At 32.8% G+C, this 144,179-nt stretch overlaps 9 protein-coding genes, 1 long non-coding RNA gene and 1 pseudogene across 13 annotated transcripts in view; 4 read left to right on the top strand and 7 right to left on the bottom strand.

Annotated features, from left to right (window-relative positions):
* LOC128163145 (uncharacterized) overlaps positions 1–9,075 on the bottom strand; it is a 9,802-nt gene extending 727 nt beyond the window's left edge. The window contains exons 1-6 of one of the 2 annotated variants that reach the window (XM_052826662.1): positions 8,647–9,071; positions 7,506–7,679; positions 4,268–4,402; positions 1,270–1,349; positions 577–667; positions 16–231 (exon numbers count right to left, since the gene is read on the bottom strand). In XM_052826662.1, the coding sequence (XP_052682622.1) occupies positions 16–231; positions 577–667; positions 1,270–1,349; positions 4,268–4,402; positions 7,506–7,679; positions 8,647–8,755 (805 nt within the window). In that variant the 5' untranslated portion in view covers positions 8,756–9,071. Of the gene's footprint in view, positions 1–15; positions 232–576; positions 668–1,269; positions 1,350–3,277; positions 4,155–4,267; positions 4,403–7,505; positions 7,680–8,646 lie in introns of those variants that run through there. The other variant, XM_052826661.1, reaches the window with a different exon arrangement.
* An 18,288-nt stretch (positions 9,076–27,363) lies between these two features.
* On the top strand, positions 27,364–30,403 carry LOC128163171 (uncharacterized). Its single transcript, XR_008240770.1, has 2 exons — positions 27,364–28,306; positions 28,436–30,403. It is a non-coding gene; the product is annotated as an uncharacterized LOC128163171 (long non-coding RNA).
* A 6,532-nt stretch (positions 30,404–36,935) lies between these two features.
* Positions 36,936–45,951, bottom strand: LOC128164310 (E3 ubiquitin-protein ligase TRIM71-like). The gene is made up of 2 exons (XM_052828102.1): positions 45,159–45,951; positions 36,936–38,710 (listed from the first exon to the last, which is right to left on the bottom strand). Exons 1-2 carry the CDS (start codon positions 45,642–45,644, stop codon positions 36,998–37,000), a joined length of 2,199 nt encoding a protein of 732 aa, XP_052684062.1. The 5' UTR covers positions 45,645–45,951; the 3' UTR covers positions 36,936–36,997.
* A 5,078-nt stretch (positions 45,952–51,029) lies between these two features.
* LOC128162410 (uncharacterized) lies at positions 51,030–56,256 on the bottom strand. Its single transcript, XM_052825597.1, has one exon. It carries the CDS (start codon positions 53,694–53,696, stop codon positions 51,759–51,761), a length of 1,938 nt encoding a protein of 645 aa, XP_052681557.1. The 5' UTR covers positions 53,697–56,256; the 3' UTR covers positions 51,030–51,758.
* Positions 56,257–57,650: 1,394 nt separating this feature from the next.
* LOC128163581 (tripartite motif-containing protein 45-like) lies at positions 57,651–59,820 on the bottom strand. Its single transcript, XM_052827207.1, has one exon. The coding sequence runs from the start codon at positions 59,736–59,738 to the stop codon at positions 57,822–57,824; it is 1,917 nt and encodes a 638-aa protein (XP_052683167.1). The 5' UTR covers positions 59,739–59,820; the 3' UTR covers positions 57,651–57,821.
* Positions 59,821–61,911: 2,091 nt separating this feature from the next.
* On the bottom strand, positions 61,912–87,947 carry LOC128162837 (coiled-coil domain-containing protein 93-like). Of its 2 annotated transcripts, XM_052826239.1 has the most exons (22): positions 87,792–87,947; positions 85,653–85,766; positions 84,992–85,086; positions 84,481–84,592; positions 83,842–83,940; positions 83,435–83,491; positions 82,494–82,591; positions 79,106–79,142; positions 77,210–77,302; positions 76,810–76,854; positions 73,283–73,297; positions 72,091–72,177; positions 71,011–71,127; positions 69,923–69,985; positions 69,365–69,438; positions 67,941–68,097; positions 64,789–64,860; positions 64,331–64,439; positions 63,838–63,958; positions 62,669–62,753; positions 62,277–62,390; positions 61,912–62,153 (listed from the first exon to the last, which is right to left on the bottom strand). In XM_052826239.1, exons 1-22 carry the CDS (start codon positions 87,882–87,884, stop codon positions 62,109–62,111), a joined length of 1,902 nt encoding a protein of 633 aa, XP_052682199.1. In that variant the 5' UTR covers positions 87,885–87,947; the 3' UTR covers positions 61,912–62,108. The 2 variants fall into 2 exon arrangements, with proteins under 2 accessions (XP_052682199.1, XP_052682200.1); XM_052826240.1 differs by lacking the exon at positions 73,283–73,297.
* A 98-nt stretch (positions 87,948–88,045) lies between these two features.
* On the top strand, positions 88,046–95,678 carry LOC128162838 (insulin-induced gene 2 protein-like). 2 transcript variants are annotated; one of them, XM_052826241.1, is made up of 6 exons: positions 88,046–88,182; positions 88,596–88,791; positions 90,608–90,738; positions 91,114–91,280; positions 91,691–91,790; positions 93,653–95,678. In XM_052826241.1, exons 2-6 carry the CDS (start codon positions 88,614–88,616, stop codon positions 93,695–93,697), a joined length of 621 nt encoding a protein of 206 aa, XP_052682201.1. In that variant the 5' UTR covers positions 88,046–88,182; positions 88,596–88,613; the 3' UTR covers positions 93,698–95,678. The 2 variants fall into 2 exon arrangements, with proteins under 2 accessions (XP_052682201.1, XP_052682202.1); XM_052826242.1 differs by having other exon boundaries at positions 88,071–88,182; positions 88,599–88,791.
* An 898-nt stretch (positions 95,679–96,576) lies between these two features.
* LOC128164059 (uncharacterized) lies at positions 96,577–98,962 on the top strand. The gene is made up of 2 exons (XM_052827775.1): positions 96,577–96,995; positions 97,871–98,962. The coding sequence occupies exons 1-2, from the start codon at positions 96,666–96,668 to the stop codon at positions 98,636–98,638; spliced, it is 1,098 nt and encodes a 365-aa protein (XP_052683735.1). The 5' UTR covers positions 96,577–96,665; the 3' UTR covers positions 98,639–98,962.
* Positions 98,963–106,161: 7,199 nt separating this feature from the next.
* LOC128164271 (mucin-5AC-like) lies at positions 106,162–111,901 on the top strand. The gene is made up of 5 exons (XM_052828044.1): positions 106,162–107,440; positions 107,592–107,680; positions 108,885–108,981; positions 109,372–109,539; positions 111,609–111,901. The coding sequence occupies exons 1-5, from the start codon at positions 106,219–106,221 to the stop codon at positions 111,863–111,865; spliced, it is 1,833 nt and encodes a 610-aa protein (XP_052684004.1). The 5' UTR covers positions 106,162–106,218; the 3' UTR covers positions 111,866–111,901.
* Positions 111,902–117,969: 6,068 nt separating this feature from the next.
* LOC128162275 (fibrinogen-like protein 1) lies at positions 117,970–122,453 on the bottom strand (annotated as a pseudogene).
* Positions 122,454–130,913: 8,460 nt separating this feature from the next.
* Positions 130,914–140,915, bottom strand: LOC128162274 (angiopoietin-related protein 7-like). The gene is made up of 4 exons (XM_052825437.1): positions 140,745–140,915; positions 135,520–135,616; positions 135,169–135,333; positions 130,914–131,170 (listed from the first exon to the last, which is right to left on the bottom strand). The coding sequence occupies exons 1-4, from the start codon at positions 140,913–140,915 to the stop codon at positions 130,914–130,916; spliced, it is 690 nt and encodes a 229-aa protein (XP_052681397.1).
* Positions 140,916–144,179: the final 3,264 nt, after the last annotated feature.

The raw sequence follows: 144,179 nt of genomic DNA, 5'->3' as shown, positions 1-144,179 counted from the left end.
TAACTAAACACTCACACGTGTCGATCTTCTCACAGACAAACCCAGCCTCTGTCGAGCATAAGACGTCGTCCCAATAACCCATGAAGGTGTCCCTCATGACCACGCAGTTTTCTAAAGGTTTCCCCGAAGGTTCTGTGGAGTGCCAGTAGGAGGAATTGACGTAGCTTGAGTCAGAGGCAAATATCCAGTCACCTTCAACGGCGATATCTGTGACCCCGATCCAATATATGCCTTATGAGAAGTTTTAAAATGTTGAAAATTTATAAATTGATAAATTTTGCGAAAACTTAATCATTGTACTAATGAGGAATTTACTGCAATAGAACGTTTTTGAAAATTGAGTGATTGTATGTGTGCATGCAAATAAAAACATCTATATATGAAGGTTAATCGAATGTTGGGAATAGAATATGGCGTTGCTTGCATCGGAACCAAGCTTTTAGATTTTTCCGAAGATGGGGATAGTTCTGTTTCTGTTTTTGTGTTTGTTTAGTTTCAAAAGGGGGTCTTTTTATGAATGGCAAGACTTCATAGTACGTCAGAAAATAACCACTATAGTTTTAATTGCATGTTTACCTCCCACGGGATACGTCATTACGGACAGGAAGTGAGCCTCTTGGACTGTCCTTGGTTCCGCCAACTTGGCTCGGAAGGCTTGACAGTAACTCTGAAATAGTCAATATGAGCAAAGCTTTCTCCAGTGAGCCTAATGTACCTATTTGTTTGCAATAAGGACGGCTACAAGCTTATTGTTCCCCAAAACAGTAACTACATTTGTAGCTAGCACTAGTTGCTTTCGAGCAGGACTTGATATAAACTTGATTTTGTCAGTAAATAGGTTTTTCATAACATCAAGGAAATCTTTTTTTTTTTTGTGCAGGTGATACTGAGTTTGTTGCTAGTTAACAAGTTAGAGTTGTGATTAATCTAGAGGAGTCCTGAGACCTTGTGCGAAAGGAATTGAAAGGTTGTTGGTTAATTTTTCTCGGAAAACGTTATCTAGATGGACTAGCAAGTTTATTCGTAGAAAAAAATACAATTTAAATACATACAAAAATATACAAAAATGAATTCCTTAGCGATATTTGCAACTTGCAAACTGATAAAGTTCGTTTAAAATTTATTGATAAATAATCACATGTAATCAATTACTGCAAAAGAGGAGTATCGCATTTACAGTGAAGGGTATTATAGAAAACAGTTGTTTCTTTTTATAGAACGAATAAACAACGAAAAATAACAATAATTTTAGATAAAGTGAATTCTCACCGAAGCGGCCCCCCATGTCGCCTGTATCGTCAACACCAAGTAGCAGTTCTGGTTATATGTAATCCAGCCATTTGGGCAAGCTGTGTGTACAAGTAATAGATAAATATATCAGAGAAAAAATATCAATGTTCAGGATGCTGAATGGTTAATAAATTATCCATTGATACCCTGTAAGCATTAAAAATCATTCGTGATAATTCTGGTCCTAATTCATTCATTGTTATAGAACATATCTACATACTGTATACTGGGTTATTTTCGCCCTATGTTATTTTCACTCTTCTACACTTGTACAAAGTTGCCCCGTTTTGAATGACACAGTTGTGTTTACAGAGAGATGATTTGAGACATTGGAATTCGCCCAGTCTTAAATTTGCCCGCTGGCGAGGGCGAAAATGGCGAATATAAAACGGGGGCGAATATTTCCCTGTATACAGTATATTAGGGATAAAATTAGAATATTTTTTATAACCGTTATTCTGAGCTTTTCGCTTATTATGGCCACCACTACTCAGCTCTCTAAATATAAAGTGTATGTATTAAGTTTTAATATCACAGAGGAAAGTCGCATGTTCATGTAAATATTGATGTCAGAGAAAAAAACACATCATGTAAATATGTGTGCACATGTGAGAAAAAGAATAGACATATATCAATAAGAATTACAATTTGTATGATTATTTAATTTGTTTTATTAAATGTTTTGATTTGCCCCCCCCCTCCCCTTTTAAATAAAATTAATGTAAAATTAATTATTATATTGTTCCGTTGTGCGTGTTTTAAGAAAATTTCGATTCTTCCTTCGATTTCTTTTATCTGCAAAACCTGTGAAGCAATAGTTTGTGTTTAATTATTTTGTTTTATAAGGTGTTCATTAAGTCATTTGGTATTTGTCTAGTTACAACATGTTTACATGCCTTCTTGTTTTTGGGGATTTTTTAAAGAATAAGACACGTTTCCATAATGCATGTACATCTAGTTTCGATGCACTGTGCGTGTATTTTGACGTTTCACATCTTTTAAAGAGATTAGAGGTATCACTTTATAAAATGCATAGTGTTAAAAAGAAAGTTTATGGATTTCATTTTAAAATACAAATTAAATAAAATCATATTTCACAGGACATTCCCGTGCCAAATACTAACTGAAAGGTCTGGAATGGTGACTTAGTCTTGTGATTTTCTCAAAACTTATATCAGGCTATACGTGATTGTGTCATAAGATCGTAGATAAAAACAGATAAAAATATGAATTTTAGTTTAATTTTTTACCAACGGAGTAACAATTTGTTTTATCTAGTATCTTTATTTATTTTTTTCTTTCTAATTTTCTGCTACCAAATGAAAAAAAGCAAGAACCTACCATAGCATGACGCTGTCATAAAAAGTATGAAAAGACACTGTTGTTTTTTCATCTTTGTCTCTGTGACCCTACACGACTTGTTGGGATTGATAAGGTTTGACTGACTTTACCATAGTTCACAAAGGCCACGTTACATAAACAACACAGATTTCTACATGTAGTTCCATTAGATAGACATTACAAATTCCACTTTGTGACATTTTATCTATCATCTGATCTGTTTTACTGAACAGGAATAGTCGTAATTATTGTGATCAATTCTCTCTCTCTCCCTCTCTCTCTCTCTCCCTCTCTCATTCTCTCTCTCTATTTCTCTCTCTCCTCTCTCTCTCCATATCTCTCTTTCTCTCTCTCTCTCCATATCTCTCTTTCTCTCTCTCTCTCTCTCTCTCCATCTCTCTCTTCATCTCTCTATCCTCTTTCCATCTCTCTCCATCTCTCTCCATCTCTCTCTCTCTCTCTCTCTCTCTCTCTCTCTCTCTCTCTCTCTCTCTCTCTCTCTCTCTCTCTCTCTCTCTCTCTCTCTCTCTCTCTCTCTCTCTCTCTCTCTCAAACAATTAACGAATCATGTTCATAATGCTTAAATGGGTGTGTGGATAGGATACATTCTTTTCGTTCAAAAGAAGCCGGTACCGAGTAACTCATGTCATAAAGAATAATTGGTATTCGAAATTGTTAACTGTTCATAAAGTATGCAATCTATGTTATGTATCAATAACCTACTGTATGACACAGTCTTAAAAATAATATAAAATCATTGTTTCAATTTTTTTTATCACAATATTTATTTTGATTGCAAATAATGATTAATGATAAATAAACGGAAGTTGTAACAATTATCGTTTTTGTTGAGCTTTCTCTTCCAGCTTCCATCTACACAATGCATAAATGTACATTTTTATAAGTTATGGATACTTGAAAATTCATGGATATTTGTCATATCTCCAAGTATAGCGTCGATGAACATATAAAAATGTTTACTCGCAACGATACACACATAAACATCTTCTACTTTTAGTTAGCAGAATGTATCAGTCGTTCCTTTCTTTGACTGTGTTGAAAATCTCGATCCTCAGAGCGCTGTAGATCACATAACAGTGTATCACTTGTGCATGTACATGTATCGACCTACATGTACTACGTGTATCAACTAAAAAAGTATGAGTTATCATACTTTCCCCCGACACTTTGAACGGCAGTATGCATGCATGTACCTTATTGGCCGCTTGGGAAAAGAAAATCTGTGACACTTTCCATATAAGGCCAGCTAAGCTACACTTGTTTGTCAAATTCTCGTATAAATCGGGTTCGGTAGACTAGTTTTAAGATCACATCGGGTTCGATGTTTTAAAATTCGTGCTATGCTTTCATCCTTTCTATATGTCTTCTGAAGCTGATCATGTTGTCGAGGGCTTTTTCGATTCCCTCTCCCGTCAGAGCACTGGTTCTTTGGACAGTACAAAGTCTATTCGAGATCTCGTCCAAGCAGAAATACTCTATCACGTCCTTTTCAGTTAGTGCACCTATAGTAAAATAAATGTGTATTATGATATTTGATTAAGCATAATTGCACTGAAAACGACTGGAAATTGCTTTTTCAAGCCAGAATTATATCAAGAAAAAAAATGCACTGTACCTTCTATATCTTTTTTGTTTGCAAGAAAAACCATTGGAATGCCGTGTAACTCTTTTTCCATTAGCAATGATGTCAGCAGGTCGTCTGCATCTTGAAGTCGGTCACGTGCGGATCCATCAATTACAAAGATCATACCTATTAACAAAATCAAAATAAATCAGAATAAATGTATGAAAGCAGGCTATTATGCATCTCTCGAAGTCCAGGGTTTCTGATCCGATCCGCCCTACATTGTGAGAATTATAGCGGAAAAAAATAGTTGACTTGAGAAGATGACTATTGTCATAGTAGCAGCTCATGTAATAAACGTTTGTATTGTATCTTTATAAGAGTATCAGTAATATAAAAAAATCTGCATGCGGGACCTGCGATACTATCACTGTATAATTTCTGACTAAAACTTATGTGGACTATAGTTCGGGAAATATGGCCAAATAGCATTTCTTTCATCCTATGATTCATAGTCATTGCTGAGTAAAACATCGCAGTTTGATTAATCTGTAAATAAACAAACTAAATGAACCAATTTAAAAGGTACTTCAATTGATTTTGAACTCAATCTTAATTACCGATGACATAAATAAATACACTACATTGTAAATAAATAAATCAAGAAATAAATAAATAAAAAAAAGAAATTATTAAATAAATCATCATTTTAAATGTTGTACTGTTGCCTCACTTTTTACATGTAACTGTCATTTTGTCTTTGACTTGATTATTTAAGCGAACTCTGGAAAACTGGAGCGTGATAAGGCACAATTGTCTAAAGTAGTCGAAAGATAACACGCCCATTTAGAACTATAATGATAATAATAAATCCTAATGATACGTGTGATATAATAGACATATCCATAGAGGAGCATTTTACTACTTATAGTCATTTCATACATATCTTTTACAACGTAATGCTATGCTATGGTATGCAATGGACTATGTGCGGTATGGTCAAATATCTGCCGCCGATTTCAACCAATTTTTAAATAGTATCGTATGAAAATGAAATCTTCACAAATCATTGTAAAGAGGATGCCTATAACTTTAATCTTGATTTTAGTCATCATTGCTCACTCGCTGTTTATCTATGACGTCACTTTAATGACCTAATTCCCGCACATTTGCAAACAAATGAAGATATTCTCATTTTTGCTCTATATTTTGCATTCGGAAATATAGAGCGCAGGTCTGCTCAAGTGCGATTTTTTAACATATGTTTTTCTTCAGATAGTTATACATATCATACTAAAAATGGTACTTGAGCAAGCCTGCGCTTGATGTTTCCCAGTCGAAAAACCATCGGAAAACACCCATATTTTGCTACAAAACATCAATTTATCAAAATAATGCAATATTCATTACGTCATTTCTACATTATGACGTCACTGTGGTGATAACCTTTCACACCTTTATTTCCAATATGATTTTAACTATCTTTCATCTTATTTTAAAGCTCTCTCTGAAACTTTGATTTTGGGGGGCAAAAATTGCATAAAACCGCACTTAGTCCTTTAATGATAATTATGAGATTTCAACGGAATGCTATGAGATTCGTACGTATGCTTTGTAATGAGGAATTGAAATAAAAGGCTAAAGGATATGGTATGATACATGTATGCTATGATGGTATGGTATGCTATGAAATTTGAAAAAAAACGCCTCCATAGTTCTAAACATATCGAAGTAAAATGATAAGAAATCAAAATTTACAAAACATCCGCAATGTGAACATTTATTCTTTGAAATATTAAAAGCATTTACACCCAAGTTAAAATCATGTTGTATGAAATGCAATGGTATGATATGACAAATGACAATCTATGAGATTTTATGCTGTGGTATGAGATCCTAATGCTATATTATGATATTTCAATTTCAATGTTGAAAAAGATATGATTGAACTGACTGTAAAATCTCTGTATTGAATTCATACCTTCAAAGAAATGTTTCAGAAATTATATTACTGTTTTAGAAACGTTCAATCTTTGATCAATTGAAGGAAGGTCATAAAAGTAGCGAGCTAAAAAAGTGAATATTTACATGCATTTTACGACCGATTGTAGTTTATCGAATCATTAGTATTATTTACATCATATTTGCATGTTATATCAATCCTCATAATGTGTTTGTATAGGCTTGTCTAATTCAATATTAATCGTATTCTTTACTTGTTGACACAAATAACATAAATGGCTGCGGTTTATAGGAAGTAAAAACTCTCCCCCCAACTCAGTTTATATCCATATTAAGAATTGTATGTATTTATCAAGTTTATCAACGGTAAAGGTTTTACGATCGATAACTCGATAAATTATCAAACTCTATATCAAAACACGTTATATTTTGGTTTTTTTAAAATGTCCAAATACTAGACAGACATTTAATACAATCGCTTTTAATGCAAGTGTGAACTGACCCAATGTCAAAAGTTTGAATGCGGATTAAAAGTTAAAGCCTCTGTTATATCGGATTAAGATAATACCCGGTAATCAATGTAATTAATGACAACATTTCTTGGTCTGTATGTACAAGCTTAAAACTGCGAAAAATTTGTTTTCCGTCGACCTCACGTTTCAAAAAGTTATTAAATTGTAAATTGTCGGAGACAGTCGTGTAATAGTAGATGAGAACATACTGAGACTGTCCATAACAAATGAGATAGTAAAAACGACTGTCCGTAACAGTTTAGATGGTAGGTCTAGTGGTTTTTACTGTGACAGTTGAGATAGTATAAGGATTTGCTGTCAGAGTAGTTTATATCATGCATAGACTGACCGTGACAATTTATTTAAATTAAGATAGTAAAAAGAATGACCATGAAAGTTGAGATAATACAGAGATTTACCGAAATATCTGAGAAAGAATTGAGACTGACCGTGACAGTTGAGATAGTTGTAAGATTTACTGTTACAGCTAAGATTGTACTGAGACTGAACGGGACATTTTAGATAGTATTGAGGCTGATCGTTACAGTTGAGACAGAAGTTTAGATAAAGCTTGGCGTAAAATCTGAGATAGTAGTGAGACTGACCGTGACAGTTTAGGTAGTAGTGAGATTGACCGTGAGAGTTGAGATAGTTTTGAGATTTACCGTGACAGTTGAGGTACTAGGGAGATTTGCCGTGACCGTTGAGATAGTAGTGACACTGATCGTGACACTTGAGATAGTAGTGAGTCTCACCGTGACAGTTAAGATAGTAGTGATCCAGACTATGACAGTTGAGATAGAATTGATACTGACCGTGACAGTTGAGGTAGTAGTGTTTCCACAGCCTCCTGATGCTGGGTGTTCCTCCCATGTCCCACAGGGTGATGGTGTTATTGTTGTAGCTTATAGTCTCCACGTTAAATCCCAGAGTCGGCTTTGTGGTCACAAAATCACCCAGGGATAGTTTATACAGAAGCGAAGTTTTACCTAAATAACGAAATACATTTTTTTTTACAACATGAAGAAAGTTGTCTAATGTTAGCATAAAACACTAAGTCTTAATATAAGAGATATTATTTTTTAATGACATTCATGAAGATAAATACAAAATGTGTTTTTGTTCTTATTTGTTCAAGGTGGTAGGGGTTCAACGCAAAAGCATAGAAATATTACCCAATTAACCCTGTAGATTTGTCAGCTGTAATTTGTATATTTTACTGTTAATGTTCTGCGTTGCCTTTGCTAACAAAATACATGTCAATCATAGCTTTATTTTGGTTAATTTCACTCTAAAAACAGAAAAGCATTGCTTTGTCACCTTCCTGACATTTAGGTGCAAAAACAAATCCGTAATCAAAAGTTGATAATATTAAGTATCACTCAAATAGTGAAAACCATATATTGATTCCTTTGATCATTGAATACTTGAAAACTTAATATCTTTTTTTCAACTGACATTAACAGATAATAAAATTTTGTTCATTTATTCACAAAATTACAGCAAAACGTTTACGTACATGTACTGTTTATGTACTATTAATAATAGTAAAGCAGTAAGTTACTTTGCAACGAGTTTCTGGCCAATTATCAATAAAATTTCTCAATAACATGTCAGCGTATAAAGGTGGAACTCGCTTTGTACTGAACTGTGTATCTGATATACTGAAATGATTTCATTAGCTACTGATAAGCTTTCTGATGCTTCATACTGTTAAGGAGGCGGGGAGGGTGTGTCAACGAATTAGCAATTAGATCTTCTTCAAATTAGTAGACAATTTATTTGAAGCAATAAACTATTTATTGAGTAAAGAGACATTTCATAGATTTGATTTTGTTCCAAACATTTAGCCTGTACAGAGCTTTCGTCTATAACAGATCAGTATAGTCTATAAATAGCCATGACAATCCAGCTATCTTTAAAAGAAATAAATTTATGGATAACTCTAATAGATACCTGCCCCATCCAGACCGACTAGAATCAACCGGAAGGAAGTGGCCTCAGAGTTCCTTCTGGACATGCTCGAAGTACATCCCATGATGTCAGTTTCATGTCTGAAACGCATGCGCACTGAGAAGCATCTTTTCAAGTTTCAGTCAGAATTGTCTGTTCAAGCATCCCAGCCAATCGGACACATTTCTTTAATCTCCGTTAAAGGGAGATAAATCCGGCAACAAAGTAACTATGGTAGATGCCTAATGCAACTAGCGAGTAATACTTAAATAATTTACAACACACCCGCTGCACGCGATATGAATACACCGTTGCACTAGGTTGTCAGTATCAACAAACAGTCATTCAATGACAAGACTTTGAATCATTAACTTTCCTTGTGTCAGAGCCGCCTGATAACTTGGTCTATACTGGAACATTTAAATCGACAACGCGTCAAATGAATTCAACTAATATTGAGTCATGTAAGGAGTTTTTTGGGTTCGGTATTTAAATCGAGTATTAAACTCAACGCATACTAAGTCCGGGTATGTATATAAAAGATGAAAGAGGATTACAGCACGGTTTATCGAACATATTAGAGTTCCCCCTGAATAAAACGCTAGCCAATTTGATCTAGAAGCCAGACAAAATGTGTTAGAAAGTAGTAATTTGTTTTTACGTGTTTGACTGCTAAGGGCATGCATGTGTAATGCAATAGTGACTTTAAAATGCAATCATTGAAAATAGCCACTCAAATACCCGATTCTCTTTGAAAATACTTTATGCAGTGTGAATTTAATTTGTTCCTTTGAAGCAAGCATGCAACCTGAACACCGAATAATGTATATTTGAAAGGTGGCGCAAAAGTGCGACGAATCCCTTTTGGGAAATTCCTCTGTCTGGTGACGTCTGAAGAATATCCCAAATCACGTGAAATTTCATCACAAATTTCATTTAGGGCGAGAAAGTCGAATAATAAAATGTGGGAAAAAGTAAATTTGCGAAACTAATGGTCATGAATTTCTGAAAATCTAAATTTTGCTGATCCAGAGGTTGTTCAAATTAACTTGACATGTGTTTGCTTCATTAACGTCGAAGTCCTTGGGAAGTTGGTTCTCCTACACAAAGCTATCTCTTCTGTCTGGTGACGTCAGCAGAATATCCCAAATCACGTGTAATATGTCTTACATCATCTAGTGACGTGCAATATTGTGTGTGTATATATATATATATATATATATATATATATATATATATATATATATATATATATATATATATATATATATATATATCTTTTTTAAAATTCTTTTATTGTGCTGCTATTTTTTTCTGACGTAATAGAGTAGTGTACCTGAATATCACTAATTTAATGTAGTAAAAATGTTACATTTATGCGACCCCATTTATGTCCTTAATAATTTGTGGGATGCACAGCAAAATATTTTGTTTTGCCTCCGACTAGAATGTCTCGATGTTATTGGATGAATCGCGTCACGTGATTGTCTTATAAATTTCTTTACACGGGGAGCGTCAAAATGTATACGGCAACATGGCAGAGGTAACGTTATTTGAGCTGAATTTTGAACACAAACGTTTAGCCATACCTTTAATTGTTATGCCCCAGAATATTTAGAGTGATCCCTCTTTCCCCGTGACGTAATTCTACAATGGCATCCAGGTTTGCACAGACGACTGCCGTAGACTAAGAATTAACCTGTGAATTTTAACTGTTATATATTCTCTTTTGTTTGTTTACATATCCAACTTTAGGTCCTCGACAAAACAAAGCACCTCGCCTTCTATGGACCTAACCGACCCCACACATTTCTGTAAACAGTCAGTAACAAACCTAATAAGTAATACTGCACTGTGAAGAAGTCAGATTCCTAAATTCAGCAGACAAAAATAGGGACGAGTGGATAAAAAGTAATTGCAATATGAATAAATCTGAATCTCCTTCGTTCTTCGTACTCAGCAAACAATCTTTTTTTCATATGCAAAACACACGGCACTCAGAGTTATCGCTCATTCCCTTCCAAATGGACAATGTAGATATTCAAAGTATCGTGTATTGTTTACACTGAGGGAAATAATTACAGGGGATTCCAAACACATAGGCAGATATTCAAATAATGTTGAATTCGAACGTTATATATTGTGGAATTTTCTTTTTCAGATAAACGTAGAGGCTTTAAAAATTCTAGCTGCGACGTATGGTTGCTGATTTACCGACCACACAGCCTCCTTAATATGAATCAGAATCATACCACGAGAAAACAGTTAAACGCACTGTCTATATTTACGAGTGCTTATGGGTAAAATCAATCTAATATTTGAAATTTAAGTTGCAATTTCAAAAACGAAGAAGAGCCGTTGACGTTATGTTTGTCGTTCGACTCTATGATTAGTTTTGCTCGAGACATATATTGTGACACAAAGGTAATGTAAGTTGGTGTTATTTATTTATATTGAACAGTGATCGTCCAAGTTTGATTTATGTGTATTTTCTAGACACAATAACAATTCCGTTTTTCAAAATGCATTAACGTCTTTTATCTTTAATGTTGTAAATATAAAATTTATCACATGGTAGTAAATACAAAATCTACAAATTTCAAATCGCAGAATGGGCTAAAAATGCTTAAGAGCGAAAGTTTTTATTAGTAAATGGAGTATTATGTATTGTGTTACCGGTCTTTTTATCTATTAATTATTATTTTTTTAAATTTGGCAGTAAACTTTGATTCGGATTATTGTCATTTTCAATCGAACAAATTGCGTTTATCGAGTAATTAAAACGGTCTAACCACCCCCCCCCCTTCCCAATTCTTTGGTGACGTGTCATTTTGTAAATCTTGAACCTACCGTGTGGTAGTAAATGCAAAATCTTTCTGTAAAGTTGTAGGAAGGTTTTATATCGACTGCCACCTGAACAAATTCAAAAGTTACATTTAAGACCGTTTTGTGACCCGAAAATTGGGAAGCGTTGTGGAAGGGTGGGGGTGGGGGGGGGGGGTGTAGGTTAGGCCGTTTTGAAACTCGGTAAAAGCAATTTCTTTGTTCAACTTAATGTGGTAATAAGCCGAATCAAAGTACGTATATTGGTGAAAAAAGGCTCAGAAACTCTATACATATATTCCATTTACTAATAAACACTTTCGCTCAGAAGCATTTAACAGCCCATTCTGCAATTTGAGTACATTAACGAGAAATTTCTATGTTAAACCAATCTCTTGGGAACGCCAATCATAAGAGCTCCAAATGAGTCCCGGCTCATTCCGAATGAATATGGCTAATGCACGGGCTCCCGGGACCACATTTTGTTAATTGGCTTATGCATGGGAAAAATACATGTATTTGCCAGGATCGATAAATTATATAATGCAATACACTAGAGGGTGCATATGGTAGACATGTTTACAAAGAGGGCTTGATGGCCGTTGCCATAATAAGACTATTGTAATCTCCTCAAGACGAAAAGCTCTCATACTGTATAAAGATAAGTACACATAGAAATGTCCAAAACATTCAATGTTTCAAGCCGAGAATATTTGATATTTTTTTTATTTTTTTATTAATGATACAAAAAAATTATTAAAGGCTGAAAATGGTATTTTTAATGTAAATGTAGAACTGCTGGGTAAATAAATTTGTTCAGTATCAGGCCACCTTAAATATCTACTAAGTACATGTAGTTTTCCTGTCCTCTCAAAGTATCAAGTTGTGTTCACACTGCTTTTGATAAAAACAGATCAGTTTAGATAAAAGTACATAGATTCAAATGAACATAACGCTATTCCTCAATGAACTACAGTACAACGATGATACATGCATGTGTGCATAGAGAAGGATCAATTTATACTCTCTCTCTCTCTCTCTCTCTCTCTCTCTCTCTCTCTCTCTCTCTCTCTCTCTCTCTCTCTCTCTCTCTACTATTCAGTCCTAAAATAAGATAAGGTACGGAAAATAGGAATTTGATGTCAAATTGTCAAATTGGCATTTGAACCATAATGGAATGAGTAATTTTTCAGATCAACAGCTCCATTTCTGTGTTAGTTTTTTTAATACAATGCTGACTCATCATCAGCGCTTTATTGATACGCCATCTTATGCTATGCTAAAATATTCCTACCAATTTGAAAATAATTATTCATTTTTTATATTTTACGAATAATTGTTACGTTCAACTTGTCTAAGATTAAGTGTTATATAAGGCAAATTCAAAGAAATGGAACTGCTGGTGTATACTTTATACTGTACATAGGGAACGGCAGATAGAAATTAATTGTGCCTAGCACACCAAGGTAATTTGAGATCTATTTTAAGGTTAGATGATATTGTAATTTTTTAGACCGTATTGATTTCCTTTAGAAGAAATTTAAAGTTCTTTATAAAGGTACAGGAAACTACTCAAATTTAAAACCTGACATTTGTGAAATTTTACTTAACTACATAATAGTTTATAGCTTAACAAATCATCTAACTTCTTAAGATAAATACGATAGTAAAATTGTTGACCCATTTTGATGTACATAATTGATATCAAGATCACCCCCTCCCCCTCAAATAAGAGAAGAAAAAAAAATAAAATATAATTGGAACTGCAAAAGAGGGAAAAGAAGCTACATGTTTACTTATGAGTGACATTTATTGTTCTCCTGGGTACAACTCATTTGAACGTAAACGTGGTAGCAATCGACCCGATGCAGATGGTATGGTGCTGTGCACTCGCATATGATGAGATTTTTATCAGATTATATGACCTTTTTTTGGGGAGAAGAGTTAAGTATAATTTAACAATGTTTAGTCATTGAGGCCCTTTGTTTCAGTTAATAATGTATTGTTGTATAGCCCTTCCCTCGCCGTTTCTTATTGTTAATATACAGATGTGGTTTGTTTGAATAAACGTGGGTTACATTTCGAGAGGCGGGGGGGGGGGGGGTGGCATTGGTAAACGTACTCATATAAAAACACATCTAGGAACATTCATGCTATGTTCATTTTTATTACTTCCTTGACTCAAGCCTCTTTACGATTATAGAATCCAGAAAATCTTCTTATTAAAAACCCCGATCTTCCCCTTCCTAAAAGGAGCAACGATTTATGAAAAGTAAGAATGGCTTACTATTTTCTCACCTTCGTTTTTTTTTCACACAAAAAATTGTTGAAGAGCAGATCAGTCTATATTGTAGTCGTAAAATCTTTTTTTCTCCCCTTGTAAAATCCCTTTTCCACTGTAAATTAATCTAAAACTTTACCCGAAACAGATATAATGAGAGAGAAGTTCGGACCCCCCCCCCCCCCCCCCCCAAAAAAAAAAAAAAAAACCAACAGACACACCGCCACCACAACCACCATAATGCCTGCACATTTAAGGCATGTATTAAAGTAGTACTACCTAAAAAGCAGTCAATTAGCAGCAATGAGCAGCGAAGAAAAATCCAAGATCCACGCCTTGAGATGTTTAAGAAAAGATTTTCGTATACTCGTATACTCTTACTTATGCGCCCCTTTCGAGTAAGAGAATTATAATCTACTTGATTATTCAAGTAAAATCAGCTCAATCTGTGAGTGGATGGCGTGAAAAAAAGAAACACGGAACTGATACGACATTAGAGCACAAAAAGCACATCATGAAAATATCGTAAAATTAATCATTCTGAGTGTATTTATACTTGTATTTTCCCCCATATAGACGTTATATACGTAAAACAAAGTGCTTGTGAACGCCTCTATATAAATCCGACTAGCATCTGTCTGATTCAATGCGAAGTGGTTCGACTTACGCAGATATAATAATTTTGCACTCATCATTTCCGTCAGTTTCCAGCGAGATAATCTCTCCCCAAACTGAGTGGTCTTCCCTCAAAAGACCGGGGTTCTATTTATACTAACACAATGATGTGCCCTCCCAAAGCCACAAAAGCTGTCAGCCATCCCCGACTCGCCGATCGATATAAATTTGATTAGCAGCCTCGTTTTTATCGAAGGCTTTATCACTTTCTGTATCCCCATGGTATAAGCTTTTATAAAAGTGAAGAAAGGAGTTTGAGAAAATGCTGACGATGTGCCATTTATAATAAGTTTGATACCTGTCGAATTAAATCTTTCGGAACTGATGGCGATTTCTACGGTGTTTATGCGCACATATATATGATATCAATTCGCTAAATTGTTGCGTGTTCTAGAATACTCATAAACTTTTGAACAAATGCATTTCAAGTCATACGGATTCATCTCGCTCATTAACTGTATGGCAAATTACAAGAGAGGTAGGTAATGGCCACATCGCTCACCTGAGTAACTTTGGCCAATCTCATCAGATAGCTGCAGCCTTTGGAATTAAGGTCATGCTATTCAGTTTATTGTTAAATGTTAAATATCAAAGTGCAAGTAAGCAAAGCCAAAGATCCCGAACAGTGTCAATCGATTTATTTTAGCTGATTACAAGCCATCAACAACTTCTTACTAAAGGTATGCCAGCTTATTCCCCATTCAAATTGCTAAAATACAACTTACAATTCCAGTAAAAGATAGGTTCCATATCATACAATTATAATGACTTTATACAGACAACTTTCTGAATAAGAATTGATTTTTATAAAGATATTACATATGCCATCAGATGTTATTTAGGCGTGTTACAAAATTTTAGTTCATTTTGAAAATTTAAAACTTTACACGTATGTGTATTTCTACCTAAACATAGGTAAACATAGTGATATGCATACTCTAGGTGTGACAATTCATGACTCTTCATGTGAATCTATGTGAATTATTGATAGAACTTTCAATCAGTTTTGACACATTTTTATTGCACGATAATCTTTCTTCAATCTATCTCGCCTGCCAGAGGGCTCATTAGATTTATTTTATGGTTTGCCAACTGCTGTAGTTTTGTTCGCTCATGTGCCATTCTTGAATGTAGATTTTTTTGTCAAATATGATAATAAACAGCGTACTCTAACTTAATAACCAACCATAAATTTACGATGTAGACCACAAAGGGAGAGAAGAATTGGAAAACAGACTAATTTGGTGTTCCTACTGGGGAAAAATAATTATTCTCAGGGCTTGTTTCTTGTCGTTTTATTGTAATGATTGAGTTTTATTATGAAAGTCGTTTACTTCAATATGAAAACGTCAACGAAGTTTTTTATGATTTTTTTTTTATGATTTCACTAATTTTTTTTTTTTTTTTTGTTTTTTTGTTTTTCTGAAAGGTATCTCTTCATATTGATACATGGTCAACTGAATATGAAATCACGCAGTTGACTTCTCAATAGGTTATATTGGCAAACATTGCAGTAAGACAAAAGAATAGTAAGAGTTTTATTTTTTATATAGCTTCTCTGTTTTGAAGAAAGAAAATATCGATTGATACCAAGAGGCTAAAATAGAGCTATACTTGTGTATATCTGAAGAAAAATGACAACCTTATCAATAATATCAATAACGTCATAAAAATAATGTTTTCTTCGAACGCATAAACGATAGAAATAATCATACCAAGTATTAACGGGTGCGGTCATGCGTCGTAATTAAGAAAAAACTGCAAAGCAAAGTCTTTGAAGGGATCGAGCAGTTACATATATCAAAGAGAACAAAGGCTCAATTCTCACTTCAATATATGTTGATTTGTAGGACTGCAGTTATAAGAAAATCGACCAAATGCCGTTGTCGACACTCTTTTCTGCAGTTGAACTATTGTCAAGGTTTACATTTTTAGAATTGATACGAATGCTGCTTCGATAGAGTAGGTCGATATCCATATAAGCATGTCATACTTAATCAGAGATTCGTTTGACATTCTATGCTTTGCTTTTCTGAAAAGCCACAATTTTGTTTCGACCCTCTGCTGATTTTGTTTAATACTGTTATCTTGGAGATTGCACTTTTTCACCGTGGCATCTCAACGAAAACAGGAATCAGAAAGCAATAAATCGGAAAGTACAAACTTATAATATCAGCAGTAAAAAAAATGTCTATAAAATGAAGTTGACCTCTTTATTTAAGAATAATAGTCAAAGGAGGTTACCTTACGATAAATAGCATAAATGATATATGAATATAAATCGGTTTTTTTTAAACCCTGAATTGATACAACCCATGTCAGCAGTAAATATATATGATTGAATCAATTCAAATGCAATCGTTAGTTCAGACTAAGAAGAGGAATATTACGTACTTGTATTTAAACGACCATAGCTGTGCCGTACTTTTGTTTCATGGACCATTTAAATCATCAATTTTATAGTAAGTTTCTCTTTTTAAAGCATGTCTCTATTCTACGCACAAATGACTTTTGAATGAAGGATTGCATTGACCTTGAACACAAATTAAAGTTAAAGATCTTTTAAAACGACTTAGACATTTGTTATTTGCTCTTATATATTTTCAATCAAATTCGCCCTGTCTATCTTATACAAATTAACATAGTGTGCGTTGATTTTGAGCAAAATTTTGTTGAAAAACTAGTACTGAAGACATCTGCAAATCTTTGTAAAAGATTTTCCCTCTCTGATTGGCTTTATTAAGCCATAATCGTTTCAAATCAATGCCTGTAGGTAAGGGATATACAGTGCCATTACATCAATTTCTTTGTGAGATGCCAAAGACATAACAGACCTTTGTGTACAAAGCTTAGCTATAGGTTCGTCTATCATTTCCTATATTCACAGAGTGCTACATAAATAACATGTGCAATGATTTTGACTTAAACTCTAGGCCAGAAGCTAGCAAAAAAAAAGATAGTGCATTGTCATCTAAACTGCTATTCATCCTAATTTCTTTTAAAATTTAGTAAACTTTGCAATCAATTTTGTCACACGGCTTACATTAAAATATCTGTCTAGCTAAATATATTTAAACAGAATTATAGACATACTTCAGCTGTGGAAGTAGTTTTAACTATTCGTTTTCAGTTAAGAAATGGGAATTGTTTTCCTATCCAGAAAAACATTGCGATCAATTTTGACACGTCTTTATTGCACGATTGTCCTTTGTCAATATCTCTCGCTTGCCAGGAGGTTCATTAGATTTACTGTATGGTCTGTTCATTATTGTAATTTTGCTTCCAATTTCTTCTGTTCTTGGATATTGTTTTTCCAATTATGACGAAAACTATATTCTTTTAACTTAATAATCATCAATTGTTGACCATGCAGAACACTAAAAAGAAGAATATAAACTGGGAAACAAACTAACTGATTATTCTCACCATTGGAAGTATTCATTTCCATCGCTTGTTTCGTGGAGAAAATGTTTTTGTTTAAAAATGATTTTTTTATTTTATCAAATGCGTTTACTTCAACATGAACATACTGGCAAAACACTGTGAAGGGGTGATGATTTTTACAGAAATTTCAACCCTTATTTAGAAGACGTTCAGTCTAAGTGGTTTGTGATCATATACTATCAAGCCGCCTACTTTGAATTCTTTACTTATATCCCTTAACAATTGCTGTACATTTGAGACAACGGTATCGTTCGAATTTCTAATTTCAAGATAACTTCTCTCCTTCAAAGAAAAAATACATCGATTGACACCAACAAGCTAAAAAGAGCTATGATTGTATATTTCAAGAAAAATGACAACCTTATCAATAATATCAATAACTTCATAAAAATAATGTTTTCTTCGAACGTATACAAGATAAAAATAATCATACCAATTATTAACTTGGGCGGTTATTGGTTATAATCATGGGAAAATGCATAGGGGTGCCTTTGAAGGAAAGAACAAGTTACTCAATATATCAAAGAAAACATAATTATCGCTCTCACATGTATCGATTTTGAATTGTACCAGGATGCAATTATAAAAAACCGTGTTTTATATGCTCTTTTTGCGGTTGATCTATTGTCAAGATTTACTAAATTAGAAATGATATATTGCTGAATGAAAAAAAGATATAGGTCGATATCTATATAAGCATGTCATTCTATATCGAAGATTAATTTGGCATGCACTCCATCACTTTTCGAAAAACACCGGATTAACTTCCTTCATGCAGCTGACGATTGTTTTTAAGATTGTTATCTTGAATATTGGTCTTTTTGGTCATGGCATCAACGATACAGAAATCACAAGATGAAGGCTGGAAGTACAAACTAATAATCATATCAGCAAGATACAGTATAGAATCTCCTGACCTGTAGATAAGAGAAAAAAGCCATGACTTTATATATTAGTTATAATTTGCTAGCCTACTCTTAAAAAACCTTACACTTTGGTTTTGACACGTTTTTATTCCATGATAATCTTTTGTCAGTTATGGGGCTCAAATGATTTCTTATATGGTCTGTCCATTATTGTAATGTTGTTTCAATGTGATTAAAAAAAAAGATTCTTAACTTAGTAATCAGCCATTGTTGAAAAAGAAACCTATAAAAAGGAAGAATGTTTTTAGTATAACCTTTGGTGCAAAGTAATATTTGGTTATGAAACTCGTTTACATTGTCTTGAAAACGTCGACGCCATTGGAAAGGTTCCATGTTTTATTTTTAATGATTGCAGTTTATATCGTTTTTCTGGAAATATATCCTTCATATTGATATATAATCAATAATTACGCAATATTACGACCGACCTCTTGCATAATGTTGGCCAAATAATGCTGTATAAATAATGTGAGATAAAATGGTTGGACGAATTTTAATTTCAAGATACCTTTGTTCATCTGTAAAACTGAAACCTATCGGTTGAGCCCGACGGGCTAAAACTTTATCGATAATATCAATAACTTCATGAAAAATAATATTTTCTTCAAACGCATGTTAGACAAAAATTATCATGCCAATTATTACATATGGTGGTCAAGTTTCAATTCATAATGATGAGATAATGCATAGGGGTCACCCGGGTGTCTAGAAAGGCATTCACCATTTACTTACAATGTATATCAAAATAACGAAGACTCCCGTACTGTTGTTATCAAAACTAACTTCATGCTGTTGTCGATACTCTTTTATGCGTTAGCACAAATCTCAGAATTTACAATGTCAGACTTGATATGAATTGTGCAATGATGAAAAATGACCTATATCTATTTATTAAGCATGTCATATTTGATCAAATATTCATTTTTCGGTGCATCTCCTCTCTAAAAAGCCATATTTTTCTCTGACCTTCGATTGATTTTTTGAACTACTGTTATCCTGAAAATTGCACTCTTTGGCCATGACATCAACGAAAAAAGGAACCAAAAAGCAATGATTCTAGAAGTACAAATAATAAATACATCAGAGAGATACCGTCTAGAATTAGTTGACCTGTATATAAGAGAGGTTATATCATTATTGACTAAATGAGGTTACCATGGTATATGTAATGGAATCTTTTTATCTCTTATATAAGATATAATGTGAAAGATCGCAATTGCTTTTATCCTTTACGCTTGAATTTATCATTTAATCGTCACATCACTAAACTGATTCTAGCCACAATTTAACACATTCCAGAGTTTGTATCAATTTTTAAACAGCAGAAATACTATAAATTTTAATTTTAATACATTTTACAACATTTTAAACAAAAGATTGATGAAGATAGGCAGTCAATAAAAGAATATTCTCTGTAAAGGCCCATACTTATTCTGTATGAGAAGTTTCCTTACTTTGATGAAATATGTATGAACTTTCGATTCAGATATTTATTAATAAGAACTGTTTATACTGAGAGAGAGAGAGAGAGAGAGAGAGAGAGAGAGAGAGAGAGAGAGAGAGAGAGAGAGAGAGAGAGTTAAAAAAAACATTTTTGTAAAATGGTCACCACCACATCGCCGCATAATAGCCATTCTTTCTTTTGAAATCAGAACAAATTACGGTATCAATTAGTTTTTGTTCTTTGTTATATTAATTAGAGTCTCTCAACATTTAATTGCTGTCTGGTTTAGCAAAAAATGAAAGTATATCTCATTATACACATAGCTTCCGATCTTTCTGAATTACAACAGTTTTTATGACTGAAAACCTGAGAAACCCAGATTTGTGATCAGTATGATTTGTTTTATTTAGTTATTTATTCTTGACTATATTTTGAATGTGAAGTTCATGCATATTTCATCAAAGTAGGGAATAAGGATCGTTTTAAGGTTGGGCCTTTACAGAGAATGAAGTTGCTTTTAAATCAGGTATTTTCTTAAAGATATCGTAATAATCAATTTCAAGACTTCTAATCAATGACATTTTTGAAAGATGCTACAAATTACAAATAACCTCAACTTCTAACTCTGAAAAATCTATGAAATGGATGGTTATTGCTATTTTTAGGTTATATTTATTTCGTTAAGATGAAGAGCTCTTAAACAAATATAGGAAAATGCTCACATTTTGAAGTAAAAATGTTTTGATTTTTCCTTAACTAAATATCATTTGGTGACAAAAATATCATCTGTCAAAATTAACCTAGATCAAATGGTTAATGGTTGATTTGTTGATCAGTCAGCCTCTTTAAAGAGGCATGATCACGATTTTGGTCAAAACTTATTTTCCGATTTAATGTTTACAATCATTTAGAAAAGCATTTTAAATAGTCAACCAATATTTTAGTGGCATTCGTTGAGATATAAGCGAGTTACAGAGCTCACAATTCTTTGCTATTTAAACAAAGCTCTTTTTACATTTTGAATGTTGAAGTAAAAAGGCCTGTCTTAGAGTTTTTCACATAAGGAACTGTTAATTTAGCCTAAAAGGAATGAAAAGATAGACAAATTAGCGTAAACAGAATTTTACAGTAATGAATATTGAACCTACACTGTATGCAAAGTGCACGAACCTTTTCCATATGACAAAGAACTGTGAACCCTATATATTGCTTTTTACTCTACGACTGACTCTCAAATTTTTGTTGATCATTAAAAATGCATTCCTAGAGCATTGCAAATAATAAAACAGAAAAAAAAATAATTTTACCTATATCGTGACCATGTCCCTTTAATACAAATACAAATATACAAATATTTTATTGGCACAAACACAATTACAACAAGCATTCTGAGAATATTGCATAAGCAATACACGTCCCCTACCGGTTTGTGGAAATTTTGAAAACAATGCACTGTTTTGCAGAATATCGAACCCAAACATTAAAGAATTGGAATATAAAAAATTAATTTTATCGAAAATATGTCAACCAGACGCTACAGAAGTGTAAACTTGATCTGTAGTTTGACATTTTGAAGCTGTTTAGCAAAGTTCATATTATTCCTCAAACGCATAAAGAAAATAAGTGTGGAAAACTGAAGTGGGACAGCAAACGGACGGACGGACAGACAGACGGACTGACGGACGCAGAGGAAAGCTATAGTCCCCTCCGGTGAAAACTGGTAGGGGACTAATAATTAGCAAAAGCCCATTGGATATACAACATTGTATGTTTACAATAACTGCATGAACAGTAAATATATTTTTACTGATCTATATAGATCAGTTTAATATTTCCTTAGACTAAATAACATCTGTGTTCAAATCAGTCATTAATGAATTTAACAGTAATTTTTAAAATAGTTTGTATTTCACTATTTAGACCTAAATGTAAAATGTATTTTTCTTTGTCCAAGTTGTTGGCAATTTTATTTTAAATATATTATAAAAATTACTAAAAAGCTGTTCCGTAGTTCCGTAGATAAGAATAGGCTTTACATTCAAAGAGAAAATGAGTTTCATTTTCATTCATTTGCACCAGTATTATAAGGATTACAATATCTTTCATTCCTAAATGTGGCATTATATCTACCACTTTCTATTGCACCTTAATGTGCACTTAATCTTATTCTACTAATAGAGGATCTCTCAGATCTTTTTCTGAGTATATCAACATAAGGACTTCTTTTTCTCATAAAAATATTTGAAAAAATAAAAGTTTTTCTGAACCAAACATTTTTAATGATTGCTCTTGGATACAATTGGTCAACGATTCTTTGCTTTATGTTTGGTAAAAAGTGTTGAATCGTGTTTTTATAATTACTAATGTTTGAGACTACGCAATTATCCAGCACGCCATAAGTTTTCTTAGCCAGGAAATGGAATTGATTGTTCCCTGATATAATTTAAATGCCAAATAATTAGAAGTTATCAAGCGATTCCAATATTTAATGCTTGAGAATGAGAGTTTAGACCAAAGTGGTAACGTGTTTAATTCTGCCAGACAACCAACATTAGATGCTTTGCAATATAATCCAAGTATTTCTTTAAAAAATTTTACATGAAATTTTTCGATAACTGAAATACCTTTCAATGAGAGATCCACTCCCCATATTTCACAACAATAAAAAAGTACAGGAAGTACAATAAAATCAAAAAGTTTTTCTAAGAGCTTACATGGATTTTCAATACAAATTTTTTTTGTTCATTTTAAAATATGATTTTCTGGCTTTCTCAACAAGCACAGATGCTACATGAACTTACTAAGTTAATACATGTACTTACTATAAAACACCACATGGTATAATAAAGGATGTAACAACGACAGACTTTGATATTCTGTATACGAATTTGAAGACTTTACCTAAACAGCTGAATTGAAGTTCCTTCGAACAACTAAAAATATCGCCCTTGTACAGTTACTCCTGCATTTTGTTAATTTGTTAAGGCTTTGTTTTGCGATTGGTCCATCCGTCTGTCCGTCTGTCCGTCCGTCTGTCCGCCTTTTATCTCCTCGTCATGACAAACATACGCGTGAAATCTCAGTCAGAACAGTATATTAATTTTATTGGCAAATTTACTTCACATAAAAAGTTCTTTGGGGTTTAAAGTGTGCAATAAATTTAGTTTCTATGCTAAAGTGAAGGCCATAGGAAATCTTTGTAAAAAGCCTTTTCTGGACAGTAGTTTCTCTATCCTTGGCCCAGTATACCACAGTCTTTATAAACAGGCTGCCTGTTTGTAATGGGCGTTCAGGGACCTTCTTTCAAGTCTATATGAAATGACGTCATAGCAGACCACAGTGTAACGTCATACCTTTGATCTTATTTTTCTAAAGTTGTGCATTTATCTACTACTAAATGTTTATCCTAAGACTAACCTAAAGGAGAAAATGTTATTCATCTTAGTAATTGTTAAAATTTTTCAAAAAAAAAGCAGTTGATTTATAACTATCTTCCCACGAGTATTTTGTTGTGTTCAAAATCAATAATAATCTTTTGGAACATTTAAGATTATTCTTTAAATAAATGAATCTATAGAATTAATGACATAAAACAAACGAGAAAATCAATTACTCTTTGGATAATGCCGCTTTCATTTTTCCCGGAAAAGAATGGTTTTGGTGCGCAGTGGGTGTCATGCATTCAATTATAATGCTTTCAATTTTTGGAATTAATTGTATCTCCAAATAGAAATTGGACTCTCTCCGTTAAACGAATCTTTTGTTTGTATTCTCTCCATGTGATGGTTTTTTTTCTCTCTTTCAAAACCGAAGACGAAGGAATACAGCAGTGATTGTGCAATTATGAAGCAGTTTATCTAATGTACATCCGTGGAATTATGCATCTTTATTTTAAGTCCTTCACAAAAAGATAATTAGCTAAAAAATTCTAGTCCTGACGCACTAATTTATCGTTTTTTTTTACATTCCATCAATAACATGTTGCAATATGTTAGCACTTAAACATTGTTTATAATATTTTTTTAAATTAAAACACATGCTTTTAAACACAATGCACCAATATTCTATCATACTACGGATGTATCGGATATTTTACATAATTTACACCAAGTCTAGTGTAAGTATGTAATCTGGCAAATTTTCTCAAAAGCCAAAGGTTGTGCGTCAAGTTCAGTTTAAAGGAACTGAACATTGGCGTTTGTCAATAATATCACTTTCAATACATTTAATCTCTTTTTCTCAAATGAATTGAAGTGCAAACGAACTAGTACAAAGGGGCTTACGTAAATATTAGTGGTATATATTGTTTTGTAAGTCTTAAAGGGGCATGGTCACTATTTTAGTCAAATTCTATTTTATGTTTTTATTATTAATTACAGTCCCTTCGAAATGAATTTCTAATCATCAAATAAAATTTGAGAGTCATTCGTAGAGTTATAAGCACGACACAGGACTCACAACTCTTTGTCATGTAAACAAGGTTCGTCCCCTGCTTTGTTTTACATAGGTTCGATATATCAGTAAAATGAATTACCAGCTTGTTTGTCTATCGTTTTTTTTTTAATTTTAAACATAGACAAACAGTTCCTAACGTTTAACACATTCGTTTTAGGTTTAAAACTGAAATGTATACTTCAACATTCAAAATGTATGCAAACGCTTTGTTTCCATAGCAAAGAAGTTCAGGATCTTAACTCAGCAAATGACACTCTAATTTTGGGTGCCTATTAAAAATGCCTTTCTGAAGCATTGTAAATATCAAACTCGGAAAAATAATGTTTGACCAAAATCGTGACCATACCCCTGTAATGTATCAGGAAGATTCATATAAATTGTATCCATTTATTGTTTACAAAGCTATTTCGGAGTTTATTAGTTGTGTAAATTTGATATAAAGCATAGATATCTAATTGTTAAAAGCATTCTGGTGAATTATTATGCTTTTTGGATTTTTTTTTTATATTTTCGTGCAATGGTTTCCTTTTTCAGAATCAAAATTGTTACATTTGATATAATTGTTTTTGGACCAAGTAACATTTCCCACTAACCGCCAAATAATATTTGTCTAATACATCAATAGGAAAGTGCAATTATTTCTGATTGAGATTGATTTTTCTTGAAAACAAAAGCATGTTGCTCTTATGTGTTCGTTGTACTTGAAAATTTTTATTAGATGATAAACTCCATTTTGTCAAGATAGAAGTATACATTGACTTTTATTTTCGTTTTATGTTTTTGACAACGAAAGATAAAGAACTTCAAAAAGTTTGCATCACTTCATTAATGGCATGATCATGTATGGTGCCCCGTAACACTCTAGACAAAGTATTAAATTTGTCTTTAAGATGTTTTGTTGACTTATGGAATTAAATAAAGTTTTTTGGTTATTTTATTTTTGCTGGTTGATTCGTTGAAGGTGTTGCTGTTGTTGGGTTTTTTTCGGGGGGGGGGGGGGGGGAGGGGGGGGGGTTCTGGGGCGTGTTTTTTTGTTAGTGATATAATTTGTTTTGTCAGTTGAAATGTGGGAGGGGTCGTTTTTGTTTTTGATTCAAAAATAAAAAAAGAACTGTGACGCGTTTGATAAGTTCAACGGTGTCTCAGTACAAATTAGTAATTTCCAATTTCTAAAAGATAAACAATAGATGGAAAAATGGGATATCTTGTTGTTAAGTTTAGTCAGTTCCGTAAAACAGTTACGGTTTGTTAGGTTGCGGGGGGGGGGGGGGTACTTCATGTATCATTATATCTAAAAATGTCCATTCTTAAGTTGAAAATAAAATAAGTCACATGAGGAGGCAAAAAAGGTGTTATTACTGTTAAATCAGTATTGACTTTTATTTTCGTTTTATGTTTTATTTTATTTTTATTTTTATAACGCTGAAATGTAGCTAGATCACACAGTTGCCTTTTTCTCAAGAGTTAATCAATGCATACAGCTATCATTGTTGCTGTTCAACGTGAATTTTCTGAGTGTGAAGAATCTATAATTCCATAGAATTCGCTTCAAATCCCCAACCACTTAACACAACAAATGTCATCCTCTTATTTTTCCGGAAACCTCTGAATCTCAAATGACTGTTGTTATAGCCAAAATAAATATGACATTTTCTCTGCGAGGGAGGCTTAAAGCGGACTGACTCTTTTCGCACAACGCGCTTTTGCAAAGTATCAAGTAATTTTAAGTTTTGAGGAAAGACTTTTTTTGAAAGACATTTCTTTTTCCCCTGGGTGTAATTTGACAAATTACCGGATGAAATCTTCACGCTCAAAGAGTTCCGCGTAGGATATATTGTTTTCTCTTTCTCTGTGCACAAGATAGATGTAGCAAAAATAAAACAGCGTGTTTGTTGTATACCGTAATTTATATACATTTTTTCAAAGTGCGTTGTCACAATGCATATGTGTCACTTGTTGTATAAAACGCCTTATTTAACATCGGTACTAGTGTGAAACCGCAAAACATCGGGATAAACTATCTTATCTGAATTAAATCTGATCATCATTTGGTGGGATGAAAAAAACCCTGTGTGAAATTCTAAATCCATATTCGGGCTTTTAAACTGGCTAATTGCTATTTGTTTGCGACAAGATTTAGAAAATTGATATAAGCCGGGTGATTTGCATCTTCATCAATTTTCAATTAAGGCACACCATTATAAGTTTTATTTGGGTTCCAAAGCCCAAAAGAGAAAATAAAAAAAATATTCTTGAATTATTCATTGTGATATTAAAATTCAAGAAGTTTTCTTTGTTAAAATTTTCAAAGAGTTCCAAAAAAAATGCTTCAAAGAGAATTGTATATATGTATTTTACATTTGCCCGTACTAAAAATAGCAGTGGATGCACTCTTGATTGGATTCTGTATGTATATAGAGATTCTATATATAAGTAATCAGTTACTCAGAATAGAGCACAGAGATATCGAGTTTTTTAACATTTTGTTAAGAAATGAACATCTCTGGACGCATTAAAATAGCATCTCAACAAAAAGCGGTCAACAAATGAACTATCAAATTTAACTTAAGATTTTTATATGTTTGGCTAAAAACTGTAACTAAGGTTAGAAAAAATCTAAATACTTTAGATTTAAAATTTGAAGATATTTCAATATCTTTATACAGAGCTCTTCATTTAAAGGAGGTAAATATGGCCTAAAAATGGCGACGATCATCCAACCTACTTAAACGTTTCCCCTTAATGGTATCAAGCGAGAACCAGAAATCGCTTGTGCTTGTGATCAACGACTGAGTTCCGAAGGACAACTAAATACATTGTCGAAAAGGCATGAACTATGAAACCGGTATTGATTTGCATTACGGAAACGGAAGAATTGGCCCACGATAACGTTTTAATAAATACATAGCCATTCATTATTCAGTGAAAATGACGGGAGAACTATGACTCTGAATTACCATGTTTGTGCGCTCTCTCTTCTCCTCTCTCTCTGTGATCACTCAAATCAGCTCAGCATTAGTTAGTACACGATAGCAAGGCTTTGTTCGCGCAGGAAAACAATAGTATTGAACGACTCGATCGTTGAAAACCAGTAATACGGTGAATGACAACACCGAGCGATATACGACTTGGATGGGATTTTTTTTTAGAGGTAATAATTATCAAGCAATTACCTCCCGCTGCCTGAAGAAAAAAACACAACAGAGATCAGATGTAAAGTTTTTGCATTCCTTGATTGTTGTGAGTATCATTGAAGGTATATCCATTGCCCTGCAACTATAATACAGAAGATCCCCTGTGTTGAAAAAAAAAATAAAGGAAAAAATATTGGATGTAGTCAAGCTTAGTGGAAAAATACGTATCGCAAACAAACGAGTTCGTTTGCTCGGGGAATAATAATTTGAGGCAGTATATGGATTGATTTATTGAAGGAAAAATATTCTCTCCCTCTCTCCCTCTGATACCAAAGCCAGAGAAATTATGGAAGCAAACAGAGCATAGATTGTGAACTGAGAGTAAACCAATACCGCATCAAGAAAGCCAGAAAGAAGGAAAAGAAGGGTGTCAGCTGTCTGTCGTGATGCGACGAGCTAAGGATTGCTGTTGGAATAAAAGGTAATTGACTTACATTTTATTTTTAGTTAATTGCCCAGAACGGTTAATATTTCCATGTTGATTAAAGGGTATTTATTTTTTATCTTTGACTATGTTTTTTTCCATCTTTTATCATGTTATTTTTTTCAGTGCCTGAAAAGTTTTCGTCATGGATTATGAAAACGAGTCCCCGCCGGAAGTGTATCATCATTTGCTGTTACATAATCGACACATTGTGTACGAGATCAAACTGTCCCTGATTTTGATTCTAGGAACTGTAATTATCTTAATTTGTGTCATGTACATCGTATCTCAGTGCAAACGCAGGAGGGCGGTCGCGGGTATCAAAAGTACCAAAAACCGTTGTAACGATTGTGACCGGAAAGCCTTATTACGACATTCATCGGAAGTGTCGCAAATGTTGACTGACAACGAAATCATTGGCAAAACTAAAATCGGCAAAGAATTTTTCGTGTGAAACGATTGTTCTGCCAAACAACAATCCAGCTACTCAACGCAATATCCATTCTATCACTGCCAGAATTATGTATTCATATTTGCATTGTGTGTTTACTCTAAGTGAGGAATAGAGTATTCCCTTTGGAGATTTCCGTAGTGTGTGGTTGTCATTATTTACCAATCGTAGGATTTATCGACTAACATATAAACCCTATGAAAAAGTATTACATTTTACAAGTTGTTGGTGAATATGCTTCATAGGTGCAATTAATGGGTTTTTTTCTTATGAATTGAATAAGATTTGGTGCGGATGTGACTGAAATGGTGTGATCTGATCAATTTTTCATTTAAGATTATTAATTTTTTTGTTTTTTTTTTTCATTTTTTGTATGAAACTTTTAACCTTGTATATAACATTTTCAAAGTTTTAAACTTAATGAAGTTTGAAAATGAAGTTTGTTTTTAATCACGATAATGTATATATTCCTTTACTTTTAAAAGCGGCCACTCAAATACCGTTTGTAAATATGTCAACTTTACTTTCATCTGTAATTGTATAAAAACCTTCTTTTTATACACCTATATAAACATATACACAAACAGAAAGTATCGTGTTTTCCTTAACGTTCTGCAATCTTTCTTAACCACACACACTAATAGCAGTGAAAGGATTCATTTTTATTTCAATTACACTGGTAATTAGTTTGCATAATTAGTTTCCTTGCGTTTAATGAGAAATCGGTAAAAACAACAGATAAACACGGTTTTAAATGTGACATCTGAAATAAGTCTTAAAACTGTGTAATTCGACTCTCGAAGATACGCTTATCAAAATGTTTTTGATGAATAATTAATTTCAACCAGAAGTTTTTTTTTTCTATTTTGAGCTCACCTGGGCTAAAGGGGTCGTAGAAAGGCCACTTGCGATGCTGTTTTAGTGTTCATCAAAGAAAATATATAATTGTGAGTTCTAATTGGGTTATTTTCGAATTTTAGCCCTTTGAAGCTTTTCAAATTAAAAAAAAATAATGGTAATTATAACTACACTCATCTGTTAACAACAGCATTTTGAGGAAAAGCGGTTTTTTTAAATTATTATTTCTGTCGAAAAAAAATGAGTGTAACACTTTTCTCCTTAACGCAATGCTCACTATTGCTTTTGTGATGTAGAAAGATAGACTGTCCATTAATTATTATCGCCATTCCAAAAAAATAAACAATATTAAGATACACAGTTAGTCTGTCAGTCACTTCATCAATCAAAGTATACAAAAAAAAATGCATTCTTGAATTATGAAATATGTTTGAATGTTACGTTTACATGTCTTAAAATTTCATTTTTTTATATCCTTCATAAGAATACATCGAATAACAAGGAATATACGTTCACACACGTTTGTAGGACCAGTACTATTCATTGACAATTCTTTGGTAGTTCGTAAAAAATCAACCAATATTACTAACTTGTACTTTACTTTATTCAATTAATTAACAATGTGTGTTAATGCCTGCCCCGCGGGTCCCCCCTATGTAAGCCATGTGCCAAAGATCAAGCCCCGCTTGCACGCAATGTGGTCCCTGGGTGAGTCGCTAGGGGGCAGGCATTTATTATATTACTGGCAGAAATGTCAATAAATAAAGCGCCTAATGATCTCTCATCATGAAGGCTTTGTGTTATGGCATAATTATGGTATCTCTAAGGACTCTTTTATAAATTTACAAAGTAGAAAATAAAGAGAGAAGACCATGGAGGAACAAATGAAGAAAAAAACATTTGTTTTATATCCTGGAAAATTAATGCGCAATTAGTCAATATAAAAGCTGCTTTTGTTTATACGCATAAACATTTGGAGTTTGCGTAAAAACAGAACGGTAAAGAAAAAAACCTTACAATGTACTGTATACATTGTATTTGTGATATTTTAAACACAAGGTTACAAGAAATTGAATTTATTTTTTTTTTTTGAAGAAATTTGAATTTTTTTCTTAATGTCAAATTTACTTTTGTTTAGGTAAAATGAATAATTAATGTCTAAAAATGTCCACGTAGCGAATCTCTAAAATTGTTGCAATAGTTTGCATCCAATATATAAATACGTAGACGAACTCACGTTTGATAAAGTCTCATATTTTATGAAATGTTCAATTATATACCCATTTTATAGACACATATTTAAAAGTGAAAAAGTCTAAGTTGTCTGGGCCGCAATCTCAGACTCAATTGGCAAAATTGGCATATATGGCTCCGAGCATTTTATTCTCTGCAAGACAATCATAAGAGGCGTATATTTTAATTTATTTTTTTTATAATTTTGATCCAATTCAATGGAGTTTGTCATGAGAAGAGTCGATACGGATGGGACTGGAAGAAGGATGAGTTCCTCTAAAGAAACGGGGAGCACGTACTGACGATTTCTGATATTTAAGATTGTGTGATACGATGTATATAACAAAGCTGTCGGACAATCTATGGCTTTTCTTCATAGCTTTGGAAGGTTTTGGTTTGGTTTACAAATTCTCAATTAGAGCAACCTACAACTTTCAGATATGATTTTTTTTTAACAATAACTTCAATTCAGTAAAGAACATTTTCTCTGAGTTTAGCTTTCATATCTGAATATTTCCCAATGTCTTTATGCAAATCCCTCTCTGTAAAGGAGATTGAAATGTTAATGCTCCAAAAATTACCATGATCATCTTGCCCGTTTTAGGTTACTGTTTACAAGGGAATATTCGCCTCGTTTTATTTTCGCCCTTTTTTCCCTCATTGTCAATGGGCAAAATTGAGACTGACCGATTACTCATGTCTCAAATTATCTCTCTTTAAACACAGCTGTGTCTGGGCGATTTCAAGACGGGGAGAAATTGTTTGCAAAATGAATAAGGGCGAAAATTACACGGGCGAAAAAAAAACCTATACACATTAGTTGTTGTTTGATTTTATCGCACCTAATATCAATTACAACTGCCGTCGCTTCCATTTAGTTTTGTCAATGTCAGTAATACCAAAACTATATACAAGCGCAACCTCTTTATTTCGAATGTATCATTTTTATAACTATATAGGAAATATTGCAAAAGTTTTGACTGCGCTATGTACATGTGCGCGGTTGCGACTTACTTTGAAATGCCGAAATTATTAAGTTAGTCTATCAGTTTGTTGTTTGTTTTTTAATAGTTATTGATGACACATTGAATCAATAGATACATGTAATACTGACATAAACACGCCTGAATTAATGATTTGATTGATTTCCGTCTTGGACTTTTAGATTTACCAATAGCACGTATAGGAAAAAGCTAATGGGCATCATCAGAACAAAGTAAAATATTATACTAGAAATTTAGAAGGTTCAATTAAGAGTGCTGGTGAGTTGTGACCATTATGTTGGCTATATTAACCTCCTTGTGACGAAAAGCTCTGTTTTTAGGAATATCTGTATAGAAATAAGCTTAAAAAGCTGAAATATTTGGACTATTTCTTTGTTAGTTTATTGCCAAAATTACCATAATGACAAAGTTTGAGGCAGACCTAATGGAAAATTTGTTTACCACCCAGTCTCCTTAATAAGCTCAGTATTGAAAAGTGTACACGTAGGCACAATGTAATGGTAGGGAACTATATTAAGTGGCTCTGATAGGTGGCGCCAAACCGAAATGGGGTAATTTTGGACAAAACAACTACTTGCTCGACAATGTTTTCTGGGACAATAATGAAACACAGTCGTCACGGGAAATTACATAGTAGTAATTTTTAAAAATCGATCATTATATATTGCTTATGATTTTTAGAAATGTTCTCATCTTTGCTGCGGCCCTATGCTCCCAATGGAGCGAACAGGAATAAGTCAAGTAAGTCAAATCAAGTAACCCTTCAATATGGTTTAGCAATTTTATACAATACAATATGAATGATATGGGAATAAATCTTAATGTTTGCGTTAAAATCAATATAAATTAATGTCAGAAAGAAGTACATTTTGCATATAATTAATAGTAATATATATACTGAGTATTTGATCGGAAAATATTAATCATAAAATTTATCTACAACAATTACACAGCCAGGAAGAGGTTATATTTTGCTTAACGACTGACCTAAACAAAGAACCCTATTTGTGACCAAAACAGGGAACTAAGTTCATAAATTCTGATGGGTATACTGTGACCATTAATTTCAGACTTACCTTCAGCTTTATATATCTCTGTAGAGTAACAATTAGCTGGATTTATGATGCATGAAGGGAAACATAATACATTAAGACGTTTTCTGTGAAACGGATTTTAGAATAAGATGAAAATAATTCATCTAATTTTTTATATACAAAAATATACCAATTGAATATTCGAATAGGGTCTGTGACAACAAAACATCTTATAATTAACACCCGCTTTGTTTATCCGCACAATATGGTTTGAAATGACATTTTTAAATGGGGGATTAGTTTTATGATAACTTCTAAATGTTTACATATTGAATTTTGTTCCCTTTTCCTTAACTTTCATAGTGATATAATTATCTAATTTAAAAGATGATCGAATATGATTTAATTGATATATATGGATTTTGATGGAAATAACCTTTCGCTGTGTTGTACGCAGAGGGCAATTTGAATCAAAATCAAAGTAATAAAACAAATCTCATTTTCAGTCAATAATGTCTAAGATTTCCTTTGTACAATGTATGATCTATGGTTCCTGTATCTTTATGCAAATTTGAAGCTTCTTGCTCTGCAAGTAAATAATCAAGACAAATATTTGTGTTGAACGAATAAGACCTTTATTTATAGTTGCAAATCTAAATTATTTTTATGTCTATATTTTTATGCATCTAATATTAAAGACTAGCTGTATCTGTATGGAAAGTTCCTCGTCTATATGAGTTAAATACAGCCTAAAATTGGCCATGACCTCCCAACCCTCTTAAACACACATTAAAATACATGTATTTTGTACATTTCGTACATTTTATGTACATGTTCGCTGGTGGATCAAGACCAGATAAGTCAAAGAGAGACAACTATATCATTTTAAGCATCACTAAATAAAAAAAAAAAGAATGGCGTTTAGAGGGTTTGATGAACATGGCTATTTTAGACTTTCTTGATCTCTTTTAAATGAATAGCTCTATATAAAAATATTGAAAAACACCCAAAATTAAAAGGTACAATATGTAGAATTTTTCATTAATAAATAATAGTTAATAAGCTAAACAAATCATATCTTAACAATTTAGGTAGATATGATGGTGAATCGTTATCATTCTAGCCTCCTTAGATTTCAATTTCGCATTTGTGTAACGTTTTGCTATTAGACCGCCTAGTTTGGTAAAGAAAGCCATAATTTGTCTTTCAGTAGTGTTGTTCTACTTTGCCAATGAATATAGTTTAAAATACGTGTGTATGTAAGTGTGACAAGTAGAAGATTTTCTTCGAGTATATGTGCACGCTAATACTTATTAATATAGTCGTATGTATTACTTAAATTATTTTGTGTTAAATATATCAAGGGGTGTAATCTTATTCTCTTTTCTTAAAAAGGAATAATGAACACTGTGCAGAATAACTATTACGGTGTCAAGGTGACATTTTCCACCCGCTTAATTTGAGCTTTCATGGCCTGAAAGTTTTGAGAAGAAGATTTTTAAAGATTTTCTCAATATATTTCTATGTAAAACTTGATCCCCCATTGTGGCCCCACCCTTAAATTGTCTTTATTATCAAGAATTTTAAAATGTTTTCAAGATTTTTAGCATCTTTCGAAAAAAAATCACCTTATTCTTATTTAAGGAGGTTGGATTGTCAATAAAATACCATCAGAACTACTGAAAATTTTAAGATATGCTTAGTTTAGTTAAAATCGGTTATCAAGTTAAGAAAAAATCCATAAATTTTAACTTCTAAATTTGTGTTATTTCCTAACTCTTTATATAGAGCTCTTCTTCGAAAGGAAATGGAAACGGTCTAAAAATGGCCATTATCATCCAGCCCTTTCAATAATTATTATTTTGATATATAAAAAGTGTGCTTAATTCCGATAGAATATTAAAACCTTCAATTAGTTGCGCTATGCTAGAACGATAAGGATGGATACAAAATTGGTTTAAGAGGACTGGGTGGTCATGACCATTTAAGCTATACTTAGAACCTCAGTATGATGATATTGGAAAATTTTAGAATTGGAAACCTAACATTATTCCTTTACTTAATAAAAGTTAATTGTCAAAATAACATATCTAAAAGTTTAAGGTAGATCTGCTGGTTTATCAATTGACCATCCCGTCTCCATGAATAATCTTTCTTTGACCTAGCCGTACATTCATATGCTCGCCATTCTGTACTGATCTACTACGCCTTAGCTCATATCTACTTGCAGCAAATGTTTCTCCTCAATTTAGTAATTAAAAACGGACATATGCGCAAGACTAAGTTGATGAAAATTTACAGAATAATATCTTTACTTTTAGACTGGCAAAAGTTGATCTTTGTCTGCAGGTCATGAATGATCACATGGGTGTCGTTATAGAAACATCTTTAAAAATATGGGTTTTTTTTAAATCAGATTGGAACAAATTATATATTTATAAAATAAATGAAACTGAAAACGAGGAATTCTGATTAAATTATATTCAAGCTACAATTAGGATTTTTTTTCATGATTTCGAGAATTCATCCCTTTTTTAAATTGCTTGTCAAGATGTTTTGATGAAACTGCCCCAACACACCTTTAAATACAATGCTACTTGCTTGAATATCCTTTCCTATTACCTATGGTAGGAAATAGGAAAAATGCCTTGAAGTTGATTTGCATCTTAATACAGTATAACAAATACAATTTTAAAATTTGACTGTTTTGTTTTGCTTTCAAGGTAACATGCAATTATTTGATATATGTACATTCTTAAAATAAACTAATTTAAGTTTACGTGAAGAATTTATGATCAGCAGCGAAAATTAAAATTCATTTCTAATAAGATAGCCTATTGATACATGCTTGCTTCCAATGACTAATTTTGTTTAGTCAGGCAAGCTTTTTTTTTAAAGCAATTACTTGTACTTGCAACGTGTATTTTATCCTCGAATATCCTCGATTATTTCGTCCTTCAATGTTTAAGTTAGTTCAACTCTATGATATTCATAATCGCAAACAATTGTGCCATCTCGCAATGTATCTGTGTGAAGCAGGCAACAATAGGAATGTCAGACTACTAGTACATCCAATTAATATCTTATCACTATTTTTATTTACATTACTATTTGCTTACTATTTGATTCATTGATTTATAGGGTTGCTCCTCCTATGAATGTACATGTACAAATAATATTTTTTTTTTAGAATATTGTATTACGTTAATAGTAACATGTGTGCTTCTACTCAGATAAGGTGTAGCGTAATATCTTTATAAATTTGTACATGTTACAACTGCTAATAATTCAAATGAATTTTAGCAAATAAACAATACAATACTTAAAAGAATATTTATCTTTTTCTGAATGATTTCGCTGATTACGCTCTTGATTTTCTTTATAAAGAAATCTTTTTGTTTTTTGGTTTTGTTTTTTTTTTATAAAAACTGAATTATTGCTCTATTTCGTTTAAATCAATTTTATTTTTATTATTCTTATTGCATAATATTATAAATGGATAAAATATGTCAAGAAAAATTTTAAATAAAAAAAATCATTTCCAATAAACAATAAAAAATACATCCATTCTGAAGGCCTTAATACCACATTGCTTTCAAACCACTCAGACACATTTAAAAAAGGAATAAGGAATCATTCTTTGAGTATTATGAGATGATAATTTCGGTGGGGGCGTGATCAAATCCAATAAAGCCCGAAGGGCTTTATGATAGATTTGATCACACCCCGACCAAAATTATCATCTCATAATATTCAAAGAATGATTCCTTATTACTTATATTTATATAATATAAAGCCATCGTACCATTATATATTTAAATGATAGATAAGCAAACCCCGCTGGCCCCTCGATTTGGCGTCATTTGTATTATGGGTTATATAGTACAAAATCGATACGTAGTGGTATCACAGGCGAAGACACTGGAAAATGTAAATATATGACAATAAGGTTGCAAATGTTTTTTTTTTAAAAAAAACAACAACCAGTTCTGATGCGCATACATATAAGAGCACAGTTTCTGGCTACAGCATGCAATTTATAAACAAGTTCAGTTAATGTCTTATAAAATCACTATTTTCTTTGTGGCATAAACTGTACACAATTCGTTTACATATATCCGATTTTCTTGACCTTACCCGTGTCACTCTCGGAAACAAAGAGGTTGTTTCTGGTGTCCACACATAAACCGTATGGACCGTCCAAACCACCGTCGTCAATGTAGCGGAGGAACTGTCCGTCCTGATTCAGGATGTGGATACGGTTGTTTTCACGGTCTGCAATCAAAATTTGACCATGACTGTCTGTTGTGATACCAACAGGTCTGAATGATTCCTTGGTAGCAGAGGGATGACCATTGTAGGTAAACCGGAGGTTCCCAGCCTGATTGACAACCACTACTGCGCGTGCGTCACGGTCGGACACACATATATCTAGGTTCCTGTTCTCGCTGATGTGCTTATAGTAACGATTACTAGTAGAAAAAAGAGGTTGTCCTTTGTCATTGAATTGGATTGTCTGTTTTTCTGTGAAGTCAGTGTAGCGCACAACTTTTGTTTCTGTATCATCAACACTGTCCATGGCAACCATGAGGTCACCAGAGGAGGTAGAGCAAATACCGTGAGGTTTCCACCCCTGTAGTTGTATAGCAGTCTGTGTCTGAGCATTCTTCACAATGTTCACAGTGTTGTCCCAGTAAGCAGTGTAAGCCAGATCCCCTTCTCCTGTCACTGCTATGTCCTGTGGTCGGTTACCTGGTTTGGTTTTGATGGACTTGAATAATGTTCCGTACATGCTATAGAGTCTCAGTATTTTGTCATGTCCATGCGTCCATATTTCTTTGTTATTTAGACAGGACACACTGTATAATTTGTTTTTGGCTCCGTAGTCGGTTTTTATTACTGTGATGATCCGTGGCTCATCATTGATCGGTTTGTGTATAGGAGAGGACTCAGCACTTGGAAGTTCCAGTGTGTAGCCATGTTCCTCTATTCCGATAGAGAAAGCTGAAAGGGAACCAAACTGTTTATGAAGCTGTTCTGGTTGTATAACCTGAGGTGAAAATTCTGCCAAAGAAACTGTGAGTTTAGGTGGAAGTCTTTTGAATTCAGCATTTCTGGATTTGTAAGCAAATACACGGGTAGAATCGGTATAACTGCATTTGAGTAATTTCTTCAGATCAGCAATGCTCTTTGTGATTTCAGAAATAGTGCTTGTAAGGTTGTTCTTGTGTTTTTTTAGGACTTCAATATTTTGGGACATTTTGTCGAGATCAGATTTCATCTGCTTGATAATGTTGTCAATTTCTCTGTGCAATTCATCCCCATGCTTATCGATAGCCGCTGTCGATTTCCGGATGTTTTCTTTTATATCTTTTTCAACTGGGAAATTATTTACAATTTTTGCAATTTCGTGATATTTTGGAAGAACAAATTTCTCCAGTTCCTGTAAATCTCTATTTAAAACCGCTTTTTGGCTATCTAATGCTTTTACCATGCCTACATACCCATGGCCGCTGTGCTCTTTGGAAGAAGCACACTTCACACAAATGGGTTTCTCGCATTGTTCACAAAAAAGTTCACATTCTTTTGAGGAATGAATTCGACATAAATTAGGAAATAAATGATTTTGAAACGGTATGACGCTATGTTCGTTGGGTCGATCTGAGAGGTGTTCATCCACACATGCTTTACATAGATATATGTTACAAATGTCACAATACATATGAGGACTCGGGGTCTCACAGAGACGACATCGTAACACATCCTGGGCCCAAGTCCTAGGGTCCATGGTCAGACACCTTGACAGGTATTTAAGTTTGTTCTGATAAAAGAACAATCAATGAATTTCCTTTTCAATCAAGTATTAATGAGGATTCATATGATTGGCAGTGGTTTAACCTGCGTTTAACTCTCACATATACACGTACACATAAACCAGTTAGCATGCTTTATATTTCGCTCTTTTAAGACTTATTTGCCATTTACTTATCAAATAATCGATTCCTGTGATAGAATGTGCACATGTCATTATCTTCCAATTTCGTAGAGAATAAATAAAAATTAGAAACAGACTACAAACCTCAAGATTCCAACATGGCGATTAAACTGGTGTTATTTCTTCCGGGTCTAGTGTTGCTATCACGTGGTTGCTTTAGATTAAGAAGTGGTGGATTTAAAGGCCCTACGAATCATTTTTGCAATGTACAGTCAAATAGATTCAGTTGACGTATTTTTGTTGTCTAAGTTGGGCGTAGATAATTAAAAAAAATTAAAAATCGCTTTGATATGTCAATGCTGTAATATTTAATCGTACCATTGTAGTAAATTATATAAATATAAGTAATAAAGAATCATTCTTTGAATATTATGAGGTGATAATTTCAGTCGGAACGTGGTCAAACCTGTCATAAAGCTCGCTGGGCTTTATTAGATTTGACTACGGAAAGCTGTGCAATTTGTCTCAGTCTCTTTTTAATTTTTAGACAATTTGTTGTCGTTTTTTTTTTTAATATTTTTAAGATTTTCCTAAATGTACATTTTTGGGGTGTGTGACCCATTCTCTCTCCTTTTTCGCACACGTTTTAGTGTTTCTCTTTACTATAATAGATGTTTGTCATTAACGAAGCCGCAGAGAGAAAACCGTATGAAAAGGCCAGTATTTACCGCCATTCATAATTGTAAACGATGATAAACAGGTACAGCAGGTCTTTTTATTTTCGGAAACGGGCAGGGGAATATATGACACATACGTCACGGCGCGTGCAAGTTTGGTCCAGGCGGTATCCGGGCGATTCGTGTCCGTCAAAGGATCACCACAATGTATACCTGTACTAGTTTGAATTCGTTAGGGTCACATCTTGATTAATTTTCTTTTATCGAAATCGGAGGCATGCACAATGTTTTTGTATCAAGTGTCTTTTACTCCATATGCACTACGACACGAGAGAAAAAAAAAGATTTGTAATCCAAACCGCTTTGAACAATTACAATGTGCATTTGATTAAAACATAAGATATCTCTTATAAATGCATACTATAGTGTAATTAAAGACCCCGATTAAATCTTCCGTCTTCACAGGATTACATGATATACACACTTCTACTCATTGTTAGGGTCTCTGGTATTATTAAATTGAACGATTAGCTAACAGATTGGCTACACCAACACAGTATGCATTGCATTAACCATGCTCCACTAATTCAAAGGATGACCCTACCTTTAGGAGGATTTTTTTTCAGTTACCTTTAAGTTGACTTAATGACAGACGTGTACCCTGTAAGTCTGATAATAACCACTGTTTATATATATATATATATATATATATATATATATATATATATATATATATATATATATATATATATATATATATATATATATATATATATATAAAATATATATATATATATATATATATATATATATATATATATATATATATATATATATATATATATATATATATATATATATATCGATTATCAAAATAAGCGAATGTTGTAATGAAATTCAGAATTGTTAAAGAGTCATGTTTAATATATTCTGTATTCGTAATAGACTTGGTCACGGGGAACTGGAATCTTACTGACTCCATCAGTGGTATGCTTTAATTGTATAACAATGTATTAGAAGTGTTGCATAAACGCTACATGTAACTTTTTTTATGTGGTGCGCTTCTGAGAATCTTAAAATTGTCCTGATGCGAGTAATAAGCATAATAGAAATTGTTATGTAGACGGTGGAACCGCGTCGATCCGGGCTGTTTATGCCTACTTGGAAATTTCCGGATAAATGATGCATCCAGATCCTAAATAGCAAATCCCAAGTGTGTCGATATTTTAGACCATTTTTAGACCTCATTATGTTACACCAAGTATTCAGGCCGCCAAAACTTAAATCTACGTTTAACGTCACTTTCAAAATACAAAAAACCTACAAGGCAGGACGATAAAATTAAAACAAACAACATTTTCAAACAAATAATTTGTATCCATTATAAATACATTAATACATGTACAGTGAGTATTAAACCCACAAGTAGGTTACCTCTTTCATAATGATCTTTTCTGATAATCCCATTGAGTATCTAATCTATATAGTCTTAAATATGTTATATACATTTCGAGTTTCTACACCTTCGCTGGCCAAGGGTTTTCGGTCCACTCTGCTCCGCATAAACTTTATGTAGAGCAGAGTTGACCGAAAATCCTTGGCTAGCGAAGGTGAGTTTCTACAGATTACAGTATTTTAGTAAAATTAATGGTAAAGATTGAATTACTACAGGAGTTTTTTTTTTCTAAACATAATTTCTCTTAAACCAATTCAACATGCGTGGGTTACGTTTAACATGAATTAACTTTGGACGGCCTTTACGTAGCGGAGTTGATGATAATACACCTCAGTCTAAATTTGAAGGATACAACAGTACTGCAGCAGTCTAATTTTAAGAGGGGCTGGATATATATGTAGCTGTGGCCATTTTTAGGACTTTGTTTTATGTTTCTAAAACACAATTTATCCTAAACCTACGCTCGTGGATTACGTTAAACATAGAATTAACTTTCGACAGCCTATATCTAACTGTGCAAATAGAAGCTTGTTCTTTTAATAGGTTTCAAGTTGGCTTGTGCAGCATTTAGGCTAAAAAAACATTTTCTCAAATTTAAAGTCAGATTTAAGTAATCAACAGACATAGACGAAAGAAATGACATCCTATTATTCCTATACGTCTAGAGTTTTCACAACTTACATTTGTTTAATTATTTCGCTTTTAACCAGAGAAAATAAGGCAGCATAAAATAATAAATTACCCACGAAATCAGACTGACGACATCTTGGTAAAATTGAGAGTGGTGATAATGACTTGTAAAACTTTAATTAGTAATCAGACGTTATGATTATAATTATCAGGTGCAGTGTAAAGCAAAAACCTTGTTTACGGCACTTTTTTGTTTTTTTAATTTTAAAATAAATTAAAATAAACACTCCTTGATACGTATATGGTGAGGAAGAAATCGCAAAACACCTAACAATTTGATAAGTTTTTAATTTTATTTCAATAATACTTCATCAATATACAAATAAATAATGGCAGTCCGGACATCGTGGGTCTACCGCCGGCAGGAAGGGGCGTGTCTGGTGTCCTTATACATACAGCTGTCTCCACGAATCTGAAAAAAGGAGTGAGGGAGTGAGTGAGTGAAAGAGTGAGTGAAAGAGAGCCAGCGAGAGGTACATGTGTCTTAAGTTTGCGCTTTGATAGATACATGTACTAAGTTACATTTACATGTCTTTTACAAATCTGCGAACGTAAACGAATAACGTAACACTTAAGACCCACCAGGTGACTTATCCGCAATATAGACATCACTTATGCACGCGCACTTCCACGTGTAAGCTTTTTAAGTAATTTTTCTGGCCAGTTATCAGCTTACAAGACTTTATCAATGTCATATATTTCCGCTTCAATGTCAGTCCGGTTTTTGCACAATGTTTATAATAAATTAAGTATGAATAGTTTATTAAGAGAATTAACGTCGGTATGCAACCTTCAGAGAAAATGTTGGTATCATGCTATCGTGTCCATAAGAAAACCATATAACATCAAAATCAAATTACCATTTTAAAAATAGAAAATATTGTAAAATCAAGATTAATTTCTTTTAAATAACAGGTGGTTAGACAATTACAAATTATTTAAATTGGACACATTCATACATAATCTAACGGTCAACAGAAAATGTTTGAGAACGTTATTTCGGACATCATATTTCCCGGAAAAAAACCAAAGACCTTCCCATGCAGCCAACCATTGACTAATGATATTTGAAATGGCCGCAGACAGCTGTGGGAGAATCGACGTTCGGAATCCGCTGTGCAGGGTTCACTAGAGGTCAGAGCAATTGTTCACTTAATTATTCACTATCGTGGGATCGAGGAAAACCCGCTGTACTCTCCAAATCGTTTGTTTCAAGCATGCTCATAATTCAAAACAAGCTGATTGAAATATGTTTAATAAGTTACGCATTGATTGTGTATGTTTGTTACTTTTCATCATATTTTACTTTTTAACATATGTATATTTTTTTCGCTAAGATGTGGAAATTTCTGATATTTATTTTTATTAAAAATGATATTGTGATTTAATTTTTTTTTTTCATATTTGTATCATTGTCGGATATGCACAAACAACTGGATACGCATACTTTTAAGTAAAATATAAATATTGTTTACTTCGATTTTAATCAATAACATTTTTTTTCTTTTGCTTGTTTTGTTTGAGGGTTTTTTTTCTGTTGTTGTTGTTGATTTTTGTTTCTTTTTTTAGCTTTGTTTCGTATCATGTAATTGAACTTTTTGTTTGTTCACTGTGTCTTCTTTTTTATCGGAAGGCAGTAGCGGTGAAAATAAGACACTTTTAGCTAATTAATTTTGGATCTATAGAATAGCTGTACGTTAGTTTTGAAGAATTCCATTTTAAATACAATTTGTTACATCCATTTTTTCACCGATTCTCAAGCTATAACAATATTTATTAGATCTGTTAGAAATGTGCAGTAGCGAGCGTGGCTTCGTGTACATCATGTAGATTGTAAGAGGTCGTGTTTTGATTTGGCGGGCCTGTTGAAGGATACGGTATCCTGGACAAACTAAATAGTTTGTTTAAACTTTCTCCCTCAGGTCAGAGTTTTCATTTGTCTCGTCACAGATCCCGACCCCGGGAAATCTCGCGAGATTACGCGAAGAGAATCAAATATTTTCATGCTGCTGACGTGAATATAAAACAATTTTCATTCTTTAATTAATTTAATTATATGTGGGAATTTTTGCTCTAGATGTAAGTTTTAAATTAGAATTAAAAGAAATCGACAGAAATAACAAAACAAACAAATCATATAACGATTGTAATATGTACAGTAGGATCTTAAAAAGTGTATAGATGCTCAATGGGTAAATGAACAAATAATTAATTATTATTATGGCTTTTTAAATTAATATATAAGCCGGTATAATGATTAGCACTATGGCCAAAAATAGCTAAGCTTGTTTTGATAAAATATTATCAAAATAATTAATCAAATCATCAAATTATTTACTAATTAAGTTGAAAATATTAAATACATTTACGTGTATTTAAAATGTACGTTCATCTTCAAATATTCATATCCACATCTACTGATACCGTACACGTCTATGAGTCACATTTCATTTTAGAAATGTTTAATTTGGTGTAAACAGGATTAGAAATCTCCTTGGAATCCTAATTACCTTTTTCAGTGACGTTTGTTACAGCTATAGAAGAAAAGGTTAAAGGTGATTGCCGTACAAAATTTGCGCTTTATTGAAAAAAGAATTACAAATGCTAATTTTCATTTCATCAGTCCACAATTTTCTATTATCTTTGACAAGTTTATTGATTTTTAAAAAAAAAATAGTTTTGTTTATCATTTTTGATACATGTATGGTTATACAAAAAAGAATCGTTTATTTCCGTAATGTCATCAATCATTTTCTTTCATCTCTATGATTACAGCTTTAGTAGTGTTATTTAAATAGAAAAATTAAATATTTTTCATTGTATCTGAAATAAGTTCTGTAAAGTTGTATGGGCACTTCATATTTCAAGCACATATTAAAAATATGTACATGTATAATATATATCATGTTCAGTAATAATTTAAAAAAACAAAAGAAAACCCCCCAAAACATTGAAATTTTCTTAATTATTGGACAGACGTATTCTGCGGACACATATATTCTTCTCTTTCTATTTTTTTATATCAATATTTTTTTTTAGCTACTCATTGGTTTTTCAGTAATATTTATCGTCTCGGTCTATCTAGAAATGAGTACAGTTGTTAGTTTGTTTCTTTTTTTCATAAAACTTTTATATCTTATTATAAATTTTCAATGATTTTGCTTAATAAAAAACATAATCATACAAAAAGCTTCGTGAATGCATTCTGCTTCCTGTTTTAATGATTTTCGCAATCCGTTGTTTCCTGGGGAGGTAGAGATTTTTTCATCCTCATTTAATCTCTCTCTCTCTCTCTCTTTCTCTCTCTCTCTCTCTCTCTCTCTTTCTCTCTCTCTTTCTCTTTCTTTTTCTCTCTCTCAACTCTTAAATTATTTTTTTTTCAAATCTGATTCTTCTTTTACATCTATAATTGTCCATTCATTTTGTAACGAAAAAATATTCACTTTATCTCTTATCTCTTTTTATATCCTTAATGTGAAATATAAAAAAAATAACTTAAACATGTCCTTACCGGTCTCGTTTTGGAGGCGCTGAGACAAAACGTACACAGCGTCTTGGGTAGATTATCCACCCCGCCTCGGATCATGGCCTGGTGTTTGATACAGGGCTGGTCCACACAGTCCGAACCCACCATCAGCACCGTGTTCAGGTGAGCTATGTAACTCGTAGCCAGTCTCAGTGTCTCAATTTTGGATAATTTCCTGTCCGCGGGTTCCGTCGGAATGAGCGTCCGAAGCGTCACAAAGGCGGTGTTGACGCTATGCGTCCTGTCCCTCTCCCGAGCGTTCGCAGCCATTCGCTGCTTGGGGACGGGCGTCCCGTCGAAATTAAATTCACTGTTTTTGTCTTCTCCTCCGGAACTGTTTCGTGGCTTCCTTTTCCGGGCTTTGGATGTGTGGGTATCCTCAGATGATCCTGAACTATATTCGTTTTCGTCGGAATAGCGTGGGTCCTCTTCGTTTAGATTCCTTCGCATTTCGTCACTATGACGTCGCATTACCAAATCATCTCGTCGTCCACATTCACAGCTCAACAGAAAAAATATTCAACTTTCAAAAGATAACTGTTGATATATTTTTCACAAACTGCACAGATTTCCATGAACTCGGCATTATATGAAGTTACACGTGGATATGTAATTACACGGTATGTACATTCCGAATATGCTTTAATGTTGCGATAAAGCCCGAAACCTTCCGTAACATCCTATCACTGGACTCTGCTTTTGCGTGTGATATTTGAATCTGTTAAAACCATCATTGGGGATAATTATCCACCGCGTTATTTTCCTCCGACCGCCACGAAAAGGTCATTTAGTTAATAACGGGAAGCAATGGATGGTTCCACGGAACAAATGTCATCGTCATGGCAACGGTATTTATCGTCTAATGTCTCTTAAATTCATAATGTTTTAGCATTATTATGTTTTCTCCTTTTTTTAAGAGAGAGAGAGAGAGAGAGAGAGAGAGAGAGAGAGAGAGAGAGAGAGAGAGAGAGAGAGAGAGAGAGTCGGGCTAACCATTGTTTATTAATTTTATCATTGCGTGTTACATTATAATATTAACCCAGCAAAAATTCTACAAAATTAATTCTGCAATTCATCATAGCATAATTCATAGAGTGTGAATGGAAATTCATGCATGCATGAGAAAATGTTCCAATGCAGAAATTTGCAATAAACGAGCGCATTTGCGAGTAACAGGCTTGCAGGTCATCAGCAAGTAAAACTGGCTAGGAGATTTTCTCTTATTTTTCAAAACAAATAGAAAGTTGCCGCTATAACGATGCGTTGATGATTGCCTGAGCTCTGAGGAGAAGTGACCGTGAAATGAGATACGCTACCGGTCAAACACCCGATCTCTTGGGGGAGCGGATTAAGGCCGATTGTCCCCCGGGGTCGAATATTAGTTTTCATGCATACTCTTACGACTTGGTTTTCTTGCAATCTAGATTCGGATGGAGAGAGAGAGAGAGAGAGAGAGAGAGAGAGAGAGAGAGAGAGAGAGAGAGAGAGAGAGAGAGAGAGATTCTCGCACACAACGAAGATACATTTGTTGTGTGAAAGGGGCAAAGGTTTAAAAAAAAAAAAAAGAAGGTATACAAATAAAAACCGAAGGGCGTACCTTTCACGTTTTAATAAAGAAACCTGCAGATATATAAAGTAAATATAATCATTATTTATTAAAAAAAAAAAAAATGGAAAAATATTTGTGAGAACAAGCTGGAAATAAATTATTTTATCAAAAGCCTACAATAAGATTGCAAGAAAATAAATATTGCATCTATGGAGAGAGAGAGAGAGAGAGAGAGAGAGAGAGAGAGAGAGAGAGAGAGAGAGAGAGAGAGAGAGATCACTATACATGTATACATCATTGGCTCTATACAATCATGTGCCAGGGCAATAAAACTTTATATTTCCCTTTCATCGTCATATTTTTCATCATATCCCACCCCTTCGGAAGCCACGTGAAGTTTTATTCCAGGCGTATAAAAAAAACCCGAGGATGAGCATAGTTATCGGATTACTAGTATAGCAACATTTTAGTTCCTTTCTATATCAGAAAACTCACAGAGAAAGATTCGGTAAACACTCACAACGATTTTGCCTTTACAGGAGTTGAAAAACTATTAAAACCCGATGTATCCGTATATATTTTTTATATCTTTGCATTAAAGAACAGACTCCTTTGGTAAAAACTTAATTGATATTCTCTAAAAATAAATCTATCAGTATTTCAGACAGTTATGACATTATATTGTGTTTATTCATTACAAGAAATTTCACATACACCGTTGGCAATCTTGATATCTTCGACTCATCAAAAGGTGTCCAGATATGTACATATATAACAGAAATAAAACTGTACAGATGTAAATGTATACCAGTACAACATTTATCTAAAAATTAAGGTTTATTTTAGAACCAACCATCCACTGCATCCCTTTGAAACAAGGGGATGATGCATGTTGAGTTCAAAAATTTGCGATATCAGCTTCAAGAATCAATTTGTTACGATTTCTACTTTATGTTTTAATGATAGGTAATTTTCCTGATCACATCGAATTTACAGTACGCTCGCGGTGAATCAAGATCTAACATGAAGGAAGGGTCGGAGTGGGGTGGGGGTCCGCCTTGTAAGAAAATTCTGAATCAATCATGTAAAGTAAAGCGTTTATAAAAATATTGGACCACCCCCCCCCCCCCCCCATTTTCAAATTTCAGCGGGCGACCCCATTCCCCTCTCGCCACCCCCATAAAAAAACGCCAAAGACAGTCCGGGGGGGGGGGATAGTCACTGGTGATAAACGCCCACAGAACTGACGTCAACAGTCAACATATTACTATTTTGCATGTAATATAAACTAAATATATTAAAGCAGTTTATAAACGAAAATGTTTCCCCTAATTAGCCTTTCTTTTTATGACGTTTGTCTTTCCTTCGTCTTTCACGTGTGCCTAAAAAGCCCTAAATTAAATAAATTGCATAAACGTGTACTTTATTATGTGTAATAAACGAAAAGAGTGTTGCATTTTTTGTTACATGTAGTACGCAGTAGACATAAGAAGCTTGTTGATTAATTATGGGCCAAATTATATTTTTGAAAATTTTGTCAATACAAGAATATAATATATCTAAATACATTTATTAAGTAACATTTTTAAAAATCTGATATTATTTAGCAATTGGATTAATACATGTATTGTTCTAGGAAATGTTTTTTTCTTATTCAGATTACTAAAAAAAAATAGAAAAACTGTGCACGCACAGATTGATCGAGTTATTTAGATGAATAAAATTTGAAAAGGGTGATAATTAAAGTATTGGCAAAATCAGTACCTTTCTACCGCTCTTACTCTCTAAAAGTCTTGCGCATTAGACTATATACAGGCGAAGATCTTGAAAGCTAGTTCCCCCTCCTCTGGTCCGGATGCTCTTAATATAATCCACCCCAACCCCAACCCCACCCCAAAGCACCCTAATAGTATCTCCATGTGTAGGTATTGTACTATACATGACAATACGTTTTTATTGTTTTAGGCCAGATAATTATTATCTTTGGTTGGAAAAATTTCATATCTCTCTCGGCCGTTATTGGTGTTTTACAGAGTTAATTCTATTATAATTAAGGAAAAATTACGAACTCTAGACTTAGCTAGCATTATATGAAACTGTAACATTTTAGATATCTTAAATTGAATTAGAATTCCCTATTCTGAGAAAGCAGATATTAGAAGAAAAAAAAAATTAAAATCATATTTTATTCTAGCATAGATTAGTATTCCTATATTGAGACCATATCTATGCTCTGGTTTACAATATAACATTTTTAAAACATATGGATCCAATTTACTATTATCTTATTCAAAATTAAAAAGCAGAAAACCTTTTTCTGAAAAATTAGAAACTTTCACTATTCATCATATGTTGTATGTAAAACCTTCCATATTTTATGATAACGAAAGATAACTCTAGCTGAATGTATCAGTTTTTGTTTCAAATATACCACAAAGTGCTATTCTAAACTAAAAAGCACCACTTACTTATGTTTTGTAATGTGCATGAATTGACAATGTATTTAACTCTGTACATGTATATATTATTCTAACATGCATTTGATACTTTTAATCCTATGCTGGATGGTAACATTTTGTTTTTTCTAATCTTTTTGTTATGATTAGGTATATTATCAATTTTGGCAAATTTAGCAGCGCTTCATTCTCTTCAATTATATTTAATTTGAATCTATTGATATTGACTATCATGATAATGAAAATCAATATAAAATGTCTTTTTATGGGGAAAACTATACGTAAGCCACTGCAAATAATATTGTAGAAACTGCGATGTGCAGATAAATTTCACTTTTAACGTGTATTTACTATTTTTTTCAAATTGAATGAAAAAAAAACATTCAATGGTATCACTCTAGCTACCCCCTCCCCCCATCCCATGGCAAGTTCGAATCCAAAGCTTATGTGTGCATTTTGTGGCATTAGGTGGTGGATGTCCTAGCCTAGAAGGAGTAGCTAAATTCCTAGTCTTCTCATAATTTAAATACATTGATGGACAACAAGACCATTTTTTTAAAACTTTACAACTTTTATTCAACCGTAAAATGCAAATCCACTCCATTTACTAAAACCCACGTGGAGCGGAAGCTTGTAAACATGTAGTTCTTGGCGATTAAAACTTTAGTTTAAATTCATTCTGGTTCAAAATCCGGATTTTATGACATATTTTAAATTAGTTAATTAATTAACATTCATAGGACAAAATATGATCCGAGTGGCATATATAAATTTGGGCCAATGTTTAGGCAAGTTTAGGCTAAAAATCAATAACAATGCTTAAAATACTTTGTTTATTTGTTTTTAACAGAAATACAATGAAACAAAAGAAGGAAATTATTGAATGATTTTTGTTCCTGCATTAATTACTCGTAGGAAACTTAAACAGCTGGAATATATATCTTATATTTCAAATTGTCATTGCAATAATTTTTTTATAGATTGTTTCATTATTTAACAATAATTTTCATTGAAATAAATGTTTTCTATTAAATTGTTTCATTATTTAACTAGTGTATTATTAATAATCAATCCATGGTAAGTAGACGTTTCACAGTTGATCGAGGTACGAACATATATTTCCCTATTGATTCTATTCAAAATATTAAACAGCACTTACACATGCACAAGAAAATAAAAGGGCGCAAAAGTAAAAAAACAAAACAAAACAAAACCACCGCAAACCGTTTGTTTTTCTGAACAAAGATAATATTTAAAATGAAAAGATCACCATTTTCCATTACATGAAATATCCACTAGCATGTATATACATATGAACATACGGACAAAGTTGTGTGCATCGGTTCTCGAGAATAATTGAATGTACAGAAACACGATATTATTAATTTCACTAATACATTTAACCTTAAAGTTTGTTACATGTATTATCACTTTTTAAAATAACAATTTCATAACTGGTCTTGTTCAACTCATCTCTTAGCAAAGCTGCGTTGCATAGACAAAACGTTTGTTTATACTTGACGTACATGTGTACTTCGCAGAAACGCATAACACCTTCATACCATACATCCAACCGCCTTCTATAGAGGCAGATAATAAATTAATATAAATTATTATAAAGAAAGGGGGAAAATGTTTCTTGCTAAATTCCAATGAAGGTTAAAATGTTCGTAAATGCTTTGAATTTTAATGAACAAATCATCTATTCAAGCATTGAATGTTTATTTTTGGGTGTCATCGGTACTGTAGTGTATCACTCCAAGCGGTGCAGACAAATTGAACACCGTGCGTTTAACGTATTAAATAAGTTATTGATATAAACAACAAAAACAGAGTTTTTTTTGTCGATACATATATTCTGAATAAATGAAAATTACAACATGTGTGATCAGTCTAATGGGGCTGGCCCTAAGCAAAACGACCTTAGATGTCTATTTGTATGGAATACGTGTATATGTGTATTGTCGCTGTAAAGCCATTGTATACGCTTTCATTAAGGAAACATACATGGAACAGTCATATTAACATGTTATTTAGTTCGCTTCCGCGATTAAAAATATAGTGCCAAAATCTTTGTAGAAAAATCTTTTTAATATGGAGTAGATATAATTTGATAATTATTTTTCAAAAGTACATATCAAATTGGTTATGTAAGATTGAAAGCTTAATTTAATCTTAAAAAAATAAATATACTTAAAACACGTGAAGACGTTTATCTTTGTGCTCATGGTGCATGAATTAGCAAAGTGTATTCATAAATAAAATTGAACGTTGCAGATTTCCAATGCAACCACAAGGGGAGCTATACACTGAATGTAAATATATGCGCTGGATAGTCATTACAACAAAATATTTCTATCATGATTTTTTAACAACAAATAAAAAGTTATTTAAATCCCTATGTCCATATATACAAACATCATTATACTTAATTTTTTATCATCTAAATATAACTGAACACAAACGTTTTATTCTAAACAGTGTTTTAACATTACGTCAAGCTATGACGTACTTTATATTTGAAAAAAAAAACACCAAACTATATCATACTATGATGTACCTTAATATGTTCGATTAAATTCAATTCCACATGGCATCTTCTTGAAATTCATACACCTTTGTTGGTGTTTCACAAAACCCCACAAAACAGACGTTGGAGTTTTCCTTCAGTTTGATGCTAATTGGTGGAGATTCCGAATCAATTGCAAAAATTTTCAATAACTCAGCTTTTGGGGTTAAAACGTGTATGTTACGGCTGTCCTTGCCTGCAACAAATATATTCCCTGTAAAGTTCACATCAAGTCCTTGTGGATACCGCAGTGTTTGACTAGCAAAGTACCTAGTAGAATACGTATATAATTTCTCTCCAGAACTACTCATGACTGTAACTTTGTGAGTATCGCAACTAGAGCTGATTATTTCATTGTTGTTGTTCGTTGCTACCGAAAAAGTATTTTTGTCGACCGGATATTGCTGAACAGTACGTCCATTGTAATCAAATTTGATTATAACCTCTGAGCAAGCAGCATAAACAAATTCTTCAGATATCGCCAATCCGTAAACATACCGGTTTTCTTTTGCAATATAAAACTTGTTATCTTCAAATTGGTCAAGGTTAAATGTTCCGATGAATCCCCATGATTTACGTTTCTTTGTAAGAACGTTTTTGGAAATGAGAAGTCGAGTGGTATTTTGACAAACCGCATCTTGAAGTTTAATATCAAATTTTGTTGAATGAGTAAGGGTCGCATTGCTGTAATGCAATAACTTACTGGAATTGCGACCAACCAAAATGATGTCCCCATTTTCTAAAAAGCAGCCACCGGTAATATCACCGTTTGAATCGGGTAATTCACAAATCAACTTCATTTCTGCACTTGTAAAATCAATGCCTCTAAGTGGAACAGATTTCATTTGTGTCTTCAAATCTGTAAATTTTGTGAACTTGAGGATACCTGTAAGATCTTTTGGAACATGTGATTGCAATTTTAGTTTAACTTGACCAAAACCTGAGCGAGTAACATGTTCGAAATGCCTCTTGATCGTGTAGTAGTCTTGGATAAGAACGGGTGCAGGCGTGTCCTCCGAAAACTCCAAAGTGTGCAAATATTGAGCCATCAAAAACTGTCGGTCAGACGCTGCGTCTACAAAGCTGGCCAATCTCTCCTTCTGTTTCTTTGCATTTTGGGCCAGTTCAGAGAGATGGTCCTCTAGTAGGGGATTTACATGATTCACAAGTCTGTCTCTTAGCTCCGTGGATTCTTCCTTTATTTGGTCTGTTGTATCTTCAATGTATTTAATGGTGTCCTCTCCATTTGATTTAGCTTTCGTAAATGAACCTTCAAATTGTGATATTTCTTTCGATAATTTTTTTATTTTTTCTGACTTTCGTAGATTTTCTGCGGCTTCTTCTATGTCGTCGACCTGAGTGCATTTCCTGTGCTTGGTGCACACACACTTAGTACAGCATAGTTCTTCGTGATCAACACAGATGTATTTCACACGTTTGCTATGCTCCTGACATACCACTGGTGCAGATTCCAAGCTTTCGTTTCCTCCAGGTACTTTACAAAAGTCTGCTATTGGAACCAACGTATGATTCCTAGAGGTTGTATTTCTTTTATGAGCTTTAGCACACACAGCACAAAGGGAATCGGAACAAGATTCACACCAATCACTAGCCACTAGATCCTCGTGTTCTCGCTGACATGCATCACATAATTTGTCTCCTTTTTCTATCAGCACTTGAAATGTTTTCTTGACAGGAATATGTTCCGACCATTTTTCAAGCTCTAATGAAAAAGACGGAGCGGGAACAAAACGTCTACAGAGTGGACAGGGAAAACCCACGGGGCTCTCCTTGGTCTTGCACGTGGAAAGAATGAATGACGACAAACAGTTGTGACAAAACGTATGCAGACATGGCAGAATCCTTGGCGTCTTGAAAGATTCGAAGCAGATCGGACATGTCGTTCTTATATCCCTTTCTAACGGCGCTCCTTCCTTCGAGGAAGCCATTGCATACTTTCAAACCGAAAGTACTTTCATTCGCAGAATTGTAGATCAATGCGTTTCACTTTTTTTTTTCGAAATCGCTATTCTAAGCTTACACCGTGACGATATTGATTATCAATCTTGCAGGTGATCTCTTTTTAAACGAGCAATAAAACCTCAATGCAAGTGTTGTACTGTTTGATCAATTAACATTTGTACATATACGTACTTAAATATAATTGTACTAAGTTGTAAATTCACAATGTATCTAAATACTGTACTGTACATGTAATACAGATATTATTTCAACGTAAATAAAACACAACTTCGGAAATATATCAAAAGTACGTTTAGTTTTCCGTTTTATTTGATTTTCATTGAAATCACCCTTTTTCCAAAGTCACTTCTAGAGTTACTTGATAATACATTTTACGTTCTTTTGCATTATGTTACTAATGTTATTTATTTTTTCGAACATCTTTATTTCAGATATAATGATAACAATAAAGTAACGGTATGTTTTACAGTGCTTTTACATAGCATATCCATATTTCTTTTTATTTTGATTATGTTATTAGAAACACCAAGGAGAAGGTGTGTCAAATTTCCTCGGTTACTAAAAAACTGTAACAGTTGTTAATGATCACCCATTAACGAGGAAGACACACTTTTCAAGTTTATTATGGTGGCATTTTTTGCCCCAAAATGTAATATTTAATTTATTTTGTCAACATGCAAGATAATACACTCCAAGACGCTCCAAATAATAATGTCTACATGGGATAAAAATGTGTTGACAATTTAATTGTCAATCTTCTTACAGAATATTTTTTTATCTGGACAAAGAAAGTGGGCAAGCAAGACATTGAGTTTGCAGAAATCGTCGACACGACTTTTTATTTGAATAGTTTTAAATGTCTTTCACCTTTAAATACTTCAGGGTTGAACAAAGGCAATTGTTAACTTAGCTATTTCAAGATATAATTAAATTCTTTAAAGTTATCACCTGTAAGAAAATTAACAAATTAAATCTTTCTGAAATGGCCATCAAGGGTAACTCTAAATTTTAGTTTATATTTAATCCAAATATTTACTCATATATTTTCAACGCAGTTTTTAAGCCATGTCATAATTAAAAATGATAGTATCAAGAAATGAAAATACTGAAGCAGATATCATAAAGTTTTACATTGTGCTATATCAACTTATACACGCTATAACCAACCTATCACTCTTATTCTTCTCTGCGTAACACATTTAAACTTAAATATGACACTTGAATTGATGTGTCGTAGCTGGAAATACTTTTCAAAATCCAATTTAACCATTTTATACAAGAGTCTGATGAGCCACAATCTCAATAATAAAATCATGTTTTTAAGTAATAGATGGAATATCTAGACAAAGTAGTAGAATAGATCCTGTATAAAAAGATTTTCAAAGCCCTCCTATACCTTTGTGTTAAACAAATAAGGTTCTCCTATAAGAGAATGATTTTATAGTCCCATCACATATTGAGCTTTGTAGCTCACAAAAAAGTACCCAACAACTGTTTACAAATATATGAACTTTCATCAAACTTTTAACCCAATGTGGGGCCCAGGAATTGTCCAGGGGGTACAGTCTAACATTCAGAATCAACGATATGTCAGATTTTGAGAATATTATTTTAAACAGAATTTCTATGTTAAAACCTTGACCCTACTCTGTGGTCCAACCTATCCCCCAGGGATAATGTTTGGAGCAAACTTAAAGCTACTTGAGGATGCTTTTAAAAAAAGTAACTGTGTTTTATAGCCTATTGGTTATTGAGATGAAGCCTTTTAAAATTGTATCTCTTTATATTCCTATGCAAATATCGTACCCAGAAAATCTTCACCACTGATGATGTTTTCAGAAAAAGTTACGGCTTTTCTGGCTGGGTTTTTAATAAAAAAATTTAAATGCAAATTTTTCATAATGATTTTTAGTTATCTCTCTTTGAAAAAGAGTCTGACCCTTCGTTAAAAAAAAATAAATTCCCTTCTTCTCCGGATGGTGTGTGCCTAGTATAGATGAAAATTGACCCAGTGGTTCTGGAGACAGAATTGAAAATGTAAAGAAGTTTCTGAACTAGAACAGACAGACGGGCGCCGGACAAAAAAGGGATAAGAATAGCTCCACTGAGCTCAGAAGCTGTTAATAAGTAAGATGTTGCATCAATTTCGTCGTGTTGCTATAATATGGTCTATATACTGATTGAATAAAATGTATTTTAAAACTTGTTAACTATTACCTTTATCTAAAAAGTTAACTTATATAAAGAATATAATTCGAAAATGTGTACAGATACTCGATAAAATGTTTAATCTTTCTTTGCGCCTTGATTCATGGTAAATCCACGTCTTATGCAGCCTTTTTGTTTATTTTGCGTCACATATGTTTGATGTAACAGTAGAATAAATATGCTACTAATTATATATATCTAAAAGCAATTTAATTAGCATTATATGTTTGATAATTGTGACAACATGTAATATAATATGTCAACATGCAAATTAGTTACTATAGTATGTTGACATGCAATATATTTTGCTCTATGCAAACTAATCATTGAATTTCGTGGGGCCAATTTTCGTGGATGGCTTAACTTTTACAGCTTGTTTCGTGGGGACGTAATTTCGTGTATTCTTATATATCTACAAAAGGAAATATGACTTTATTACCCTAATTTATCAATTTGTGGAGGATATTATTTCGTGGATGAGATGTACCCACGAATTCCACGAAAATTTAGCCACCACGATATCTAATGATTCCACAGTAGTTATAATGCATGGGGACAGAAATAAGTTGCATGTTGATCTAATTGTGTTAAATGTTGAAATGAGTAACTTGTGCATCATTAACATAATTATATTTCATGCTAATATTTTTTACAGGTTTACATATTCATGTTTGTCAGAATATCTATTGAGTAACATGCCTCGTTTCACTTCTACAAAAAATTCGACCGTTTTCTAATTCTAATAAACAAACAAGGAATAAAAGTAGAATATATGCGTTCGTTACAAGATCGCAATTTATATACTCAGTAATTTAATTGAATATACATATGCATATCAAGTCACCATTCACAAGACTGAAACATATAAACGTGATTGTAAATTGCACAGTGTATAGTTCGGACAGGAAAAAGATAATACTGGCTACAATTTCAAAGAAGGTCAGGGAAGTCCGGGCACCCCCCCCCCCCCTAACCACCACCCCCCCCCCCCCCCAACCTTTGAGAAAATTCTTATAACTTATAAAATTCACACAGTAAAATTATACCAAAAATAGGTATCGGTCCTATCAGACCATTCCTTCTCCCCTGGCAAACCAACCCCCCCCCCCCCCCCATTTAAAATTTATTTGATAGTTTTCTAATGACTAATTTTTAATTTTTTAATGACTAAAATGACACCCAAAAACATATTTGAGTGCAAAACTACGAACGCTTGTCGAACCTAAATGATGGAATAATTGTCTATTAGTATTAAGTTCCATACATTGGTATAACACTAACCCAAAAATTGAACATGTTTACTTGTTTTTGTTTGTATTTACTTGCATTCATGCTTAAAATGATAGGAGCATGATAACGATTCTCGGCTTAAAGTTTTTAAATCTGAATTTTCAATTGTCGTTGCTTACAAGGCTTTACTTATGTATTATTTTTCAATGTTACCAAACCCCAATTTAAAGAAATAAAAAAAAATAGATTTAACATATACGCATGGGTAACTCGGAGAGAACAATATATCATATATCATTCTTTAACTAGATTATAAGCGTATTATTAACATTAATTCAAGTCGGATAAACAAACAAGATTAAGGTACACCGGGCCTCTGATAAGACAATTAATCTTTATTAACAAAATTGAATATAAAATCGACTTAACACATCAACTATCATAGTCACAAATGAAAACTACACAAATATATCAAATTTACTCTGCAAAACTATATGAAAGAAACATGTTCATAAATAAATATAACCTTTTTTATGCCTAATATTTTTTTTAAATATTTACTTCAAAATATGTTAGCATTATTGGTAAATGCTACAATCTTTAACATGCTTTGATTATAATAATATTTCTGGTTAATAAAGGACATTAAATTCTTACATATTTCCTAGAAATTCATACACCTTTGTTTTAGTTCCATAAAACCCAACAAAGCAAATATTCGAGTTCTCTTTTAATTTGATACAAATTGGTCGTGATCGCAAATTAGTTGCAAAAATCTTCAATAACTCTGCCTTAGGTGTTAGTACGTGTATGTTACAGCTTTCCTGGCCGACAACAAAAATGTTTCCTGAAAAGTTCACATCAAGTCCTCGTGGAAATATGAGTTTGTTACTAGAATAGGTAAATAATTTCTCACCAGAACTATTCATGACAGTGACAATATCTGTGCAACAACTTGAGCTGATTATTTCATTGCTGTTGTTTATTGCTACCGTATAAGTACTCGAGTCAACCGGGTATTGTTGAACAGCATTTCCATCGTGATCAAACTTAATTATGACATCTGAGCATGCTGCGAATACAAATCCTTCAGATATTGCCAAGTTATACATAAACTGGTTTCCTTTTGTAGTAAAAATATCTCCGTTATCTTCAAATGTGTCAAGGTTAATTTTTCCAATATGTCCTACTGATCTGCGTTTCTTGATAACCCTTTTGGAAACAAGAAATAGAGGCGCTTTTTGACAAACCACATCAACAGGTTGCGTATACACTTTTGCTTTACGTACAAGGACCGCATTGCTGTAATGCAATAAATGATTTGAATCGTAATCAACCAAAATTATGTCCCCATTTTCTAAAAAGCAACCACCGGTGATATCACCGTTTGAATCGGGTAATTTACAAATCAACGTCATGTTTGCGCTTGTAAAATCAATGCCGCAAAGTGGAGCCGATTTCATATGTGTCTTCAGGTCTGAAAATTTTTCCACCTGGAGGATTCCTCTCAGGTCTTTTGAAACACTTGATTGCAATTCTAGTCTAATTTGAGAAAGACCTGACTTAGTGACATAAGCGAATTGCTTCTTGATCTTTAAGTATTCATTGACAATAACTGATGCAGGCGTTTTTCCTGTATTTTCCAATGTGTGCAAGTACTGAGCCATCAAAAGTTGCCGGTCAGAGACTGCATCTACAACATTGGCCACTCTTCCCTTGTGTTCCTTAGTATTTTGAGCAAGTTCAGATAGATGGTCCTCTAGTAAGGCATTTACATGGTTCACAATCTTGTCTCTTAATTCTGTGGATTCTTTCTTAATTTGATCTGATGTGTCGTCAATGTATGTTATGGTGTCCTCTCCATCAGATTTAGCTTTCACAAGTGAGCCTTGAAATTGAAATATTTCCTCTGATAAAGTTTTTATTTTTTCTGACTTTCGGAGACTGTCTGCTGCTTCTTCAATGTCGTCGACCTGTGTGCATGTTCTGTGTTTGGTGCACACACACTTAGTGCAACTTAGTTCTTCATGATCAACACAGATATATTCCACTAAATTACCGTGGTCTTTACACACCACAGATGTTGGTTCCATGCTTTCTTTTTTGTCAGACACTTTATTAAAGTCTGCTATTGGAACTAACGTATGATTTCGAAAAGCTGCATTTCTTTTATGATATTTTGTACACATAGCACACAGGGAATCGGAGCAAGATTCACACCAATCACTGGCCACTATTTCTTCATCTTCTCGCTGACATGCATCACATAACTTGTCTCCTTTTTCTATCAGAACCTGAATTGCTTTGTTGATAGGAATAAGTTCCGACCATTTTTCAAGCTCTACCGAAAAAGACGGAGCGGGAACAAAACATCTGCAGAGTGGACAGGGAAATCCCACCGGGCTTTCCTTGGTCTTGCACGTGGAAAGAATGTATGGCGATAAACAGTTGTGACAAAACGTGTGCAGACATGGCAGAATCCTTGGAGTTTTGAAAGATTCGAAGCAGATCGGACATGTCGTTGTTACACCTGTTTCTAATGAAACTTGTTTCTCCTTCCCCGCCGCCATTGTATAATTTCAAACTGAAAGTACTTTCATTCGCAGAGTTGTCGTTCATTTATATTAAAATCAACAAGCTTATCAAACGCGATAAAGCTACCTTTCGAGTTTGTCCGAAACACTGTTTTATTCTGAGATTAGACACCCCGGTCACGTTATAATGTAATGTCTCTCTTTAAACTTCCGAACGAACTTGAAACATAGCTATTGATAGTCAATCTTTTAGGTGATCTCCTTTGTTAAAGCTGCCTGGTCCGATTTTATATCAAATTTTATGCACGCTTTTAAACGATGGCTATGCTTAGTATATGTATAATAATAGACATTGCAGTAGTTTTACCCATCAATTATCCCAAATTTCAATGAAGAAAAATACGTACAAAATTTGCTAACAAAACAAAAGACATTAAAAGGTACCGCGTTATTTCGCCTCATGTTAAATTTCACCCCTGAGGACGATACGGGTATGGTTGTATTACGACTTTGACATCGCTTTAAATAAAGGTCGAAATGATTAGACAAATTACAAAAAAACGTGTACTTTTTGTTCGCTAATATTTCCAAAGTCTGCTTTCTTTACAATCGATGCATAGCATGCGGGTTGAATAACCCCAATCATTCGGGGGACGAAACAAAGCGGTTTCCTTTTCTAAACAATCCCGTGATGCATTTTGGTTTGTTTTTTCGTTTGCCCAAAGAGAAATTATTTTTATTTACTTTGAATATTTCTAACTTTGAAAGGAGACTGATTCTGCTGGTGTAAATAGGAGAAAGTCCATAACTTTCTAAGATAAATAATTTGTTTGGAAAAGATTTTAATACTGTAATTACAAAAAAAATCGGACCAAGCAGCTTTAAACGAACTAAGATAACCTTTGCATGTATTTCACTTATAAACAGTTATATATACTTAAATTAAGACTGATAAATTTATAAAGTCATATCATATAAAATGTTAAACCTAAATATTACCAATCATAGATATAAACAGACTATTTATGAAATAAATTCAGGCTATTGGTACTTTGCGGTACGGAGCGGAACCAGTAAAGGGGTATCAAATGGAGATTGAGATCTTTTTAAAAAATGAACAACTTTTTAATCATAACTTTCGATATAAAATTGATTTTAATTTTTTTTAAATGTTCAAGTTGGCTGTGTTGTATGAAAAATATATATTAATTTATTACTTTAAAATTAATGCATATAAAAGTTACGTTCTTGTAAAAACTTCCTATATGGTTTAAAGATGTCTATATTAATTTGTGATATTTAAAACAAACCAAAAACATACGCTTGTAGACCGATACCATCTTTAAAAACTACAATGTAAGCTGTACTTTACGTAAGAAATTATAACATTATCCGTGTGGATATTGATATTTAACGGAACGGAATTTATTTTTCAGAAAGGCATACTTTACATACAGTGTATATATTTGTAGATTCAGCACTGTTTCGTTATATCTTTGTACATTTGCCTAATAACCCATTTTAATTCAATGAAATAATTCGACTGAGTGTTGATATATTGTAAACAATTAGTACATACATTTTCGTTCAAAAATTCTATTTTAGAGTATAGAATCGGCGGGAAAATACACTAAAAATAAAATTCGTTACGTTACGTTAAATTCCAATATTCACATGGGTAATGGTATTTTGCGGAACGGAACCGAACAGGAGAAAAAAATTGTTTAAAAATTGGAATATTTCCGACATTGTAGTTTTATAGTTGATATACCTGCGAACGTGTTTGGATTCTTCTAAAGCTCTAATTGATAAAGACATTAACTTTTGGCAAGTTTAAAACCATCTAGTAAGTTTTTTTTCCTGAAGGTACATGTAACTAACAATAAATCAATTTTAGAGGAAAAATCACATTTTTTTCTTAAAACACAGCGAATTCAAACATTATAATTAAGAATAAATGTTATATCGAAATGTTGTAATTAAAAAAAATTTCATTTCATAAAATTTTATTTTCCCATTGGAGACCTCCTTATATGTTCCGTTCCGCAAAGTATCAATAACCAATTAAATACAGGTAAGACCATTATGATATATATGAATTAAATATAAACTTTTTTCAGCACCTACATGTAATTGTGTTGACTAGAAGTTATAGAATTCACCAAATCATCCATTTCTGTGTTTAATATTCATGACAACAACAACATACATTTTTGTAAAGAATTTTTTATTGCTGTAGAGATTGTAGATATAGCCTGCATGTACAGATGTTTAACAAATAGCAAATTACATGCAAAGCATACAAACATCATGATTATATCAATATATATTATGGTTTTCCAACGTTAATGTCTTCATTGTTGATAGAAATAGTCCTTTTCTCAGTTCCATCCCTCGTAATAAATGTTATTTCTTTAATTTACTAAGCAGCATTTCATTTTTGCGACATTCCTGGAAAAAAGGAAATGTTTCTTTGAAAAAAAAATCTTTCTTTGATTTTAGCCCATACATTTAAAACATCAGAATTTAATAAAATTATGAAAAAAATTCATTTAAATGAATTCAGGCATTTACCTCTTTAAAGTCTTTGACAGTTTTGAAATACAGTCGCTGCTTTTCCACCAAGTCCAGATACTGGTCGTTGAACTGGTCCCGTTTCATCTTCTCTTCCTGTTTCCGTTTCTCAAGCTAGATCATCAAAAGAAAAAACAAACTTTTATACTAGAACATATATTTAGCACTACTAGCCTCGACTCAAGACCTTGAAAATCAATATAAAAAATCTCCCCAAAAATTCAGCCAACTTTAAAAAAATATTTTAAAGAAAATAAAAAGTCAATTGAAATAAACATTTAAAATAAATATTTCAAAGAGGACAAAGGGTCAATTGAAATGCATTGTACAGAAATATAGAATTAGCTTTTTAAACAAGGAAAACTTTTCAACTTGTGTATGGTAATACTGACTTTAGCTTTATTTTGTTTGATGCCCTCCACAATGTTTTCAAACTGCTTCAGGAATTGCTCCTTTGCACCTGGGTTAGCCATTGCCCTAAAAAACAAAGAAAAAATCTTTTTAGCCCCCATTCCTTTTTAAATTGGTACCAGTTATAACTTGCATTTACTAAATCTTTGTTTTCCTTCTTGGTTTACTGTTTCAAGATATATTTTGAATGAATGGCCAAACGAAACTGCACACACCATTTCACCAATTTCATAAAGTGTCATCAGTTTTGACTTAGTGTCTGAAGTTATCATTTATGGAGTTTTGATGACTGACTTCTTTGTTCAGGTACAACTTGGCTAAAAAATTAACCAGGTGAAACAAATAAACTTATAACTAAAATTTAGTCCAGAAATTAACGTATATGGAGTCGAGAAGACTGACTTATTTATCTAAGGTACAACTAGGCTAACTAAAAGTGGTACAAATTTACATCAACCTTGATTTACTGTCTAAACTTATTGTGAATGGAAGTGAGAAGGCTGACTTCATTTTTAGGTACAATTCAGTGAACGAAACTAAGCTTTACAAATAATAACTTTACATCAGGCTTGGCTCACTGTCTGAAGTTATAATAATGGATGAAGTTGAGGGGACTGACTTCTTTTTTTTCCAGGTACAACTGGACCAACTAAACTGAGTATTAAATTACAACTGTACATCAGTCTTGACTAACTGTCTAAAGTTATAATTATGGATGAAGTTGAGAAGACTGACATCTTTAATCAGGTACAACTGGGCCAACTTACCTGAGCATCAAACATTTTCATCAGTCTTGACTTACTGTTGAAATTATCATGAATGGAGTTGAGAAGGCTGATGTCTTTTTTTTAGGTACAACTGGACCAACTAAACTGAGTATTAAATAACAACTGTACATCAGTTTTGACTTACTGCCTGAAGTTATTGTGTATGGAGTTGAGAAGTTCAGGTTAAACTAGGCCAACTAAACTGAGTAATACAAACTACAAAAGTACAACTATCATTCAATCTTGACTTACTGTCTAAAGTAATTGTGGATAGAGTTAAGAGGGCTGACTTCTGTGTTCAGGTCATTAATAAACTAGGCCAACTAAACCGAGTAGCGTAATACAAACCTCAACAGTACAACTATCATTCAATCTTCACTTACTGTCTGAAGTTATCGTGGATGGAGTTGAGAAGACTGACTTCTTTGTTCAGGTACATCTTGGTGTCGTCCAGCGTGTTGTACAATGTGTAAAACTGCTTCGTCTCTGTGTGGGTGGCTGCAACTGTAACATATACAAGAAATACTGAATTTCTGAATCATTCTTCTGCAATATAAGCATTAAAATCATCATATGAAAGAACTGTGATAAAATTAAAACTAAAATGCAATATGTGGCCTAAATCATAAATGCAAAAGTTTGATTTATGGTTTAAAGTCTAACATGTAATGTAATTATTTTATTGCAATATATGGTCCTAAATTGTCAAAATAAAATAAAATTTCATTACTAATTTGTCGATTCTTAACAGTATAAAGGAGCCTCTTTTCTTAATTGCAGTAAAAACACCGACTTTTGCAGTGTAAAACAAAAGAGGTAAGGAGCATGGGACCAGTTATTACTGAAAATTAAGAAACACAGCAAATAACTGCCAACCTTGGTTGTAGAGCTCGATGAAGCGTCGCTGGTACTGACTAAGTTCTGCTCGGGATGGCACATCATCAATCTTCCTCTGAAGAACTGCTATTTCTCTAGTCTTCCTTGCCTGAAAGCATTAATGTTTGGATTAAGAGTCATAGTAAATAAAATATTCCACGTATAAAAAAAGTGCTAGTAAATAAATACAGGTATTAAAGAATGAAAGTTTTCACATTGGAGAAGTTTATAAGAAAATTAAAAATGTTGATATAGATGTTTAAGGATGGACTCACAATATTGGAAAAATGTTATTATAATAGTTTTATATGTCAATAAACATGTTAGAAGATGGACTCCCATATAGGAACAAGATTATTAGCATAATTTTGACATGTGGATAAACATATCTGCGGATCAACTCAAGAAAACCCCCCCAAATCAGGAGGTAAATTTCAGCAGATAATGAGACTTCTTACCAACAGCAGTCTGATTTTGTGGAGTTTCTCCCTATCTGCTTCATATTGCTTGTCAATCAAACTGGCTCTGGCCTGTCAAAACAAAATCATACTTGATTAAATTTTATTTCTGAAAAGAAATTTGTGAATTTGTAAATAATTATTTTTAGATATTCATCTTTGTGTGGGTAATCTCTCTCATAAAAAGGACATGTACATGTACCATGCATTAGCTCCAAATCTATAACTGCAATAAAACAAGAGGCCCAGGGGCCACATCGCTCACCTGAGCAACAATTGCCTTAATTCTGATCAAATTAGCATTACAGTATCAAAATATCTTGACAACTAAGTACAGTAGATCTTGCTAAAAAAAATAGAAAATCTGTCAATTTTTATCCACCTCTTTTTTTGGGTAAATACCAAGCCCCTTTTGTTGTTGTACCTGTAAGAAGATTTTTCTCTATTCCAATTACCCCCCCCCCCCCTCCATTTCGTGGCCCCCCTTTTCTCTAGGGAATCATGGTTTCATCAAACTTAAATCTGCATAACCTGTGCTTTCACACTAAGTACTGAGTTTTGGACCAAAAACTTTCCCAGAATATTTTTAAAGATTTTTCTCTATATATTCCTATGTAAAAATTCAAACTGCCGTCACGGCCCAGCCCTATCACTAGGGACTGTGATTTTGCAAACTTGAATTTACACTATCCGAGGATGCCTCTACACAAGTTTAGGCTTTTCTGGCCAAATAGTCTTAAAAAAAAAAATATTAAAGATTTTCTCTATATATTCCTATGTAAAAATTCATCCCCCATTGTGGCCTCACCATACCCCATGACTATTATTTAAACAAACTTGAATCTTTACGATCTTGGGATGCTTCCACTTAAATTTGGGCTTTCCTGGCCTTATAGTTTTGAGAAGAAGATTTTTAAAGATTTTGTCTATATATAAAAATTTATCCCCCATTGTGGCCCCGCCCTACCCTCAGGGACCATGATTTGAACAAACTTGAATCTACATTATCTGAGGATGGTTACAATTTGAGCTTTCTTGGCCATAAAGTTTTGAAAAGAAATTTTTTTAAAGATTTTCTCTATATATTCCTATATAAAAATTTATCCCCTAATTGTGGCCCCACCCTACCCCTGGGGACCATGATTTGAACAAACTTGAATCTACACTATCTGATGATGCTTCCACTCAAATTTAAGCTTTTCTGGCCTTATAGTTTTTGAGAAGAAGATTTTTTTAAAAAAATTCTGTATATTCCTATGTAAAACATGACCCCCCTCTTGTGGCCCCACCCTACCCCCGGGGACCATAATTTGAACAAACTTGAATCTACACTACCTGAGGATGCTTCCATTTTAATTTGAGCTTTTCTGGCCTGATAGTTTTTTAGAAGAAAATTTTTAAAGATTTTGTCTATATATTTCTATGTGAAACTTGATCCCCTAATTGTGGCCCCACCCTACCCCTGGGGACCATGATTTGAACAAACTTGAATCTACACTATCTGAGGATGCTTCCACTCAAATTTAAGCTTTTCTGACCTTATAGTTTTTGAGAAGAAGATTTTTTTAAAAAAATTCTGTATATTCCTATGTAAAACATTACCCCCCTCTTGTGGCCCCACCCTACCCCCGGGGACCATAATTTGAACAAACTTGAATCTACACTACCTGAGGATGCTTCCATTTTAATTTGAGCTTTTCTGGCCTGATAGTTTTTTAGAAGAAGATTTTTAAAGATTTTGTCTATATATTCCTATGTAAAACTTGATCCCCTAATTGTGGCCCCACCCTAGCCCCGGAGACCATGATTTGAACAAACTTGAATCTACACTACCTGAGGAAGCTTCCACTTTTATTTGAGCTTTTCTGGCCTAATAATTTTTTAGAAGAAGATTTTTAAAGATTTTCTCTATATATTCCTATGTAAAACTTGATCCCCCCATTGTGGCCCCACCCTACCCCTGGGGACCATGATTTGAACAAACTTGAATCTACACTACCTGAGGAAGCTTCCACTTTGATTTGAGCTTCTCTGGCCTAATAATGTTTTAGACGAAGATTTTTAAAGATTTTCTCTATATATTCCTATGTAAAACTTGATCCCCCCATTGAGACCCCACCCTACCGCCGGGGACCATGATTTGAACAAACTTGAATCTACACTATCTGAGGAGGCTCCCATTTTAATTTGAGCTTTTCTGGCCTGATAGTTTTTTAGAAGAAGATTTTTAAGGATTTTGTCTATATATTTCTATGTAAAACTTGATCCCCCCATTGTGGCCCCTCCCTACCCCTGGGGACCATAATTTGAACAAACTTGAATCTACACTACCTGAGGATGCCGCCACACAAGTTTGAGCTTTTCAGGCCGAATAGTTTTTGAGAAGAAGATTTTTGAAAAATACCAACAAATTTTCAATAATTCTCAATTATCTCCCCTTTAAAGAGGGCGTGGCCCTTCATTTGAACAAACTTGAATCCCCTTTACCTAGTGGTGCTTTGTGCCAAATTTGGTTGAAATCTGCCCAGTGGTTCTTGAGAAGAAGATGAAAATGTGAAAAGTTTACAACGCCAACGCCAACAACGACAACGACAACGACGACAGACAACGGACAAATTGTGATCAGAAAAGCTCACTTGAGCCTTTGGCTCAGGTGAGCTAAAAATATGAATATTGCTATTTTTTTTAATTTGGATATACATGTACTAGGAAGAAATAGTTCTAATTTAATATTAAATTATATGTATTCTGTTATTTTGTTAATAAATCAAATACACATTACTAATATTAAACCTTAAAAGAAGACTCATGGAAATGAAACTGAGTTGTGTTGTCTGTGACCATGAATGAAGCTCTAACCAAAATAATTTGAGAGATACCTCTCAACAAGTTGAATGAAAATGTTTCATACAATCATGTCCCCTCCCCCAACACCTGAATGGAAATGAAACTGACTTTGCTATAAGCATTATACATATTGTGTTTATCCACTGTGACCATGAATGAAGCATGTGACTATGAATGAAGCTCCAACCAAAAAATATTCAGAGACACCTTTCAACAAGATGAATGACAATGACAACCTTTTACACCCCCCTCCCCCCCCCCCCCCCCATCTCCTCCAACACCTGCTGACTCTGCATTATATTGACCTTGTCTTCTGAGTCCTCCTCCTGTGCACCTTCCTTCAGTTCCTCGATCTGGGCCTTGAGTCGGGCCATCTCCTCCTTACAGTGGGCCTTAAAGTCCTGCTCCTGTTTCTTTAGGTTCTCGTTCATAGCCACCAGAGAGCGCAGATTCTGTAGAACTCTGTGTTAGAACAAAAAAAAATGTAGTTCATAGAACTGTGAAACAAGGCCTGTAAAACTCTGTGTTAGAACAAAACAAAATGTTGTTCATAAAACTATGAGACAAAGTCTGTAAAACTCTGTGTTGGAACAAAACAAAATGTAGTTCATAGAACTGTGAAACAAAGTCTGTAAAACTCTGTGTTAGAACAAAACAAAATGTAGTTCATAGAACCGTGAAACACGTTCTGTAAAACTCTGTGTTAAAACAAAACAAAAAGTAGTTTACAGAACTGTGAAATAAGGTCTGTAGAACTCTGAGTGACACAGCACAAAATGCAACTCTGAATTTAGTAAAAGACTGCTTTGCTCCTTTTCTTTCATGGCCTTTTTAGCTTACCTTTGGATGATCTTTCAAATTGATGATTATTATGAGATACACTAAACAGACCCCAATTTGTATTGAGAAAAATTCACTTAATTTCAAATTGCTTTACATTAAACTGAATAATCTTTTTATGTGGAATAATGACAATTTGAAACATGTACCGGGTACATGTACATGTATTTATTATGATGCACTACCATGACCTTTCTTGTTAACTGCTTTTCCTTGACCTATATCCCCTTCTGAATCATTTTCAGATTAGAAAACATATAAATTAACAATGAAAGTTCAAGCCCTGTTACTTAGACAAAGTGGTAACTGATATGATATTTGAAATTTCATGTACACAGCTAATTGTAACAAACATCACAACAGTTTTACTGTAATTTTATAGTCATGTGTACGGTGGTAACAACATTATTGTTGACAAGCCAATCATGTTACCAATAAATAGTTTGTGTACCGTACGTGGGTGATTGTTTGTATAACGTGTGGGATCGTGCATATATCAGTAAAATTGCTTTGTGTTTTCATGTATGATTGTGTGGGGGTTTTTTTTGGTTTGTAACTTTTTTTTAGTGAAAGTAATAGCTGAATGGATATTTGATCATTACAAATTAATAAACTTAAGGTTTGTTATATTCAAAACTAGAAAGCATTGATTATGTTTACATCTTTTTGGGGGGGAGGGGGTTTAACCCCAACCTAACCTTGTTGTCTAAATCACAATTTTTTTCCTCTTCCTGATCATTTGGTAACATAATTTTGGCCAACGAAATTTGTCAATGAACAAAACCATATCCATTTTGGATTGTCAAAATAATTATATATTTGTTCCTTTGGTACATATGTTTACAGCTTCACATCATTTCAATTAAAGTGAAAATAACATTTTTCTTACCCCTGATTTTCCTCTGTCTCGATTTCTGTTAACTTCAGCATTTCCTCGTCAATCCTTCCACTGCGATGTCTAACCTACAAACATGAAACATTAATAATTAATCAGTAACATACAAATTAACATTACTGTATGCATGGAAATATTCGCCCTCATTTGGTTTTCGCCCCTTTCACCTTCATTGTCAATAGGCGAATTTAAGACTAGGCACATTCTTAAGTCTCATATTACCTCTCTTAAAACTGTGTCTGGGAGAATTCAATTGAGATAAAACTGTTCTCAAGAGCTAAGAAAGAATGGCAAATTACATGGGGCAAAGATAATTTGGTATACAGTAATTGTATTAGCTTGTGAAATCATGCATGTTAGTAAAGGTGAAAATTATGGTTTGTCCACTGCTTGTAGATAAACTATAGGACATAATTTTTGGGGCTATCTCCCATGATTATGATGAATGTAAAACTAATTTCACAAGTTGAAATTGTTTCCTGTAATGCAAACTTTTGTAATTATTTTCAGATGAAAAGTTAAAAAATTCTTGCAATTAACAGATCAACTTACCTGCTTGAGTTTTTCCTGAGTTTCACCGTAAACTTTGTGAAGGTCATCATGCTTTGCTTGAATCTACGAAGTAAGATAAATTGAGCATGAATATGGTAGATGCAATTTCCCAAATGTCAGGAAAATGATAGAGAGATTTTAAAATCTGCATGGGGTGATTCTCAAAATTTTCTGCAGAATATTAATTTCTTGCACTTAACTAGGACTCTATAGTAAAATGGTTAATAAACTTGATGTAAAGTAACAAAAATCTTTGAAATTCAAAGCATACAAATAATTTAAACTGTACATCACTTAAAAAGCTCTAAGAAACTGGAATTTTACACCCAAAAATAAAATGGTATTACATGTATCTAATAACTTAGATGCAGGGTAGCTCAAATCTATTCTTCAGACAAAAAAAAAATTGCAAAATAAGTTGAAATTCTCTAAACTTGTCTAGCTTTCATTTTGTTTGCAACAAGATAACATCAAAAGTGTTTTGGTTGCTATGGCTACCTTACCTGCTATATTTTAAATGCTGTTAGTTTTGGACATGTAAATCATACCTACCGTAACTTATATGTTTTTTGTTGTATTTGTTCACTATGGACACATTACCGCTGTTACTTATTTGTCTGTTGCTATGCTCATTCATTATGGACATATTTGACATATTACCTGCTGTAACTAATCTGTTTGTTGTTGTGTCTATTTACTTATCATACCTGCTGTTACTTATCTGGTTGTTGTTGTACCTGTTTACTCAGTCTGATTAAAATCAAGCCTTCCACGCGACCATCAAAATAAAGGAGCTAGTGGAAGGTTTGATTTTAATCAGACTGCTGTTTACTTATCATACCTGCTGTAGCTTATCTGTTTGTTGTTGTATCTGTTTACTTATCATACCTGCTGTAACTTATCTGTTTGTTATTGTATCTGACATGAGTGTTTACTTATCATACCTGCTGTAACTTATCTGTTTGTTGTTGTACCTGTTTACTTATCATATCTGCTGTAACTTATCTGAGTGTTGCTGTAATATCTGTTTACTTATCATACCTGCTGTAACTTATCTGTTTGTTGTTGTATCTGTTTACTTATCATACCTGCTGTAACTTATCTGTATGTTGTTGTATCTGTTTACTTAGAGCTGCTGTCATTCTCTTGTGATGTTGAGTGCCACCAACTCGCTCTGATTTCTCAATCTGCTCAATCTCTGATTTCTGGTGGAATTGGAAATTTAAAAAAATATATCAAATGAGGTTCTTGAATAGATGATGCTATGCTAAGCTTTCTGCATGGACTTTTGGTATAATTTGATAATCATCTTGTAAGTTGTAAAATATTTTATAATACATTCCCCCTAATATCATGAAGGAAATTCACCTATTAAACAATTACTGATTAAATTTAATAAAGAGCAAGATGAAATACAGAATATGCCAATTTATCATTATAATTTATGTAGAACATGTCATTTCAAAAAAGCTGTAACATGTCAAAGGCAGAAGAGGACTTGCACATTTATTTACAATACAAATTGAATCTTCGAAACCAATAAGCTTAAAAACACATCAATTGAAACCACGGCTGACTTGCAATTGGAGTGAATCAAAATAACACAAGGAGTCATTCTTAATAAAATTCTACATTAAAAATAGCTGCAAAACTTCATCTTTTTCTAGCCTAGGGTCTGATTTGTTTTTATCATCTGATACTATATGAAGCAGACACTTGGCTAGCAAAGATGCACAACTATAAAGGAAAGTTCTGGTTGACAGGCCATATTACTGTAGATTCCTTCTTTTATGTAAGTACTTAATTCTGCAATTTAATGGTTTTGCATCAAATCGCGAGAATATAAAATCACAAACACCAAATTTTTTTCATAATTCCAAATAGTTTACATCTATCAAAAAAATAAAAGTAAGATTTTAAAATATGCGAGATATGCTTTTTGAAATTTTATGACATTATTAATTCCTCGCATTTGATCAGGAATTAACAGTATGTAATTTGTCATGAGTGTTTCGCATGACTAAGGCCTTGTTGCTCTCAGTCTGCTACCTGTCAACCCACATTTTTCTACAAAGGTATGCAGTTATGCATCTACATGAAAAAAAAAAAAATTTTAAAATGATAACATGGATTTTGTGTAAAAGTTTAATTCATCTTTGACAACTTACTTTTTCTTCGTAGTGAGAAGCTATCTGCTGAATTTCCTCTGATTTCATGCCTACTATTGACCCCACTGCACTCGCTGATAATTTATCCTGCATGCATAGAAATTTATCCACAATGCAATCAAACTCGACAAAAATTAACAAATAAATCTACAGACATTAGTTGCTGTAAAAACACAAATACTGTGGTTTCATCAATATTCAAGGGCATCAATTTTCGTGGATAAAGTGAAAATCACAGTTTCAAGGATACGTAAATTCGTGGCCAATAACCCTATCAATACAAAATGTTAATAAAAATTGCACTTCAATGAACATTTAATTTAGTGGATCAACTAAACAACGAAATCCACAAAAATTGGTATTCAACGAATATTGATGAAACCACAGTCAAGTAAGGTTATAATCATACACCTATTGAATATTTGCTAGAACAACCAATAAGCAAAGCACAACATCCAATCAAAATGACACAAAGATAAAATGAATTTCTATTAAATCCACCCCCTTACCCCCATTTCAATACCTAAAGTTAGATTCAGGTGCATATATAATTACTGAAAATAACATGAATTCACAAACAACAAATTGAATACTGATATGCTGCATGCAACAACATATTTGTAACTGATAAGTATTTAAAAATATCCAGGTGCGTATTGTTTACTAGGTACCAGGTATTATAAAACAACATGTTTTTAGAAATAGTAAATGTGTACCGGTACAAGAGTGTAATAGATAATATTTAGTCTGTAATGAAAATTTCCACATTAAATGTATATATATATTTATAAAATAATGTACTAAAAGGTCTAAAACTGTTATTGATTGAATGTGTGCATAAAGTAAAACACTTACAGTATTAATTTGCATGATAATTTAATTCTTTATTCACAAAACATAATTTCAAACTTTAATATAATTAGAAGGAAGAACATGAAAATGTTGAAAAATTTATCAGAATCAACCAAAAAGAAAATGATTCTAAAAATGTTTATTGTTGAAACAGGATAGTTTTTTTTCTATTTTTTTTTAAATATAAGGCAGAGTACTTCTCCATATAAAACAAAATCAAAATTAAAATGAAATACTAATACATAATTCTATAGAAAATGAAATAAATTGAATAAATAAAATAATAACTCAAGGAGTTTATTAAAATACATACAAATATGCACCAAATACCGGTATTTACCCGTCTTCTACCAGACTTAAAGTTTGTAAAAATAAGAAAGGGAAACAAATTAAAATCTATAATGACTCAGTTTTTTTCAATCTTTTTTTCAGTACTTTAAATCATTGCATATTTAACACTAGATATAAAACAAGATGCACAAGATTTCCAAAAGACAAACAATTCCCCCTTCAGAATTAAAAATGTGAACATGCATGAATGTGAATTGATTCTTTAGTTTCTAACTTCACAAACACACCCCACTCCTAACTTTTTGTTCATGAAAATTAACGCCTGGTATGACAATTATTATTTGCAATATTATTACTGACAATCATGTACTATATTCTTTGCTTTTAAAAAAAACTCCTATCACACAATCTATACATATGCAAATCTGTTTGGTAAAATATCGTAATCTTAAATATCAACTTTTGTTTGCGAAAACCTTATTTTGCAATTCATCGAAATTAAACTAGTTCACTGCAACAAATATCCAAGACATGCAAGGACTGGTTCACGGCAAGAAAGAAATGTTTGCAATGTACAATGTAGAGGCTCTTTGAAACCCTCCAGAAATTTTTTGCAGGCGAATAAAAGTAAAGGATAATTTTAAAAGGTACTCTACAAACAGCATACTAGCTATGAGCTTTCTATTTTCAGGCCTATGAATATAAAAACAAGAGGCCCATGGGGCCACATTGCTCACCTGAGCAACAATGGGCGTTCAAAAGATATTGTGCCATATGGTCCCTCGGTAGAAAAACAAAAAATAAATATTGTAAAGTATTCGAATTTTACACTTATTTTTGTATACATGTAATCTTTGACATTGTACCTTCATGAAATACTATTTTTTACCAGCATAAGAAAATTCTACGCAAGATATAAAACTAAACATTTGGTAGAGGTATACTGTTAAGTTGTTAACTTCCAAATCCCTATATTTTCGTTCTGCCCCCCCCCCCCCCCCCCCACTTTGTAAAGCGATCAAAATATATGAGTGCATATAGGTACATTTTTTTCATCAACTACTCAGTACTTACTAGTTATTGTATGAAAAAAAATAATAGTAATTGTTTTTTATTTTAAAAACCCTACATGTATAGATGTGAAGAAGAAAATTGTACCTCAATGTGCTCAAATTAAAAACATTCAAAAATTTTAGTTGTCTTCTCCATTACAATTAAATTACTGTTATTTACTTCGCGTACAAACCAGGATAATTTTCCGCTGTGATATTCTTAGGAATAGCGATAATTACTTTATCCCTGCGACAGAAATGTGTCAGAAAAATGGAAACTGTTTTTAAGATGTCGTTTTCATATACTCGTGTCTGAAAAACTATCAAAATTGATGTAGATTTCACATTATTTATTGTATAAAGAGAGGGCCCCAGAGAGTAGATATATACAGAATACTGAATCATTAAATTTCGTTGGGGCCAATTTTCGTGGATGACTTAAATTTTACAGGTTCGTGGGGACGTAATTTCGTGTATTCATATATATCTACAAAAGGGAATATGACTTTATTACCCTAATTCATCAATTTGTGAAGGATGTTATTTCGTGGATGAGAGGTACCCACGAATTCCACGAAAAATGAGCCACCACGAAATCTAATGATTTCACAGTATCATTCTTTTATTTTTTTTGTACAAGTATTTAACATACTCTAATTCATAGAGATTTTCTAATGTTCAACCAAAATTTCAGCGTCAATTGTAGAATTATAAGCAAGATACAGAGCTCACAGTTCGCCTAGGTTTGATTCATATTTTGTTCACATGAGTTTATTACATTCAGTTATGATTTTTAACTTGGTATTTCCTATTCAGCATTTAAACTGGAAAAAAAAGAATGGCCTAAGATTTTATATTCTTTTATTCACTCAAGACCAGTTCACTGGTATTTGTGGTTCAAAATCAGTTTATACAAATGTACACAAACACAGTGAAGGATCACATGTACAGTAGGAGTAATAATGACGAAAAATGTTAAGTTTACAATACAATAAGATGTTAAAGTTGGTTTCTGAACGAACATACTTTGAAAATTTTCTTAATAAATATTGACAAATTTTTTACTTTTTTAATCTTTAGTTTTTAAGATCTGTGTACAAACATAGAATTGTGAGCAAATCTCTGTATCTTGCTTATAATTTGAAGCTTAACACTCAAATATGGTTAGTAAATAGAAATTGAAAACAATTAAACACAAGAAACATTCACTATAACAAATAAAGAACACAATTTATTTTTTCGAAATGAATCATATATATACATGTATATACCTATACACATTTCCGTCAGCAATGTCAAACTTTATTTAAACTGAATAAACTCGAGAAAATGCCGAGCATCGCAACAAAACCTATTGCATTAATCTACCATTACGCAAAAGATAATGCCGATCGAATTACCGATAGAATGAATTGTATTACATTATTTTTTGATACATCAGATTTTGCTTAATTTGCGCAGGTAAACAGTTGACTGTTTGATTTACCCAAGTCTCTGTTTGATTTGATACGTAAAAATCACGAAAGAATACAGACGATAGTCCCCAGGGTACAAGCAGAAAAATGAAAACGAAACGAAAATCGGAACAAGCTAACACCAACGTCATGTGTGAAAACTGTCAACGCATTGAAATATTTAGCCTCAATTTACTTCACAAAATCGGCAACAATATATTTTGCATGTTTCAAAAATTTCCCTTCATACGCGAACTGTTGCACAACAAGCAATTCATCATAGTCAGATCGACCCTTTTTCGTATAATGTCATGGCTGCTTTAAACAAAGAACCTCGTTTTCGAAAGTATGGAATACGAGTCTAGGTAAAATGGGTATGCAAACCCGGGCCGTGGCAAAATAAAAGCCAAGGCAGATCGACAATTGTCAATTCCAAATACGCATTATTTTGCAGCAATATTTACAGCGAATACAAATATACTAGTCCATCAAATATCCTGAAATTTTAATGAGATTGGCAGATTAATAACTGCCAATCTTTGTTTTGCCCATACCAAGTCTTGCCTACCCATTTTACCGGATGCCGGATTACCGGATGCCGAACCCGAAGCTATTAAACTGATTGAAACACGCATTTCCTTTATTATTATTTTCGTAATAACTCAGATTTGAAACAGAATTAGCACTTAATTTTTGCAATTTATATTTTCCTTCCCATAAGGATAATTTATGCTAAACTACGTTGAATTGGAATCAGTAGTTCTTGAGAAGAAGATTTTTAAAAATGCACCCCCCTTTTTCTACAGTTTCAAGGTTTTCTCCGCTTTGAATACAGATTGGACTTTTATTTTTGCAATTTATATTCGCCCGCACTTAAGGATGCTTTGTGCCAAATTTGGTTGAAATTGGATAAGCGGTTTTAGAGAAGAAGTTCAAAATGTAAAAAGTTTACAGACGGACAGACAGACAGAAGGACAGACAGACAGACGGACGGACAGACGGACGACGGACAAAATGTGATCAGAATAGCTCACTTGAGCTTTCAGCTCAGGTGAGCTAAAAACACCTACCTCTTGGAATCCCGCCATTCCTGACATCAACTTCTGTATTTTCTTCTAAAATTGTAAAATATCAATTTGATATGACTCATTAAGACATTAACATTACAAGAATGTTACAATATGTCAAAACAGTGCTCTAAATGTCTAGCTCTGTATTAATCAATAAACCAATACTATTGCCAAAAACTTCTCAAAAACTGGCTTATTTTTACAGATCAATTTCAAAAGTTTTGACTCTATGTAATCCATAAAAACATGAAATACTTTTAAAGTACTGTTTGAGTATTTACCAACAAACAAAAATTGCCAAAAAATCTATCAAAACTTACATAACTCTATAGTTTAATAATTAAATATCTACATGTAATGATAATAAAATTAATCGAAAAAAAAAAAATTAATAAAATACCTCCTCCTCTGCCTGCAGCTGTTCAGGGGTCATTTCCTGTTGACCTCCAAGACTTGCTGCAGCTGCTTTTTTCTTAGCACTTTTGTCACCATCCTGTAAAAGAAACTAGAACTGTCCTAATGGGACTAATACCCCCGCTAGGCTAATTTCAAATGGGACAAATAATTGAATTGAATAATAAAGGTTTGGAACACATACAAAAAAAAATTTCTAGAATTGTAAAAAAAAAAAAATAGTTAACAAAGAAAAATTAAAATCAAAATTGTCAGAATTTCACTGTAAATACATATCTATAACAGTAATACTTTTACAAATGTATGTATGTATTTGATGATATATTTTTTTAATTTAATTGATTTAAAGAAAAACCAACAAAATGACAATAATCCCTCCCTTTGCAGTGAATAGAAATACCAGTAGCCAAGCAATGCTCTTCTGTTGATAAAACTTTCAATATCTTTCTAATAAGAGTCTTGACAGATGCAATTAGTTGTTTCAAATTTTCCTCACTTTCTCCTATGGCACAATGGAACTCCATATCAGAAAATTGATCCCATAGGACTATGATTTTCTTTGATGAACTTGTTAAATTTAATAAACTCCCAAAACATTACCATAATTACCATACTATGTAAAAATATGTAAAAAAAGAAAATTTAATATTACAAACAATTTTAAAATTGCTAAAACACTACAATCATATCAGTAATTTTGAATTTCATTAAAATTAATGCCCAATAGGGTCACTTCATCAATTTACTTGACAAATAAATTTAAACAACCTCTAAAAATAGTTTAACTTCTTTATTAATAATTATATTATTTATTTCCTTATAATGATAGACCTTTTGGTTTACATGAAACAGTTTTAAAATAGCCCCAAAACCATCACCCACTTTACAGATTATCAATTTCCCCTAAACACATGCTCCATCTGAACCATGGCTCAGATAATGGCTCCCTTGGGACAAATGAATTCAGCCACACTTGTCTTTGATGTTCTTATTAGCTCCTAAGAATTTATCATTGACAAACAAAAACTTTGCATTGTCAGTTGATAGAACACTTATAAAAAATAATTTCTTTTTTATTAATTAAGACATAAAGACAAAAAACTCCATCTGGATGTATTTATATAAATATATTTTAGAGTGTTTTCTATTAATTAATTAATAAAATCTGTAAGGATTACCTCCCTTACTTTTCAACATTAGTGTACAATATATAGAATAAGGAAAATGAAAACTGTCATAAAATCATTAAATCTTGTCTGATCTTAAAAAAAATTCCAGGTGCACATCTTCAGATGGTGTTCAACATATGTACAAATTTTCAAACTGTTCCATGCAGTAATAAAAAATTCTATAGGGGGGACAAAGTTGCGTCTACAGACAGACGGACAGACGGACAGACGGACAGACGGACGGACAGACAGACGGACAGGGTGAAACCAATATACCCCCCTAAACTTCGTTTGCGGGGGTATAAAAAATCAATTTTATATACATGTTGGTACTGCGTTCATGAATGAAATTTTTAGTTCTAATTAAATGTAATGGAGGTTTATTAATTCTTTGTTTTATATAATATACATGTATTGAATGAAAATGCATTGATTGATGTTTTTCAGTTTCAAAAATATATGCATTACATGTTCTTCATTTTATTTGAAATAAACTTTCTTTAATTTTGTATATCAAAATTTAAAATGATATAAATATTCCCAAGTACATTGTAATATCATATGACATATCTCAATCCAATATTCAATTTGCAACTACTTTAGATTGCAAAAATAAAATTTTTCTGATTAACATGAGTAAAAATGTCTCTATCTTCAATTTAAATGTTATGAAAAAATTAAGAACCATTTTGGTGATTCAATGAACATTATACCTGTTCAGATGTATCTGATTTACTCAATCCGTATCTCCTGAAATACACAAAATAAATTTTTTTTTTACCCCATTTAATGTAAATTTCTATACATTTATACAAAAAAGTACAATTCAATTTCTTTTTCCTCCTTTTTTCTCTAATCAAAGCTAAAGCATTATTAACATTTTTATGAATTTCTAAGTAATGAAAATTTTCATTGGATATTTCACACCAAAAGAAAGTGGGCGCATTAGATGTAAATTCGGCAGGAACCTGGGCACATAGGAAGAGTAAAATTTCATTGATTATTTGTGCCCATTTATTAAACTTTAATCGTTATTTGGTTCCTTTACGGTAAGGAAATTGATAAAAAAAAATGTTTGAAATGCAGTTAGTTTTATCAAAACATGGGTCTGAATGTAGCAACACGAGGCAATTTACGCAAAATCCTACTTCTTTACAGCTATTTTTAAATGATTTTATTGTTTCTGGGTCTTCTCTCCACAAATTTAAAACGTGTAAAGATTATATATTTCAACATAGAATGTGTTGCTTGTTAAAAATAGATGGAGAGATGACCCAGAAATGACCAAATATGTACTTTTTAATATATTTTTAGGGTGAAAATAAACTAAGTTATGAGATATGAAAATTTCTTGTTAAATAATTCTTTATATCATTACTTTATGAAGTCTCCCATGGCACAGTGGATTCGTGTAGGCTTTATGATACTCGGCCTATTGGTGTTTTGGGTTCGAATCCTGCTGGTATTTTCTTTTACCAATATTTTTTCTTCAATCTATTTTTTAATTAAATTTACAATTAGGTTTTTGAAAATACTTCATTGGCTTTTTTAGCTATGGTATACCGTTTTCGAAAGTTTAACACAACTTCTAAATGATTGTCTTGTTTCCGAATTTAAAGGCGTTTACCTCTTTGTTTTCTGACACGTATACATGTAAACAATGGTTTCAACGGAAAAGTATGGGTGTTGTGTTTGTAAAAGACAACTTAAAGGAAAAAGAAAGCGGTCAGTTAGTGTTAACATTGCAAAGGTTCTTCGAACGAGAGGTATTGAAACTACAAAAGTAAGCACCATATGTGACACATGTAGACTTTCAATCAAAAATACTTTGTCTAAGAATATATCTCGAATACCAATACAGGGTAGTCCAAATGAAAATAGCATCAGTTTGCCAATTGTGACAGCTGGAAAGTGTAATAAAAGCTGCATTATTTGTAGAAAAACGGGCTCCCTGAAATGCATTCCCAGAGAAGCAAGAATGGACATCTTTATTAATTTTGGTATTCTTGTACCACTTGGTGCCCGATGCTGCCCTCTCCATCTAACCGGCAATTTCATTAAACCATCAACACATGTTCATACATCAATGTTCAGAAAAAAGTCCACTGCATTAAACTCTGATGAAATTGTGTCGTTATTTAATGATTTAAGAAGAGTTGCATCTACATCTCAGAGTCGCCGAATGTCATTTGATAACCACTTGCTATCTGATGAAGATTACAAAACCTTGTTAGGAGTGTCAATAGATCAATTTATTGACCTCAATCAACATATCACATCTATGCGTAACACAAAAGAAAGAACAATAAGAAACGCAATTGGCATTTTCCTGTTTAAAATGAAATGTGGATTGTCTAACACCCTTATTGCCACTCTTTTTGGGTTAAGCAGTCGTCGACAAGTAGCGCGTATAATTCAACAGACGCGGACAGCACTAGTACGTGACTTTGTTCCTTTACACTTGGGGTTCAGTCATTTGTCACGTGACACAATTGTGAATGACCACACGACGGACATTGCAAAACAGTTTTTTAGGGATCCAATATCTGACACAGTTATCCTTGTTATGGATGGTACATACGTGTTCATTCAGAAAAGCTCAGCATATCGTTTTCAACGGCTATCATACTCCATGCATAAGAACAGACCCCTTGTAAAACCGTTTGTTATAACCTCTACTGATGGCTATATAGTTGATGTCATGGGCCCCTACCTATCTAATGGCAAAAATAACGATGCCTCCATTATCAAGCATATCATCACGTCAAATTCTGGTAATATCATGGAATTCCTCAAAGATGATGATGTTTTGATAGTAGATCGCGGTTTCAGAGATGCTATTCCCTTCTTAAATCAACTGGGTTTTAAAACACACATGCCTGCATTTCTTCAAAAGTCTGTTAAACAGCATAGTACAAACGAAGCAAATATGACACGTTTTGTCACCAAAGTGCGTTGGGTGGTTGAGGCTGCCAATGGCCGGATCAAAAAATGGAAGTTTTTAGACAATGTTGTTTGCAACAGTCAAATTCCACATATCAGAGACTTTGTTCGAATTATTTGTGCAATAATCAACAAATATAGACCTCCTTTAAAAAAAGATAATCAGGATGATGATGACATTGCACGACAAATGAGAATCGCAGCATTACCCAAAATAAATTCCCTTCAGGATAGGATAAATAAAAATCCAAAGTTAAAATTCCGAGAAAAATCAAAAAACTGGCTCACTATTGAATCCAAAGATGCTTTACCAGATTTTCCTATTTATACTGAAGACCGATTGCGTCTGCTAACATTTGGGGTCTATCAGCTCAAACAAGCGAAAAAGTATACAGACGAACATCTTGGAGACGGGGACTATAAAATTGATGTATCCTGCGAGGAAGCTGGTTTATTGCATGCCAGAATACAGTCTAGACATACCTCTAGAAAACTTTATAATATATGGATTGAGTTCAGCAGGGAGGATGTGACAGGATGGTTCTGTGAGTGTAAAGGAGGATCTAGAACAGTCGGTTGTTGTGCCCATATCTGCTCTGTCATATGGTACCTTTCCTTTGCTCGAAACCAAAACTACACGGCAACCCCTGACATGTACACGTCATCTCTATGCGACGCGGCCGATATTGTATTGGAGACTGATTCTGGAGAGGAATCTCAGTAAAATGTTGATGTTCACGAGGTTTAAATATTTTGTTGATATAAAATTGTTGTTTCAACATGTCGTTTTGATTTCTGCTAAATTCATATTATATTCTGTTCCTATACTAGTATATTAATGTAATATACACTAATAAACTAACTATTTATCGATTTACCCCTAATTATCATGTTCAAAAATAGTTTCAAAATTTTAAAATAGTCGTGATTCCAGAAAGGTAATACATGTACCTTCCAATATTTTAGTAATCAATTTTTATACAAGCCTGTAGCGCTTTGAGGTTATAGACATTTAAATCCCAGTTGATTCGTGTCAATGAATCCTGCAAACTCACTATCTTGAGCGCCCACTTTCTTTAATTCCTAACTGGTCATAGATTTACATGAAATTCAAAATTAATGAGCAAGACGTAGCATGATGACAGATTGAGAACTCACCTGCCGTACTCAAGGAGTGTTGAGTGGACTCGAGTCTCTTCATCCTTCAGCGAGTCCACGTTCTGTCTCTTGTAGCGTCGCTGTGGTTTATACACTTCCTATGTATGAAAATCATAACAATATCAAAAATGGAATTTTATGCACTACGCTTTGCTTCACACACTTCTTGTGAACTAAGCTAACAATGAGATCTGATTGGTCCCAGATAATACAACATTATCCTGTCGAAGATCTGATTGGTCACATATAATACAACATCATGCTGTATGAGATCTGATTGATCACAGATAATACAACATTATGCTGTAAGAGATCTGATTGGTCACAGACAATACAACACTATGCTCTATGAGAACTGATTGGTCACAGACAATACAACATTATGCTGTATGAGATCTGATTGGTCACAAATAATACAACATTATGCTGTATGAGATCTGATTGGTCACAAATAATACAACATTATGCTGTATGAGATCTGATTGGTCACAGACAATACAACATTATGCTGTATGAGATCTGATTGGTCACAGACAATACAACATTATGCTGTATGAGATCTGATTGGTCACATATAATACAACATCATGCTGTATGAGATCTGATTGGTTTCTGATAATACAACATTATGCTGTATGAGATCTGATTGGTCACAGGGAATACAACATTATGCTTTATGAGATCTGATTGGTCACAGACAATACAACATTATGTTGTATCTGATCTGATGGTCACAGAGAACTGAATACCCTGCTGTATCAACATTCAACATTTGATCAACATGAAAAAGGTTGCAAGTTTAGAGTTTTAACAAACCTCACAATTTATCTGATAAGGAGTCTTATATTTTTTTGATGAATTCAAAAGATTGAGGCTATGAGTCAATGTATGTGTTTGCATGACTAAGAAGTCCACTAATAGCTCAAATAACTCATACAAACCTTGACTTCAGAAACAGAGTTTGTGGCTTTTTCTTTCATTTCTTCAAACACCACATCCTGCAGTCAAAACAGTAAAATACTGATTGATACCAAATTATTACATAAATGGTACAATGTAAAATACAGTTATTGACTTGGTATGAGATCAATTTGTGATTTGTTGGACTGCCCTTTAGCCACAAGTGTTGCTCAAGACTAAAGTCCGAAGATAAAATTTGTGTCTGAAGGTCAAACAAATCATATATTGCCCAAATCCCAGTCAAACACTGTTTTGTTATACCCTTCACTACAGATGAAAAATTAATATAATTTTAAGAAGAGTTTTTTTCATAAATTTTAAGCCCCGATAAAATATGACAAAATTGTCAGACTAAAAGACAAGCAACAATAAATCGTAAAGGTCCTACCTCTGGCATTTTGTGTGTTTTACTGAACTGGGATATAGAGAATGCTCGAATGAAGTCTCCCATCTCCTCTCTAGTTTCAATGGCCTTCTTTACCAACCACTGAAAAAAAATGTTATAACAATTAATTCTAAATGTCCTTCGAAGATATTGGCTACACATTCTTTTATCAAAAACACTTCTAAATAATTCTCACTATAAAAACTATCAAAATCAAATGTTCCTGCTTTAGACAGTTTTTAAACTGTGATATTTGAAGTATCAAGAGATTTTGGTGAATGATATGATAATGCATTGAAATGAAGGTAATTATTCATGATTAACATGGATGATTAACATGGCACTGCTTTCTCATATTACATGTATTGACATTACCAAATCGATCATTAAATCCAAAGAACCCAAATCTTTCTTGCAATTTTCTAAGGATCCAGCCTGATTCAGAACATTAATAGGAAAAAAATGTTTCTTAATGTAGTTTCAAAGTCTCTGAGACAATATTACTTAATGATTCATAATATTTTTAATAAATGTCTCAATTTTCATTCCAAGAAACTTTATAAACAAATATCCAATGGCATATATTATCTAATTTTCTGATGATTTGATTCTGACATTGGTAATCACAAATGATTTTCATACTTGGACAACTGGATAAATGTGGATGAAATCCAAACCCTGGATTTGATGAGGTTCAATTCGGTGTGGACATTTCATCTTTGGTAAAACAGCTACGATTCTTTCAGTTAGAGCACTTCAAAAGAAAATCAAATTTGAATCAGTAATATTATTTTGTAATTGATGATGATTAACAATTTAATTATCAAAACTTTGAGAAATGAGTCAACGGCTACAATGTTAAAACAAATTTGTGTGAAAAATTCATTACGCTCATGACAAGTAAATCAAAGAATCTATCTTTGGCTTGAAAAAAAAATTCTTCAATTACCTGTTATAAAACCAAATACAAGTTAAATATGTGAAACATTTGCAGTATTTCAGAAGGAATCAATTCAAACAAAATATTGCACTGTGTTAATAAAATAAACTTTTTGGGATCACAATTCCAGTATTACAGACATAGAGTTCTTAGACGCCATGAAAATTTTCTAAAATTTGAATTTCATTATAAAAAAATCTCTGCAAAGCTCACATTTTCTGTCCAATGGTGGAGTTTTCCTGGAAGAGTAGATCGACGTCGATGTCAATGTTACATGTGGTGATGCACCACGTCATGCCGCCCACCACCTGAAAGGTTGAGGTCAAATGTCATTTACCACTGGAAAACGATCATAATCCAATAGATTTAGCCTACTTTTCATGGATTCTTGCTAAAATGATAATTATCACATGCATACATAAAAACATGTGGTATAAGTAATAACAATTGAAAGATAACATATTCAGTGTGATGTATCATAGGTTTCTCACAGATGCCTTTGTAGTTCAGAGGTTTGTAACTTTGTCATTTGACAATAAAATTCTATTTCCATTGGGTATTTTGATTTGACCAACACATCCAAGGAATAAATTACGGTAAATAAATTTAAATTCAAAGAAATTTTATCACAGAACGCCCAAATATTTGGTAGCTTAAAGAAGGAAAGAGTTTGGTTTTTCCCTTGGGACCTTTGGGGTGACCCCGCAAAGGGAAACAACTTGTGCAAAGTGTGGATTGGACTATTGCCTGGTGCTAAAGACAATAAAGACACTGCAAAGCATTCAGATATGCACATGCAATCTCTTATTACAGTTACAAGTATAATGTACATTAATGAGTGAATGTCATTGTGTTGTAGTATATTTATACATACTTTGTCAAAAGGTGAGAGTCCTTTTATCCTGGCTCTGAAATATCCTGCAGCCAGTAACAAGTCAATGGTCTGTCCCAGCTTAACGTTTTGTTCCTCATCCTCACGGACATCAAACTGTGAAGAGAAGTCAATCCGTATTAACACTGTAATGTAATGGCAGAAATAATGACAGACCATGCAGACTGGGATTAAAACCTGGGTGGCCTGAATCTCAAGTCAGGTGCTCTACCAACTTAGCTACATGTATCTGGTGCTGGTATTCGAACTGGTCTGACCATCACAACACTATCAACAATTATGGATTTTATATGATTCTGTTGTGTCTTGGATGTCTTTTTATATTCTTTTCATCATTTTATAGAACTTGTAATTGGATAGCCATTTAATGGTCATTTATATAATAGTGATATTGGTCACTAGTATCTTACAATAAGAGGAATACATAATCTGAATAGGATAAGGATGTCTCTGAGCTACATGGCAACTCTTGTGGCTCTGGCTATGGGTTAAATAAATTCTATAGGTCGCTCGGAATGCTGGAGAAAACGTACCCAGGAGAAAACGTACCCAGGAGAAAACGTACCCAATTTCTAGGGTACGTTTTCTCCAGGAGAAAACGTACCCGGGTACGTTTTCTCCTGGAGAAAACGTACCCTGTGAAAATAATAAATTGTATTTTTCATAAATATTCTTGGATGAAACAAAATAAAATATACAATAAACATTGTTCAAATGTTGCTGTTGTTTTTAAATACATAACACGTACATAAATTATTAAGATAATAATTTTGTTTAATTAGACAATAATGTGTTACATTCACATACACGAACATCGCCTGAGTCGGCAATTGATCCACAATAAAGGAAATCGTTAAATAATGAATTTTACTCAATCTAATTTGGAGAACTAAATGATGAGTATCTCAAGAAGTCGATAGCGCGTTTTACATGTTTTATGTATATATAGGTTGTAAATAAATGAAAAAAATAATATGTCACCTATATTCAGAGTTTTTGTTTTCATTGCTGAAATGTCTCAAGAATTGACCATACTTTGGTAGTCTCAAAGGTTTATAGGAGATTACTTATAACGAACATTGAAATTCTATCAACTATTGAAAATTATTTATAAAACCAAGTTGAAATTTTTTAGCTCAAATCATGTCCAAGTCTTTTAAATATTTGTTTGATTCATATATATGAAAAATACTACGAGATGAACTACAACACACTGAACAGTCAGTCTTAGTAAATATGTGATTTCCTGATCATAAATAAATAATCCTTATAAGTCTAGCCCCTACCCTCCCTCCCCCACTTTCAATTTGCTTCCGATGGCACTGACATGTATAATGTGTGGGGAGTGAATATTTCTACCTCCTTAGCGCGGGGAGGCAATGCATAACATTACATAATAATAACTGTTCAGGTATTTAATTGATTATCTCTATAATTAAAAGGCAATCAGGGGATCTCGCATAAAAATACTCAAATATGTAAGGCTTACGGTAAATGGAAATTGGAAAACTTAGAAGAAGTAGACAGATAACAATGTATGACAGGTCATTCGTACTAAAATAAATGAATACATTTCTATATATTTATGCATTAAAATATGCATAAAAGTAGCATTTGAAAACTATCTTATATGTCAAAACCCTTTAAATATATAAAGTATTAAATTCATATATCTATAAAATTCATACTTTCCGGAATATTTAGTGTAAAATAGTATTTAAAAGTATTAAAAACTATTAAGTAGTATATTTATTATTTTCATAGGGTACGTTTTCTCCTGGAGAAAACGTACCCGGGTACGTTTTCTCCAGGAGAAAACGTACCCTAGAAATTGGGTACGTTTTCTCCTGGGTACGTTTTCTCCTGGGTACGTTTTCTCCTGATACCGTCGCTCGGTATAGTCTACTTTATATGCCAGAAGTTTGCAATTTTTATTCCAGCAGAGGCAATAAGTGCATGAAATGGTTCATTAATAAATCAGAAAATTGCACCGGAACTGCTGAGTGTATCAGGTGTATAAAGGGATTATATGTATGAATGATTGTGCTCTTGACCAGTCATGAAGCGTGTGGATAGAGTTTTGGGTAACAGAAATCAGTCATCTGTGAAATATCATAATACCTCAATTTCATTTCCGTCTGCATCATATTGTGTAGCTAATTTCGACGAGCCTGCACGAGCTCTCGTTGCAAACACACTCCCCTTCAGCGCCATTTTGAAAGTCACATGATCTGTCAGGTAAATATAGATGAACCGGAAGAATTCCCCACAATCATGCCTTAGAAGTATGGCGGGAGAAAATGCCGCGTGTTGATTGGTTAGTTATTTTAATCGTTACTTAAATTCTCAAATCTTATTGGCTGACCTGAAACATCCGAGATTTTGTTCATGGTGAGACCATGGGGTCAATGAGCTGATACACACAGCATACCGGTCACCAGATATTTGATGTATAAATTATCAAGAGCGATAAACTTATAAACAGACAGAGCGATTGTAAACAACAGCTAAGGTAAGGAATTTACTATGAAAATCTGTTGGTGAGCTTCAAGTCTAAAATATTTTTGTAAATGTCGGCTGAGATATGTTGTTGACATATTTGTTTACATTTTGGAATTGCACAGGTGGATAGAAAATAAGATCACAATCATTCGTTTTTGTGTAAAATATATCACCTGTTTGAAAATAGAACGTGTGTTCAATTCACGTGCGGGCTGTGCATTTGTTATCAGAGCCAGATATTGTGTATTTGCAGTCTGACTGCGTAATTTTAATTCTAAACAGCTGTCGACAAACAAGTCAGTTCCAAGACACAGTCAAAGGCATTTTCTATTTTCTTTGTTCATTTTCACAGCAGAAATCATTGTAAATGATGGATCTCCAAGACTTATAATGTAACAACTTTCCTTTGTTTATTTTTTTCAGCAGAAATTCTTGTAAAATATGGGTCTACTCTTGAGAGGGACGGTGCTCTTCATGATCGGCAACTTCTTTGCCGTGTTCATGAACCTGCTGCAGATAAATCGTCAAGGCAACGTGTCGCTGAAGATGCCACCAGAGCTTCTAGAGAACCTCTTCCTAAAGGAATGGTGGGTTCCACCCATGTGTGGAGCAGCTGCAGGTAAAAACAAAATCAAAATCTTCTTCATCATCATCTTCTTATTCTTTATAAATCCCTTGATTCCATGATAATGTCTTGTTAGCTGCAGTCAGATATCATTTACGCTGTTTATTGAAGATTTAATCTATTCGTCATTTTGTTCATAATCCTGGAAATACCTTAAATTGTATCGCAGCACCTATCCTCTAAGAGATATTTAATATGATGGGAGTTCAATTTAATTCAAATTTGACCTAATCTAGCTGGTCAAGAAAGTAAAGGCTTTGTAGCGTAAGCTTTAATTGCCATGTATCTAAACTATCCCTAAAATTCAGGGAAACAAATATTTGATGATCCATTTTTAAGCAGAGCAATGTTAAAGGCAACAGTCTTTTCTTAACATTGACTTCTCATGCTTCAAAATTTTCTTCCTTGGCATTTAAAATTTTCAAAAAAAAAAAGAAAAAAAAAAGGAAAAATTGTTCCCATTTCAATTTGTTAACAAATTATGATAAAAAGCAGAGGCAGAGTTTGCAATTTAAATGAAAGGAAACATACATCAGAATTTTGGCCTAATAATTACTTGCATGTTTAAGTACTTAGATTATGCTATAATTGCTATTTTCACACAAAATTGAGCTTTAATTTATGAGTGAATTCCAGCAATAGAATTCAAGATAATCTTTGATGCTGCCCATGCATACATGTAAGGCTGAGACAATGAGCTTCAGACATAGTTTGTCAACTTGCCAAGAATTATTTGCAACAGCTAGTTTGTTTTGTCTGTGTCACTGCAAGAAAATAAACAACCTGGATAGATAGTACGTCTATACAGTACGTAGATACTAGTTAATCAGGAGATACCAATGTACTCAGTTTGAGTACATTTTAAATATAACTGTCCAAGGGATGCAAACGTTCGTCAAAATATCTCAAGCACACCAATACTTCCCAGTGTGTCTGACCCAGAAACTTCATATCATTATCTATTCTAGGGTTTATCAATGTAGGCCTTTAAGAAAAGGCCATAGAAACAATTGCGTGGGACGTCCCACAGCGCAGGTTTAAAAATAAGGTCCAGTTTTGTAAGATAAAAAAAGGATGTACAGTTGGTTGCAATGTTCACCATGGTATTCGCCACGACTCGCAAATGTCGTCTGATATTTGTTTGATAAGCTATGACCTGATATTTGTTATGATTTCAATGAGGACACAATTCATACGGCTGAATCATGTTTATTGACCCTAGAAATATAGAGTTGTTCATGTGACCAATTATACAGTAAACGGACAAAAAATCTGTTTAGTGTGGGAAGAGATAATTGTGCATGACTTGTATAAAAAAAAAACCCAGGTGAATTACATGTAGCATCATTTGAGATAAATGTTTTGGCACAACTCTAATTTATATATCTTATCAGAATGATTCGCTATTTTGTTAACTTTTTTAATAATAATTTAAGTCTTCAACAATGAACATTATAATTGTGTATTAAGGATGATAAAAAAAAATTAGGGGAGGGGATGGAGAAGACAAGGAAAAAGCTGATTTGTGACAGCTAGTAACTTAAATCTCCCTTTAATACTGTATTTGAATTACTTGTAATGCACATGTTACAAGGAATTGTGTAATTCAATACCTTATTTTTGTGCAACATTGTACAATGGATTTCGGTTGAATTTGAACAGCTACCTAAAAAAAAAACACACTTTTATCTCCATTCGGAAACTGTCTGTTTACCATACATGTAATCATACTTCTGCAAGTACTTGAAAACAAAGTCCATATCCTTAATTGCTAGAATTGTTCTTATCTGCATTTATTCTTTTTTTCTAGTGTTGATCGGACTTCTGTATCCATGCCTAGATCGTCACCTGTCAATCAGCAACCCCGACTCCCACAAAGGGGAGTGGTCTAAGGTCATGAGATGTATCGCCGTATTCGTCGGAATCAATCACGCCAGTGCTGTATCCTTTTGCCATTCATGATGTCAATCATATGTCAAAAATCGTAAATGATCATTTCGTTTGTGAATTAGTACCATTATTTTCATTTTTGTGGAACCTGACAGTGATGTACTAATTACATGTAAAATAAGGTTATTTTTCATCAGTCACTCTCTTACTTCATTTTTTGCTTTAATGACTGTATGCATATGATAAAACTGGGTTTTTTGCGAGGTTGGTAATTTTTTTTACAAAATTTTTTTGTTCTATTTTATCTGATTTAATTGTGAATGAAACTAAATCAAGGGTGTGTGAGGGGAGTAGTTGATCAGAAACCTTAGTCAATGCTTGAGTTTAAAAATCTGTACAGGAATTATCCTTAACCACATACTATAGAAACTGGACTTTGTGAACAACATGCAGCTCTCGATGACCCTGGCAGCCATGTCTATAGGACTGTGGTGGCTGTTTGACCGCTCCCCCTGTGGATTCGGCCTGGGGGTGGGGATTGCAGTCCTGGCCACTCTAGTCACACAGCTTCTAGTCTATAATGGTGTATACAAGTAAGTACTGCCTGAATAAAATTTATGTTACAACCCCTCCCAGAAAAAAAAATAGAAAAAAGGTTGCCCTTGCTGTAAATTATGTACATTGTAAATTGTAAACATTTTAGTTTGATCTTTATTATGAAAACTCAAGTGAAACAACGTTCAAGAAAATATATAAATATAAATAAAAAACAAAGTCTGATCATAAAAAAAAAAAACCATGTATACATTGGTCTCACTTAATTTAGGTAGAATTCCTCAAGATTAAATCATGTTGAAAGTTTTAAAAGTTTCATTCTTCACAATGTACTGTTAAATTCCTCACAACGCTAACAATGCTTTTTCAGATTTTACATTTGAATGTCTTTGTATGAATTATATTTGAGGCACCTGGGAGTAATGATTAAACTTGTATTTTGTTTCAGCTATTCCAAAGCAGAGTTCCTGTTCGTGAGGTCATGGTTGCCATGCATATTCTTCTCAGGGGGTGTGACAATGGGAAACATCGGCCGACAGCTCGCATTGGTACTTGATCTTTATTTTACATAACAACTAGGTCAACACATTGTTAAGGCCAACAACAAAAATGTATCATTCATAGGCACTCATGACTGCCACTACCTTATGTCAAATGCTGCCCTTGTGATTAATTTTTGTCCTATTTTTAAAAGAGGAATTATTATAACTCAATTGTAACGATGAAATTGACTAATTGAATATTTCCCTTTGTGCATCTTGCAATAAAAATATGAAACTTGCCTGCAACATTATATTCTGAAAATTTTAGCCATAGTTAAAACTTCACCAGCAAATAATGAATCATCCTCCCCAAGTGATTGAAGTCATGTGTAAGTTTACAAAACTTTGGCAGATTTATATGTGTAGCTACAAATGTTCCGGGTTTGGAAGTGAGCAATTTTGATTGGATTTGCAAATTTAAATTTTGCACTATAACAAATACACATTGTTTGCATTTGTCAAGGCAAACAAAAATATTTATTCTTTTTACTAAAAGTTGAAAAATTGAGTTATTTCCCTTTTTAAATGGCAGTAAATGAAATATTTCAAACTGTGCCTAAGAAACTACTATCTTTATTTTATTTTTTTATCTAAGGATTTGGGGGGGGGGGGCTAACTTGTCTTGAGTAAAGCACATTAAACACTTTTAGAATCTCTAGAAAATTTTATCAGTGAATGCCTAAATTAACATTTACCGTAATCCGGTGAATATAATACGCAGTAGTGTACAATACGCACCCCCCACTTTGGGCCTGAAAATGGTGAAAAAAAGCTTGTTGGGATGTATAATACGCATCAAAAAAATTGACCAAACGGTAATCCTGAGTATCAACAAAGCAGTTATACTTTGTATGCACGCTCAACTTCATCGCGGGAATACGCTACCGGAAATAAGAAAAACACAATATTTTCTTAGATACGGATTTATTGTAACTAATACATCGCGGTAATATCTTTATTTCATAATCAATGTTTTTAATAGACCTAGTATTAAATATTCTACCGTAAATAAAATCAACTACTTTTAACAAGCGTGATAGAATTGTTTAGTCATTACAATCCCTGTAAAGTGAAAAACGGACTATGTACAGGTATGGAGATAACGGACATACATGTAATTAAATTCTTAAATGACTCCGATCAAAGTGATCAATTAGAGGTCTGGAACATAATAAAATATATGCACAAATAGTTGTGTTGTGTATAGCACACATAGCCTAAGGGGGTGTCTGAGATACCCAAGGTGTCAAGCGTTAGCGGTGGGGAACCACAACCGTTTCAATGGCTTCAATTAACGGAATAGGTTATAGAATCATTTATATTCATAATTATTTGCAATTAATTAATTAGCATTAAATGAAAATGGTTAAAAATGAGCCAAATGATGTGTAAGCTGTTTTCAAAGATCGGCGTCAAATAGCACGTGGCCATCCAAGTCCGCATTCTATTAATAACAGCTGTAATGGTGGCGTACACGGAGATAAAGAATAGGCAGTTCAAATTAATTTTTAAAGGCCATTTTGAAACAGTTTATTTATTAACAGACTTAAAGTGTACATTTTCTTTAATTACATGCTTTAACAATGATTTCCTAATGGGGTTACATAGTAATATATATGTGATAATGAAGGAATATTACGATGTATAGCGGGGTATCGATTCTGTCTGTGAACAGCATAGGTAATACGGCAGTATGATACCCTGTGCTTCTGCTAGGAAAAAATATGCCCAAATCCTATAGGGATGTATAATACGCACCCCTTTCTGAAGGTAAAAAATGCTGGGAAAAAAGTGCGTATTATATTCACCGGATTACGGTATCAGTTTAAATTTGACAAAATGTTTGAAGTCATTTTTTATTTTGACAGTATGATGAAAGTCCAGCATCTCCTACCAAGCCAAAGACTGATTGAAGAGTCTGTGATGTGCAGTTAACTTATGGTTTTTACTCCAAAAAAAAAAGATTGACTTGATACCTCAGTGAACAAAGAAAATCATCATGGATTAGTTTATAGCAAAGACTGTGATATTTGTCAAACAGAGTATTGAATCATAGAGTATTGAATCCAGATGGCACAAAACCTTGCACCGGTTTGGTCTGCCAAGAGCAGTAACTCCTGTGATCCAGGTTATGAAGTGATGGAAGAGTTATTGTTCTTTCTGTGTCAGCCGTGTCACTGTTGTAAATACGTCGGTATGAAGGTCGTTTGTGGTGTGGTGCTCGGAGCTAAAATTAGTCAGCAGTCGAAGACCAAGAGTAAACTTGCAGGTTTACCTCCATAATCAAAGATGTTGACTCAAGTCCAGTAATTTCGCACATACATATAGCACTTAGTGATGACTTGAACTTGAAGTGATAACATAGCTAAGGTGATTTTACAACATAGCTGTTTTTGACCACAACAGGCATATGCAAGAGTATCATTTTTTTTAAACTATGTATTTTGAGCAAAGATAGCTAAAGAAATACATAATATGGGATGTGTTCATTATTTTAAAACAAAGTTTGTGTGATTAAAATGTTAGTGAGGAGTGATAAAATTGAATGTTTTAATTTTTTTTTTAAATTGAAAACTGTTGAGTATTCAAAAACAAAGATGGGGTGGGGAAGAGGGGTCTACAAGATTGTTCTCCTACCTCTAAGCAAATCTTCAATAGAAGTAATTTTGTGGACATACTGTTTTCATTATTATCAGTACAGTAAAATTTGCCAGGGGCAGACGATTTTGCTTCCTTGCATGCGCAAAAATTGAGCCATATGGAGATAGGTTTGATGACATGATGGGTTGGGGTTACCACTAAGTTAATGAATTTGGGTCCTCATTCTTTCAGCAATGCAACATCTCATCATAGCATCTCAAGAAAAGATAATGAAGAAAAAGTTTTATGTTTATTGTCATGATTGTAATTTTGAAGTAAAAATATAAGCATTTTTTATGTTTAAGTCAGTGGGTTGGTTGATTGGCAGTTCGTTTTGGAATTTTCTTTGAAGATAAATGAAAAAAAAAAAAAACATTGACCATGTTGACATGTGAATGGAATTGATTCATGTGTACATCAACTGTGAGAATGGAGAATAATGTTTGTTTTGAGAATCTGAATGTTAACAATATATAGTGTACATGCAGGATGAGAGTATTGAGAATCTAAATGTTCAATAGGGAAAGCATTAATGTTTAAAGAATCTGAATTTCAGGAAAAACATGTGAGAATCTAAGGATTTAATGAATGAACGTTAAGAGTTAATTACCTGTTTTTCATCATGTCATTTTCAGGTGCTCATGTCTCATGAAGTAATGTGATTTATTGTTGTGTTGATTGTTGGTATTATTTTTCAAAAGGGATTATTTTATTTTTTTGATGACAAAAAACCTGCGTGTGTGTGTATATATCAGAGAGAGAGAGAGAGAGAGAGAGAGATGTTATACTGTATGATATGATCTGAGAAATACTTCCTGTGACTTTTTCGTAATGATCAATATTTTTTAGGGTGATTTCATTACATAGTTGTTGCATCAACAACACAACTGAAAAGCTCTTATAATACGTGTAAATTATTGCTTTAAGAAACATGTAATGAGCCCAGAAATAGAGAGGGTGTGTAAGGAAGGGTTTTGTGTGTACACGTGTACATAACAAGTATGCCACAAAACAAGTTTGTTGTCTCTTTTCTCTTGGGACAAAAAAGAATTAAGAGAATCAAAGTGGGGTTACTTTATTTTTTGTCTCTTTGTTTGTACACAAAAGTACAATATGTTTTTAATTGTATATACGGGTTTTGTAATCTTGCTGTTAAAAAGCAATAATTGAGTTGAAGAATATTGATTGTTTGTTTGTTTTATCATACTGTGTAGAAAACAAAAAATGGCAATAAAATTACTAAAATTATGAAAATTTTATTTTTGTTGGTTCTTTAGATATTCAAATGTTTTACCGAAGCATGATTGAAGCATTGAAATGTTTTAACAAAGTTTTGGTAAAAGTAATGTTACACTAGGTACAATGCATCTTCAGTTGGAAAACTAAATAATCATTTAGACCTGCTCTAACAACCTTGCCTGGTTAGCATCAGACATTTTTTTTTTCATTTGCAAAGAACCATGCTTGTGAAGATAGTCTGCCCTGAAATGCATGTACATGTATATTTTATACATTTGATTGTCCACGTACATGTAATTATAAAGAGATTGGCTTCTGATACACTCAAGTAGTTTTATAGGTAGGGGTTTTAAGGAAAAACAACTAAAAAGGGGATGGCTTTTAAAAGTCTGTGCATGTAGAGGTATGTTGTAATAACTATTATTATTAAATAGATTTATTTGCAATGAAAGAAAAAAAGCTTTTTTTGTACTGACTTGTGGAGTTTTGTCCTCAAAAGAGTTCAGTTAGATGTATAAAATCAATTCTGTCACTGGACTGCATGAATATTCTTCCATGGCCAACACAATATTTATTTATTTAGACGAACAATAACTTGGCGGAAGCAAAAAAAATTAAACTTGTGCAGTTATTAAAGGTCACCATAAATATTTTCATATTGCAAGTCGAGTACGTGTATTTGTGACAAGGAGTTAGGCAATATTGTTATTGATCTAAAGAACGGGACAAAGCATGTTTTACAAAGGTTTGGAAACGGGAAATATATTTTACAATAGTTTGCAATATCATAATAAACAACATCGGAAACCCCCCAAAAGCAAATGGTCAATAAAATTCTTTCAAACGGAGACAAAACCAAAATGCGTTAAAGGCATTTTGATGATCGTGTCCATTTTGTCTGTATAATTACACATGATAAGTTTACGTCTGATGTAAAGGACGAGTTACAAATACACAGAAACTTTTTTTCTCACTGATTCGTGGTTTTTACATTGCGATTCAATGACAACAAATTCCAACATGATAGCGTTAGTACTTACGACATTAAACTTGGGTTCCGGTTTGGTAAAGTCTTTAACCATTGACGTAAATAGCTTTACCTATATGGAATCGGCACCAAGAACAACGGAACCAAACGTCTCCATGGAGGTCCCCCTGATGGCACGAGCTGGTAGTCCCAGGATCTCTTGTGGGGCACACTGTGTATCAGCAGGCCAGTGTGTTGGGATAGAGGTGTGTGGGGGAGAGCTTTGTCGTCTGTGGAATGGAAGCTTTCAAACTAACGTTACTTTTAGTTCGACATCAGCGATCGACTGTCATCGCTATTCGAAGGTACGTCATGTAAAATCACAATGCGATTGAAACTATTATTGTTTACTTTGATAATGATTAACATTTGAGAAGATGTACCTCATAAATTCAGCTAGCATACATAAACCTGCAACTGTAAACCAAATTTTGTTTGCGTCAGAAAATTTTCGCAATTTAAGGTTTGTGAAAATATTCAAGACGCTAATTTTTTTTCTGGCGACGATCAAATTCACGATTCATTTCATGATTATCTGTAATTTGCAGATTTAATGGCTACATATAATGCTGTTTAGAGGTGCTTTTTGTAATCATAAAGTGTCCATGAATTGATATTTGTACGCATATTGTAATTTTTAAAACAATAATCATTATAATTTCAAAAGTTTTGCCAAATTATAACACATACATTTAAAAGAAAGCTTCAGTTAACTGTTGTTTGATATTAATATATGTGTGTATTATTATTGTCACAGAAATTACATCGTAGCTAAAATTTACGTTATCTAATTTTGTTATACTTTCATGTTAAATACTGAAATCTGATTGGTTAAGACGCAGTTAATAATATTTACTATTACCCTCAGCGTTAGCAACGCACTTGGCAACGGGTAACATTAAAAAATGTTACATGCGCGAAAATTATGCGCGAACGGTTCGCTGTAGAATTCACGTTATTCCTATATAAAAGCAGTAAAATTTTCATAAAAATTTTAAAAAAGACATTCAGTATAACAAAATAAATAGTGCCTGTTTGGGAGGATAACAGTTGAAATTGACACCCCTCGAAAACCATTGTCAACCTCCGCTTCGCGTCGGTTGACAATGGTTTTCTCGGGGTGTCAATTTCAACTGTTACCCTCCCAAACAGGCACTATTTATATAATGTTTTTATACAGAATTCACAATCAGGTCCAAATATAGACATTACCACTGCTGCTGTAGCAAGTAACCTTCAGACAACTGACTTATCTACTATAGCTGTTGGAGGAACTTACAGCCCTACAACTGCTGCTGTTCCAACAAAAATTAACCTTGGGACAACTGCTTTAACCATTACAGCTAATGGAGGAACTACTGACCAAACAACTCTAGCTGTTCCAACGACAAATAGTGAACAGACACATGGTCCAACTACTGTAGCTAATGGAGGAACAACCGACCAAACAACACTAGCTGCTCCAACGACAAATAGTGAACAGACACATGGTCCAACTACTGTAGCTAATGGAGGAACAACGGACCAAACAACTGTAGCTGTTCCAACGACAAATAGTGAACAGACACATGGTCCAACTACTGTAGCTAATGGAGGAACTACCGACCAAACAACTGTAGCTGTTCCAAAGACAAATAGTGTACAGACACATGGTCCAACTACTGTGGCTAATAGAGGAACTACCGACCAAACAACTGTAGCTGTTCCAACGACAAATAGTGTACAGACACATGGTCTAACTACTGTGGCTAATAGAGGAACTACCGACCAAACAACTCCTGCTGTTCTAACGACAAATAGTGTACAGACACATGATCCAACAACTGTGGCTAATGGTGGAACAACCGAACTCACCACTGATATTGTTCAAACAACAGATGACCCAACCACTCCTGCTCTTGCGGGATCTTCCGATGCGACGACTGTTGCTCTTCCAACAACATCTTAACTTTAGACATCTTGTCTTCTATGTTTCTTTAAATAACCGATTAGACCAGCAAAAAAAACCCCCAGAAACACACGGATTTTATATTGTGTTGACTTATTAATATGGAACTTTGCGTCCTTTTCAACGAAAGTTTATAGGCTTTTCATCATTATTACACTGCCGTAAATAAACAATATAGCGAATCCTTTTCTGAAAAAAGCAGACCAAAATCTAAAACAAAGGATTTAACTATCTTTATTGTTTGCTGACATTTCAATTAAAAAAAATAAAATCCTTACACATGTTTCATTAACATTAAGTATTTTATTTTTGTTAAGGAATTAAAAATTAAATGGTATCTTTAATGGACGACTTGGTAGTTCGTTAATTAATATCTATTACTAATCAATTATTATTACAATTGCATTCCTCTAGAAGCAGAACTTTTTTTTAAAATTGAAAGTATTCTAGCCAAAATTGGAACTCCGATTGATGCGCATGCAATAATCGATTGTAATTGGTCTCCAATTTTCAGAGAAAAAATGAAAGTCATATACTCAGTATATAAACGTGTATATATATATATATATATATATATATATATATATATATATATATATATATATATATATATATATATATATATATATATATATATATATATATATATATATAGGAATGTGTATGAAAATATGTGTACCGTTAAAAAAGATGATGCCCGATTACAGTCGTAGAAATAGACATTGGGACACATTTGTGATTTAAAAAAAAGAATCAAGATGAAAGCCCTTTTTTTATTATGAATATATATGTATGTTTTTATAAAAGCTTGCTTAAATAATAAATAGATTGTTAAAAATTAATGAATTAATTTATTTCAACGAAAAATAAATAAACAATAAGCTTTCTTGAAGATTATTTTCTCTAAAAAAATAACTACAGGTGGAAAAATAAATTCATTTCTGTCACTGAACTAAAAATTCTTCCAACATGCACAATTTTTTTAATAGATTTAAGATACGAGCTTTGTAAATCGGTTACGTATTTATGTAACAGAGAAATTGCCAATATTGATTTTTGAAGATTAAAGAATGGTGCAGATAGTTTTTCAGTTTTCTGACATCATGATAAATCATCTTGAAAGAATAAAACCCCTTAGCAAGATGATAGCGGTACTACAGTTTATACTTACACTAATATAAGGTTCTAGTCTTAGACTTGTAATGTCTCTAACCATTGACATCAACGTAAGCACACACCGTTGCAGTTATGAGACCACATCTTTCAAGAAATAATGATTCAATGCTTATTTTTTTACCACGACATATTAGTTGTAATTCTTATATATTAATTTGTAAACAATGGATTGTGTTCTACATCCATATTAATAAATGAATTGTATGGATAAAACGGGGAAGCTGAATTGGATGGGGGGATTAAATTTGAATTTGAAGCTGAACATTTTTAGTGGGGAAAAAATGAAGACTCAAATTTAGCATATTTTTTTTTATCTCACGTGATCTTTTGGTTTTTAAACAATAACAATCAATAAGTTTTAGCGCTGAATTTAGCGTATATAAAAAGCACGTAGCTTTACAACATAGTAGGGGTTAGTCGACATTAGGGCTTTTATTTAGTAAACTTTTGATTAATTTTTTTTTCGTCAAAAAATTAATAATGATAATTGATTCAACTTTTGATTTAACGTTTACACTTTTGTTCATTTACGTTAAAAAAAATACCGAAAAAACTGAGAAAAAATTGTTGGTCACAACCCAATTGAAAGCTGATTCAATGAAAAATTATATAATGAAAGGGGAAACAACAGTCATTTCGGGTAATCCGATTCTCTTTTTAAAACTTACTGTAGTTGCAAAATATATAAAACGCATGTTAATAATTGTTTGGTTTATATCATCAGAAAGGAGATTATGTAAGAAAAGAGATCTTTGTCACAAAATATTTCAACCTTTGAAGTAGAGTCTTTGACAGCAGTTCTTATGACATCACCGCTTCAGTATATTGCAGGTCACTTTCTGGTACTAGTATTTTAAATTGATAGCTGAACTGGCACAACACAGTCTGTCAAAAGTAATGTTTGTTTTATATATTGATTCCATATACCATAAACTAAAGAGTGTCGAAAATGCATTAATTTAGGTTTTGTGAAAAAAATCGTTAGAGTTCTTGAAGCATATAAAATTGCCGATTTATCATCATTACAGTTTGTCAACTTTTTGTGGATTATTCAAGACACAGCATAAATGAAATATGTTCAACAGCGGTTTCAATCGACAGATGTCCTCCATTAATGTCTGCAAAACATTAAATATTAACGTATGATATTCTCTTCTAACTTGTAACAGATATCTTATGATTTTAGGGTAGTTTCAAGTGTTACTCTTTTGTACATTGCATAGTGACACTTCAAACGTCCGAAAACAGGAAACGCGATGCGATTCAAAATACCACCAAATGATTGTATATCTCATTGAAGCTTGACATATTATCTTGTATAGAATGTACATCCAAACTTAAATTATCATTATTATTTAATTTTTTGCAGCAAGTATTAATGTGACTATATTTTGTAGTATAAATGCACTCCATGTACTGATTTGCAATAATCTCCATTGTTTAAAGAAATAAGGAACATTTTTGAGACCAATTTAATGTTTTAAATAAAATTCAAAAATATAGATGTCAATTATTAAGTAAATTGGCTTTTATGCAACTAATATTGTAACACAAAATAAATGTAAACATCAATTGCGAGAAGATATGGTTTTTTTTAAATATATTTTGATCAATTTTCCTATGAGGAACTGTGATACAGACTATAGCAATAAAGCAACTATCTCACCTGGTCAAATTTCCGTTTCGCACACGTTTTTTCGATATCTTTTTTTCAAATGTGTGCAAAACGGGAACAGACCCTCCAAATTAGGCATTGTATCATTAAATGTGTTAAGTGTTAATTACCACGCTTGCGCGAGATATCATCTAGTTAGATTAAAGAAATAGTCAAATCGTCTTATATGGGAATTTGACTACAATTTTATAGTATACAACATGATTGTTACTCAGTTTTTATTAATTTCATCTCATTTCACTCTAATGTAGACGGGGTAAAAATCAAATCTCATAACATACAATTATAGGTTACCATATCATTAAGCCTTTCATTTCATTCAATTTATCATAGCATACATGTACAAATCGCATAGCATTAACATCTCACATCATATCATTAAAATCCCATACCATAATATAGCATATAATTGTAAAAGACATGCATTGAATGACTGTACATGTATATTATGAAAGCATTTGTGAACGGTTAATACATGTATATCGAACACCTTTAAAGGGGCATTTTCACGATTTTGGTCAAATTCCACTTTTCTGATTTTATTATTTACAAATGAATGCTTTAGGAACGCTTTTCTAATGATCAAATTAAATGTTCGAGTCAGGCGTGCCGATACAAGCAAGATACAGAGCCCACAACTCTTTGTCATGTAAACAAGGTTCGTGCCCTGTTTTTTTGTTTACATAGGTTTAATATACCAGTACAAATCCTTTTTAAGCTAGTTTGTCTATCTTCTTATTCCATTTAAGCATTAATAAACAGTTCTTAACGTTTAATACAATCCATTTTAGGTCTTAAATTGGAATTTTCATTTCAACATTCAAAATGTAGGCGAAAGCTTTGTTTACATAGCAAAGACATGTGGGCTCTGTATCTCGTTTATAACTCATTAAAATTTACCTATTAAGAATGCCGTACTGAAGCACTGTAAATATTAAAATCGAAAAAACAATGTTTGACCAAAATCGTGACCATGCCCCTTTAAGAAGCAGATCAACCTGAAGTTCACTTAGATTTTATGATCAAATGACTGCTTGAACTTATTCAGAAGATTCGTGAAAAATCCTATTAATTATATTGTTTCCATTCATTCGCACACTTTGATTTTTTTTTTTGAAAATTGAACTTGAAAAATAAAACCGAAAATGATGAATGCACGCGTTTGGAATTGTGATTGTAACTGAGGCTTAAATATTCATAAGGACAATCTTGAAAGTGAGTTGTGAACGCATGACAAAAGTGGAGGAAATGAAAGGAGACACTTAATTACATTAACTTTATTTTAGATTAGACCACGAATTGAAATTGATGTTGAAACATATCATCCGAATACCAATAAGTTTTATGTATATTGAGACCAAAAAGACAATGAACCTGAACATGAAACAGAAAAAGTGTCTATATTATTTTGCTCACACCTTTCAATTGATTTGTATTAGATATCGCTGTTTCACTTAGGGTTAATATACCAGATAGAAAAAAATACTGTCATAAACATTCTTGTTTTCAATTATAACAGGACATATGTTTTTACATGATGAAAGAAGCAATAAAATACATTTATTCCCATTTTCTAATTTAAATTGTATGTAAGACAGGATGTGAAGCAGGAAAGTGATTCAAATATACTCTAATACGATCTTTTTAGTCAAATCCCTCCATTCAAATTACATTACATGCACGTGTACATGTACATGCATTTGGATCCAGTGTGTCAATCTGCTTGCTTTAAATGAATGCAGAGTTATTTTTCTTTTTTTTCATCAGGAAGTAATGTGGTTTAAGGTCTCTGGTAATCTAATAGCAAAGGGAAGCTTATAAAGGTAAGTCATATAAGTATCACAATTTAGTCAGAAATTAGTCAACATTGATATATAATTAACTTACCGTATCTGATTTTTTTAAAAGCATGTTTATTTTCAAGCAATGCTTTTACCATCAGTCATGTTAAAATGCAATATACACTATGACTTTGCGTTTTTCTACGATTAAATACCCACTACAAGTCTTCGAGATGTGTATTCATCATGGTTTTTCTTTAATTTTGGTTCTTGGCTCGACTTTCTTCAAAGTCAAAAAGACGTTTGATTTTGTATCCACCTGATACCCCAAACATCTGCAAGCCTAATAATCGAAATGATAGAACGTATAGATACACGTATTTCATTTGTTTACATAACAATGGTCTATCAGGAGTGTATGTACCAAGTTCAAATGTTTCAAGTGTCGTAGAATTTGAATTGACCTATTATTTTGGATTATTTAGATTTATTCTTCGAATGGTCCCGACGTAGGGAAGTTATGAGCAAGATCTAAAAATAAAAGCAAATATTTTATGCTTATAGGTTTCTGAATCTGAGATGTGAAATAATTAACACATAACTCATTGGTTGATTGAGGTGTATTCTAGTTTTAAAGTAAAGACAATGGAAACGTGTTTAAAAATCTCTCTCCTTTCAAAAAGGAATAAAGAAACGACATGCGGTCATAAAGATTGGACCAAAAACAACAACAAATTGATAATTAAACCAAAGGATAAGCGCCGTTATCTAGATTTCTATCTAAACACGGACAAGTTTTGGGATCAGCGCCTTACTTAGATTTGTAAAATGTAATATTGCCTCCATTTATAATTATATTGAACTTGCTTTAAGTTTTTTTTTCTAAAAAACAATATACCAATGTAGGTACCTTTTAATCGACTTAAGTTTGCACTTACGCAGTTATTAGTGGTTATTTGTCGTTATATATGCACAGAAAGCAGACCTCCAGCAGCGAGGATGTCAAATAATGTGTTTGCAAATTCTTACAGTAACTTTTTTTTTCTTTTCTCTGCTGGAAAACAGAGGCTGGATGTCAGGAAAACTGGAAAACTGATTTTAAAGCAACATTATTGATCACCGTACGGTATTTAGTCAAAGTGTTTGATGTAAACAAATACTTTTTTTAAAGACCATTTCTATTTAAAATAAACGTATAGATCTGAAGTATTTAATTCCCACCGCCGCACTTTTCCCTAGATGCTGTTCCTTCAAGATGATTTTTATCACTCAAAACCTATCGTGCATTACCTTTCTGATATCGACATGCCTTTGTTTCCACAAATCTTTCGGTGCTATAGAGGAAGATAAGTTAACCTTTTTGAAAACGATAGCCATGGACAATGATCAAAATGTTTATCATCAATTTTCCGTGCATCACAAAAGGAACCATATTTTGACATGTGGTGCTAAATGTGGAATTGATGAAAGCTGCATTGGAATTGATGTTTGTGATGGAAGGATTTGTCGTCTATGGAATGCGACCATCTACCAAAGCATTTCAGCGAATAATTCAAACGAACTCTGTAAGCGGTATATTAAGGTAATCATATTTTTATATCTAAGATTGGTCTTGTTCTTTCATGTATATTGTTAAGCATTATTTCTCGTTGATCTAGTAAAAAGACAGTTTAAACGTATATGTAACTTTTGGCTGATGGTTCTATAAATAAAATATGTTATTAGATATAAATTGCAGTTTACGGAACATTATTGAATCCATTCATGATCTCAACAGCGAAATCTACCAAAGTTGGTAATAAACAAAAATTAATGTAACCACAGCATCATTTGCATATCATATTGTAAATTGATAATAACTTATTACTTACACCAGATATGTTGTTTTAATGTTCAGTACCTTTGGTATTTAAGTTTTACATATTACATGTATCTACATTAATTGAAACGTATAATTCAATTCCTCATCTATGTTTATTAAATCCTTAAATATGTTGATATGCATTGTGATATAGGAGTACACTTAATAACACTTTAGTTAATATATAATTAACATTTATTTAATTAATTAATTAAGAAATCCTATTTGAATTATTTTCCAAAGGATAAGCATGATGTTTTATATGCTCTCGTTATTTAATGACATTAGGATAACTTTCGAAATGTCATAACATAGCTAATATAAGATTGGTGTTTTTTACACTTTTATTGGTTCTTGAAATGTTTTTTGATAGACAGAAGAATTCAAGATGTGTTGAATTATTTAATCGTGTTCCCACAGCTACATCTAAATAAAATTCAAATATTTAAAGTTTGGGGAAGAAATTATCACTAAAAATCATCTTAACCATATCTGTATATAATTTCTTTTCAATATCTTACAAACAACATAATAACTGACTAGTGTTTGTCATGTGATATAATTTAAAATTTGAGATAGAAACATCCAGAGACCTTAGCAATCTTAAATAGACCCAGTTACGATTCAAAATAATATAGAAATTTTGGAATATAATTACATGTATCTAAACGTTGACAACACCGCAAAGTGCAAATCGAATAATTTGTATTTTATAATTTTCTTTTAGGGAAAAATTTAATTAATATTTTTTAGGAATCGATGCTAAGCCAAGTTCAACAGTTTTCATCTAATGTTACAGGCGCATGTGAGTATATATTTTCTTTTTTAAATTAATGAATATTTATCAAAGATATAAAAGGGAAATACTCCATTGCGTAATCGCATCAAAATAATTTTGACCGATTGAATTCTTGGATAAAGCTACACATAAGATACTTGTATTTTTCAATAACTAGAATTAATATTATTTCTTTATATTAAATGTACGATTTTGAATGAAATGTTGTTTACAGACACAAGTAGCCACCAACCAATTACTTCTCCGACACATGATCTAAGTTCAGTTTCTGACAAAACAACACAAAGTATGTCATCTGAAACATCATCTGTGTCATCTGACACAGGCACAAATGAAACTGCTTCAGTGACTATCGTTGACACAACATCAAGCAATACGCAAGCTACTGGAATACTTAATCATATCAACCAAACAACCCCAAATTTGCCTCACTCATCATCAAATATTAATGATTCGACGCCGCAAGACCAAACGTCTGTCCTTACTAACGCAACAACCAAAGACCAAGCGATGACAGAAACAACAAGTGTTGTTGACGGAACATCTATTTTTACTGAAACTACCCCAACAGACAAAGCGATAATATCAACTTCAACTGAAACCACAACCACAGAAATCATGACAACATCTAGTCCCACTCAGACCACAACCACAGGCATAACAACAACATCATATCCTAAAGAAAGTACAACAACAGATATCATGACTTCAATTATTACTGAAATTATAAGCACAGGCATAACGACATCAAGTCCTACTGAGATCGCAACCACACACGTAATGACAACTGAAAGAAATATCACAAAAGTAATGGCAACTGAAACGTCAAGTCATACTGACAGCACAATCACAGACGTAATGACAACTGAAACATCAAGTCCTACTGACAACAAAACAAACGATGTTATGACGACTGAAACTTTAAGTCCTAATGACAGTTCAACAACAGACGTAGTGACGGCTATAATGTCAGGTCGCACTGACAGCACAACCAAATGCAAAGATGTGATGACAACTGAATCGTCAATTCTTACTGGCAGCACAACCACAGAAACGCCAAGTCATACTGACAGCTTAACTACAGACTTACTGGCAACTGAAACAGCAGGTTCTACTAGCAGCACGATTACAAATGCAATTACTGCTAAAACGTCAAGTCCTAGAGAAAGCACAAGGTCTACCGACACCACAACGGCATACTTAATGACAACTGAATCATCAAGCCATACCGACAGCACAACAACAGGCATGGTGACAACTGAAACTTCGGGTTATACTGACAGCACAACAACAGCCGTTAAGACAACTGAAACATTAGGTCCTACTGACAGCACATTCACAGACGCGTTAACAACTGAAACGTCAAATCCCATTGACAACACAACCACAGACCTACTGACGCCGACGTCATTAAGTCTTGCTCACACCACAATTGAGACATCAAGTGAAATGTCTTCCTCTACCAGTTCTATAGACGATTTTACCCCTAGTACGCTAGAGCATACAACAGGTATGTTGCCTTACTTTATTTTTAGCTAACATTCTTTGATGTGTGAAAGACCTGTTTTTCATGCAGTTATGTGCTAATTATTTTCTACATAGTTTAAAGTAAGTTTTAACGAGAAATTACATTATTTTAGCTGTTAATGTTTCATTTTCAGGGAGCTCAGACCAGACTTGTAAAATGATCCTCGAATTTTCCGGAGGAAACCGGGATGTACCTTGCAATAACGATACTTATTCTTGGATTGTATGTTATTTACATTCAACGCTATCAGACAATGCATATTTTTTTTATTTCATTTTTTGGAATTTTCACATTTCACAAATATTTTTATCTCACATTTTTCACATTCCTATAAATAGGTCCGATTACGTTAACGTATCTCTTTGGAACATTTTGCGAGTAATAATGTATGAATGAATGTCAAACTGTCCGTTTGTTTGTGTGTCTTTCCACCCGTCTTTTGTTCTATCTCGGTTTGGTCTCTTTGATATCTCATATCATTGAATATCTCATAAAGCCTTTGCCATTTTGCAATGACCTTTCATATCATATATATTTCTCATGGTGTATAGAATCCCCCTTTTGATTTTGAGGTCAAGGATTTTAGAATATAAAATTTGCGTATTTTTGTGTTTTTTACTTTTGTTCTCGGTTAATATTTCTCTAAACCTTTTATTACAATACCAAATGAACCTACAGGGGCTTCTATTACTTTTGAAGGTAAAAGTTCAAAGATCTTAGTGACTAAACTTGCACTAATCCCCTATTGTCGATGCTGTGTTTAAGAGTGATGAATATTGGTTGCCATCTGTAGACTAATGTTACTTAGTTGAGGAAAAGAAGTATGTTTAAAGATTTAGACATATATTCAAATCTTAAACTTTAAGTTAAATTACATAAAACTTTTTCTTACTTTATAATAGTTAAAAGATAAAAAGATAAAAAAAATACTTATTCTTAAAATTCTTAAAACAAACCCGCATGTGAAAGTCAATTTATATTTCTTAACAATATCAAAACATAAACTCCGACGTTTCATTGCAGGAAATGAAATAGATTAGAATGTGAATGAGCCATGATCACTGAAATAACATATGAAACATAAAATAACATTTCGGATTTCGATGAATAGTCATTTTTTCTGGGAATGGAGTTATGATATTAGAAAGTGATGCTGTCGTAAAACGCTATTTTAGCATTTTACCCGATGAAAGTGATAAAATCACAATTTCTCTATTTTTTTTATTACCTGTATTACAAAGAAAGACTGTGCAACATCATCCGTAATCTAACTATTCTCAGACTCGTTAAATATTTTTCAACTCAGAAATATTATAACATTAAGGAATAGACGTCCCTTCAATCTTCTATTAATTAACCTATGGTTTCCAGAAATGTATTTTTCATACAAGTTGTCTTGCAAATTTCATCGTGTTCGTTTGGGCAGGTTATACAGCAACGATTTGATGGAAGTGTTGAATTCTACCGAAACTGGGCTGACTATAAAGCAGGCTTTGGTTCCATTGATTCTGAATTTTGGTTAGGTATGTATCACTTTATTCCTACGCGAAAATCGGTGCAAACTATCGAGATATGCCCATTAGACTCTCAATTCATACTGAAGTCATGATACGAAATCGTATACCATTTGTCTTGTTAAAATGAAGAATCCGATTGTTTCATTTCGCTTCTATATCATTACACGAAAATAATTTTACGATGAAAAAAGTGTCCTTAAATATGAATTTCAATTTTTTTTTCTCCATCAAAAATCCTCTTTGAAGAGGAATAAGAGTTTTATTGATAGGGTGGTGTAAGATGTTCCTGTAAGAACCTAAAATTATAGTAATTTAATGATGAATATCTCTGGCTATCCTAATGCAAGCCAAAATTTATATTGATGTTCTCTTTGAAAATGTATATCACTTTGTTAGGTAACGACAACTTACATGAGCTGACCAGTGTATTGGGATACACTCGTTTAAGGATTGAGTTACAGGCGTTTGATGGCCAAGAAGGACATATTGAATTTTCGTTCTCAATAGATGACGAATCGCTTCAATACATGATACACGTTTCGATGATATCGGGAAACATTTCTGGTAGGAATTGCTTATATCTTTATTGTTGTAGACCGATCCACAGTTTACAAAAGTTATGTCCCTTGGTTGCCACCTTTTAGGGGAAACCCTAAAGGTTTCTCACAGTAGCCTTTGTAGTGATGTTTTGTAACTTTGTCATTTGGAAATAAGATTCCGTTTCCGTTGTGTATTTTGATTGCCCCACAATGGGGCAACTCACATATAGAAGATATAAAAAAAATCAGAGATTTTATCACGGGACGCCCACATATTTGGTCGCATAAAGAAGGATTTTTTTTTACCTTCGGGTTGACTCCGCAAGGGGAAACAACTGTTGCAAAGTATGGATTGGACTATTGCGTTTAATATACAATTTAACTATACTGAGATAATGATTTTTTTTGCAATTTTAAATCGTATAATTTAATATAATGAAAGGTAGAATGAAAATAAAGAAAAAAAATACTTGAATACATGTAAACATTTTGAGCTAAATATCGGATTATATCAATACTATATTCAAATACTATTTTCCTAATTTAATTGGTTTTATTTAGAGTAATAAGCGAGAACTCGGGCTCACAATTCTTTGAAAAGAAGGTTCGTGCCACGGTTTTGTTTACAATAGTTCAATAAACAAGTACAAAATGTTTTAAATTCTTTAACTAGCTGATTTTCTGTCTGCTAATCCGTTTTGAACATAAATGAACAGTGTGTAGCGTTTGTAAAATTCATTTGAAGTCTAAATCTGGAATTTTCTTTTAAATTTTCAATCATCTGGTCTTTCCTTACATAACAAAGAATTGTGAGCCCCGTATTTCGCTTATCACGCGAAGACTGGCACTCCAATTTGGTTTAACTATCACAAATGCTTAACGGAGGCATTGTAAAGGTTAAAAGGGAGATGTAGATTTTAAGTAACATCATGACCATGCCTCTTTCAAACATTTTTTAAAACAAATAATAAATAATGTATACTGAATATATGTTAGGAGTATTGTAATTTGTCTTTTACTGCAAACCCAATTCAAAAAGCTTATAAAAAGGGTTTAAATACAAACATAAAACCCTCTGGAAATCAAGTTTATTTTAAAATCTTAATGATTACGTAGGAACTTTTGAATAGTGTCATTTACGTTAAGGAAATTTATATAAAACAAAACTTGAACGTTCAAAAGGATATAAAATGGTAATTTGAATAAAATTCATGTTTACCCAAATGGCCTCCTAACGAACACTAAGTGCTTTCGATAATACAAAAAAGAATTATATGGTGGCATAGATCTGCCACCACTTGTCAGATAATTATGTCGACTTGTCAGATGATTATGTCGACTTGTCAGATATTTATGTCAACTTGTCAGAACTTAATGTTGACATGTCAGAAAATAACCATATTGACTAGAAACTCAATATTTTGATGTTAAAGCTTGTTAGTGCCACTAACTGCCATTTACTTGGCATCATAATATCTGACAGGTCGACATAAAAATCTGACAAGTTAACATAATTATTTGACAAGTCGACATAAAGATCTGAAAAGTTAACATAATTATCTGACAGAAAAAATATTATGGCCACTAGTTTAAAGAAAGTTATCATTCATATTATTAGTTCACTTGTCAGATAATGATGTTGACTTGTCAGATGTTATGTCGTATTGTCAAAAAATTATGTCGACTTGTCAGATAAGTATGTCGAATTGTCAAATAATTATGTCGACTTAAAAGATGCTTATGTCGACTTGTCAGATCGTTATATCGACTTGTCAGAAAATGTTATGTCAACTTGATGGCACAAATTGGGCGTAGAAAGGTTGTAGTGTTAAATTTTTAAACACGTGGATAAGTGACAAGTCGACTTAAAGAACTGACAAGTCCACATAATTATCTGACAAGTCGACATCAAGATCTGACAAGTCAACATAATTATCTGACAAGTGGTGGCAGATCTATGCCACCATAGAATTATAAAGTAGCATGCATTCTATAAACTGTGCTCCTAAAAGGATTTTTTTAAAACAAGAGGGGGGTTTGTAAAAGCAAACATTAGGTTCTATTAAAGTTTTTTTTCCAAATTATTGCTTACAGACAGGTTCCGTCTCGCTAACAACGCCCCATTTAGTACCTTGGATCGTGACAATGACGGACACAATGGGAAGGTGTGTACAACCGATCACCAGGGCGGCTGGTGGTACGCAAGGGACGCTTTCTGCACAGAGGCCAATCTGAATGGAGTGTACTTTGATACTTATATACTAGAAAAAACCGGAATATACTGGTTTGGTTTTGCTGGTACATCCTACAATACCATCAAAGGAGTTCGAATGATGCTACGAAAACCATAAAGTGATTTTGGTTACAAATTAGTACAACGGATAGAATTTTCGTGGTTTTTTTTTTTTTTTTTTTTTTGCTCTGTTTTGTCAATTCACCAATAAATATGATTAATTTTTATGCATATTAGTTTTTCTTAGTTCACATGCACTCACTCGTTCATAATTTGTATTGCTATTTAACAATTTTTCACTATCAAATGTTGTTCTCTACATGCAGTGAAGTAATTTCTATCATACTTTTTTTTATCTGTCTTTTTGCTTCGAGATTAATTGGTTTTTTTTCTCTCTTTTTTTCAACTCTTCAAATAAATTATTTAAACAAGAGCAAATCGAAACCATCAGGCGGTCCGCTGTCTTTATTGAGGGGATCGTCAAATTAAAAAAAATCACATAATGTAAAATACAATGAAATAAAACATTGACAACTGAATAGTGTGTACACGTATCTTTGTTAATTAGAATTCGAGTTAAATTAACTCATGACAGTATGGAACTATTTTGTGACGGTATCACGTGACTGGTATACATAGGTCTCATATTATCTGAACAAACAATGCAATTGTTGTTTAAAAAATGTTAAAACAGGTGATATCATTGATACCATTAGTGTTCTGAACACACAATGTTTAATAACTTTGATATATCTTAACACTGCATTTTACATGTTTTAAGGGTATACAATGTATATTATATTTAGTTTGAAACCCGTTGATAATGATAAACACTTTTGTTTCTTCATACGTCTTAAATAGTGGCTTTTCGATATTGTTCACACTTCATTTAGATTTTTTGTCTCTAATTTACATTTCTGAAATAAATATGCAAATGGCGTCAGTGAAGTAAAAACGAAACATGGCAATTGACTATGTATTTATGCAACAAGTTTTCTGTGAAAAAGTATGAAAGTGTCCCTAGAATGATCAAGGATATCTTAAGAACTTCAAGACTCGATGTTCTTCACCGTAATGATATCCTTTAGAAGAAGAGGTCTACGTAAAAATATAGAATACACCCAGATTTCAAACGTTAGTTGGATTCTTTTCTTAACTGAATGCTATATTATATCTAAACAAAATTCTATTGGGAAACGTTTGGTTAATAATGAAATGAAACTATAATAAACAGTGATCTTAATCAAAAATAGAAGGGAAAAATACAAGCCAGGAGCAGAGCAAACACTGACCCCTACAAAAATAAGAGGTATTTGATAACTAATTAGTTAACCAGCCGGCCACCTTAATGTTTCAAAAGTATATACTTCCGGAGTAAAGTTGACAAGATTAACCTCTGTCATTCAATCAACTGTAAACTGAGTTATTGGAAATTAAAGTTCTGCCTTCGATTTGCCTTTTCCGACCTTTCTTTCAGCTATCAATTCGCTTTTTCAGACCTTTCTTTCAACATACTACTGTCTTAATAGCAGAGGTTTATCGTAATGCGCGATGCTAGAGTACAGCAAAATCAATAAAATCAACTTTGTCCTTGACTGGGAATCTATTATTTTAAAATACATTAATTTTACATGCTTTATGACAAAAACAAAAATCACCTATAAACAAAAAGTAATATTTGCAGTGTTGCAAATTGCTTGAAATATAAATATTGCAAGTCTAATGCTTCAACACGTTACAAAGCTTAACCAACAATGTTATTAATAGTTTTGCTTAAATATTTGCTAAAGGGGAAATGTTTTCGAATGATTTTCTATTTCATTATAAACGAAATTAAAAAATAATGATTTTTCAAACAGAAACAAAATTAAACAGCAGTGAATGCAGTTAGCTATTTTTTCAATTATAAATTTAACTACACAAACTGCTGAACATATTTGCTACAGGGGAAAAAGTTCTGCAATGTTTTTTGGATTTCATTATAAACTGGCTTAATTTACCTATACTCTGATCATATACCAATGACAGGAAATTTCAAATTACACAAGCATTATTTTGTATTTAATTTTGTTGCTACTTCTCTTTTGAGTTGGGACTACATTTTTTGGCGGGGAACGTTTTTAACAGTTCGTCAATCAACAATCAACATCCGGTTCTGTGCACAGAAACTATAGCGTGGTCACTGGTCACGCAATTCTGAGCTGAAAAGCACCGTTTCATCATCGTCTAAATGATATAAATTGACAATGCATTTAACTATATAAAATTTTCATATACATTTCATATCTTAATGTTATGCTGCCGTAGTCAAAGTTTGCTTATACAATTCAATATTTATGGGCAGCAGAAAGGATGAAAAAGAAAAACCCTTTTTTTAAAACATGCTAAATTGCAAAAAAGTTCAGTTAAGACCAAAATCAGCAGCCTCTTTTGCAAAATTATACATAACATTCATCGATGCAGAACAAACGATCAGTGATGCAAAACCAACATTATGCACTGAATTAATGCTAGGTGGCGTGCAAAATGTATCAGAATAAATCGAACGCTGAAGAAACGTAACCTAAAGAAAACGGACCCTTCACTTATAGGGAACGTTTTCAGATCGCGGATCAAGAATTTTTTTTCCTAGGGAGAATGGGGGGTGGGGGGGGGGGGCGGGGCTGACGCATATTTGTAAAATTTGATTTTTTTGTGTTGGAGGCCGACTTATCTACATAACAAATACTTCTCAGCTCTGTATTTTGTATGTAACTTAACTTTTGACTTTCAAATTTAATAAAGCATAAATCAGCATCAATTTACCATTCTAGATAAATAAAATTGAAAAAAATGATACATGTTTTTGGGGCGCAAATTATGTCCATTTTTTGTCACTTTAAGCGATTAATTTATATTTGCAACAAAATCATTTTCCTTAATGCTGTCATATACAAGGTTCCCAAATATCTATGGTGAATTCTCGAGACATTAAAATACCCGTACCAAAAAAAAAAAAAAAAAAAAACAAAGCAAAACACACTATATGTATCATCCGTTATTGTTACAGGACTGTCCAGGGGTTAGTCCCGCACATAAACTGATTTTTAAAAACAATTAAAGAATTAAGTGTTTATTCAGTTGGATTCTATGTAAATAATATCTACGCAAAACAAAAGTAAAAGATATGACACGATATTATATGAAATCGAAGAATGTGATGATTCTGTTCAGTGTAGATAGAAATTTAGGCCCCTATCCCTGTAAAATGGATACTTACATGTATAATATTGCACTGCTGCTGATTAAACAAATGCACTTATAATATCATAATATAAGAACCCGGTTTGATACTATATATACAGCAAAACTCGAATATAACGAACTCGGATATAGCGAATTTACGGCTATAACGAATTATTATTCATGTCCCGGCAAATTTCTTATATAAACCTATAGAAAATTGATGTATATAACGAACACGGCTATAACGAATTTACGGCTATAACGAAGTAATTTTAAGACCCCCGCTGGCAAAATTTTAACGTATTTTATCATTTTTATAACGAATTTTTTCCATTTCAAATTTCATTGAAGAAACATGCAATTTTAAGATGCATATATAAAATACTCAAATTCAAATAGTATACGGAATTTTTTTTTAAAAATTGAAATGAAATGGTTATATTGACATTTTTTGTAAATGAAGGTAATACTAATTTTATAACTTACGATAGTTTAGAAAACTGTTAGCCGGAAAAACCCTTGATTATCATATAACGAATTCGCTATAATATTTTTTACGAATTCGTTATAAACGTATAGCGAATTACGGCTATAACGAAGTTTTTTCTATGGTCCCTTGAAATTCGTTATTGACGAGTTTTGCTGTAGTATACATAGATTCGTATAGATATGATTGATATATAGAGAATCCTATATCCATATAAGGATCAATAAATGAATACACGTTATCAAATTTACACAAAATCATCATTGTTTTAGTTTTTTAATTCTCCAGTTTAGATGCAATTGAAACTATTTAATATTTTTAACGTTTTCAGTTAAAATGTATCGATTGATTCACTGCCGATTAGTTAAGACTTTGTTCGTTTGTAAACACAGTTATTGCAGGCATATAGCATCAAGGGGCTGGGGGATAGGGTCGCCTCTTTCCACCTTTTCTCGCAGCGAACATTTTTTTTCCTTAAATCTATGTATAGAAATCCTATTACCAAGGAGTTAGCCCCCACTTTTTTCGGAGCATGAAAATCGACTTCTGTATGTGAAAATGCAATTATAATAACAATAATTGTTTTTGTCCTCAAAATTCAATAATTTTTCAATGCCCAAACACTTGGACACTCTGAAAAACACTGCCTATGCCTTAACAACTGTGACACTTAAAATTGAACCAACAACAGTATTTGTATCCACAACTAACACCCATGATTCTGACATATTTCGCCCTCGTTGTTAGCTGGCATATCTAAGACTGGGCGAATACTGATATCTCAAATCAACTTTCCTTAAACACAAACGAATTCAAGACCGAACTAAACTGGTTGCAAGTGCAGAAATGTAAAATATTCACGGGGGAAAAATAACCATGTGTGCAGTATTCAGGATTTAGCGGGATGTTCCGACTCGATGACTGTTGCTGTAACTACAACTCAAAATAACTGCTCTGTGTTTACTCAATCAGCCAAATCAGACAATCTCATTAACCTAGAAAATAATCTACAGTGGCAAGCTGAAGTAACATCCAAACAAATAGTCCAGAATAGCATGCCAGTTAACCTTCGATTGAATATGAAACTTTGTTTGAGACTTAATAATATGGCTCTATTGGTTTTCCATTTGAATTTTCTTCTTCTGTATAAGCAACACGGATAACTTGGTAACTTGATTTCTTTTAACCTTTTATTTACATTATGTTGAACAAATGTAAGGAAATGATAGAAGACTTGCATTTCTTGTTATAATTGTTATCCTTAAAGGATGTGACAGCAACGCTTTATGAAAAAGAAATGCAACGCTTAAAGATAATTCTAACATTGAGCGGCGTTGTTATCATTAACGGTTGTTACAATGCCAGAATTAATCACGTTAATCATTCAAATATTATATGATATTCCTTTACTCTCAATATCTGCATTTTTATTTATTGCTTTACTCGATGATTGAATACATCATAACCTTTTTTCAGGTTTACAACTCAAATTAGTATCAAATAGAAGAAAATGATAAAGCATCAAATGTGCAGGAAAAAGAATGTTGTTTTTAATAGTAGTTGTTTAAAATATCTTACAGAAACATTTGTTTGATAACTGTTTTAAAAGATAATAAACGTCACTCAAGGGGACGTCCATATAACAATTGGTTTGTTTTACATCTCAAATTTAAAATTCACCATAATCAAAGTTTTCTCGATCCACATAGCCACCGCTAAAAAGCTGTATTAAATGTTGTTCTCTAACAGATTTAATATACATGTAGTAGTAAAATGGTGTGCACATGTGCACATAGTGTAGCGGATAATGCACTCGCTTCTCATTGCTGAGAACTGGGTTCGATTCCCGTGATTGGCAGTGGTTGTATAAGAAAGGGTATGGTGGTCGCCCGCTTGTACACGGCGTTTTCTTCGGGCATTTTGGCTTCTTCCCACACAATGACCCCTGCGCCAACTTAAGATATAAATGTAAGTTGTCGAATTTGTTATCAATCGTTGTAAAAAAAAAACAAAATAAAGGTCCAGGTAGTTAAATCTGCATCTAAAAATACAATTGGAGAAAAAAATTAACTGTGCACCTGTACATTTGTGACCTTATGTATACAAAACTAAATGCATTGCTTTATAACAAAAGGAAAATTTCATTGAACGGATTTTAACAAACTGATGCTTAATTATTACTTCCTACCTACTAATACAGGAACACCTGCATAATGTTCATAATGTTTAAAGATATACATTGATTCATATGAATTTCTTGTTTATCAAAAATACTTTCGACCATTAAAAAAACAATTAAACACGTAGAGAATGTTTAAATATGAATCTGAGAAACAAGCGCTGTGTTAGTTTAAAGAAATATAAAAAGACGCACTTTTGAATTAATAGAACAAAAAAAAACAACTCCCGTAAATGAAACACTTAATTAAAAAATACTCCAATCGAGAGTTTAAACGATCAATTCGTATTACACACCTAGTATATCTAATAAAGATACATCAAATAAAACAATTCTATAAAGTTTCATTTTACAATAACGTTCGTAAAACATCTTTGTTATAAAATGGCATGTTTGATTGCTTTTAGGTTGAAATCAAGAAACCAGTAATATTATGGTTTTCGTAGCATCATTCTCACTTCTTTGAGAGTAAAATATTCGTCATGGTCAAACCAAAAGATTCCGGTTTTGTCTGATTTATACATTGGATAGTAGATGCCATTAAGATTAGCCTCTGTGCAGAAAGCATTCCATGAATGCCACCATCCACTTGCAAACTTTTGCTTGTGTTCCATCATTATCTTGATCCAGAGTGCTAAATAGAGCACCGTCCGTTCGTAATAAGCTATCTGTAGAACGATAACATTGTTGATACATTACAGAAGAAGAATTGACAACACTAGAATAATAATAGATGTTTACAAGTAATTGATTTCACAAAATGAAAAAAGGGACAACTTTTAGAATAAATGATTTTACAAATTCAACATAGGTGCACTTTTGACAGTGTGGGTTCAAGGCATAGATATCCGGAAGAACAAAACATATTTATACAGTGGAATGGTTTAGTACTGTAAATCTAAATCTTTGTACATGTAAAACATATTTAAACATACTGTATACAGAGTTATTTTCGCCCTGTGTTATTTTTGCCCTTGTACACTTGCAAACGGTTTCGCCCAGTCTTGAATTCGCCCTGTTGCAGTTGTGTTAACTGATACATTTTTGTAACGTTGAATTCGCCCAGTCTTAAATTCGCCTTCTGACAGCAAGGGCGAAAGGGGCGAAAATAAAACGGATGCGAATATATCCCTTTATACAGTATTCTGTATTTTGTGATGACATATTTTAACTTTTATTCAATAGGACATTCAGCTGTACATGTAACATGAATAAAAATTCTCATGAAATCAACGATGTTTTACCAAATGAGTAATATCGCAAAGGAAATTCTCACCACCAATGTCTCCCGATATCCATGTAATGTGTATCATATATAGATGCGATTCGTCGTCTATTGAGAATGAGTATTCAGCATATCCCTCTTGGCCATCAAATGTCTTTATCTCAATCCTTAAATGAGTGTAATCCAACACCTTCGTCAGCTCATGTATATAGTTGTTACCTAAACATTAAGTGTCCTCTAATTATATTGTAAAAAAGAATAAGCAATAATTATGATAAGCCAAAACATTGATTATAAAAGAAATGAGAAGTTTATCAATATTTTTTTTTTCATTGCGTTTTAAATTGCTTATTTAATTTTCAGAAACGACCGTGTGCTGAACAAAAAAAAAGTAATTTTTTGTTGCAATATATAATTCAAAAACTTGTCTTTCAGAAAAATCTCTTTTATTGTTTACATACGTTGGCAGGTATCATTCTCACTCAAATTCTACTTTTCCTCGTAAACATCACTTAAGATTTGAGATGTTGGTGCATGGAATTATATTGGGTTTTTTTTTCATACAAACCGTAAAGCTTTGAGGCTATCTGATACAGAACTCACCCACAAGAAGTTTAAGTCAGGAAAATCAATAATTCTCTCGAATCTACGAAATGACTTCCACATAAATCTGCTAAGTATCAATGATTTAACAAAGAATTTTGAAAAATACAACATACCTAACCAAAATTCAGAATCGAAACCGAAGCCAAATTTATAGTCAGCCCAATTTCGGTTAAAATCAACACTTCCATCGAATCGTCGCTGGATAACCTACCAAAATAAACACGACAAAATTAGCATATGCCTAATATCCAGAAGTAGAGGAGAATTTTATTGAAGAATTAATTCATTTTCTCTGGATTATCATTAGAACCCCGCTCTAACACTAGAACCCCTGACCCAGGGGCAATAAAATTGACCATTTTGGAAAGAAGGATTCTTCCTGATTATACATATTATATTACATATCGTACTTTGTTTATGGGCTTTATAATCAGAAAACAGACTAGAGTATTTTCAAAGATTGGGGTAATATTGCTTTCATTAGAGCTCCGACCTAACACCAGAACCTCCGACCTGAACCAGGGGCCACAAATTCCCAATTTTGGCATGCAGAAGCATTCTTCCTCATAATAGCTATGTCACAATTTTGTATATATGTTCAATTAAAGTTTTATTCGTCTATTAATTTTTGTGAGTAACGGCGCTCCATAAATTGCCACGGTCAGCTAGTCATTGTTTGTTAGACCGGTTTTCGTGCATGAGTTAGTTCCGGCCAGGTCGTTGATGAGAGAAGGTGTGTCCTTCTGTATGAACCTTCGTGGAGTTTGACAATTTGTCTTAGGACCTGTGTGGCCTATGTCTAATCCTGTGTGGAGTGTTTGAATAGAATTCCTGTGTGGTGAAGGTACGATAAACCGTGTTGAGAGAGAACAGCAGTAAGTGAGAAGTATTTTTCATTATCATTTCAATTTATAATGCGCATACTTAAGTATCTATATTGTCTATATATCTATATTGTCCTTTGCTAAGTGTTTTATTTCATTTTTGTTTGTTTGTATAAGAATTTAAAATATGGTAGCCCGACGGTTGAATCTAATGTGTGTTTTGAACAGTGTAGTGTAATTTTCACTGAGGACCCGACAATGAATTGAATTTTTGAATTTTAGATGACTAGCTGAGTGGGTGTGGTTGGTTATATACATGACAGTATCATCCGTGGGTGCAGGACAACGACAAGCTAACCATAGCGGACCCATAGTCAACGTGGGACATGTGACACACGCGGACGCACGGGCACTATAAGAGCTGGTGATATGGTCCAGTAACATCCGTGACGAAAGGTTTGGTTTACATGACAGTGTTTCTACGCACGTGTACCAGTTTATGCGATATACATGAACGTGTGATGTATCCTTACCACCAATGATGAACATGAATTGTGGTCTCAACTATGCACGTACCTGCTGCGGGTGAAATTATTTATTAAGATACAACTTCTCAAAAGCATTGTCAGGACTTAGTATTCATAAGTGACATCAGCCAAAGTCGGGTTATTTATTCTGTTTATATATGTTGGGGAGGGGGGGTATTTAGGGGGTTAGTTTTTTTTTGTTAATATTGTTTGTGCGAATGCGTTGTGTGATTTTTCAGCTATTGAGTGAATTGAGTGTATGAGTGTGTGTGTGTTTAGAGAGGGTTGTATGCATTAGCTTTATATGTTTTCTTTACATTGTAAATAAAGTTATTTTCACGGTTCTGCCTCTTTCTCTTTTCAAAGTTCAGTTTATAACGAGGGAATTTCCAGGCCTTTTAACACAAATTGTGACAAGCTATGTAATTTGTTTATATGGTATATAATCATTGGGACCCCACCTTAGAACCAGAACCCATATCCCTGGGTTCAGTAATTTCACATTTTTGGTAGAGAGCTCAATGCTTAATAATTAATGCCAGCAGTTTGCAATTGATTGTTTGATGTCCAGGAGTAAAGAAGATTTTTTTTTAAATATTTCATTGATTTTGTAGGATTTAGCTCCACCCCTCAGGCCGCAGTAAAAACCTTCTTTTACTTGAACATTTAAAAATTTAAAAATATATTCATAAAAAAGACATAATTTGTAAAACGTTTCAAAGGAACCAGTCTTCAGTTTTAAGAACAGTATTGTCCAATTATTTTATATGTATGATGGAGTGAATACCCAAAATGCTATTATTTACAAAACTAGTCATTCAAATTAAGATAAAAATATCTTTAGAAATGAAGCGCCTAACAAATGTAAAAAAAAAACATACAATCCAAGAATAGGTGTTGTTATAGCAGGGCACTTCACGATTTTCTTCTGAAAACTCAAATGTCATGGTACAAGTCTGATTTGGAATTTCTAAAAGCGAAATTAATATTGAAGAGAAAAATCATTAATGAGAGATATGAAAATAAATGTCTTCAGTATTTAAATCTCTTTAATATGTTTTTGTTAAAATAGCTCATAACTGATAAAACAATGCGAAAAAAATAGATGATTTTTTTTTCGAAACATGAATGAAAGCACCGTACCTGTTTGGTTTAAACCCGTAGTAGTGTTTGATTCACCATGAGAGACGGTGGAGGTAGATGTTTCAGTAGTTGTTGCCAAATTAGTTGATGGTTGAGTCGATTGAAAATTGTCAAGTGTGGTGTTAGTATTTGCCGTGTCAGTTGTATTTACTTCTGTGGCCGTGCTGTCATCAGGACCTGACGTTTCAGTTGTCATTGTGTGTGCAATTAAACTGTCAGTAGGACTTGATGTTGTCGCTATGTCTGTGGTTGTGATTTTTGTAGGATTTGATGTTATATTTATGTATGTGGTTGTGGTTTCAGTAAGACTTGATGTTGTTATTATGTCTGTGGTCGTAATTTCGGTAGGATAAGCTGCTTTTATTATACCTGTGGTTGTAATTTCAGTAGGATTTGCTGCTGGTAATAAACCTTTGGCTGTAATTTCAGTAGAACCTGATGTTGTCGCTATGTCTGTAGTTGTGGTTTCAGTAGGATTTGCTGATGTCATTATGTCTGTGGTTGTAATTTCAGTAGGATTTGCTGCTGTTATTATGCCCGTGGGTTCAATTTCAGTAGAACCTAATGTTGTTGTTATGTCTGTAATTGTGGTTTCAGTAGGATTTGATGTTTTTGTTATTTCTTTGGTTGTTGAGAATTTAGTAGGATTTGATGTTGTTGTTATGTCTGTGGTTGTAATTTTAGTAGGATTTGATGTTGTTGTTTTGTCTGTACTTGTGATTTCAGAAAAACTTGATGTTGTTATAATGTCTGTGGTTGTAATTTCAGTAGGATTTGCTGATGTCATTATGCCTGTGGTTGTAATTTCAGTAGGATCTGATGCTGTTGTTATGTCTGTGGTTGTAATTTCAGTAGGATCTGATGCTGTTGTTATATCTGTTGTTGTGGTTTCTTTAGAATTTGTTGTTGTCGTTATGTCGGTTGTTGAGAATTCAGTAAGACTTGGTGTTGTCGTTATATTTGTGTTTGGGATGTCAGTAGGACTCGATGTTGTTGTTTTATCTATGGTTGTGATTTTAATAGGACTTGAAGTTGTCGTTTTTGAAGATGCAGTGTCCGATAATAGAATTGATGTTTGTACGTCTGATGTTGTTTCGTCTATTGTTCTTGCTTTGTCTGTTATTGTTGGGTCTTTGTTTGTAGTATCAGTAGGAAAAGACGGTTTGGTTGTTGTGAGGTCTTGAGTTGTCGAGCCATTATCAGTTGATGACTGAGTCGTATTTGTGTTTGTTGGGTTAAGATGACTCACAATTTCAGTAGTTTGCGCTATGTAAATTGCTGAAACATTTGTGGCTTCATTTGTACTTGTGTCAGATGACGACATTTCTGACTCAGAGTGAATACTCTGAGTTGTTCTGTCTGAAATCCAGGTCTGATCATGCGTCGGATAAGTGACTGCTTGGTTGGTACTTGTATCTGTGAACACCATTTAATCAAGATTTCATTACAGAACTTATGTATAAAAATGATTTGCATTCAGGTTATCTAATAATGTTTGTATTTGGTATTTTTAGCCAACATTTTATGAATTGATTGTTTTACATTACATGGTTTGGAATTTTTTGTGATGCATATTTTGTTTCTGAAAAAAATCATTGATAAAGGTACGTACCAATAACACTCGAAGTAGACTGCTGAAACTAACTTAACATTGATACCTGAAAAATATCAATTGATTGACTGTTCTTACAAAAAGTATACGCATGCATATACGGTATTCTGGACAAGTAATTAGCTTAAATCGTTTTAATAAGACCTTACTTATAAATAAAATATAACTATATCTTTAGCATTAGCATTAGTGCAAAGCACAGCTATAGAATGGGTCATTTCATGGGTACGAGGAACGAAAGCAAGTTGAGTGCCCCCTGAGACTGCAACTATATTCTTTCCTTTGTCTAATTAGTCGTTAAATAGGAAATTAAATTCTACCGAAAAAAAATCTTCATCTGTCCATGAGGCAGATTTTCCTTGTTGGCGATGCAGGGGCTCTTGATGTTAACAAATTAAAGTTATCGGATTATATTTACATCTACCAAATATTATTTCCTCTATTTCTTACTGAAACTTACAGTTAATTCATAGCTCTATAGTAACAGTCAGACTGAAATTCACACGATTGGTCGAAATCTACAGCAGCTGAAACTGATAAGATACTGACAGGACTGAAATCGACACGCCCTGTTTATCAATTGGTCAAAATCTACTGCATCCTAAGAAAATGCACGGATTTCACGAAATAATCATGATGACTTAAAGTCTCACAGGAGACGATTTGGCTGTTTTTTTTAGCTAACTTATTTATGTACATTGCCAGTAATTTAGTGAATTTTACTAACTTTTCATAATCAATATATTGATTAGTTACAAGAAAGATGTTAATATGAACAGAAGAATGCTAACGCGGGTTATATATTTTTCTGCAATGTCGCTACCTTCATATCCCGAATGAAATACTAAAGAAACTGTTTAAATTCATTTAACCTACTGTTTCAGATTAAACCAAAGATGAAAAATATTCAAATCAAAATATGTATATCACAATTCTTATTCAAAAGCAAAATGAATTTTGCTGAATAATTGCAAAGTTCAAAATGATAAGTACGCCTAATATATCTGATATCTCCGCAGCTTAATTTCAGTAACGATTAACGATTTGATTTCAAAGTAAATTGTGTAAAATCTCAAACTCTCAGACTACTTAAAACAGATTGAAAACGAACGTGTTTTCTTAAATATAAATTTTTTGAAAAGACTATTGTTGATTCTGCTAATCTACACAGTGCCATATATCTCTACCAAACAAATATATAACAAAACAGGATAGGGCGTCCTTTTTTTTGCATTGACTATGCAATTGTTTAATTGAAATAAAAAATGCTGAAAAGAGTCACTGAAACTTATAGGATGTACAGGACATCTTAAAGCTAGGGTTTCCCATGTTAAGTGAGGGTGTTTCAATGTGCGTCGTCGCTTACGATTTGCTGATCTTGTTATGGTTTTAATGTTCATATTTAGTATAACAACATAATTTTACAAGAAGTCTAAAGTAGACATTTGACTTACAGCAATTTGATAAAAACAAAACAAAACCCTTGGTGTTTAATTGTCGGCATCGGGCGACATAACACTCCAGGGCTTTCCCGTCACCTCGAGGCAAATATTTTTGTATATCGCCCTCAAAGTCATGTTATATATGTTTAACATTTTTAAACAAATAAAAACGGATTAAAAACGAACATATTTCATTAAAAAGTGTTTTCTGAAACATTGTGTTTATTTAAAAATATTTCTAAGCAGTTACATGTAAAAAAAGGTCTGAATTTAAAAAGAATCCCAGACGTTTTATTTACTGTACAATGTGCTTTTGGGGCAACTGTCTGTTTTTGCTTAGCAACTGGATCTTTGAATTTCGAACCCGATTTAAATTATATGCAAACTAAGTGTCAGCGAAGCGGAAACAGTTTCAGGAGGGCAATATAACTATTTTCTGTGAAATATAAATGTTTTAGGAGGGCAATATAACTCTTTCCGGCGTGATTAAGCAGTTGTTGGGACATTGTAATAAAAATTATTATTGTCATTACGAGGAAACTTATTCAAAAATATTTTATCAAGAATTTATCCCATGACTGATGCCCACCGTATACCCACCGTATATTGAGATAAACATGTGATAACAAATAATAAATTTGAGAGTATTCTTCAGACCCAAACAACTCGAAGGTAATCATGCACATAACGCTATTTGTATATGATATTCATGTTTATGTTTCATACAATATGAAAACTAATTTTTTTTTTGGCCAAACTTTAAACATAAACGTCTACTAAAATAAGTGAGATTTTAAAATGGTAATAAAGGGACTTAAAAGTGTCATCTACTTCCATATCTGATACGTGTTCAAAATACAAAATGAATTACTTGGTTTTATTTTCTTTATTAAGAATAAAACTTTAATTCATAGATTACCTTAATATACCGCTTGCAAAGTTCGTTTGAATTATTAGCTGAAATGCTTTGGTAGATGGTGGTATTCCATAGACGACAAGTCCTTCCACTGCAAACATCAATCCGTACGCAGTTCTCATCGTTTCCACATTCAGAACCACACACCAGAACATGGTTCCTGATATAGGGAATGGTAATTTGGCGATAAACATTCCTTTCCTCGTTCTTCGAAATCGTGTTCATAAAAGCATATTTATTTTGTTCAATGTTACCATCACATTTGTGGAAACACAGTGCCATCATTAACAGTAAATGGAACAACGATAAAAGTTGAGTGATAAGTAGCATATTGAGGAAACACTTTAGAAAAGAATACGAAGACTGAGAGATGTATATTTATAGGTTTACCTTATCTATAAATCGTTTTATAGAAAAACACGTATAACACTTAAACTATTTCTATGCTGAATGATTATCGATAAATTTTAAAATCACTATTTCAGCCTACCAGGCTGTGTTTTTTTTAATCAGCAGTGGAAACAATAAAAACACAACCAATGTTATATTAAATTATCTCTGCAGGGAGTCTGTTTACAATTTGTTAAAAATCAATTGAAAATTATATGAGTTTAAGGAATTGTTTACGGTTTTTTTAAATTTTTGACAATTTTTTAGCTTCTGATATAGGGAAACTCAACGAAGTACACATGTACTTACATACATTTGTCTGTGGTATAAACATTCATGTCGATTTCCCGACAGAATAATTCAAAGCAAATCAATTCTTTTGAATTTTCTTCTATTGCATCTGAAATTCTTTTCAATCTACAAATCCATCAGAACAATACATTCGATGCTGACGAACTAAAAATATTTTGTATCAAGTAGCGTCATAATTCCTAGCCCCTCCTTTTTTGTGTGTACCGAAGTCCAGACCTCATGAATAATGCATGATTTCGCTAGCGTAAAGTATGGAATCACTGTTGTAAAATATCGACCTGAAATTCAAATATTTTTATAGTATGATAAGACAAATCTTTGTGATTTTCGCTGATCGAGATGGCGTCAAAATAAGAGGTATAATGCCTTATAACACATTTTTTAAAACATATTAATGCCCAAAATCATAATTCGAATATACATATAAATTTTAAGACAAGATCAACCATTAAGGAGAAATTGTAGACATTGAGTTGGATATGATTCATTTGTTAGACATGAAATATAGCCCTCTAAATATAGAAACGATTTGTATAATGGTTTTACATTATTTAAACTACTTCTAACTTAAGGTGTAACCCAAATTATACTCAGTTACACCTTTTCTGGAAAGTGTTTTAAAATATTTTAAGATTATAAAAAAGGTGTTTTTTTCTATCAATGTCTGCAAATACGGAAACTGTGCTACATAATTATCCACTATGTAATGGATTTTAATTAATATTTTATTTCATGAAAAATGGAATGACTATATAAAAAAAAAACATGAAAAGCGCCATACGCGCCTTGCCACGCTTTGTTAAGATGGTTAGAGTCTTGGATGTTATTGATCTATTTAAGAGGTTTGCTTCTTTGCTTTTTAGTATTTTGAAATCATTTTACGTCACCTCTAGACTGAAAATTACACTGCATATATCAATTCTACTCATATTTATATTCTACAATGACTAACTATATTTTTAAGTTAAAAAAAATAACATTTTTTAAAGTTTGATACAGAACTATCATTTGGGGAGGGAAAGTTTTCAACAACAAAAAATGAACCTCTTTCTCGTGTAAAAAGTTTAAGAATATTTAAATTAAGCTACCAAGCTTTTAGTGCAGACCTAACTTCCATATATTTGGTGCATCAGATTGTTCCAAAAAACATATTGTAACCAACTTTGATTCGCATGCAATGAATATTGTCGAGACTTGAGAACCTCTTCGTCGTGAATATTTCTCGCCCCGAACCATGATTTGCTATATGAGTGTTAGATTAAAAAGAGTGAGGATAAACATGATCGCAAAAAATAGTCGACTTCAACCCAGCAGGTATTTCAACGTTGTATCAACGTTTAAACAACGTCACCCTTCAACGTTAAAATGACGTTAAAACTGGTTGAAAATGTAAGTAAATGGACGTTGAAATTCCGACATTGATTCAACGTTGAATTCTGACGTTGTTTCAACGTTGATTAAATGTCTTCTGACGTTTATCCAATGTGTAAAATTGGTTGAAATATGGTTGAACTTTCGTCATTAAACTCTTCGTATAGAGATGGCTTTTGAACTATATAACCCAAGTTGTTTAAATAATTATACAACAAATCAATTTCTTTTCATACACAACAAGTCACCAAACTTTAGATAATACTCAGTTTATTTATTTACGGATTTAATTTCCTCACAATACTTCCTAATTAGTCAATAAAGAGCAAAACGTTCACCATAAAACAGATGATACACATATCAAAAGATGTTTTGAATCACAGAGTCGTCATTTCTCCTAAACAATAATTCATTGATCTTCCTTCCGTCTCTTCAATCGAGTTTCCTGAGAAATAATATTTGGACTCCCAAGTTTGCTTCGATACACGTACACGATGTCGAACAACATCAGCAAAAAAGAATGCAAAATGTGTGCACTCAATCAGTTAATGTAAACTCCTTTGATCAGTCCAAATGTCGGGTGTTTTATTTTAAAATCAAAATATTGTATTTAAACCAAGCCAATATGCAAGGAACACATGTACATGTATTATGTGATCAATTCAATAATGCATGAGTTTCCTTCACATATTTTTTTTACAAGAATCAATGTTATTAAAAAGTTCTAGAAATTACAACTTACTTCACTGTTGTGTTGATAAGATCTCATTAATTTTCCACAGTGGTCGATGTGTTGCTTCACACATTCAAATTCAAAATGTGCTCTCCCTCTCCACAGATGGATCTATTTCTTTGAGTTTGCGCCAGTAATTTGATACTAATTGGTCAGCTCGTTTCAAGCAGTACTGATTGGGACGAGATGTTACGCTTATGTCTAACGCACCCTCACTGACAATTTACAAGTTTAGTATGCATTTTATATTTTGTAAATTAACTCTCGGTCTATTGTTTTATATATTTTAATGTATGTTATAAAAAAAATGGCATTGTTTTAAAGACTTGGAAGTACAAAGGTCGATTATCGCGTGTACAGTCTTAACCTGGGAAAATGCTTATATTTATTACAAAAACAATACAATCAGATATCATATTATATTATATTATATTTTTAGCCCGGAACTTATCTCACAGTTTGACATAAGAGAATATGCATGTTTATTCATTATAATTTACATGAAACATATTCAGAGGTAATGTATAATACATTGCTTTAAGTATTGTTTTGATTAAAACTGACAGGAATATTAATAATGGCAAGTAACAGATTTATATATCACATCGCTTATCGAGTCAAATTCAAAATGATTTTGAAAAGATCATCATAAGAAGCAAAGAATAATGAGTACCAAAACTAGCACAAACCAACCATTTCAACACAATGAAATCATCACTATTACCTTGGTTGTTTTTTTTTTCGGTCAGATGATTCCAAATACCAAATAATATTTCTTTCTTAACAATTTATAAGTGCTCTGCAAAAGGTTAGTAACTCTGTTAAAAAACCTTAAGGTCATTAAATGAAATCAAACTAGTACGAGTTATGAGTATGAGTTATCAAATCAAAATAAAGCCTACAAAGAAGTACATGCCTTTCATACATCACGTAAAGTTGTATAGGAAGCTTGTTAGTTACCGAGTAAATCAGGTTCATAAGCACTACTTAAATTACAAATTAATTTAGATGATTCTTAATACCAGCTAGATCATTGCGTGTAACAACCGTTAATGATACAACGCCGCTTAATGATGTAAAGTTTATTGAACGTTTGAAATTGCAATGCCAAATCCTATAAATTATTGTATCAACTATTAGCATCTTCAACCACTAATGACATATCGCGACTTAACAATAAAGCTGTATCACAAGGCGTCAAAATATACACAGCAGCTATAACGCTTAATGAAACAAGCAACTACACATTTAACCGTTTATGATACATATTAAGCATTGCAGTCGCACCATTTAATGAAACACAATTGTAAAATTAAAGGCAAGTCTCTCATGAAGTAATACTTTATTCTAAATTTCTTTAACAATAGAACAATTGTAATAATGTTGATAGATAGATAGAAAGATAGATAGATAGATAGATAGATAGATAGATAGATAGATAGATAGATAGATAGATAGATAGATAGATAGATAGATAGATAATGTCATTGAGATCTAAAAATGTAATTTATAGTGAATTTATGGCAAGCAAAATGATATATTCATGGATATATTTCGTGATTATTTAGACAGGAAAACTGGCAGACAGATATGCAGATAAATCATAGTTATATTTCAATCAAAAGGTGCAAGATTAAAAAACAGATAACACACAAACTGTTCAGAACATAGGGCATAATTCGCAATCTTAAAGTATATCAATGTAATAAAATCTTTAATTTTAAGCATAACCTAATAGTTCGTTTGATAGCACTTTTTATAACACAAAACGATGAATATAGAAAGTATCATGGTTTTTAGTATCTTTACGAATCCACAGTCAGTCTGCAACACGCAATAAAACTACTGTAACATACCATACAATTACATCCATTAGTAAAGTTAAGCTTTACATGTATAGAAAACAATAAAAATTGGTTGGGTAAGTCTATCACAATAAGTATTCAATTGATCGTTTAATAACACAAGAAAATAGATATAAGTGAATCATGGCTATCTCAGCATCAGTCTTTCTTGTCTCTTTAAGGGCCCACTGGGTGTCCTACTCAAACCAATAGATCACTGTAGACAGTTCATATACAAATCCGAATAGACCCCATGTAGGTAAACATCGTTGTATCGCGCTGTTTTGGTGATCCACAATCCACTCACATGTTATGATAATTAACAATCCATTAGGGTTTTCTGAGCATCATTTTGGTCTCTTTGAGGGTCCATTGTCCGTCCCATGCAAACCAATGAATCCCCTGCTGATAGTTCATATACTCGTTCTTATATATTCCATTTAGATTACCATCGGTGCACCATGCAGCTTTCGAGTGCCACCAACCACTGGCTTTTTCTGACATATCTGCACAGTGAGCTGCGTTCCAGTTGTCGTTGTCTTTATCAAATGTACAGAAGAATGCTCTGTCACTGTGATATAAGTTATCTGTAAAGGAGACACTATACATTAAAAAAATGCATCGGTGTGTAAACCGCCTTGTTTCAATATATTTTCCATACGTACATTTGCAATCATACCATTTTGGTCTTAATTTCAACATTTGGTAAAAATATTGGTGTGCGGGTGGATTTTAATGAAAATCTTGAGAGACACGCAAGAACATCTTACAATTTGAGAGGACCTGCGCTTCTTGTAAGCATGCACGGGAGATGACAGTCAAAGTTATGGAACTTGTGCCTAATCCCTACTATGAACTATGTTCATATCAAATCAAATCACGCACGTTAGCTGTTGGACATGCACTACGATTTTCTTGCAAGATCTGAAAACCTAAGCGGTAGTAACGTTTCAATCAAGAAACAAGTACTAAGATAAGACATACATGAATCTTAAATAAGATCTCACTTTTCCTCTGTCGGTAAACGTACGCCATGCGTGCACAGTACCCACTAAGAAATAAAAATAAACAAGAGGCAATGTGCCTCATCGCTCACCAGAGCAACAATAGACATGGTAACAAAAACAGCTTAATGAAGTCATAATACAAAATAGTTGGACAATATACATAATTATATGTAGTATAGTATATACCTGTATAAATAGAATTCCATTTTCCCCTTGGATACTCTTTTGTTTATAATCAAATCCCTTTTCTAACAGGATGATTTTATAGTCACATCATAGGCTGAGCATTATAATTTTCAAAAAGATCCTAAACATATTTGGTATATAAACCAACATTAAACTCTGAAACCCTTGTGAGGGACTCACGGATTGTTAACGGGCAAAAGTCTAAACAATTTAAAAGAATAATAATATGTCAAAATACTTGCATACATGTATAAGTGAAACAATATCGTATTAATTTTCAGTTTTTCGAATTATTAAAAAGTGTTCCTTTGTGAAATTAGATACTCAATGTGGCCTCAAGATTTGTATTTTGACGTAGATGAATCTACACAATCTGAAGTTACTTTCAATAAAGTAACAGCTTTTCCAGACAAACTTTTTTTTTATAACAAAGATTTTTCTCTTTATTCTAATATTTATATGTATATCTATGTATAAATTTCTCCAACCGCCCCCGTTGTGACGGCCACTTACCCCTGGGGATCATGATTTGAACAAACTTTGATATGCACTTCCGAGAATTTACGTTTTCTGGCCAAATACTTATTGAGAATATTTTAAAGGATTTTTCTCTCTATAATCCATGTAAAAATTCGACCCTCTTCACTTCTTTGTGGCCCCATAATCTTTAATAGTAAAACAATTTTGAAATTGTTTTATAAATGATATTGAATTCAAAGCACTAGAAAAAAAGCTGTTCAGAGATGGAGTTAATCTGATCAAATGTGAATATGGTAATTTTTTCTCAATAACAACTTTTTTTAATTTAAAGCCTATTAATAATCAAAGTACTGAAATACTGACTGGAGTTTATTTTATCGATTGTTATTTATTTTAAAATCAACGATATGTTATTTTGCTTTGCAAGTAGTTTATAATCTGTATTTGAATTACGCACACTTTTATAAAATGAATTCTCGGACTTTTACGACAAGAATTGCGAATTTTGTTTCTTTTCAATCAAACGTACAATGTCAGAGATAAATATTTTTCACAAACATTCACATCTTTTGTTTGTTGTGTTTTTTTTTAACCCCGTGTCACATATAACAAGCTACATGCATTCGCTGCTATGTGCATATGCGCTAGCGCGCATCATGGAATATGCCAGCAGAGCAATTGCTATTCATAACGCCATGTTCACTAAATAACGTTGTTTATTTCTTTAAAAATTCTTAAACTGTGTCACCGTTTGGTGAAGCCTATTCACATGTACCTCAGGAGATATTACAACAGAACAGTTTCCTACCTCTTTGATTTCTTTTTGACTTTCTTCATTTTGTTATGCACATTTATGTAATAAATCAATTTCAGTAAATGTTAACAAAATGGAAAACAAATACAAATACTGGTTCGTGAATAAGGCAAAGTAGGACATCGGTACAATTGATCAAAAGTGGCCAACAACGCCAGTATTACATGTAGTAGTGTCATTTGCAAGCCAAACATAAAACATCTGTTGCAAAACAATCGTATAACAAAAGTACGGATCATACAGATATTTGCAAGTTATGAGTGGCAACTCGTCTCAAAAGATTATCGTATCTGACACCTACGACTTTAACGTTTAACGTTCGTTTGACTCACGTTGCAATTGCACTCACTTCAATACTAGTTATTGCCCTTCGCTGCCGAGGCAGCCAAAACTGGCAAAAACTGCAATACGTTTAGTACTGTAACCAAGCAGGCATGGACAACCTAATCATCAGTCACATCTGGCCGTGCGTGTTTGGTGACTGTACGTATATTACGGGTTTCGCCAGTCCTGGCTTCTGTGGCTTATGGCAGGGCGAAAAATGAGATTGATTCAGAAGTGATTGCAAGTTCAATGTAAGACAAATGAACGTTAAGTGTGGTTTTTGCTAGAGACAGATGGCTGCTCAAAGCATGCGATGACAGTTGGCATTGTACTTGCTTCTTACGATTGTCGTGCAACAAACGTACTTTTTCATTTTAAATTGCTGTACATGTACCATCATCTGCATCGTAAGTCAAGTTAATCACATAGGTGTTTTTTAGCTTCACAAAAATTACGAACAAAAATATTCTCCCATTAAAAATGTTTTCTTTAATCCTTAGACCCGTAAAAAATCAGATTCAAAATACTTGTACATCTGCTTTAAACAAGTGATTATTGAAACGTCAAACGAATTTGAGAATTTCAGGAAAAAGAATACTTTTATTCTGTAAATGATGCCTTGGTAAATAGCCAAACCTGTAAAATTATCCTCAAATAATTGTTGAACTTCAGGAAATCTTTATAATAGCTTTGACGAAACTTTCAATTGAAAGTAAGCATTTGCATGAAGTAGGTTGTATTTACAAATATTTTACTTAGAAAATTGTCATAATTTACGTTATTTTAAAAAAAGTTTAGTATTTTTTTCATATTATTGTAAACGCAATTTTAAAAAAGATTGGATCTTTAAAATTAATATTTGATATTTAAAAGAGACAATAGTATTTTAAAACAAAGTGCCAACAAACATTAATAGACTCAGAAAATTACTACTTTTACTTATATGAGAGTTTCTTTAAAAAAAACCTTTATGCCTAGTTTTACGCTAGATCTTACAAAATTTCTTCATGTAATATGTTGAGAACTTGTGTAGAAGCTTTTAGTCGAAAAAATTGTTTTTGTGATAATATCATTGCCATTTCGTCACTCATAAGGATCATTAGAAATGTAAATAATTCTCTCTTAGCGCTCTTGCAAGTCGAATGAGCTGGGAATACTTCAATATATAAAACCTCATCATTCAGTATTTTTTTAAATCACTTCTAAATTTAAAAAAGGCATTCGTCGGTTTGGATTTTGTTTTTGGAAGGAAATTTCTGAAAGCTTTTCCTATTGGCTTTATTTTTGGTTGCATTCATATAAGTGGTACATGTAAAACTGCCAATCAATTCTTTTAAACCGTATTTGAGATTTTTTTTGTGTACGCATGGCATTCACTTTCTGTTATATCTATATGTTGATAATGAGTTCGATGTTTCTGTAACACAAAGGGACAAGTCAGATTCTATACGACATATGTGTAAGTCTAATCATACGGTTACCTTATGGGTTCCTTGATTGAAGTGTAACTGCTTCGTACATTTTCAGATATTAATAAGAAATTATTGTGCATGTTCAACAGCTCCCGTGCGTGCGTGCTTACAAGAAGCGTAAATCCTTCCAAAATCAATTTAAGCTGGTCTTGTGTGTCTCACAAATCTTGCATCAAAATGCACTCGGAGACCACCCGTAGAAGCGCTAACGACCAGTTGTAACTTTCAATTGCTTTCAATTGACCGGTTGCATGCTTTGGAGAGAAAAATTGATTTATTTTTTTTGGATATTTTACACCAACATATTCCAGATACATTTCGTTCGGAAATATGCAGTCTATAGTCGTTAGTTTTGTTTTCTATGTTAAAGTTGTATTCTATATGCCTCATCTCTCCATTAAAGCCAGTGAGTTCAATTCTCAGGACAGTATAACCAGCATTTGTAAGCTCGTTAATGTATTGGTTTCCTGGCAAAGAAATGATGTTTCAACCTTCATTTTGTCAACAGTATAAAATACATACATTAAACAAAATGAAATCTATAACAATTATATGATCTTGTAGAGTAATCATACTGACGACGTGTTTAGCAAGAAACAAGCATATGATAGTGGAATTTGACTAAACAATATTTTTGCGTTGGTCCTACCCACCTAACCAGATCTCGGATTGTAAGGAACCAAACCCGTTCTCATACTCGGTCCAGTTTCTGTAAAAGTCGACCGATCCATCAAACCGCCTCTGAATGACCTAGAAGAAAAAAAACCTATAAACACACCTAAAAATGTATTTAAAAAACGTCAAATTAAGAAAATTATCATTCATAGTGTATAAGTACATTTTATATGATTTACATTTTTTATGACTTAAAGAGAAGGATTCATGTTCTTTTCAGAGTTTGAAATGCAATTTTGTAGCTTTATTTATGTATAATAGATTGAATAAGCATATGATAGACTAATCAGTTTTTCTTAGAATTTTGTTGTTTAGATTTGGAGAGCTTATTCGTATTCATATCCTTAATTACGTAAAACTTAAATTGATTTAAATGTTCCTTAAATTAAAGAAAAAATGTAGATGATGAATATTTGCAAAAAATCTTATTTGAAATGCTATAGAAAGGTATTCCGATTACGTCTACTGGTACTGTACCAGTTATCGGCTAAGACCAGTTATCGGCTAAACTGAGAGTTCGGGTTTATAGCACGCGACAATCCAAGATTTTTTAATTCAGTCGTCTCTTTCGAATAAAGAAAAGTAAGTTTGCTTGAAAACTTTCTTGAATATGTTTTATACATGAGTTTAAACGATCATTGTTTACCGCTGATTTTACATCTTTGCACTTTCAGCAGTGGGGGAAGTGACGTAAAAAGTTAAAAATAGAATATTACCTCTTTGTCATACGTTATTATATCCCTTCTTTAATTTGACATATAAAATCAATACATTTAACATGTATAAACAAAAGGAATTCACGAATTTCCGAGAGATTTGTAGCGCAATTGAACGCCTGATTGCATAATTATGTATTGAATGGTATACAATTTGGTCTATTACCGTATGATTATAAACGAATTATTTTTTATGAGTTTTGTTTATAATGTATCATGACCCCGAATACTTTAGTCTGACCTAACAAGGGGCATTATTCAAACTACATTTAGCAGAGTATAAAATCAACATGAACACGGATTTTTATTATGTTATTATCACGAAGCCGATAACTGGTACAGTAAATCGTAAAAACACGGCAAATTCGGGGCGTTCTTAAAAGCACAAAAACAAGATGTTTTGGGTTCTAAATAATGATATAAACTAACAGATTGATAAATGAGGAGTTCATTTTTTAAAGTATGTCAAGTTTTATCCAAAAATATCAAGAAATAAGTATTTACGAAAAGAAAACGTTAAATTTTAGCCGATAGCTGGTACAGTGCCAGTATGGTATACAATTATAGTACTTGTATTTTGCCAAAATGTATTCAAGAAATTCATGATATCTCTGGATAAAATTATTGTGTCTTAGCCAAAATCTGATGACATCGTTTTCATATATTTATCTAACAATTTGTAAAAAATAAATAAAAAATAAATAAAAAAAGGGAGCATACAATCCAAGAATAAGTATCATTGAAGCAGGGTACTTCACGGTCTCCTTCAGAAAACTCGTGTGCCATGGTACAATTCTGAATCGGTCTTTCTGAAAATACAAAATTATATACAAAGAAATTTATCAATGAAAAAATATAAAACTTTTAGATATAACATTTATTTAAAACACGATTGATAGCATTTTACCTGTTGTAATAACACCCGTAGTAGTGTTTATTTCATCATTAGAGACGGTGGAGGTGGACCTTTCAGTAGGGAAAGTTTCACTAGTTGTTGCCAAATGAATTTCATTGGTTGATGGCTGAGTCGATTGAATATTTGAAGGGGAGGCATTAGTGTTTGACGTTTTAGTTAAATTCACGTCTGTGGTTGTGGTTTCAGTAAGACTTGAGGTCGTGGTTATATCTGTGAATGTAGTTTCAGTAGGACTTAATATTGTTGGTGTGTCTCCAGTTGTGATTTCAGTATGACTTGATGTCGTTATATTTGTCGTTGGTATTTCATTTGCGCTTGTGTTAGATGACGATGTTACTGCTTCAGACGGCATACTCTGCGTTTTTGTGTCGGAAACTGAACTTTGATCCTGTGCCGATGAAGTGTGTGCCTGGTAACTACTTATTTCTGTGAAAAACATTTAATCAACAATTCATCATATAATTAACAAATTTAATAAAGAGATATGTATTCTTACTATTCAAAATTGTTATTTTATCCATGATTTTTTGTAAAGAATAAAAGGCATTTGTTTTTACGTTAGGTGTTTTATTGTTTAGATCATTGTTTTCTTTAATTGAAGTTTTTGTTTTGTTTCATGAATGAGATTTCATACCCATCACTTCCAATGTAGACTGTTTAAATTGCCCTAGCATTGATACCTGAAAAATATCAATATCCTTTCTTACAAAAACATAGATATGCAATGATGCAATCTAGGTAAGTGAGCTTATTATTATAATATCAAATCATACTAATAAATAAAGAAGCCAAAACATATGTTTAACAATAGCACACAGTGCAACAAAGGAATGCGTCTTTATCATATTTAATCTCTGGACATTTTCAAATAAGTTAAGCATGTTATCTATCATATTAGAAAATCAGAACAGTTTTTAATCATCCTTTTCTTATTCACAAACTAGGTTATGTATTGGCATTCAAATAAACAGGTTTGAAAAATAACCTTAACAATAGAATACTGTATTTCTGTAGAACTTAGCGAAAAGAAAACCCGGAAAAAAACCCGTATTATCTATAGCGCACTCCGATATTACATGTATTAGTATTTATTGTATCAAAAAAGAAATTTAAAAACACAAATACTCTACGCATATTTTATAAACTTGATATAAGTCGTGGAAAAATGTCCAGAATATATAATTTTTCTGCGCTTAATCCTGATACAGTTACTCCTTATTCTAATTTCAGTTTAGGTCTAGGGTTACCTGGTGTCAGGAAAATGTTTATTCACAGACAACGTACACTTGCATTTGATTCCCAATTACTTGTTAAGCAACAAATAAATTTACTGTGATTTATAATGTAGTTTAATTTGATATCATGCAATATAAAGTACCTTTCTCTACGAATTCTCAAATCATTTAAACTACTTATCTCTAATAAAACTAAGGGGCGAACACTAGCTCCCCAACAAAATTGTTGTTGTAAATGTGTTTCTTAATTATTTTTTTTTGGGGGGGGGGGGCAAAAACACTCTGAAATTTATACTCGAATCTGATTGGCTACAGGATACAGGATGGGATAGGATAGGATAGAGTTTGACTTCTGTATTTTTATCATGTATACGGCATCCTGTATCCTATTCTTTACTTGTCAGCTTTTAGGATACAAGCACTGTACGATGACCTAACAACAATCGTATTTAAAAATGACAATACATAGTAAATCGCTCTTCATTAACTTTTTTGAGTTTCGTTTTTCTGTAAATGATAGATGAATAGTCTATTTGACATTGCCGTTTGCACTAAAGATGTCCAGGAGATTAGTGATAATAAGTAGATAATATATTCTCAATTGAGACAAATCCTGAGTATATGGGTTATTAAACTCATATCATATTTCAAATTCATGGCATTCACAAACAATTACCATGTGTTGTAAATAGTACGTTACCTAGCGAGTATTTGTCTTTAAGGACATTGTTTTAAACGTTTCGTGTTTTAGATTGTCAATGAAAATATATATCCTAACATCTTAAGTAATGAAACACTTTGACATTCTTTGGGACGAACATCATATAACCTTTATACTCAATTGTTGATAACAAGAAAAACAACTTAAAAGATTTAAAAAAGCAAATAACTAAAGAACATATTTCCAAGTTTGGTTTTTCTCCCATATTATTTTATGTTCTATAATTTATTGCATGTAATATGTTTCTCGTTTGAGAGCATGATTTTAATTATTTTCACAAATTAAATTAAAGTACAAGAAATGCCACGTAGTGCACCACACTTCTCAAATGAGCTGTTTTACCAGTAAAAAAACATATATCCAAAAACACTAAATCTTTTTTTCAAATTGAAACCATATTGAAATTTGTAATTAATTGACAAGTTGTAAATGCTTCAAACAGTAAATATAAGTGATACTTTTATGTAATCGTAGTCTAGATTGTCGGTTTTTTTCTTTTCAAGGTAAATCATACAGTTAAAAATGTTTTAAAGCTCCATATGTCACAATATGTTCAGATGTACAACGAATTTGTGATGTAATTTTTTAAAAAAGAATAAAGAACATTATTTTTTCTATTTAGAGTATTTTCGAAGTGCTTTACATATCTCTGACAAAAATAATTAGGTCTTAAATGCAGAAAAAAGATGCAATGCATTATTTTATTTTGATTAATACCAAACACCACAAAAGGTCTTGAAATTTATTTAAAATCCACTAAACTAGGTACATTTTACAAGTAGTCGTAAATGGTCGTATGTCGTTGGTGATCGTACGTGTACGTGTACTACCGTTTTTGCCAGTCGTGGCTCCTGTTGCTAATCGCAACATTAAAAATCGCGTTGAAAGGATTTACATAAGTTAGATTTTACTTCTAAAATTTGAATATAAGTGTTATTGAGACAATTAATAATATATGCATAAACACATACTATGGAAGGATAAAGATACGGTAAGGTTTAATTAAAAAAATGAATATAGATAACAAGGCTTAGCAACGGAGGGAAGGCAATGCTGTTTCAAACTCTGCTATGAAAAAATACGTGGATGTCAGTCAAATATTTAAAGGTAGCCCAAAAGAAAAAATTCAGTTAATTCTTTTACATAAACAGGTTACATTAGATGAAAAGACACTAGTATTTGAAAACTCTTTTTACTAGCCTTTAATTTGGTAAAAAAAAACACCCTTGTTTTAATTGATTGATGGAACCTTGATACGTCGATTGCTTAAAAAAAATACAGTAGATTCTGCTTGTCATAAAAAGCAAATTTTATCCGTATTTTATTAAAAACATCATGGAGTTTTTAATTTAATGCATTTCCTTAGACTCACAGTACTCAAAGATAAAATGCCATATAAAGTTGTTTGGAGACAATATTTTTAGTTCATCCTAACCAGTAATTGAATGTAAAAAATAAAAAAAACATAAAACTAAAGCAATGATATTATAAACCGTTATTTAAGGATTAACAAATTACAAAAATTACTTTTATCTCTGATATACAATTCAACAAATTCACGAATTACCTTGGGGTTTTTTTAATAACAAAAATAAAAAGTACATACAAAAATTACCTTAATATACCGCTTGCATAGTCCGTTTGAATCATTCGACAAAAGGCTCGGGTAAAAGGTCGCATTCCAAAGACGGCAAATCCTGCCATCACAAATATCAATTCCCATGCAGCTTTCATCAATTCCACATTTAGCACCACACGTTAAAATATAATTCCTTTTATAAGGCATGAGGAATTTGCAATATACATTCTGTTCCTCGTTCATTGATATCATTTTCATGAAAGCATATTTATTTTCTTCGATATTACCAACACATTTGTGGAGGCAAAGTGTCACCATTAACAGTAAATGGAACATCGAGGAATTTTGAGTGATGAAAAGCATATTTAAGACACTCTTCTTCACAGAAATAAAACTTTGGATTATAACACAGGGGCCAAGCCCGTTTTAACATTAATTTCAATGTAACCATAAATAAAGAAAGGGGTCGAACTCCGACCCAGATAAAAAACTACCAGCTCGCTTCAAAAGCCTAATAAATCAATTATTTTTTACAACACTTGCAATATGCATATATTTTTCAGAAAAGTAATGTCTAAGATACACTCATGCCGAATTTCAAGTTGATGGGTCATAAAATAGCGGAGATATACGTCATTATTCTCTCGAAGTCGCCAGTTAATTTTTACTCGGACATTTACCGGTCCAGGGCTCACGATGGGATTTGCCTATGACAGCAGCAGTAATGCAACAAGCCGAGAAAAATTCGCACTAATCTTTTAAAATCTCACATCAAACGCACGCTACTTACATCCTTAAATTCCGATAAAATTCCGTAAATACTCTCCAAACTGAACTTTTATTCTGCAGCCACATCAACTTCTGACCAGACCGGCCATTGTGATAGAAAATGTTTAAACTCAGTTTCATTGGTTAATATTCCTGATGGTCCAATCAGAATCAGTCTTTCTCGAAGACGTCAAAATGGCCGGTCAGACCGGCCATTGTGATAGAAAATGTTTAAACTCAGTTTCATTGGTTAATATACCTGATGGTCCAATCAGAATCAGTCTTTCTCGAAGACGTCAAAATGGCCGGTCTGGTCAGAAGTTGATGTGGCTGCAGAATAAAAGTTCAGTTTTGAGAGTATTTACGGAATTTTATCGGAATTTAAGGATGTAAGTAGCGTGCGTTTGATGTGAGATTTTAAAAGATTAGTGCGAATTTTTCTCGGCTTGTTGCATTACTGCTGCTGTCATAGGCAAAATCCCATCGTGAGCCCTGGACCGGTAAATGTCCGAGTAAAAATTAACTGGCGACTTCGAGAGAATAATGACGTATATCTCCGCTATTTTAAGACCCATCAACTTGAAATTCGGCATGAGTGTATCTTAGACATTACTTTTCTGAAAAATATATGCATATTGCAAGTGTTGTAAAAAATAATTGATTTATTAGGCTTTTGAAGCGAGCTGGTAGTTTTTTTTATCTGGGTCGGAGTTAGACCCCTTTCTTTATTTATGGTTACATTGAAATTAATGTTAAAAAGGGCTTGGCCCGTGATTATAACGTTAACCTCCCCTATAAATAGTTTTGGGGGGGGGGGGTATTTGTCAGCACCAAACACTTTTGTAGAATTTTTTAAACTTATCTTATTAAAGATATATCATTTCATACAGCAAGCTAATATTATTTTTCAGCACTGGAAGAAAAAGGCACAATCGATATTAAAAGACTGAGTTTGAAAATCAATTGAAAATTGTTTGAGTCAATTTGATTTTTTATATTTACCTACTTTGAATTTGTATGAAGTATATATATATATATATATATATATATATATATATATATATATATATATATATATATATATATATATATATATATATATATATATATATATATATATATGTTCATTTAACATTGTAACGAGTACAAGCAAATAAATTTGTTTGATTTTGTTTAATTTAATCATACGTTCATTTCAATCAAGGAATCAATCAAGACCAAGAATTGAACCCTGAGCATATCGCGCCAGAATTCCTATCCTCTTCTTTTGTGGTTACTTCGATCAAGACTTTATTATTTATAAAGTGCACTTCCCAATCACTTCAGCTGAGTTATATTTATTAGCATTGTATAATAATTGTATTTAAGCTGGAAAACAGTTTTCACTATTCTATAGCTAGAAATGATTCATTAAATACATTTTTATTTCATGATTGTAAGAATATACATTGCTGGTATTCATCAATATTTGCACAGAATAGGATAGAATGTGACGGATACAGGATGCTGGATATTTCTTTTAAAAGCCACTATGATATTTAAAAATAAATACTGCTAAAGAAGTGCACTACGATTAGTTAAATTGGACATACGGCGTATTATTAAACTGACGAATTATAAAAGTGATTTGAAAAAAGGTTGGACTTTCAACAAATATTTTTTTTGTATCATTTATGTGTGCAAACAAATTTTTGGTCCTATATCCCAATTTTTGATTTTAATTATTTTTCAAATCTGTTTTGCAATACTGTGATTAGCACAGGTTCTTTTTAATGTTCTGAAGCTAGAATAGATCGATAAATGTGCATATTAGACTGTTTTCATTATTCAACGTTAGTGTATAGGGTAAAGAATTTGAAAGATAAATTTTTGGAAACCAATCTTTAATCGCTTGCGATAAATATTGGCGATAATACCGAGATGAAAACGAATGTAGATGACGAGTGGTTGTTAAAATAATCGTCACAAACCAATTTATTTCTGGTAAATCGCAAAATAATGTCGCGATAATAATAAAGTTGGTTAAAGTATTTTCTTGGTTGCTTTAGTATACCAACTTAAAGACCAATATTGGTGAACAGGAAACATCCAACGATTATTTCAACCATTAGCTCCGAATTCTTTGAAATATTTAAACTTAAAGTTACTTTATATTTCTAATATGGTATCAGGTTGGGTTTGATCTATTTCATTTTATTGACTCCGATCTTTCTTCATTAAATTGACTTCTATAATATTTAGTTTAGTTTACCGTTATTGTTTTTAGTTATCTTTTATATTTCAAAGCGTGACAAAAAATAAATAAACATCCAAAATGTATCGATATATTTTAGAGACAAAGAGCCATGAATATCAAACAAAAACATGTGGGTTTTTTTTAAAAAGCAAAGCACAAACTTACAGAAAAACACTTGTTACACAGCTTAAATATTTGAACGAGTTATCGAACTTGCTTATGTTTATCAAAATACACATTAAATGTTCTTGCATGTTACTCCTATCCATGATCAATGGTGAAGTAAAAATAAGGAAAATAAGAATGCATGGAAACAAACAAAATTTTTTTGGAACACATTACTATGAATCTGTGCTTGATGATTGTAATAGGGAATTTTTTTAATACGATACATCTTTAAAGATTACCTACGTAGCAGTTTCTGTCCTTAGAAGACCAGCTTCTGGAAAGCTGCCATGTGTTTGCAG

The sequence above is a fragment of the Crassostrea angulata genome, chromosome 9 (genome assembly GCF_025612915.1).
Source record: "Crassostrea angulata isolate pt1a10 chromosome 9, ASM2561291v2, whole genome shotgun sequence".
Lineage (NCBI taxonomy): Eukaryota > Metazoa > Mollusca > Bivalvia > Ostreida > Ostreidae > Magallana > Magallana angulata.
The sequence above is the reverse complement of the archived record's forward strand: the minus strand, read 5'-3'. Positions and strand labels throughout refer to the sequence as shown.

Excerpts from the sequence above, each read along its gene's own strand:
- LOC128164310 (XM_052828102.1), bottom strand. The coding sequence starts at position 45,644 with ATGCGACGTCATAGTGACGAAATGCGAAGGAATCTAAACGAAGAGGAC. Across the intron at positions 38,711-45,158 it reads GCGCCTCCAAAACGAGACCG|AACAAACTTAAATACCTGTC; the intron begins GTAAGGACATGT and ends TTCTTTTATCAG.
- LOC128162410 (XM_052825597.1), bottom strand. The coding sequence starts at position 53,696 with ATGGCTTCCTCGAAGGAAGGAGCGCCGTTAGAAAGGGATATAAGAACG.
- LOC128163581 (XM_052827207.1), bottom strand. The coding sequence starts at position 59,738 with ATGGCGGCGGGGAAGGAGAAACAAGTTTCATTAGAAACAGGTGTAACA.
- LOC128162837 (XM_052826239.1), bottom strand. The coding sequence starts at position 87,884 with ATGGCGCTGAAGGGGAGTGTGTTTGCAACGAGAGCTCGTGCAGGCTCG. Across the intron at positions 69,986-71,010 it reads ATACAGATAAGTTACAGCAG|ATTCAAGCAAAGCATGATGA; the intron begins GTATGATAAGTA and ends CTTACTTCGTAG. Across the intron at positions 64,440-64,788 it reads ACAAAATCAGACTGCTGTTG|GCAAGGAAGACTAGAGAAAT; the intron begins GTAAGAAGTCTC and ends TAATGCTTTCAG.
- LOC128162838 (XM_052826241.1), top strand. The coding sequence starts at position 88,614 with ATGGGTCTACTCTTGAGAGGGACGGTGCTCTTCATGATCGGCAACTTC. Across the intron at positions 88,792-90,607 it reads CATGTGTGGAGCAGCTGCAG|TGTTGATCGGACTTCTGTAT; the intron begins GTAAAAACAAAA and ends CTTTTTTTCTAG. Across the intron at positions 90,739-91,113 it reads GAATCAATCACGCCAGTGCT|AAACTGGACTTTGTGAACAA; the intron begins GTATCCTTTTGC and ends CACATACTATAG.
- LOC128164059 (XM_052827775.1), top strand. The coding sequence starts at position 96,666 with ATGACAACAAATTCCAACATGATAGCGTTAGTACTTACGACATTAAAC. Across the intron at positions 96,996-97,870 it reads ACTGTCATCGCTATTCGAAG|AATTCACAATCAGGTCCAAA; the intron begins GTACGTCATGTA and ends GTTTTTATACAG.
- LOC128164271 (XM_052828044.1), top strand. The coding sequence starts at position 106,219 with ATGTCATCTGAAACATCATCTGTGTCATCTGACACAGGCACAAATGAA. Across the intron at positions 107,441-107,591 it reads TACGCTAGAGCATACAACAG|GGAGCTCAGACCAGACTTGT; the intron begins GTATGTTGCCTT and ends TTTCATTTTCAG. Across the intron at positions 109,540-111,608 it reads GATATCGGGAAACATTTCTG|ACAGGTTCCGTCTCGCTAAC; the intron begins GTAGGAATTGCT and ends TATTGCTTACAG.
- LOC128162274 (XM_052825437.1), bottom strand. The coding sequence starts at position 140,915 with ATGCCTTATAAAAGGAATTATATTTTAACGTGTGGTGCTAAATGTGGA. Across the intron at positions 135,617-140,744 it reads TATGCAAGCGGTATATTAAG|GTCATTCAGAGGCGGTTTGA; the intron begins GTAATTTTTGTA and ends TTTTTCTTCTAG. Across the intron at positions 135,334-135,519 it reads ACAATCCGAGATCTGGTTAG|GAAACCAATACATTAACGAG; the intron begins GTGGGTAGGACC and ends TTTCTTTGCCAG.